Source organism: Equus quagga, chromosome 1, assembly GCF_021613505.1.
Source record: "Equus quagga isolate Etosha38 chromosome 1, UCLA_HA_Equagga_1.0, whole genome shotgun sequence".
Classification (NCBI taxonomy): domain Eukaryota; kingdom Metazoa; phylum Chordata; class Mammalia; order Perissodactyla; family Equidae; genus Equus; species Equus quagga.
This window is the reverse complement of record NC_060267.1, coordinates 53439598-53582383: the sequence shown is the minus strand read 5'-3', so window position 1 is coordinate 53582383 and position 142786 is coordinate 53439598. Positions and strand designations below refer to the sequence as shown.

The window sequence follows — 142786 nt, the reverse complement described above, 5'->3', positions numbered from 1 at the left end:
CTTCTAACTACCCGCCTCCTGGCAGCCCCCTCAGGTGTTCTCCAGAACTAGGCACGGTTCAAGTGCTCACTCTGCCACTTTCCAGCTGTGTGATCGTGGGCAAATCACTTCCTGCTAGAAGTGGCACCAAGGAGTAGCTGAGTGGCACTAGGGGAAGGTTGGCATAATTGTCATAGCCAACCCCCCAAAACACACAATGTGTAAAGTAAAACAATGCATATCGAAACCCAGCGTCAGGACGAATCTCCTGGTACCCCTGCAACCCGATTAGAACTCATAAATTAAATTGATTAAAATTCTGGAGCTGATGTTGCTCCCTTACTCTCAATCTCCTCACCTGGAAAAGCAGGGAAACAATATCTTACAGGCTTGTTAGGAAAGTTAAGTAAGATAGTCCGTGTAAAGCACTTAACATTTGAAAAACAGTTCAATCTATGTTAACCCCAGGTCCTGTGACTGGGATTAGGGAATCAATGACAAATAAAACCTGGTCCCTACACTTGAATGCTCACAGATCCATAGAGGAGGCAGTCAGGCCGTTCAATGAAGACTGTATGACACGATTGATAGAGTAACAGCAGGATGAAAAAGACAGCGTGAACCAGAAGAGGGAACAACTATCTCAAGCTGTTTAAGGAGGTCTGGGAAGATTTCACAGAGGATAAAATGCTTGAGCAAGAACCTGGAGCATGATAGGAGTTTCCTGGGCAGGCATGGGGGTGTCACATGAGTCAGAAGGAACACCCTATAAAAACCAGAGGCTTTAAACGTCACGGCACCTTCAAGGTGCGTGATAGTGAAGTGAGGGAAGTGAGAAATGGTGGGCAGGGAGGCTGGAGAAAGAGCGTGGAACGGAGGAGAGGGCACGAGCTTTGGAGTCAAGACTTGGCGTCCAATCAGGGCTCCATCACTGACCAGCTGTATGAGCAAGTTTCTTGACCTCTCCGAGCCTCCGTTTCCGCATCTGTAAAAAGGGCAGGATAACAGTCAACTACAACCAATGATAATCACTTGTCACTTAGTGAGTGGCACATAAATGGCAGCCGGTGTACAGCTTCTCATGGTGGGCCTTGTGGGCTTCACTAAGCAGCCTGGGCTTTGTCTGGAAGACAGTGGGGTTTCAGGCTGGGCAATTGTGGGCCTCAAAAAGAATCGTGAGTGGATTGTAGCAAAGGAGAGGGCAGCTTTGAGGCTGCTGTGCTATTCAGCCAAATGCTGGTGAGGGGATGACCACTGAGGGCGGCAGTGAGGATACCAATGAAAGGAGAGGGTCAAGAGATCCGGTGGGCTTGGAGGCAAAATGGGCAGTTTGGTGAAACCTAAATGAGGTCAGTGATAGAAGAGGGGTTGAGGCTGAACTTACCAACTAGCATTATACATTTTTTTTGGTGAGAATTAAATGAAAAAATAGAGGGTATGCAGTAAATACATGGTAAAGTTAGCATCATCATTCCTCTGCCTTTTAGTGAGTTTCCTACTGGAGGGAAACCTGGCCCATCCCCCTCCTTCGGGGTGGGGTGGGGACGCTGAGGCCCAGAGAGGCGAAGGCACCCTCCCAAGGCCACGGGCAGGGCCTGGGGTGGGGTGGGGGTAGGAATAATCAGCAGAGAGATTGAAACAAGTACTGGGGATTCCTTAGGCCAGTGAAGCTCATGTCATTGGTTTGATGGCCACAAGTAGAAATAAGTATACGTTTTAGTTTTTAAAACTATGTTATGTGCTAATTAAATCAGTCTTAAAATGTTGTGTCCTACAGAAGGGGACATGGACCCTTTTATGAGAGGCCAGCTGACGTCACAGGCCAGGGTATAGAAACTGCTCCCCAGTGTCTAGGAGGGTAAAACTGTGGCCGGAGAGCTGACCTCGGAAGCCCAGAGCACTGCGTGGCAGCACTCACGCCTCAGGCGGACTTTTCTGTGGGCTCCATGTCACGGTCCCTGCACTGCGTCCTCCTGCTTGGCTAGGTGGCCAGGCAGATGGGAGAACTGAGGGAGAGCAGGCTCACACATGGGCCCACAGGAGCTGCCTGGAAGGTCCTGTGCATCTGGGTTTCCTCCAGGAGGTGGACCCATATGTGTGTGGGGGGGGGTGGGGTGGGGGGGCACTGCGTGTTGGGGAGGAGGAGTGGCAGCGGGGGAGGGAATAGAGGGTCTTTGGACACCAAGAGCGGCAGGTGAGTCCACAGCCTTTCATGTGATTCTAGCCAAGCAAGGAGGCTCCTCCACTGGAGGAACAGACAACAGGGGACTGCCAGGCTGGACCCAATCCTGAATCCTCGATGGGCAGTGTGCAACTTACGCCTGCCTGCCGGCCCAGGCCTCTCCAGCATCCCACACAGGCTCCCCCACTCACCCTGCCCCCACTCATGGTCCCCACACTGGGCCACGCTGTGTGCAGGCGGCAGTCCCCAGGCCTAGCACAGGCTGGCAGGAGAAGGGCTCTGGCCCCCTCCAGCTCTCTACCCTCCAGCTGTCGCTCGCCCTCCATGCCCACCATTTGGCAGAGTAGAGCTCCCACCCCCATCCCAGTCTGGTCCAGCAGGCACAGCTTAAGTTTCCACAGAAGCTCTGATTTTCCTGGGGTTTGGAGCAGGCCAGGCAAGGAGGGAGGTTGGGGGTTTCGGCCAGCCACGGTTCCAACTGCTGCTGGCTTCTGGGGCCCCTCTCCTCCCACGGCTTCTGGCGGGTTATGGTCACTGCCGCTATAGAGGCCTGGCAACTTCTGGCAGGAGGGGCCGGGGAGCCCACTGTTGGCTCCTGTTCCTGCACTCCCTGAAATCCGGAGTAACAATCACACTTAAACGTCACTTTCAAAGAACTTTCTAAATTTTATTTCACATGGTCCTCATGATTTCCCCATGCGGCAAGCAGGGTAATCAAGATTAACCCCTTTTGGCCAAAGGAGAAACAGAGACCAGAGGGAGTGAAATGACTTGCCCAAGGTCCCACGGCCAGTTAGCTGGCACAGAACCCACAGAACCTTCCCCACGCCTCATCACCACCGCCACACCCTCTCCAAGGAGGTCTCTTAGCACATTTTATAGCCTGCCCTTGCAGGAAGGAACCCGGAGGCGCCCGGTTAGGGAGCACAGGGGCAGTGGAGGGACAGTAGTTCACTCCCGTGCAGCCTTGCCACGCCTGGCCACCAGAAGCTGCCCCCTCCTCTTCCCCAGACTTGCTGGAAACATGCGCTTTGTGATCACCTCTGTGGCCCAGGCAAGTCTTTTTCTTTATCAACATGAAAAGCCCAGAAAGAAAGATGCTCCGTCTGTGTTTTCCATAAGGGTAAAGGGAGGCTTCAAAGGGTGAAGGAAATTAGAAAAGACTGCAAGCTCAGGACAGAAGAGGAAAAGGTGTGCGACACGTGTGTGGCTGGAGACGGAGATTCTGACTTTGCTCCACATGCGCCCACCTCTTGGCAGTTTCTTATGTGGACTTACTGACTCGACCCCACTCTGGCTTGGGAAAGGAATGCCACTTAAGGCAACCCATGACGACTCCTTCCTGAATCCACAGGGCCAAAATCCTTGAGTTCCTGCTTCCACCTCGGTGCCAGGCCACCCCTGAGCTCCCCTCATGACGACTTTGAATCCTAGTCCTAGAGGCTGCCAGAGAAGGAGAGGCCTCAACAATCACTTCCTGGGTCTCCAGGCTCAGGTGGTTTTGCTGTTCTTCCTTGGGTCTAGCCTCAGTCTTTCTTGCTGCATTTTAAAAAGACCTCTTCTCCAGATCTCTGTGGAGGAGAGCAGGCATGGTGCCAACAGGCAGGAAATGAAATCATGATGCTGGTCATTTCCCTCTTTTCTTTCCTCCCCTCTCCCCCCCCCCCCCCCCCCCCCCCCCCACCCCCCCCCCCCAATACCCCCCGGGACTGCTAGTCAGATGTTCCCCTGTGGTGCGTGCCCCTGCGTACAGTGCCTTTGTGTGTTATAGATTTTCGCCGTGAGCCTTTAGGCTTCTTCTCGCAACCCTGACAAGGGAAATCCCATAAGGAAGGATTTCACGGAGCTCCACAGGCTGCAAGAGGCTTTTCTTTCCATCTGTCATTTTACTTCAAGCCTTGACCTTTCTGTTCCCATGTAAGGCAGGACCACGAGGAAACTTGGGCTGCAGAGCGATTGTTGGGCTGGGTTGTGTGGACTGGGCTGCGAGTAAACCAAAGTAGGTAGCCTAAGGTCTGGAGGACATTAAAATGGGGAACTACGGACGACAGTGCACACTTCAGGGGTGAGGATGCGAGGTGGGAATCGGGGTGAGGAGAACCATTTAAAGAAAGTCGAGTCCCCCGGGTTAGAAGGAGGTCCTCCATGGAAGGAGGAGGGCAGAACAGCCAAGGAACCCCTGGCTGGCCATCCATGGCCCGCCACTCGGGGATGCCATTTTTACCAAAGAAAGCAGAGGCTTTGGAGTCCCTCAAATCTGGATTTAAATACTGGCTGCACCTCTTGCTTGCTACGACCTTGGGCTAGTCGCTTAACTTCCTAAAGCCTCAGTTTCCTCCTTTGAAGTTAAAGGCGGTAACACTGACTTCACGGGATTGCTTTGCAGATGGAATAGGATAACGTGCAGCGCTCAGCATAGCACCTGCAGACGGGGGCGCGGAATCAGGGGTGGCGCCCAGTGTTTTCAGAGGAGGGGAGAACCTCCACACCACCTGGAAGGTAAGAGACCCTGGAAAGCCAGCCTTGGCCTCTCTGTGCTCACTGAGCTCCCTGAATCTCTCCAAGGGGCCTCACCCCGGCGCAAAGAGCCGGTGGGAAAGCGAGCTCGGGGTGTGATGCCAGTGAAGGGCCATCTTCTGACCAACTTTCCCATGTGAGGTCGACAGGGAGACGGGAAAAAAAAATGCCAGTCTCCAAGGCTCCACGATCAGTGCCCGCCCGGCACTGCTGTGAAAGGGCAAAGCCTTCGAGATGCACAAGGATTGTGATTGTTTGAAATGTTGGTAACATTTCATCTTCCCAGAGACCTTGTTCATTTATCAGGGTTCTTAAAACCCTTTTGTTCCTAAGCTCGTGGTGAGCACAGAACACATTCTATCTAATATCAGAGCACAGCTGTTCCGCGACAGAGAGACTTAGGAGAAAGCCCTTAAAAAAAGGAAGGGGGGAGAATCCCACCAGGGATACAAACATGGGAAAAGTAACCGGGGGCAGAAGGACGGCCTCGGGAGCAGCAGCTGCCCCACAAGAATATGCCGTTTGGGGAAGTGTGAGAAAAAGAATGGCCACCCTGCCGGCGGCCTCCAAGCTCTCAGTAAACACTGCGACCAAGGCAGGGCCCCGGAGCTGGCTCCTCCTCTCTGTAGGGTTCCTGGCAGTCACACATGAGGCCCCAGCCAGGGCCCCTAAAAATGTTTGAAGTAGGTGTGGAGACTTGAGTAACATCTTCTTAAGGGCCAGTGTGGCTGGAAAAAAAAAAAAAAAGGCCTAGTGGAAAACTCTGTCCATCCAAGGCCACAGAAGCCCAGGAAATATTTTCTAAAAAGGGCTTTGATTGCTCCTGAAAGCACAAGACAGAGTGAGCAGGGCCAGGCCGAGGCGGGGACTGCGTGACGCGAGCTGTCGGCCGGGTGAGGCTGGGGCAGACAGGTCCGCAGCCTGGGATGTATTTTCAGCTCTCAATGATCCAGTCAGGGATCGTGTAGAGCTTCACGCATTCAGGTGGAGGAAGATCACGTTCGTGGGCAGGAGGTGTCTGAAGAGTAGAAATTGTAATTTTATTTCCTATTTAAAGCCAAATTCTAAAAGAGAAGAAAGATGAAGTGAATCGAGGTAAATTTTCCACACCGAAAATTACAGTTGCCTTGTAGTGTGATGCTAGAAAATTACAGAGGTTATGGGCATGACTCCGGGATCAGAGACCTGACCGTAATTGCTGGTGCTGGGTGACCCTGAGAAAATGTTTCGGCCCCTCTGTGCCTAGGAGTCCTCATCAGCGGAATGAGAATAAAGGCACCTACTTCCTAGGGTTGCTGGAAGGTTACACGAGCTCCTACAGAGACGTATTTAGAAGAGGGTGGGAACATACTGAGCCCCTACAAAAGTAGGAGCCGTGCTAATTGCAACGAGATGGGGTTACGACGACATGCTGTGGGGTCCGAAGAGCTGAGTCAGGAAACTGAAGTGGCCTCAGCCTGACCAGCGATTGGATCCCACAACACCTCCAGGCCTCAGTTTGCTCTGTGCGAGGCAGCTGATACCTGTTTGCCAGATCTGACCCGAATGCCGTGGGTCAGAGAAGCTCATGAAGGGTCAAGGCATGTACACAAACGCGATCCACGACGATTCTGAGGAGCCTTGTCTTGCAACGTATTTCCCCTTGCTCAGCAAACCTTCTAGCGCCAGAACTTCGAATGATCAGATAACCTGAGACCTGAGACCTGATCTCCAGCTTTGTCTGGATCCTGACTCTAACAAAACAATTGCAAAAGAGAGAGAAAGACAGACAGAAAGACAGACAGACAGACAATCGGGGAAATTTGCTATTCAGGAACTAATTGTTAATTTTGTTAGCCGTGATAGCTGTAGTGTGGGTTTTACACATGTGCGAGAGGGCGCACACACGGTGACACCCGAGTATTTACAGATGAAATTCCATGATGTTTGCATTTGCCTTGAAATCATCTGTGCAGGAACGGGAACTGGGGATAGGTACAGATAAAAGGGGATTGGTCATATGTGAATAATTGTAGAAGCTGAGTGAGGGGCACATGGGAGTTATTTCTATTATATTCTTTACCTTTATGTTTGAAAATTTTCCATAATAAAAGGGAAGAAATTCAAAAGAGGGGTGAGTGATTAAGCATCTGTGACAACAGCTGAGGACCAGGTAGAGAGTCAGACATTTTGGATGCAAGGAAGATGCACAGTAATGGGAGAAAGCTGGAAATCGAGTAGCCTGCCACGGGGCCTTGTGATGTGACCGAGACACTTGATTTCTCCAGGCTACTGCTTCCTCATCTCTAAAGTGAGGAGGAGGGGGCGCAAATGCCCCTTTCAGCTTTAATTTAATTCTTAAATTCTTTAAGAATTTCAAAATCAAGTACACTTTGACTATTTTCTGAATGAAATATATAAATCTCACTCTGAAGTCAATGAAACTATTTAATAGGTACTAGAAATGCTCCTAATTTAAAGAAGCACCATGAGAGTATCCAGCTAAGCAACAAATCTTTTGGTGAAATGAATACCTTCTTCCCCAATTTATTTGTGGCTTCCGATTAGCTTGTTACAGTAAAAGGTCAATTGACCAAAACAGGCAGTGTTTGGAGAAGTTCTTCCAAATTCCATTTGTATGAACTGAATGTTAACTTGAAAAAAATCCTTTACATTTCAGTTCCTTTTTTTTTAACATTATTTTTTTATGCTTTTTTTTGGTCAGGAAGATAGGCCCTAAGCTAACATCTGTTGCCAAACTTTGTTTGTTTCTCCCCAAAGCCCCCCAGGACATAGCTGTACATCCTAGTTGTAGGCTCTTCTAGTTCTTCTACACGGGACGCCACCTCAGCATGGCTCCATGAGCGCTGCTAGGTCTGCACCCAGGATACGAACTGGGGAACCCCAGGCCTCCAAAGTGGAGCATGTCAACTTAACCACCATGCCACCCGGCCGGCCCCTGTTTCAATTCTTGTTCCAAGAAAAAAATCTCTAAACGCTGGAGTCTGCTTCCCTATCTTAGCAAGCATGGAGAAACGGACTCGACTTTCCTGGTGCCCGTGGTTAGGGATTCTTCTGATGAGGTTACCACTGAGTGCCGGTTTCAGTGTTCAGGACTGGAGATGTAGACAGAGGCGGCAGAGATCAAGTTGAGTCTACAGTGATTCCTCGGCATCTTCTGGAAGGTGCATTTTCAGCATCAGTCCTTGTATGAACTTTATAGTACAATCTCCTGCAAGCGGAGGACAAAAGAAAGAGCAGTTAATAAAGCATTTTTGATTGGCTGAGTCAGTTAATTAATTGAAATGGGCTGTCCCCCTGCACCCCTCCTTCCCAACTTCTTCTCACGTTTCTCTTTGCTACTACGAAGTGTTTTTACTCACAAAACTTCTGACACCAAATGTGTCAGCTTTGTCCCCACACCAACCAATTCTCTGACTCTCCGGACACCAACTGGTGCCCTACGATTCAATTTAATTCTGACACTAACTACCTGGAGTTGGCACACACCCCACAGGTTAAGGGCATAGACTGCGTAAGGGCATAAGACTGCCTCCATTTCAGATGCCAGTCACAAGGGCCACGTTGCCTCCTGCACTCCTGACTGACCAGCTATAACTTCGAGGGTTCCCACCACAACCTCCTCAGGTGCAAGAGTTTGCTAGAACGGCTCATAGAACTCAGGAACATTTACTTACTATTACCAATTTATTATGAAGGATGCAAATAAACAGCCAGACGAAGAGGTCCATAGGGTGAGATCCGGAAGGATCTGAGCACAGGACCTTCTGTCCCCACGCAGTTGGAGTGCACCCTCCTAGGCATGACTGATCAGATCATTGGCCATTGGTGATTAACTCGTTCTCCAGCCCCTCTCCCCTCCCCATAGGTTGGGGGATGGGGCGCAGAGTTCAAACTCTCTAATCATGCCTTGCTCTTTTTGGTGACCAGTCCCCGTCCTGAAGCGATCTGGGGGCCCACCAAGAGCGGCCTTATCAGAACAGAAGACATTCCTGTTATTCCTATCACCCAGGAAATTCCAAGGGACTTAGGAGCTCTGTGTCAGGAATTGGGGAAGAAGGCCAAATATATATGTTTTTATCATCTCACAGTTACCCTAAAGACTTGGAATAAAGTTTTCTAGGACACTGCCAGCAAACCTCTCACTTCCTCCAAGAGCTAGCTGATTTTCCCTAGCAAGGATTCAACACTATCTTGTCCTCTCCAAAGCAGCCTAACTCACTGATTATTGAAAAAGCAGATTAGAAATGTCTTTGAACAGTCAATACCCTGACACTTACTGAACAATTCTTATGTATAGGCACTTGCTGGGAGCTACAGGAGACGGAAGGGAGGGAGAAGCTCCCTGACTTCTTTCCATCAAGGACAAGTCAGTGACAAATCCCAGATTTGTTTCCACATTGTGTTCAAGTCCTAGCTTGCTCCTTAGCTGCTGAGGACCTCAGCCTCTGTTTCCTTCTCTGTAATATGATGACAATAATGACATCGCCTCATAGGGCTGTTGGGAGGGTTAGATGAGATAAGCTCTGGGAAGCAGTCACAGCAGTGCTTGGCACACGGTAAGTGCTCAGTGAGTGCTGTCTGACCATCTGAGACACGTGTTCATGCAAGGAGCTGCTAACACCAGGAGACACTGGACCAGAGAGGTGACAGGACAACCCACTCCCAAGGCCAAATGAACAGCAGAAGGGGGTGACTGGGGAGAGAGTGCCTGTGACTGACTGGGCTGACTTCCAGAGTGTCTGAGGCTTCGATCACCCAAATAACTCGCCTGAGCCTCAGCCCACTGGGGAGCCCTGCCCTGAGCGAACGTGGGCTGCCCAGGACCTCAGAGTACCTAGGCTTTCCGTCCCCTGAATGGAACTGTGAGTTCTAAGGGTGTGTGTGGGATGCTTGCTCAGGGAGGGCTGCATGGAGGAGGTGGCATTGGAGCCACAGCTTCAAGGATGGATAGGGTTTCAGAAGGTTAGGGGGCAGAGGTCAGGAAGAGGTCACCTTAAGGGAGGCCCCTCTCCTCTCTCTAGAGACCCCTCCTCTGGGTCCAGACTCCGCAGCCTCCTCTTTCAGGGTTGGACATTGTACAGTGTGGGGTATGGATCCCGCTTTCTCCCTGAAATGCCCCTGCTGCTCCCCAAACAGGAACCTGTGTTTTCTTGCCCCGTTCTTGGGACAGCTGCTCCCTACATCCCCTATTCCACAGAACAGCCCTTCTCGGGCCCGAAGGCTGAGGTCGTGCCCGCCCTGCCCCTGGGTTTTCTCCTCTCCCAAGGACCGTGTCCAGTTGGTCTCCTAAAAGCCACGGCTCGTCTTTGTGCGCTGCCCAGCACAGGGGTGCCGACCCACAGGTGGGCTTTGAGGCCTTCCCTGGCAGGGCCCCAGGCTTGCGGCTGCCATCTCATTGCTCTCTCTACTGCCCTCCACCTCCAGAGCGGCAGGGACGTGGCTGTCACTGGCACCCTCCCCAGGCCAGCTCAGAGACTCTGTTCTCAGTACCCTGGCATCCCACTCTGGGTCATCACAGGAGGCTTCAAGTGGAAGACAAAACAAAACAAAAAGTGAGGAATGTCTTCCTATTTTATTACAAAATATAAGCAGTCAAACATAATCCCAGCTGTGCCACTTATCAGCTGGGTGAGCTTGGCCAAATTTGCAGTCGTGCGTCACTTAACGATGGGGATACGTTCTGAGAAATGCATGGCCAGGCGGTTTCATTGTGTGCGAACATCACAGAGTGCACTGACACAAACCTAGATGGTCTAGCCTGCTACACACCTAGGCTCTGTGGGACCAATCGTATGGGACCACCGTCGTGCACACACTCCATTGTTGACCAAAACATCGTTATGCAGCGCGTGACTGCATAACTTTTCTGTGCCTCAGTTTCCCCATCTATTAAACAGAAACAATAGTAGTTCCTATCACAGTGTTGTGAGGACCGAATGGGTTGCCATAAAAGAAGTACAGAGTGAGGGCACTGTTAGCACATGTTGTTATCATGGCGAAGAGGGCAAGGCACTGACTTAGGCAGACTTGAACACATCACTTAACCTCCCTGGGCTTCAGTTTCTTCATCTTCCTAAAACCGGGACACTAACTGTACCAACTTCATTCTACTGTGGGAGGACCAACTGAGATGCTGCATGCTAATGGTTTTGTGTTAATCATTTAGCACCTAACTTGGCATAGAGTAAGTCAGAAAAAGGTTTACACTGTTAAAAAAGAAAAAGAAAAAGGTAAAGAAGCTTGGAAGAAAGAAAGACAGATCCTAGCTAGAAAAGTAATGAGCAAACTCATTAGCGATGCAGGAATACTACCTCAACTCAGCCTCCCAGAGGCGGGTGCCCGCACGTTGCCCGCAGTCTGCAGCCCCCTTCCAGAGCATCGCGGCGTCTGGGTCTTCCTCACATCCCCTCACTGTGCCTAGCCTGGGGTCTTGGACAGCACAATCACTGAAGTAAACCAGTGCTGACTGAACAGGATGCTTAAACATGCTTACCTGACCCCCAGGAAACCAGGAGAGTAAAAAGAATCCCTTTTAGAATTTTCTCCACTTGCTCAACACTCAAGAGTTCCACCCTCCGGGGGGGGGGGGCTGCTGTGGGTGGCACAGATCACATGGACCAGCCACGTGGCTTTGAGAGCTGTGGTCAGGAGCCCAGGCCTTGACTTTTGAAAGACTGTGGTTCGAGTCTTGAGTCTGCCAGTTCCTGGCTGTGGGATTCAGGTAAATTTCTTCATTCTACCTAGCCTCAGCTTCCTCCTTCATAAAATGGGAATTGTGAAAATTACCTCACCATGGAGTCAGGAGGATGAAATGAATTCTCTGTAACATGCCTTGCACGGTGTCTGGTGGACATAAACGCTTAATACATTTTGGCCATTATTAAAAACTCTGGATTTCTCAAACCCCAGAAGACAGCAGGGCATTCTGTTCAGGAAGCAGTTTTAGGGAAAACGTATACTTTCTTAACTTTTCTGGTTGGGACTCAGGAGAAGAAGGATGTGGCCACAGCCCGAGCCCCTGGAATGCTTCTGCCCAGTGGCCCAGCATCACTGACAAGTGCCCATCCTGTTTTGGGGTCATCGTCCTCCTCTGCCTGCAATTGTCATTCCCATCGCCATCAACACCCCTCCTTCTGCAGAGACGTGAACACTCTGGCATTGTTTCTTGCAGCCAATGGCTTCTCTCTGGCCTGTGATTGGTACCCCCGAGATTCCATTGCAATCCAGGCATCCCAGCTATGTCAGCGTGACTCAAGTTGTGTGCGTCTGACATCCACATGGCCCCGTAGAAGGCCAGCTCCAGTAAAAGGTTATTTGGAATGCTGCTGAATGTTTGAGGGCTGTCAAGTTATCTTTTTGGGGTTAGGCCATTAAAGTCGCATCTGATGTTTTATGGAACAAATGAGATAAACCGCATGTTCAAATTCATGGGGCATGTAGAGGATTTTTATGGATGTAGACATAGTGGCAGCTAAAAGGTTTTTTTCCCCCGCTAAAACTTTGTAGTTTTTCCTCCACATGGTGATTTTCCTTGAAATCAAAGCAGAAACAACCCCCAAAAGTGAAGCATAAAGACTGCCAGAGTAACAAATTTGGTAAAGCTGGGGGCTGTCAGGTCACCTATAAAGAGTGTGGATCCGTCCAGCTGGCTCAGATCATCCCAATCAGAGAGCTGTCTGCTCCCTCCTTAAACTCTCTACCCAACCTTCATCAAAGAAAAATTCTTTTCCAGGCAAACCTAATCCCTCCCGGGTGCTTTTGAGACCACGCCCCTGATATCTCTCCATTCCCACGCTACCCCAAGGTGACTGGGGCTCCAGATGCTACAGCTCCACCAGCCAGTTCTTGGCCCTCTGAGCACACTGTGCACTTTCCCACTTCTGTTCCTGGCCTTTGTCTCCTTTGTCCAGAGCATCCTTCCCTTTCATCTCTGTTGCTGTTCGTCCAATCAAATGGTTAACGAAGAGTCCAGCCAAACAACAGGCTCACTGCCAAGCAATGACAGGAAGATGAGGAGACCAAGCATCAGAACCTTTCCATCCTCCAAGCCCAGGCTCAAGTGCCACCTCCTCCATGCAGCCTTCTCAGTCATCCACTCACTTGAGCCCCTTAGTCTCTGTCTTCCTGTACTCCCAGAACATTGAGGTAACCCCTCTCTCTTAAAAGCTATGTGTGTATGTGTCTGCTTCCCTATAGACTGTAAGGTCGTTGAAGATAGGGACCTCAAGATATTCATTTTCTATCCTGGATCTTTTAATTTAGAGAATCAAGAGCCCACAATTTTCCCCCTCCTGTGGACACCCAAGTGCACAAAGAAGAAAAGTACCAACAATGCTTGAGGGAACATTGTTAATAAAAGCCAAAAATTGGTGAAGAAGGGCACTCAAACGCCCATTAACTGTAGAAACTGGTTAAATCATGATACAGTCTTACTGTGGAGAAGCATCCTGCACTTACAATGAATGAAGTGTGTCTCTGTGTATTGGCACAGAGGTTATTGTTAACTGAAAAAAATCAAGTTGCAGAGCGCTATGTTTGCATGATCACATGTAGGTTGTCAACTCTTACGTTCAAAAAAGAGAACCAAAAAGTCAGGATCTCTCTGACGTGATTGGGAAGGTAGTGGGTTATCTGAAAATGTCGGGAAAGTGAGAAATCATACAAAATGAATCATGCATATCTTAAACATTTTCTTTGAAGTTAATGTACATTTACTTACTAATCTCTTGATGCCAGTCCAAAGCCTATTTTTCAGCATGGGTTTGATGATTAGACTTCTATATCATCTTTCATGTATAAGCCACACCCATAATGCACTGGCTAAGACTTCTAGCTTCATTTTCTTTAAGTGGAATGAGAACTTAAAGACAGGGATATGGTAATTTGAGTTCAGGATTCTAAGTTATGATATGTAGAAGCTGTGTGACCTACACAAGTTGAGTAACCTCTCTAAGCATCAGTTTCTTATCTGTAACACAGGGCACAATAGCAGTAGCCATAGGTAACCAAGAGGAAAAGGATGGTTCTGTGTGTACAATGCCTAGTGCTCAGTAAAGCTTAGCTAATCCAGGAAGTATTTTACTTTCCTGTCATTATGCCTCAGTAAGAAGCTGAAGAAGCAAGAGGGGACCCCTCTCCCTGGGACTCTAGCCACCTTCTCTTTCCGCCTTAAAGACGCTCAAAGGCCATAATCCCAGGGGGAAATGAGTATGGTGGCATGAAGTGTAGGTGAATGAAAACCTGCTATGTGACAAAACTGTATTAGGTGGCATGGCAGCATAGAGCTTAGTGAGTTAGCTATGTTCCAAAGGACATTCCAGTCTAATGACAAAGGGTTGCACATACATGGGAAGATAATAATAATAATATAGAGTATCAGTCAGGATATTTCCAGTTGCAAATGATTAAAAATAAAACCTAGCACGTGAGTTTAAATACTAAATTTTTAAATTGGCTCAAGCAATGGAAAATTCTAGAGGTCGGAGGCACTTCAGGAGATACTTGATCAGGCCTCTAGTTCTAATTCTCATTGATTTCTCAGCTCTGCCTTACTACAAGTGTCAGCTTTGCTCTCAGGCTGGCTTCCTGCTAGTAAAAGAAACGGTTCTAGCAATGCCAGGTCTCACATCTGAGGCCACATCATCCAACTGTGGTCCCAAAAGTCACTCTGGACTAGTCAAGTTCATGTACCCATCTCTAACCCAGTCTCTCTAGCAAGATGGATGGGATTACGTTGATCAGCTTGGGCTAGCCAAGGCTCACCCCTACATCTTGTGACGAGTCAATTTATCGAGCGCTCCTTCACGTGTCAGGCACTATGCTATTTGCCTTTACCTATTTATCCTCACAACAACCTTGTGAGGTACTAGCATCTCTAGTTTGTAGTTGAGGAAACTGAGGCCCAGAAAGGTTAAGTAATTTTCCCAAGGTTGCACAGCTAATAAGTAATAGAGCTAGGATTAATAGTAGTATGATCACTAAACCCCAAGGCATAAGTCCCAAGGCGGTGCCTGATGTGTAGTGCAGACAGCACTTGCTGGGTAGATTGAGAGCGAAGAGCACTTGGCCAGGCTGAGGTGATGATAGAAAAGGCAGGGCTTTGGCCACGTCTCAAGCAAGGGTGGGAAATTTAGATCAAGTGAAGTTTCAGAAGCAGGAGTCATGTTATAGCAGAAATAACAAAGGCAATGGGATCATCCGGCTGCCAAGTCTGCCGCTTATGTACAAGCTGAGCGACCGCTTCCAACTTGACTTCTCAGAAACCGTAGGTGAAATAAGAAGCCATCAGAGCGAATCAAAGGCCCATGGGGAGAATCTAAAGGGAGAGGAGGGCAGAGAATATAATCCTGGGAACCCAAAACGGGCCAGTGAGAGTCAAGCTAAATCCTACGGAGAAGGGAAAGCCCTTTGGGCGGGTAGAGAAGAGGATTCATCTAGTGACAAGTCTAGAGCCATTATTCTCCAGCGGCCTTACCACTGCCAGCTGGGAAACAGGAAAGAGGGGGAAGAAGATGAAGCCTCAGGGACTGTAACAATATCCTGATAAAGATAGCTCCGTACAGTCACCCAAGTCTGGAAGTGGATGGGACCATGGACAACACATAGTCCAACCTGTTTGTTTTATAGATGAGAAAAGAGACCCATTTGAACGCTTACATAGAGAGGCTTGAGGGTGAAGTGCCTAGCACGGTGCCTGGTAAACAGCAGGTGCTCAACAGATGGTAGTTATCATTATTTTTTGAAGTGACTTATCCAAGGTCTCAGAAGTTGGTTAGTGACCAAAAAAGATGAGAATCTATGTCTTTCAATGCCCAGTGTAGTTCCTTCCATTACTCTTAGCTTTTATCTTCCATGGTAAATTTGAGATGAAGGATGCTAGATACAATTGAAAGAAGGGGGAAGAGTTATTTAGTCTCTCTCTCACCCAAAGCCAGTGACCTTCTCCAGCACCCAAAGTGGGGGAAACTATCATAGAAGGAAAGTGTTGGAATAAGCACCAGACAAGGAGTTGGGATGTTGGTCTGCCATTAACCAGCTCAATGATCTAACCAGCTTGGGCCCCAGCTTGCTTATTTATAAAATTGGAGATTTGGAAAAAATAATCTCAGTTTCCTTCCAATTGTGAAATTCTATGAAAGTTGGTTCCACTCTGAACACTGAAGTTGCTTTCTTTACGAGAGAACATAACTGAATTCTAGGAAAAATTTTATAAGACAAAGGTCACATTAAAAGATTGAAAGTCAGAAGAGACATGAGAATCGGCTTCCAACATGTGAACAACTCTCTAGTCACACAGGAGTCAGACTTTCTTTGCATGAGGCTCTGGAGGGCAGAAATAAGACCATGGAATACAAGCAACAGAGGCAGGCTTCTGTTCCATACAAAACAAATATTTTTCATTTGGGGCTTTCATTTCAAAAGGGGCTCTTTTATCAGGTGCATATATGTTTATACTTGTTATATCTTCTTGGTGAATTGACCCTTTTATCATGAGAAATTATTCTTTTTGCCTCTAGCAACAATTTTTGTCTGGTGTTAGTATAGCCGCTTCAGCTCCCTTTGGTTAGTACTGCATGATATCTATTTTTCCATCTTTTGACTTTAAACTTATTTGTGTCTTTGAATCTCAAATTGGTCCTCGTAGGGAGCACATAGCTGGATCATATTTTCTTTATCTATTCTGCCAATCACTTCCTTTTGATTGAAGTGTTTAGTCCGTTTTACATTTAATGTAATTACTGATAAGGTAGGATTTATGTCTGCATTTTGCTATTTGTTTTTTATATGCATTATGTGTTTTTTGTTCTTCTATTTTCTTCTATTTTTTAATGTCTCCTTTTCTGTTAAATAGTTTTACCTAGTGTTCCATTTAAATTCTCTTGTTGTTTCCTTTTTTCCCCCCAAATTATTTTCTTAGTGGGTGTCCCAGGGATTACAATTAACATCTTAATTTAAAACAATGAAGTTTGGATTAATACCAACTTAATTTCAATAGTATGTAAAAGTTTCAGTCTAATACAGCACTGTTCTTTTCACCCCTTTGTGCTATTATTGTCATACAAATTACATCTTTATACCTTATAAGCCTATTAACAGTTTATGCAATTGGCTTTTAAATTAGATAAGAGAAGAAAACTGTTACCAAAAAAGAAAAAAAACTACATCTATATTGTATCTCATATTTACCTATGTAGTTACATTTACCAGTGCTTTTATTTGTGTGGATTTGTTACTGTCTACCGTCCTTTCATTTGACCCACAAGAACTCCCTTTAGCATTTCTTGTAGAGAAGGTCTGCTAGCAACAAACTCTCTCAGATTTTGTTCATCTGAAAATGTCTTAATTGCTCCTTCACTTTCGAAGGGTAATTTTGCCAGATATAGAATTCTTCGTTGACAGTCTTTTTCTTTTAGCACTTGGAACATGTCATCCCACTGCCTTCTGGCCTCCATGGCTTCTGAGGAGAAGTCAGCTGTTAAACTTATTGAGGCTCCTTTGTATATGATGGGTTGCTTTTTTCTTGCTGTTTTCAAGATTTTCTCTGTCTTTTGAAAGTTTGACTATGATGGGTGCAGGTGTGACTATCCTTGTTTATTCTACTTAGAGTTTGTTGAGCCTGTTGGATGTGCAGATTAATGTTTAAAAATAAAGATTAATGTTTTAAAATAACGGGGAAGTTTTCAGCCATTATTTCTTCAAATATTCTTTCTGCCTCTTTTTTTCTCTCCTGTCTGTCTGGGACTCCCATTATGTGTATGTTGGTATGTTTGATGGGGTCTCACAGGTCTCTGAGACTGTTCATTTTTCTTCATCCTTTTTTCTTTCTGTTCCTCAGACTGTATAATCTCAATTGACCTATCTTCTAGCTAGCTGATTCTTTCTTCTGCTAGTTCAAATCTCCTGCTGAGGCCCCCTAGTGAATTTTTCATTTTAGTTATTGTAGTTTTCAACCCCAGAATTTATACTTGGTCCCTTTTAGGAACTTGTCTCTTATTGATATTCTCTATTTCTTATGCTTTAATTCTTTAGGATGGTTCCCTTTAGTGTTTCAAACATATTTATATTTTAAATAATTGATTTAAAGTCTTTGTCTTGTAAATGCAATATATGGGCTGCCTCAGGGTTGGTTTCTATTGATTGCATTTTTCCCCGTGTACAGGCCATACTTTCCTGTTTCTTTGTGTGTCTTAAGATTTTTTATTGAAAACTAGATGTTTCAGATAATAGAAAGTTGCAACTCCCCCAATCAGATCAGCCACACACACTTGCTGCCAGGTTTATTGTTTCTGTTCTTGTTGCTGTTGCTGTTTGTTTACTTAATGACTCTCCTAGACTAATTCTATAAAGTCTGTATTCTTGGTTATGTGCAACCACTGAAGTCTCTGTTTAGTTTGCTTTATGGTCAGCTAATGATTAGACAGAGATTTCCTTAAATGTCTTGAACCAATATGTCTCCTAGCCTTTGTCAAGGGACTCTCTGTGTGCGTGTGGGGGGCATGCCTTCAGCAATCTGGCAGGCAGTTTAAAACTCTGCCTTAACTATCACTTTCTGTTTGCATAGAGTCTCAGGGTCAGCTCGTGGTGAGTAATTAGGGCTTTCTCAGGTCTTTCCTGGGTACATGTAAAGCCATGTACATGCATGTGGCCTTCTAGATTCCCAAGGATATGTCAGTGCTTTTCAAAGCCTCTATGGATGGCACATTTCCCAGTGTTTCCTTTTAATTTTTTCAGCTGGCCTCTTGTTTGCCCCAATGGGTACAGCTACCTCAGGTAGTAGAAATGTTAAACAATCGTTGCTGATTGTTTTGGACAAACATGTGGTGATAGGGCTGTTCACAGAGAGAAAGCCCTTAAAATGGAGTTTTTCCAGAGAACTGCCAGATAAATCAAATAGTTACATTTCTCTGCCTTTAAAAAGGCAGAAAAGTTTGGAAAGGTGACAGGATAAAAGGAAAACCTACTTGGAGAGGCAAAAATCATAGGCAGTGGTGGCCTGGAATAAAGCAAAGCACTCAGTCCAAAAGTTCAAAGTGGGGAAAATCATTAAAACAGAAATACATAATAGGAAGCATCTAAGGCCAGTCAGTGAAAAGAACGCTGTGCGGAACACAATAAAATACTGACAGAAGAAACAAAAAGAAAGGGGAAATTGTAATGCTATTGTTTAGATGATAGGAATCTGTGCAAAGTCTTAACTTTAGTTTCGGAAGTGAGGAAAGCTACTTTAGTCCCAGCACTGCCACTGACAGGCTGTGTGATTGTGGGTGTAAGTGAGCTGCTGTCCCTTAGTTTTCTAAGGAAGTATTGGAGTTTGTTTCCCAAATTTTGACTATTTGCGTACAACCTCCCTGATTTTTAAAAACAATATCTATATACCCCTTCTTCAACTTAATTTTAAAAAAATTGATTCTTTTTAAAACTTAAATACCATTATAACATTTGTGAAATTATGAGTTTGATATGTTGCATGTTTTTCTAATACTCATTAAAATAAACCTCAAACCAGTAAAACACAAAATGCCCCTCCATGGACCACCACCTCACTTTGGTAAACAATGGATTCAATATGGAAGGTTCTTTCCCCTTCTGTGATTGTGTAGATTGGGTTTCCCCTGTCCCTTCTACTCAGGTTGGAATATTACCTCCTAGGACATGTCCCTCTGAGGACCAGGTACTCCGGAGTTTAGAATGGACTAGTTTGCGATAAAACCATGTTGGCAGCAGCCACTGAGTAACTGACCCATGGTAGTGGTAAACAGTATGTAGGGATACCCCAGAGCTGAGATGTGGTACAGAAATGTCCATACTTTCATAGAGCGTATGAAATACAGTAATAATTCCATGGACTCCTAGCACTGAACTGATTCTGAGAGAACACAATCACAACAGAGTTTAACAGTAATAATAAACCCCACTTAGCTTTATCTCAGTACTTATTTTATGTCAGGGCACAGTGCTAAGCACACCATGTTTACTCCTTACAACCACTCTGCTAGGTGGATATTATTATTCCCATCTTATAGATGAGGAAATCTAGGCTCAGAGCAAATAAATGACTCACCAATTCCTTTGTATCATCCCTAATAAGTTACTATAGGTCTTTCATTTGATCACTCAAGGTAACCCTTGCCTTGTTGGGACAGATCACAGAGCAAGCTCATTATATGAGCAGAAATCTGCTTCCTTCTAACATTTTACTAGAGATCTTAGTTTTGTTCCCTGGGGCCACAGAATATAGATAAGGTAAAATTATCCATAGTTTAATTCACTCAATTTATAGAGGAGAAAATGGACTGCAGTTTTGGGTTTCATTAATAAAACCAGCCTCCAGAGATGGCACAAGTATTTTCTCTTTCCTGTCTAGACTAGTATATTCTCAGTGGTACTCACTGAGTATATTCTCAATGGTACCAGGAAAGTGGAGTGAGGGGAGGCAAATGGTGGTCCGTGGCCTAGTATGTTTTGCTGTAACCATCTTGACGGTCTGTAGGTTTCTGGAGTTGCTCCAAGTTGCTCTTTCTCATTAGACACACATTAAGAAAGATATTATACTTTAAGATGGATATCTGTGAACCAGTCAGGATCCAGAGGAGGCTAGCCTGCTAGCGAGAGGCTACCATCCAACTGAATAGCTGAAGAGAAAGGGTAGTCTAGCCTGGGGGAGAATGGATGCAGGACGGCATCTTCAAATATCTGACCAACTGTCAGCATAAATGAGGGAGATGATTAATTCTACCTTGTTTCAGTGGCCAGAGATAGCATTTGTGGGCAGAAATCGCCAGGAAGCAGGAAGTTTTTGGCCCCTAACTAGCTGTGTGCCCTTCGGTAAGTCATTTAGCCTATCTGTTCTTCAGGATCCAAATGGCACATGGTTCCCAGGCAGATCCTATAGAGCAAAGGCCCTAGCTCAAGGCCCACCAATAGTAAGCAGACACTCACCATTGTTGCTAAGTTTAGATGCTGATGAAGCATATTGTTCAACGTAAGAAAGCAATGTATAAACTTAGAATAGACAATGGGGATGCCTTAGAGGACATGAGTTCCTCCTCAGTAGAAATGTCTGAGGTAAGGTATTATCTTTATCTGTCAGGGATGCTCTGAAGGGGTTCCTCCATGATCGACGGGGGTATGGACTGGGAGGCGCACGGAGTTCCCTTCCTACCCTAAAATGTTGTAATACCAGACAAGTCCTGCCTCCAGCTGTACAGCTTGTGGCACAGTGGGGACTAGAACCCACCTCCCTCCACCCTAGTCCAGCGCTCTCTCCTTGACACTGTATGCCACATATTTTAAAAAGTATTTAGAACGCTGCCCAGAAACTATTCCAAATGTAATTGTTTACTAATTACTACAAGTTTCTCTTTCTCAGTAGCCACACTTTAAGAGGAAATGTGTCTACAAACATAATTTTGTAAAGCAAATAATTACATCTAAGTGGGTTTTATTAGAATACAAAGAACCCCAGTAAATGAAGTTTCTCACATGTTCAAAGCAATAAAACACGAGGGAGAAAATGTGGGAAACAGCAGAGAGCTCTACTTGCTTATTTCTAGTTATTAGAATATGCCAGAAAGCAAGAGGGCTCATCTAAAGACTTCAACTCTGGGAAATTTGCTTTATTCTCTTCACCTAAAGAGCCACCTGATACGCCATGAATTCCACATGGCTCAGAAGAAGCCTGGTTTAGAGAGGCCCACAAGGCTCGAGCTGTCACTGAAGGAACTGCAAGTGAGGGCCCATTCAAACCGTATTCCACATGTGCTCTACTGAGGGCTGTGCTTGAGTCGCAGGAATAAGCATTAGGTTAGTTTAATCTATGTGCTGGGATTTCCGTAAGCACCCTGAAACAGTGCTATATTCCATCTATTTTTACATTCCACGTATTTTCGAAGACTGACATCCTATTCTGTTGACTTAGGGTAAGGAAAACAGCATTCTCCCTCAGCTGAAAACATGCATCAAGTGCCCACCTATCTAAGGAACTGAGTTTAAAAGGTTCCAATCCACTATGAGCTAATACGTCCCAGATACCTAGAGAGCGAGAACACATCTAAATCCACAATTTAAGAATTGTTACATAAAACATAAAATATATAAAAGATGCTATAAGATTTCATGCCTCTTTTGATGATGATGATGTGATGATACAGCCATGGGAACTTTAGAAATTTAGAGCTGAAAGGGAACTTAAAGAGCCTTTACTACAGCTTGCTAATTTTGGAGCTGAGGACCATCAGAAATGGAAACATTTAAGCTATCCCCAGATCATAGGGCTGACTGGTGGCAGAGTAGGAACCAGAATGCCAGTGCTCTGACTTCTAGCCTACAGCCATTTCACCAACGTGATGCTAATGACAAGGACAATCTTTGCTGCATCAATTTTAGGAGACTCCCAAGCTAATAATCAGGGGTCTACATTCTGCTCTGGATGACTCAGGACAAGTAAATGAATTCCTCTAACATCAGCTTGCTAACCAAAGGAGGGAAAGACTAATCAATACCCTGTCAGATTGAGGGAGGGTTCACTCAGACGAGAAACAGATGCTTCAGGAAATACAGCTACTCAAAGAAAGGAATGTTCTCAGACTGATGGACCAAAAAAGCAGCTTTAGCTATGGCTACTTGAAAAGGACTAACCAAACCCTAAACATATGACCCAGGCAGCCAACCAACTAGTTCCAATGGATTACAAACAAATTAAGAACATAATAAAACACACTACGCCATTCAAGTAATAATTACTTGACTAGACTGAATTTTAAAGAGAAGATCAATTTCCACGTCCCTGGTTTAGGTCATGGGAGATGGGTAAAACATGGCATCTCGTTCTATGCCTTTTGTTCTAAAGTTTTATTATTTTTTAAAAGCGTTCACGTATGGGATGTTAATACTTTCCCATGTTTAATCACTAGACAATGTGCTTCTCGGGGACAGGCACTGTGCTATTCCACTCTTTTTCCTTCCTGCCTGCCTTCCAAAACATTCACTGAGCGTCTAACCATACGTCCACTACACCCCCAATGCCTAGCCCACTCTTGGGCACATGGCAAGAACTCAGTTTTTGTCAAATAAACGAATGAATAAATCGCAAAAGCCAAAGGCATTCTCCAAAGCACAGAAATCTCAGCATATTTGACTCCTCCATTAAAACCACTTAAATTCTACCTTACAAATCTGAAGCGTGCCCCCCACACGCTCTGATGTATCTGTGCACAGACCTGTGATGTTATCAGTTTAACACATGTGATCGCTCAGCATGAATAACCTTGATGAATACTATATAGAATTTCCATCACAGACTCCCAGACACAGGAGGCGTATTCTATGACTGGCCAAAATGTCACAAGTTTCTACAGTCCATTTCTCTGTTTCCAAGCAGGACCGTATCTAACCTACGGTAGAGAACAAGGCTTTCCTAAATCGGAAAGATTTCCACTGAACGACACATGCAGGCAGCCTAGGTCAGACCTTGATTTCTTTAGGTAAGTATGGTTTTCATCCCAAGTGTGGCAAATTTTACTGGAGTTTCATTACCGACTTTCTTAAATCATTGGCTAGATGACACAAAATGGCTGGTAATTACACTACAAAGAGTATATGAATTTTTCTTGTACAAAGGCAAGTAAATGTGAGCCTTATTCACTATTCTGTTAGGGAAATTTTTAATTAGATATACCATTTTATTTAAAAAGAGAAACAGTAGAAGAAAAATATTCCGAAGTAAGGGGCAGAAAAACTTGCTATTCACCAGTTTATTGGAATGACACAATAGAGATCTCGTGTGCTGCTACCTGACACAACTACCTGTCCTGAGTTTGAACAATTTCCGGAAGACCCACGCACAAAACGGCCTGCACAGATCTAATCCAGAATCTAGACTCCCCTCTCTCAAAATACTTTTTTAAAATAATGTTTCATGATCCTGAAATAATTGGTGGCCATGGGATGCCAGATGTAAGACCTTTCATCTGAAACCTTTTATAAACTAACCCAAACCATTTGCTTCAGAATATCTTCCCTGCCACCAGGAAAGACTTTTGGACGGGGGTTTCCATTTGCTGGATGGACTGACTGGCTGCTCTAAAAAAACGGAAACATATGTGGGCACGATGAAGGAAAGAATTTGGAAGTCAGGCAAAGGAATTTTCTGGTTCCTTCTTAATCCTGTGTGTTTTTTTCTTCTCCTAAGCAACAGGTATACTAAATTTTGGTGATTTTTTTGTTTTCAAAAGCACAAAATTGAGTGCTTTTGGTGTTATTTCCCAGGACAAAAATCTAACTGTAGTAACCATATTTCTTTACAATTTGATAACAGTTTTTAAAGAAAAATAAAGGTTCACACACACATTCATTGAAAGAAGAAGGAGACAGAGGAATGATTATCATCATCATCATTAAATAGGGCTGAAGGAGCTCACCTCTATACAACACAAAGAAGGAATTATTTGTCTTATAGCTGATGGGACCACAAGGAAAGTGTGATTTGAGATGGCTAACCACAGAAATAAATTAGGATTTTTCTGCTCTAATTTCACCTTCCACATAAACCCCTCTGCTCTGGATTTGTGCTTTTCTAAGTTGTTTACATAATGAATAGGCGCAAACTTTGTTTCAAGTTCATGTAAGAGCAGATGCCCCTACTTAGGGCTGAGCAAAGAGGAAATGCATTCCTCCTAATAGTCTAAATGCAACCTAGCTGCGATTGTCCAGCATACTTACACAGATTGCCTGCTTTCAGGTCAATCCTAAAATAGACAGAACATCTCTCTCCAGAGGTGCACACTTTGAAGATTATAAACCTTTAAAAAACAACCTGTTTCACATTTCAAAACTCATTCCTTTTAAATGCCAACAAAAGACCACCAAGAAAGTAATTTTAGAAAAATTTTCAATTTGCCTCCTGAAATTTGCCACTAGGAAAAAAAAAAGTCTCAACAAAAAAACTATTTCTCTGGTTTTTATTAATTAGTTTTTAAAAGTTCGGAGAAGATGAATTGAACATATTGTAGAATTATGTTATAAACTGTACTAACAGATGCTATTAATTCTTGTGTTTAAAGGTTGAAAAATAAAATAGGAAATAAGGAATATTTATTAGAAATATTTTATATTGCTTCAATTTGGTTGCAACTGATACAGAGCTGAATAAACGTATGAAATCGAAAGAATGTTCAATCACACTGGGAAAGTGGACTTTTTAAAGGAGAATGAGTGTCTGAACTTGGACAAAATTGAAGTGCTCATAAAACAAATAAAAATGACTAGTGCTCAAAAAAATATGCTGGTGGGGGTAGTCTTGACATTTTACTAAGAATTTAGATCTACAAAGTGCTTAACTTGACCTTCCACAACTTAAATGTCTGAAATTCAGCAGGAGCAAACTGTAAAGAACATTTGTCTTTTTGGTTTTTTAAACACTTCCTTTGGTTCCTTCCTTTTTTTTTTTCCAATAACTTATTCTATTTTTCCACCTTTGCACACACAAACCAAGCGTCCATCAAATCAGACACCAAAAACCAAGCACTCTTAAATACAATTCACTCAGGCTGAGCTTCAACAGCAAGTATGGACATTTTTATTAATTTTAACTCTTTTTTTTCTTTTTAGAAGAAACAAAACAAAGTCTCCTGGGTCAAATCAGCAACTATTAAACGAAAAAGAAATAAATAATAAGCTGAAAATAGAGGGAACGTGTTAAAACGAAGGAAGAAAGTACTGCTCATAACCAAATTCTGTCATCTTAAAAAAAGGAACATTTCCACACTTCCTGATTCAAACAGAAAGCTTCTCCTTAACATCTGAAACAAGTAATTCCACCTCAAATCCATATCTTCAAAGAAGCCCCTAGCTTTCTGCATCTGATTCCTGCAACAGCCTCTTCACCTCATTGAGGTAGAAGCCGGTTCACATTTACTGTTTTTCTCCCAAACACTCCCACTGAAGCTTCCTGTAAATTTCAGCACAAACTCTGCATTGTCACCGTGGGTTTAGAAAAGGACACACTTCAGCTATCACCCCCCAGATGGAAAGATTAAAAGACTCTGCCCAAATGTAGGGGCAATCAGGGCACGTGGGCTGACCCCGCAGTCGCAGCTCAAGCCCTTGCAGACCAGAAGGTTCTCCACGAGGGCGGGTTCCCCCTGGGCGTCCAGCGGCTGGGAGGGGAGTCCCCCTGCACTTCTGCCCATCTATTTGTGGAACTATTGACAAGCACGTTTCTAGAGAGATTTGCTCCTAATAGAGTAAAATTCGTCCAATATTGCTCATCTCCATCTTCGGGAGATAGATCTTACATGTAATTATCACAGCATCCATCGACCCAGCTGGTATTTAAATAGTGAATGGGGCGTGGGGCAGGGAGGAATAAGTCGCGCGTGAAAAACTTCTGGTGTAAAAATCAATGCAGAACTCACTACCCGAGGAACAGACAAACACGTTCCAGCCTCCCTCCCTGGAGGAAGGGGACACCGCTACGCGGCGGGCCGTCGCGACCGGCAATCGCGATACTCAGCCTGACGTCGCTAGCGAGCAGAACGGGACCACCATCCAAGAAATAAGCTTTTTCGGGAGCCCAGAGCTGCTCCCGATTTCAAAGTTAAAAAACAAACTCCTTGGGGGTGGAAGATGGCGGGGCGGGGCGGGGAGGGTCTGGGAGGAGGGTCGCCGCTCGGGCTCCCGGGCAGACGAGCTCAGCCTCTCGCAGCCCGCGAGTCGGCGGGCTGCGCAACCGCCCGCGCCGAGCGCCCACCGCGAGGTCCGGACACAGCGCGCCGCCGCCGCCGCCCGGCCCCCTCCCCCGCCGCTTCCTCTCGCTCTCCCAGCCCCTTCCCCCACGTGTGGGTGACGTCAAAATTCCGCGAAAAAGCCGCGTGGTGGCTCCCCCAGCGGAGGCGCGATTCCGCCGCCCAGCGGCCCCCTCCCGGGGGCGCCTTGGGGAGGGCGAAGGACCGAGTCGGCCTGTTCCTTTTCCTCCGGGAGGCAGGGCCCCGCCGACGCAGCGAGCCAGACGCCCCCCACCCCAAATCTTATTGGAAAATTCACTTTCATAAAGCGAATGCATTTCCAGAGCTATTTTCGGCCGTGTGAGGCGTGCCCTGCAGCTGAATCAGACAGGAAGAGGGGGGAAGCGGGTCTTTTATTTTTTATTTTATTTCCAAGAGAGGGGAGTAAGATGCTAGGTGGGTGAAGAGACGGCAGACGCGCGCCTTCCGAACCCACGCCTATCGCGTCTGCTGCCTCCGGCACACAGCCCCGCTCCAAGCCCAGCGCCGGGAGGGCAGTGTGAATGCGCAGGCCGGCGACTCTGCCCCGCAGGGTCCCGAGCGCCCGGGGACGCACAGGCGGGGGTGCGAGGGTCCCGCAAGCGCAGCCACACCTGGAATCGCAGTGCCCCGGCGTCCTGGAGCCTCCCGGCGCCTCGTCCCCACCCACCCTCCCCTCTGTTGTCCAGTGGCCGACCTGTCCCTCTTTTCCTTTCGCACGTTTTTCTAATTTGCTTTTATTCCCTTCCTATGGCCTCCCAATTCCTTTCTATACCTCTTCTAGGTCCTTCCCGGTACTCCCTGAGCCCGGAGCCGGCATTGGGACACTTCCCATCTACTTCTAAGTAACCGTCGGGTTTTCGGCTTTGATTGTCTGACCATCCATCCCTCAGTGGAAAATTGGGCTCTAGTCTCTGGGAGAATTGGGCGGAGGGCGACGGCCCCCATTCCTGAGCCTGAACTCACAGCCCTGCCCCCACCCGGCCTGAGCGCCCGGACGCGGAGGCGGCGGGGCCCGAACTCGCGCGGCTCTGAAGCTTTGAGCCGTCGGCGGGATCACCTGGCTGGCCGGCGTCCGCCAGGTGAGCTTGGGAGTCCGTGTGCCTAGCGTTGCAGGTTCCTGCAGAAATGTGCCTATGAACACCCAACACCGGGCTGCACCTACACCTACAGGGTTTTGTACACTTTCCAACCGAAACTGCAAAACGCGAGGAGCAGGGGGTGGGGAGCCGGCAAGGAGGGAATGAAAGTCCCGGAAAACTTGCGTTCTCTCAAGTTTATCACTGATGCTACAAAGGACACAATATATATATTTTTTTCTTTGAGGAATGAAAAAGGGATATGGAAGAACCAACTTCTTTTTTTTTTTCCCCCCGCCACAGTGACCAGTTTTGACTTCCAAGCCAGAGCCTAGGCACTTGGGCTTCTCTAAACCTAACTCTACACTCAAAGAAAATGCGCACGTTTGCCCAGAAAGCAACGTGCCTTTTCCCGCGTGCTAGGCGGAGTGCTTCTGAACAGCAAAATTAAAGTTTTAACACACGGTCCGAGTGGCGACCAAAAGGGAAAACTCAGTTTCCAGTCCAAGCGTCCGGGAGACGTTCCTGCCAACCTCCGCACCCTGCCACGCCCCACCCCAGGGGCCGGAGACCGAAGCTCTCCCGGGAGACGGATTCGAGGCGAGGTTAAGGTTCGGAACAGCCCGTAATAGGAAGGGGAAGTGCATGGGGAACTTGAAGAGGCGAGCCTGCCACGCGGGAAGCGTCCGAACTCGCGGGTCTCGGAGAATGCAGCGGGCCGCGGGGAGAGGGGGCATCCGCCCGCGACCCTCGGCGCCCCTCCCCTTCGCAGCTGCCTCTCCCCCCTCCCCGCTCCTCGCCGGAATTTCTCTAGAAAGCCGGACGGGGGTCAGGGTAGGGGGGGGAAGGAAGGGGCGAGAGGGCCCTGGGCTTGAGGACACTTGAGGACTCGCCACCCAGGCTTTCTCCCCAGGGTGGGCGAGACCCCGAGGACGACCACCCGCCTCTCCCCCACCCGCCTTGAGGAGACCCAGGGCTCGGATGCTTTCCCCGCAGGGAGGTGGAGAAAAGACTGCGCTCGGCTAGTTATCAAGTGATGTCAAGAGGCTGGAAGCCCTCGCCGGCTTCTGTCCTTGCCTGTCGGGTTAGATTTATACTCTAAAATACCTCTCACCCTTACTGCCCCCCCCTCCCCAGCAGCTTTCTTTGATCCGCTCCAAGGTACCTGACGTGAAGTTTCAGTAATTCCTTTATGGGGTCTTAAAATGTAAGTTAATGTATTTATCCAGAGTGACTCAAAAAGCTTAAGTCGGGAAGTCCAAGTTGACTAAAACCAATAGGCGATTGTTATGGACCGACTCTATTCCGAGGAACACCGTGCACGGCCGAGTGTCATCCGCTGCGCAGGACTGTTTCATTTTGAGTTTGCAACTTGGGTTTTTCAGTGAGCTTTTTTCCTTCCCGAAAGCTAATGGCTTCCACAGCAATTAGACATTTTCCTCGCCCGCCCCCTTCCCTCCCCTTTCTTTACCTACTGTAGATTGGATACTAATTCCTGCGGCTATTGATAAGGTCGGAGGCGCCCGGGCCTCTCCCCAGCCCTCGCCCGCCCCAGTGCCCGCGCTCCCTCCGCCCTCCCTTGGCTTCCTTTTGATGTAGCGGGGAAGGCGTCCTACTAAAAGAAAAAAAAAAAAAAAAAAAAAAGTAATCTGCCCGGTAACAATCAGCGCGCAGTAGCAGGAGCCCCAGAGCTATTGGCTATGCAAATAGAGGGAGGGGAGACGGCGCCCCAAACTCTTACTCACCCTTTTAAAGCGATATGCCCCCCCTTTCCCCCCCACCCACCCACCCCTTCCGCCCCACCCTCGTTTAAAGGGGCTGGCCCCGGGGCCAGAGTTAATCGCTAGCGCCTCTGGTTTATTCACTCTCCGCCTTCTCTATTCCACCTCCCCCCTCCTTTCAGGGAACGGCGTGCACAGCTCACCCAGCCCCCCCGCCCCTTGCTCTGCACGCCCCGGTTCGGGCCCCCTTTCTCGGTGAAGGAGGCCACCCTCCTTCGGTCGCCCTCGGTGTGTCCAGAGAGCCCCGACCCACACCATGCTCGCTGCACGTGCCAGCTCGGCCAACACGCTGGGGGCGCTGGGCTCACTCGCCTACCTCCCAAAGGGAAATAACACTGGAAGGCAGGGTAGGGGGTGGCGGGAGGAAGGAGTTGAGGAAACGCCACCATATCCCCTGTAAGAGCAGCCTTGACCCGAGGATGCATTTGAGCCATGTCAGAGCCGCCTGCGCAGGCAGCGTCTCCACCGCAATCCCGCTCCAAGGGAGAAAGTCTGGGCTGGCGAGTGAGGCGTGAACCCAGAGGGGTCGGCGAGGATGCAGGCGAAGGACCAAGGGTGGAAGCCTTGGGCCTCCGAGGAAAGGAAGGGGTGGTGTTGCATGCGCAGGGGGAGACAGGGGGAGCCAAACCTAATCCCTCCCTCGCCCCCCTCCCCTCCCCTCCCCCCTCCCCCTCCCGGACTATTTCCTAGAAAGCTGTATCAGTGTGGCCACGCTCCGTGCTGACACCTCGGGCGGCTTGTCAGCAGATGCAGGGGCGAGGAAGCGGGTTTTTCCTGCGTGGCCTCTGGCCGCGGAGGAACCGCTGGGAGCCCTGCCCCCTGCCTGCAGCAGCCTGGCCGCGTCTCCCAATGGCGCCCGTAGCGCCCCCAAGAACAGGATGGCTTCTGCTCCAGGGTCACATTCTATCACGTCGGAGAAGCCGCCGCCTCCCTCCTAACACCCACCCCTTCCTCTTCTTCCTCTCCACATACATCTGCGGGGGGGGGGGGCGAACGGGGGGAACGCTGTGCTGGTCCCTTAAATCGGGCTTTTGAAAAAACTTGGAAAGGATGAGGAACATATGAATTTCAGGGACGTAACCTTTCTCTCTGGGGATGCGAAGTAGCTAATTTCTAAAAATCACCCTCCTTATTTTTCACTCAAGGAGTCTATTTCTAAATCGTCTGAGCCCACCCCGTCTTCAAGTAATCTACCCGTCATTCCTGGATCTTAAATACATGGGCAGGAGTGTTAGGACCAGGTTTGAAGAAGCCGAAGTTGGAGGGTCGTAATTTGGCCTGATACACCTACAGAATGTGAGAAATTAGAAGGAATAAGTAAGAATCGGTGTTTTTTTGGTGGGTTCCCCTAGCCGGGGCCCCTGGCATGCGGGGCTGGATAGAGGGAGAGGGCCTCGGAGAGCTGAGGAGACGGGTGGGGGGAGGCGGGGGACCGCGTTTGAAGTTAGGTCGGGCCAGCTGCTGTTCTCCTTAATAACAAGAGGGGAAAGGAGGGAGGGAGGGAGAGATTGAAAGGAGGAGGGGAGGGACGAGAGGGGAGGGAAGGGGAGGAGGAACCAGAGAGGGGAGCGAGGCGAGAGGGAGGAGAGCTAACTGCCCAGCCAGTTTGCGTCACTGCCTCGCAGAGCAGAGAAGAGCGAGCTGGGGAGAGCGAGACCAGTTTGAAGGGGAGGGCAGGCAGAGTCAGCAGCCCCCGAGGCGCTCTCTCCCACTGCCCATCCCTTTCCTCTCTTCTCCTCCTGCTTCTCTCTCTGCCCTTAACTCTTCCCCGAAAACTCCCTATTTAGCCAAAGGAAGGAGGTAAGGGGAACACTCTCCCCTCCCCCCTCCAAAAAAATAAAACAAAACTTTTCCAGTCCGGAGAAAGCAGGGGAACGAGTGGGCACCGGGCTGGCCATGGAGCTGCTGTGCTGCGAGGTGGACCCGGTCCGCAGGGCTGTGCCGGACGCCAACCTGCTCTACGACGACCGCGTTTTGCAGAATTTGCTCACCATCGAGGAGCGCTACCTTCCCCAGTGCTCCTACTTCAAATGCGTGCAGAAGGACATCCAGCCCTATATGCGCAGGATGGTGGCCACCTGGATGCTGGAGGTAGGTCCGCAGACAGACGCTCTGTCTGTCCCCACCCGGATTCTCGCCCCCTCCCACGCAGGGACCCTAAAACTGGAAGAGGGCAGCCTCCGCGCCCGCCGCCCCGCTCCTCTGCGCGAGGTTATCCCGCGCCCTTTGGCGAGACGCGTGGCTTAATTTCTGATCCTTGCAGGATGCAAGATTAACTGGGGGAGGGGGCGAGGAGGGAGGAGGAAAATCTGGGAGAAACAAGGCTGTCCTGGGGCGGGGGTGGGGGAGCATCCCGCGCGCGTGTGCCTGCATGTGGCTGCCTCTTCTTCCCACCCCCATCCCGACCTGTCTTTTGCGAAGCCGCGGCTGCTTTCGGTGCAGTGAAGAAGGGACTAGAAGCGTGAAATCGGGACCCAAGAGTAAAAAAGCAAGCCCCCCAAAAGGCCAGAGCAGATTCGTCCTAGCCTCAGGTCCCCGCATGTGGTCGCGACTCCGCGTTGGCACTTAAGGGGGGAGGGGGAGGGAGGAGGGAGGAGGAGAGAAATGGGGAATTCAGGAGCCCCGGAAGTCATATTGAAGAAACGTGTGTTTTAGGGGAACCCAAAAGAACCACTTCTTTACCCTTGCTCCAAATCTTTGCCGAGCAAGCCGTGTGCCCACGTATGCACAGCTCTGGACCTGCCGTGGTTTCGCCATGTTGCTTTGCAAACTCCGGTTGGAAAGACTGGAAAACGTCGCCCTCTCGCCCTCGCACCCCATTATCCTGGCCACCGCACTTCTAATAGTGCCCTCTCCCCCCACCCCCACCTCACAAAGGTTACTTACGGTTTGGCTTTCCAGTTTCCTCGGTGCGGCGATTTGGGTGGGGTAGGAAGGGGGGAGGAGGTGTGTGTAGGGGGGATATCGGGGCACCCCTAAAGGAGAGGTCAGCCTCCCCCGGCCTCTCTCCGGCGGCCCCCCGATCCTCGTCTTCCCCCAGCTCGTCACCACGTCCCCCAGTTTCTGCCCTTGTGGGCCGCCGCCGGACACTCCCGCCGCGGCGCTCACCCCTCCAAGTTCCCCCTCGGGATCCGAAGCCCCAGGGGTCCAGATACAGACCTTGCCGGCACCCGAAACCTCCGTTTCGGGAAGCCTGCATCCTCTTTGGGGTTTTCACGCCAAAAGGGCTTTTCTAGGGTATTTCCTCGATTTTTAATTATTTTTTGAAACCGTCTCCCCATGCTCAGACTCCAGCCGCCGAGGCTGCGGCGCCCTTCCTCCTCTGCGCCCTCCCCCTCTCTTCCCCACCTCTCCCCACCCACCCCCCCAATAGCGGCGCCTGGGCCGCAGGGACCCCTCGGGAGATTTTTTCCAATTGTCGGGAATGATAGAGCAGGGTCTGGGGATCCGGATGGGACCAAGAAGGGGACCCCCGGAGCTTCCAGAATATTTTTATTGATTTTTTGAAAAGATGACGAAATCCAAAAAAGAGAGTGAGTGAGTGAGACTGAGCGGAGAAGTGAGGAGCCAAAGGCAGCGTCGCGCTGGGCGGCCGCCGCGCGGTTCTTTGACTCCTGGTTTCGGGTCCTGAAGCCGCCTCTCTCTTCATTCAGGCTCCCGGGGAAGACCCGAGCACGGATGGGCTGTTTAGAGTCACCCCAATTTCCTCGTCTTTATTCTTATCACATAGTCTACTCCCCTCCCCCCCAAAATTAAATATTTTTTGTTGTTTCCATAGATTATGCTTTTTCTCTCTTTTTTTTCTCTTTTCCTTATACTATTCTCTCCCTCCCCCTCCCCCGCCCCCCCACTCTCCCATTGTAGGTCTGTGAGGAGCAGAAGTGTGAAGAGGAAGTCTTCCCTTTGGCCATGAATTACCTGGACCGCTTCTTGGCAGGGGTCCCGACTCCTAAGACCCATCTGCAGCTTCTGGGTGCTGTCTGCATGTTCCTAGCCTCCAAGCTCAAGGAGACCATTCCCCTGACGGCAGAAAAGTTGTGCATTTACACCGACAACTCCATCAAGCCTCAGGAGCTGCTGGTAATGACTGTCTCCTTTCTCCCTCCATTCCTGCTCTTCCCTCCCTCCTGGCCTAATGTGCTCTTACCCACTGCTCCCAAAACAGATTCTCAGGATGCAAAATTACCCCACACTGGAATTTTCACACTTAGGGGACATATCTCATTTAACATTAGACTGTGTGTGTCCCTACTGTGTGCTAGCCGCTGTGCCAAGCACTGAGGCTACATCCGGGACTGAGATCCCCACGGAGATTTGTGGTGTTGGGATTCATTTGCAGCTGTGTGCGTGCGTGTGCACGTGTGCCCGCGTGTGTGCGTGTGTGTAAGGGAGGCTTGGAACATAATGACAATATTTTAATTAAATTCCAATTTTTCGATCACTGAATTCTGAGAAAACAGTCTGACTTCTCACATGGTAAGAAGGTCATGGTGTGTCTCCTAAGTACCTGAGTTCAAAGGTGGCGTCTTCCGTATCTAGAACATCTCAAAAGAACCTGCACATAGTAGTTGTTCACTAAATATCAGCTCCTAGACTTCTGAGCAGAGTCAAAGTTTGGCCTTTTTTGGAGGGATCTGAGGCCTAGGTTCCTAGCTCCAGTGGGGCTGTGACCGCTATACAACCACGGGGGTCCTGTCTTGACTCTGGTTTTCTGCCAACAAACCTTTCCCCATCCCATCTAACTTTTTTTCCCTGCAGCTTCACACTTAAGATGTCCATGTTGCCACAGCCCTGGAATGGTAGAGCGGCTCCGAGGCCCACCTTCAGTGGTCTGCACACCTTTCTCTGCACTGTTTGAAAAAGGGGCCCCCCTCTTCCCGCCCCCCCGCCCCCTGCTTACTGGCAAGGCCTGCACAAGTCCACAGGGCTGAGCCTGGCTGCTAGAACTGAGCCCTTTGTGAGAGAGGCCTTCCTTTCTGGGGCTGTGCTGCCATCTAGTGGCAGACATGTGCAAGGATAGAATTGCCCAGAATGTAGAGAGGGGCATGAATGACTTCACCTTTGAAACGCTGCCAGATTTCAGCTGCTTCTGGTTTGGTCTGAGAGGCCCCGAAAGGTGCTTTCTTCTGGGAGATCTGCTTCCTTTAATAATGGGACAAGCGGAGTGGTTTATGCTCACATGCCCCCGTGAGGGAGGGCTGGAATTCTAAGCCATCTTTGAAGACCCTGGTTGTTCGGAGTCTGTCGGGTTTTTTACTCACCCTCTGTGAAAAGGCAAAACAGACTTTAAAGCTTGTAAAGAAAAAATCATTAGCATTGGGACTAGTTTATTTTTCTTTTGGTTCATTTATTTCAAGGTGATGGTGGACTGAGGTGTACTTCAGAACACCCCAGTTTCTCTGGGACCCCCCCAAGCTCATTTCTATTGCTCCAAATAAACGTGCCTTTTTCCATTACCTGTCTCTATCCCAGAGGGTGGGGTCTGGAGGAGTCATCCTATTTTACAGACGAGAAAGCTGAGGCCCTGGGAGGGGAGGGACCACCCCAGACCACACAGCTGGTTCGTGCTGCAGGAGGAGGCTGGGACTCTGGTTGCTGGCTCAGCAAACGAAAGAGAGTCAGGCATCTTGGGGTGCATGGGAGAGCGGGGTACATTGACAGGCGGGTCTCTGCCTCTCGTTCTTTTGATGATGGTTGATCGATAGACCTATTTCCCCTCTGATTGCACACATTTTTAAGGTTTTCTTTTTGGCTTGTTTTCCTGTGAACGCAACTCCCCAAAAATATCTCCATGAGGGAGAGAAACAGGTTTTTCACTAGGTGGGCTGTGGGGAGAGGCCCCCAGAGGACAGGGTTGTATTGTCGCAGCATTTGGACTGAGGGATTTCATGACCTGGGACAAGCACCTTCACCTTGCCCTGAATCACCTCCAGCTGCAAAGTGAGGTTACTAATGATGATCTCGATCCTTCAATCGTGATGACGGGCCTGTGCAACATCTAGGTGGAAGGGTGCTCTCTGGCTGAGTATCGTTTCCCCAAGATTACTGCATTATATGTCGAGGGGGACGTTTTAACAGTAGAGAGGAAAATGGCACTTTTTGGCACCAACTACAAGCAAGCTAATTGGTTGCCAAGGATTTGGGCCAAGGAACCTTATTTTGAGCTTCATCTGTGTGCATCATTTCTCCATGAGGATTAAAAAAACCTATTAATCCAGTGATAGGGACATAGACAATAAATTACTATCAAAGGGCCATAATGACCTTGGCAGTTTCTTATTGTGGGTTTAACCTTCTGGATGGGCGGGCAAAAAGCATTGCATGGAAGTCAGGGTTGGGTCGGGGTGGGAGAGCTGGAGAGGAAAAGAAATAGAAGAAAGCAGAATCTTGGCAATTGCCACCTGGGCACTCATTTTTTTCCATGGAGCCTGACATTTGAAGCATAAGAAGAGCTGTCAACAGCAACTTCAAAGCTTTAGGGGCACTTTGACAAATGGGTCCACCTTACGATCTAGCAGCGTCCTAATGAGCATCGTTAAAACTGGTCTGTATCCCAACCCCCAGGCCCTGACACCAGGGCAGCCGTCGGGTTTTATACTGTTCTCTTCGTCCCTTCCTTACCAGGAGTGGGAGCTGGTGGTGCTGGGGAAGTTGAAGTGGAACCTGGCAGCCGTCACCCCTCACGACTTCATCGAGCACATCCTCCGCAAGCTGCCCCAGCCGAATGACAAGTTGCCTTTGATCCGCAAGCACGCACAGACCTTCATTGCTCTGTGTGCCACTGGTAGGAGCCGCCTGGAGCTGGGGGAGGCTGGAGCGCCCTTTGGGGAGTGTTCAAGGGGAGGCTGAGCGGGGTGCTAACTTCCTTGGGTTTGAGGGTTTAGGGAAGGGGGTGGTCCCACTAATGTAGAGTCCAAGGTTTTATTCTTGGGCTGTTTTCTCTTTACTTTATCCGGGCTGGTATATCCTCTTTCTCTGCTGAACTCATAAATGGTTTACGAGGACAGGTGTGGTAAGGGAAAAAAAATTGTACCTGTTAAAATATTCTTTATGATGTCTAAAGTACTCTTTGAAAATTATATATACTGCTCTCTGGTTGTGTTTGAATCTTTAATCTTTTGAGGAAAAGGATGGCTTGGAGATAAGCCCAAGAGGAAATTTGGGGGGGGTGGGAGCAAATATAGGTTAAAGGCACACCGTCGAGATAAATGTGCTGCCTGCCCTGATAAGTGGTAAGGGAGGCCGAAGGAATTCTTTTTACTGTGGGGCATTTATAGCCTTCTAGCTGTTCCTTCCGCAGGCCGGGGGAGTGAACCTGGCTGGCTGGCAGCAAGGACTAGCTTTCTAAGCCCTGGGTTCTGACGCCTTCCCTTCACATGGGGAGTTTAGACTTGGGTTGTAGCCTTTAACGTACATAGCAGTCTCAAGTGGCTTTTTCATGTTAAAAGCTTTCCACCTGTCATGTTGATCCCACAATTGATACATAGTTTTTATTGGCCCGGTTTGCTTTGCATTTTCCTAATAAACTAAAGACAGTGGTTGATGCTGTCTCGTTAAATTGAACTTGGACAGTTTCTACTGTTGTTTTCTTGGTAGTGGCTGTGGTAGAGACCCTGGAACCTTAATCGTTCAGGGGAGAGAGGTCAGGAGTTCGTATTTTAACAATCAGAATTAAGTAACGAACCCACCCTCTGGGCAGACCTTTTGCCCCCCGGGGGGCGTGGGGAGGAGTTCAGCTCAAGTTTGCCAGGAGTGCTTGAGTTGCGTAGGTGGGCTCAGGGGTTAACTGTTTTCAGTACCTTGTTACATGTTATTCAGGAGTATGTACAGATGATCATATAATATGCAATACTGTATATGCTCTGTGTTCACAGTCAAAAGGTCAGGCTTTCCTCCTTATCACTGGGTGACCTTGGACAGGCTGCTTAACCTCTCTGAACCTCAGCTGCTTTATCTGCAAAACATGCCTGTTGATACATGATCCTACAGCCTTTTGAGGGTGATTGGCAAATGAAAATTAGAAAGAGTTGATGTGCCAGGAAGTACTTTGTAGACTAAGGACTGTGCAGGACGACGTGCCTGGGTACTGACTGTGAAAATGCTGCCATTTCCGATGTTAACTGTTCCAACTAAGATGGATATGATGACCTTTCCAGCTGCCCTCATCCGATTCCGGCAGGACCTCTCACTTTGCCTTCGCTGGCTCGAATGTCGGATTCCAAGCCACCTAAGGTTGATTCCAGGGCACAGGTTTCCTCTCGCTGTTTTCTTTAGTCCCGCCCTTCCAGATCCAGCCAGGACTTCACGGCTTGCGTCTGTGCCCTATGCCCCTTTGTGGGAGAGTTAGCTGCCTGTCCTGCAGCCCTGGGACCATTCTTCAGAGCCTGCATAGATCCTTGCTTGCTGCCTTTTAGACAGTAGCCATTCTTCTGCTTCCTCCCTTCTTCTGCTGTCTGGCCTGGGCCTTAGAGGTCAGTCCCTCATTGACTCGTCATTTTATCTCCCAGGCCCGGCTGTCCCTTTCCTCCCTGTTGTCATGATTCACTCTGGGGGAGGGGTCAACCAGTCTTTTTTCTCTGGCCCTAGGACAGCTGACCCCCTGACCTGCAGCTCCGCCATTGCCCAGCTGTTGATGGCCAGAGTTCTGCTTCGACCTTGTCTCTTGACTGACAGATCTTTTGGGGTCTGTCTGCCCGTTCCTCCTCTCCGATCTCTGAGCGGGGTAGAGATGGTGGGTGAACATACCCAGGCACAGGCAGGTCCCCAGATTCGGTAAAGGTCCATTTTCTAAAATTGAGAATCCCATCCCCCACTCCTGGCCTCCTTGCCTAGATCCTTGGGGTGGCAGCCAACTTTGGGGCCAGAATAGGGAGCCTGGGATTCGAGGACTGACGACAGAGGTCTGAGGGGAGGCAGAGGAAGTCGCGGATACTGCCTTTGGGAGCCTTGAACTAGCTTTGGGCAGGGGGTGGAGAAAGATGGGAGGAAGAGCATCTCCAACCAAAGGAAAACCACGCACCAAGTGCTGAGCTCAGCCGGGGACCAGTCAGAGCAGAGCAAGGCTCTCAGAAGCTTCCTCGGTCTAGAAAGGACGGGCCTGTCTTGCAAGGCATTTCTTTCCTGATCTGCCCTTGAGTTTGGGTGGGTGACTGAGTCGCATAGCATCCCCACTGTGTGGCGGTTATGGCAGTCAGCCTGACAGCGTGAAGGCCAAGGGCTGTTTTTCTTGGAGGAAATGCCTTCCAGTTAGATGAGATTCCACACTCTGGGGCCAGAGTGTGACGCATGGGTGAGGGCTGTCTGGCAGGTAGCAGGGACAAGGTAACTGGAGGACCAGAGGTAGGTGATCCGGAGACACTCCAGCCTGTTCCTTAAAGCCTCATGCCTCTCTCCTTTCCCCCCAATTCTGGATATTCTGTCCTGGAGCTGAAGAAGCACCTGCAGCTGGGGTCTTGGAGGCCCACGGTGGGTCCAGAGGAGATAGTAGCCAGCCCTCAGGCTGTGTGGCTAGTTTATGGGGAAAGCTGGTTGTGAAAGAGCTGGCAGTCGTTCTGCGTCTGCATGGAGAGCGTATGTGTGTGTGAAAGGGGAAGAGAGTGCAGGAGAGCACAGAGGGGCTGCAGGAAGGGGAGTGGAGCGTCAGTCTTCCCGTAAGGGGCCCGAGGGTGAGATGGTGTTGAGACGCAGAGGTGCCCTCCTTCCCTTCCCGGCTCAGTCCAAAATGGCTTCTGGGAGCGAGACTGCCTCCATCTGCCTGGCGTCCTTCTCCGGGCCGGTCCTGGTCACTGGAGGCCTTTGGGTGAAGGGGAGACCTTTATAACTGCCAGCTCCTGGTACACCCTTTCCTAGAGGTTTTGATGCCCAGGAAGCAGAACTGAGTCTTAGCGTCCCCTGGTTGTAGCCCTGATGGTGGAGCCTCCAGGTCTCTGATGAGGGAAGAAGACCATTGGAGATGACTCAGGATCGCGCTCTGGCCTTGGGAGATTCTTGACGCATGATATCATGCTCAACAGATGATTCCAGTTAGTCTAGAAGAGCCGGTGGCATTGAGTTTGAACTCGGTGCGGGGGTGGGGGAGGAGGTGCTCATCCTCCCTACCCAGGGCACCCCACATCTCCCTCTGTTTGCCCAGGAGCCCCACCTCAAGATGCCATGCTTAGCTCTTGTGCCACGCGCATGAGGACCAGGCTCACCACCCCGGGGCCTGGGTCCCAGTGCTGATGACAACCCACGTGCTCTCTGAGTCCTCCTGGCTTTGCCTTAAGATGTTTCCTGACTTTTCATCCCCAGGCTATAGCAAGACAGTGGTGGCCCAGAGAGGGTGGATGACTTGGTCCTTGATCCAGAAAGGGAGGTTGGCCTTGGTGGTTGTCAGGAAGGAAGAATTGAAACTGCCTTTCCATCTGTGAGCCCCTGAGCTGCCTCAACAGCTGAGAGGTCATGGGGCTGAGGGGAAGTGGTATGTTGAACCGGGAGTCTCAGTTCTTCTGTGAGTGCGCCCCGTGGGGACAGGCAGTGAGAGGAGGGCTGTCTCACTTCCTGTCTAGCTATAGATGAATGAGGAGCAGGCTGTTTCCATTCTCCAGCCGTCTCCCTCCCCTCCCCTTCCCCCTCGGCCTTTGGAGTGAAGTTGGCATCAGCTTGTTGTGGCAGTCCTGCCCCACAAGGACAGGGCGTGCTGGACCTATTCTGGGGGTGGCAGATGACATGTGTGCTGCTCACGTCATTTGCTGGCCAATGAGTGCCCAGGGTTCTGGCCTTTTAAACTTCCACCTGACTGCAGGTTGGTGGGAGGAGAGGGGAAATGCCTGGCTGGGGCTTCCCTGGGTCTCTTCAGCCTCAGAACAAGTGCCTCTCGCCCCCTAGTGGTGAGCAGAAGCACAGCAGCCGCTCTTGCACTCAAGGCCCGGCCGCTGCAGCCAAAACAAGCAGGGCTGAGCTGCCTGCCCCACCCGGTAATCCATGGTTTTTCAACCCATTTAGATCAGAACTCTTTCTTCAGAGAAATCTTACCAAGGTGCCAAGTTGGGAGCACTTCTCACTGCCCTTTCCCAAATTAAGGGGTCCAGCGGGGCCCCGAGGAGCTCCTCTGGCATCCTGGGAGGTTAGCAGCTTGTACATGCTGGGGGCCATGGCTGGGACCGGGACCGTCTCTGACTCCTGAGCCAGGGCTCTTTCTTGCACTTCTGATTGGAAAGGCGACCTTGTCTTCCTTGGTGGGGTGTGGGAGGTGACCTGGAGGAGCTAGTCACCTTCTGGTAAGTTATACAGAACATTGGATCCAGAGTCCAAAAGCCTCGATCTTAACTCCAGGCCCAGCATTAGACACTAGACAAGTTACTTAACCTCTCAAGAGTTCATTGATTCACCTGTCAAAGAAAGGGTTTTGAAATAGATGAATTTGAAGTTGTTTGGATTAATACCTTGTCATCACTACCCCATGGATGGGCCCACAGCATTTGAGCTGCCCGTGCTTGTCTGCAGAGCTGGGATCACCGTAGCATCTGCCCCTTGTCTCCACATCCTCACCAGGAGGAGGAGGAGGCCATAGAGAGGCTTCCAGCATGTGGGCGTTGTCCTTGCCTTTGGGTGAGAGACAGCTGATGACTGTGGGGTGCACTGGGAAGACGGGTGCCAGCTTCTGTCTTTCCTTCATTGCATGTTTGTGAGCTCTTTCATTCTCCTGTGGCCCCTGGCTTCTCCTGCTCCTGACAAACCAGCAGAAGGCTTTGGGGACTTGATGAGGTCGTTTCTGGGACACCTACATGACTGATAGTGCAGAATTCTCCAGGCATCAGAGCCCTCATTCTTCCTGGCCTTGGTGTGCTTGGCCTGCTCTCAGCATCTGCCTGCAGTCTGTGGATGCTGGGCACCTTTCTCCTCGCCCCTGCAGATGCTGAACAGAATCTCCCACAGTCAGAATTGCCCATCCCCATCCCACAGGAAGTTCCAGTGGTGAGAACGGGTGGTGATGACGATGACGGTGGTGGCGGCGGCTGACATTTATTGCTTAGCATGAGCCAGGCACTGTACTTTTACATGGATTATTTTAGTCATCCTCACAACAACCCTATGAGGTGGGTATCATTATCCTTATTTGCAGGTGAGAAAATGGAAGCTCAGAGAGCTCAGGTAACTTGCCCATCTTCACACAGCTGGTAGAGGGACATCAGCCTGTGTCCTCCACATTCGGATTCTTGGAGCTTCTTAACTCTGCTGTCTAAATCCTTCCTGTCTCCTTGGAGAGTCCTCCTCGGTCTCCAATGCTCCTGTCCACTTGAGCACCTCCTTTCTTTGAGAGGTTTCTTTGGAAGTTATCCATGTCGTATGTACCTAGCCATTTAGAATGCACTGTGCTGTATTACTGTGTTTGTGTATCTTGGGGGGAGTCATCCATGCTGCCCAGAACAGGGAGGAACATGTTGTGAGAACTGGGTCAGAACGGGTCACTGGTCAGTTAACTGCCTGTCACTTTGCTGCAGGAGAAGGAGGGGGTCTCAGGAAGTCACAAATGTCTCATCCTTCCAGGTGGGCAACTGAGGGTGGAGATAGATCCCCACCCCAGGGTGTGCCTTCTGCACCAAGATATGGCTTGTTGGCCTTTTTGACCAAGAGATGTAGAGATTTAAGAGGTTTTTACTTGGTTTTTATTTGCTAAAATAAAATATTACAAGAAAATTTTACAAACGTTCATATTTCCCCCCCAACGGTAGGAAATTTTACAAACATTTCCTTTGTATCCTCTCAGTTCATCCGTACTCATGTGTGTTTGTATTCATATATTTCTGGAAGATCATAACCTTGATCATAGCACATGTGCATGAAGTTTTGATTCTTCTGCCGCCTCCTCTCAAGTGGATATCGTGAGTGTTTCTCAGTATGGTTACACAGCCAAAGTTTAAGGTTTCCAGGAATGGCTGAATGGGTTGGGTGGAAATTTCCACGGGTGACTGTAGAAGTTGACTAAATAGAACTAGTACAAGGACACGACCCTTCAGATGTTTCGTTCTGGTGTTTTTGTCTCTGCTGTTTCCCCTACCCACAGGGAGGGGGTGTCCCTGCGAGTGGGCCTGGGGCAGCCCCTGATGCCATGCAGAACTAGCACTGCTCTGGGGGGGTAGATGCCTTGTGACTTTGCTGGCGGGGGGAAGCCGTGCTGTGTTCTGTTGTGCTGTGTTCTGTTGTCTCGTTCTTGTTCTTTTCCTTGGGATTCATTCTTAATCCAGATCCTTGAGTAAAAGCAAATTAGACCTGGAAGGCATCTGGGAGATTAGCTACTCTGCTGTCTTCTGACTTTTTGACTTCAACCATGAAGGAAGAAATACATTTTATAACACAGACTCACGATACACGTCAAACTGATACAAAAGTTTCTCGAAACAGTATTTACCCTTACTACATGCATTACTTACTGATACTTTCTATCCTATTCTGTTCAGTTAAACAACAAATATGGTGGTCATGACCCACAAATGAACTTCATGACCCATTAATGAGTTGCAGCTGGAAGTTTGAAAAACACTGATCTAACTTGACCCCTTATTAGATAAATGGGATTCTGGGGCTCGGAGGGAGGAAGTGACTTGCCCACGGTCCCACAGTGTGGACCCGGCTTTAGTGCTAATGTTGTCTCCTGTCTGACTAACCCAGAGGTGCTGGGCAGTTGCTCAGGGAGCTAGAGAAGACACTGGTTTGCTGCTGTATGGGCGGCAGAGGAATGGCACAGTGGCTGGCCCAGCTTCCAGCAGCTCTTTCTCTTGCCCCCGGAGCACTCTGCCTGGTCTGTGCCACTCTGAGCTGCCGAGAGGCAGCCATGTTCATGCACACCGTGCTCCCCAATTCTGGGGGCAGGGGACAGTGTCTCCAGGGGAACTCCCCACAGCAGTTTCCTAGCAAAGCAAGAAGGGAGGTAGAGTCCTTCTGGGCAACTCTAGCACCTGCTGTACCCCAGGACTGCCCATATAAACTCTCTGGCTTCCAGAAGTTAATTAATTTGCTAAAAATAGGAGTTGGTTTTGCATGCAGCAGAACAACAAAGATAGGCATGTGTGAGGTGTGCTTCCTGGTCCAAGGCCTTGGGCAGAGATGCCCTTCCCTGCCAGATGCTCCCAACCAGTGCCTCTGGGCCCAGGGCCATGGGCTGGCTGCCTCATCTGCATTATGAGTGTCACAGGGGAAAGCTAACGAGGTTATTGGGCAGAGAAACAGTCTCCTGTGACCCCATGTGGAAGAGACCTCCAGTAGAGCAGGAGGCAGAGAGGCTGGCTTTGTCACCAGCCAAGGGGATAGATAAGGCACTGGAGGAGTCAGTGGAGAGCAGGTTCTGGGTGGAACGCCACAATATATGTCCCTCAAGAGGTAGAAATGTGAGTGGGCTGAGGGAAGGAAGCCCAGGAGAAAGCTGGCCAGACGGCCAGGCCCGCTCTGTTCGTGGGTCTTGGCGGAGGCGGGAGGGAGGGCGTGTGCATGGTCTGGGGTCCCGCAGTGTTTCTAAGACCACCACCAACTTGATGCTGGATGGTGACATCACTAATATGGGTGCTTGCATGGGTGTATTGTTACAAGAGGAAGAAGGAGAAATATTAAGTTGACTGTTTTTCTAGATTCAACCTAATATTTATGCTGTAATGTGGAACATGACCCATGTCTTCCCTCTGAACCCTCCCTTCTGACCCCCTCCCACTCTACGTACAGCAAACTCAATGGAGTATGCTAAAACTAGAGAGAGCGTGCTGTGGAAGATGGGCTCCCCTCCAAGACCGTTAATAGGATGAGTGATGAAACGACAGCCTCTTTAACATACAGCACAGGGCAGGGGAGAGGGCAGTTCAGACCCTCAGAAGTCTCAGGTTTCTCACCCACAACGTGAGGGTAATAATTGTGTGTACCTTACATGGTTGACGTGCAGCTGAAACGGGACATAACGTGTAAGGTACTGTGTGTTGGTTGGTGGTAGCTGTCAGCGGCACTAACAGGAGTAAGGTGTAGGTTTCCTTCTCTTGTGTTGATGGATGGAGCAGTGGCTGATCTTGGTCACCAGCCCCTTTTGGGGAGCGCTCAGAGGAAATTGAGGGTTTGGTCTCCCAAGCTGAGCTCTCTAGTGCTAGGAGCATCCTCTTGGAGAAACGGAAGTGGAGGGGGTTTGAGCCCCTCAAATTTCTTCTCATTGTGCACTTCTCTCTAGCAAACCACTCTTTTTTTTCCCAGCAAGAAAATGGAATTTTTAGGTCCGAGAGTCATAAAATCTAAACCAGCTTATCCATCTGGTTATGGTGCAATGGTTAATCTTGGGTGCGTGATTAAATTCCCCTTCTCTCTCCTAATGTCCTGAGGTCCTTGGCATTGGGCTAGAAGTTGGGAATTGTGTGAAGCTCGGCTCCCACCATCTCGTTCCCTCTGTTGCTGCTTCTCTCACTTCATTTCGTTTTTTAAATAAAATCGTCTTGTTTGGGGCTACATTAGTCCTTGATTCCTGTCTGGAGAATGTGGCAAAATTACATCAGGATTACTGTTCTTCATAAAATTTTACCTCCTCCTTCCCACATCTAGAACCCTTGGTTTGTCCCACTTATGTGGCACGTGGGCTGTCTCATCTGTATTGGTCTCAGGCCTCCTTGCTCTGCTCCTGCCGTCACCCCCAGAGGAGACCGTGTCTCACTCACCTTCCTCCCAACCAGGGCCGAGAATAGTCCCTTGCACACACTCGCCCCTCACAGGATTGTGGGGCTGAGAGTTGGGGACCCTGAGTCCTCTGTGAATTCACTGTGTGCACTCAGATAAACTCTGCCTTCCCTGCCGCAGTCTCCTCCTTTCAAATCGAATCACCACAGTGAGGTGGCAAATAAATAAATGGTGTCTTGGGAAGGAAAGAGTCAAGAGAGGATGCGTCTGTAGGGTAAGGGGTCACTTGTACAGCTAACCTGCCACCATCCTATTTCTGAGTGTCTTCAGGCTGGGGAGCTCCTGGAGCCAGATTCTTGCTGTGCCCTGACCTTCTGCCTCTTGTTCTCACAGACTTTAAGTTCGCCATGTACCCGCCATCGATGATCGCAACTGGAAGTGTGGGAGCTGCCATCTGTGGGCTCCAGCAGGATGAGGATGTGAGCTCGCTGACTGGTGATGCCCTGGTAGACCTGCTGGCCAAGATCACCAACACAGACGTGGTAGGTGGCAGCCATCATCTTGGTTAGGACCAGACGTCTCTTTTGTCAGCTCAGGGAAAGAGACAGTTGGTTTGACGATGATGTGTCAGAGGTATATTTTTTTTGTGGTTGGTTTCCGTTTTCTAAGATCAACATCCAAGGGAGTACAAAACTCAGGTGTGGCCTTCTTGTAAGGTTTCAAAAACCTGTGCACCATCTCATAGAGAAAAGAACTTAGCGAGTAGATACAGAGGGAAGGGAGGGCTCTTTCCTAGTTTTCCTTTATGGCCTGGGCTTCCCAATGGGTCTGAAGTGTTGCTTAATTTCCATTTATGTCCACGTTGTCAGGCTGCCTCTCCTCCACAGTGTGGAGCTTTTGTGTCTGCTCACACACGCTGAGGCTGGAAGGCACAGAGAGAAGGGACAGCTAGAGCCAGGATCAGCTGCACTGAACGGAGTGGAGATGCAAGAAGTGCCCCACCACGAGAGTGGTGCCCACCCTTGACGAACCTCTCAGCCCCGCCCGTCTCTCACTTCCCTTTTGTTCAGTGTGGTAATGGATTCAAAAGCGCTCTTAAAAGAATACAGTGCCCAATGAATTCAAGGAACTATTATTAGCTCTAGATTTTTCCCCTGTGTGTGCCCTGTGGACAGCCCACAGGCTGTAATTCTGGTTGGCAGAATCTGAAGCTCCTTAGAAGAAGAAAGGTTTTGAGACAGACCAGGGTTAAGTGAGGCTCTGAGTCAGCTGGTTGGAAGTTGCAAACCTCGGAAGGTTAGAGCCAGGGTGGTTCTGAGAGGTCAGAAGCAGTTCCTATAGTTTCTGCGGGAGTGCAGAGGGCAGAGGTCACAGGCCTGGGGGAGGGGAGGGCAGCAGCGGAGCTGGGGCTAGAACCTGGAAGCTCTGACGCCTGCCCTGGGAACTTTGCACTCCGCCCTTGCAGCAGCTCCTGGAGTCTTTTTGTCTGAAAAAGGCCTTCGGTTTAAAGGCGACTGAGAGAGGGGTGACAGCTCGGAGGCCTTCCCGCGAGTCACCATGGAAGGGCCCAAGAATGCAGGGGAACTTCGTGATGACTCCCTCGGGACGTGCCTGGGGGATTCGGAACACCCCTCGATGGGAATATATTGAGTTAAGGGATGATGTGGTTCACAGGCCTGGCTGATGCCTCCACCAGGGACACTGAGCAGAAGGTCAAACGTCGAGAGCCTGAGGCTGCAGTTTGCTGGCTTTCTCATCCACCCGCCTCTGTCTTGCCTTGGCATTTATTACCATCTCAGGGAAATGGCTCAGGGAGGTGTTGAAGGGCGTGAGGGAACAAACGTGGGTCCTCCTCTGAAACAGTTCTCAGATATGCTTTTAAAATGCTGGCTCCAACACATAGGCTTTTTAAATGTGGTTTCCAAAATCTGGATTGAAAAGACCCCTCCCGTGCAGCTTCACGTGAAGAATGCCTTCTGAATCCTCTAGAGACAAATCTTGGACAGAACTTAACATTTATAGAAATGTTACGCTTCCTTCCTTTTCTGAATATCTCCTATTAAGGCTGCCTTGCAAAAAGGACTCCCAACCAGCTTCAGACAAGCCCTTCCTCGACCCCCAGAGACAAAAATGTCAGTGACAAGAGTTTGACCCCCAGGCATTGTAACCTCTTTCAGATATTTATAGACCTGCTCTGATTGGCTGATTGCCCCACCCGGTCTCCAGCCTTCTTCCTTATCTCTTTGTCTCCCTTTATTGGTTTCAGATGGACAGAGCTCACTCCTGGGGTGCCACTGAGGCTCTTGGGCTATGCTTTGCTTTTCAGGACTGCAATCCACTCTCTCGTTTCATCCCGGAGAAACTGCTGGCCCTTTCCAGATACTATGTAGCCAGTCTGTTCAAGTCAGCTGTCAGACTGAGTTGAATGGATACAAAACCAGCTTAGAGGTCTCCTCCAATAAATAAATCCCAGCTATTAACCTGGAGATGCAGGCATGTGCCTCATTCTCACCAGTGGACCCAGGGTTAAACATTTTAATATTAAAACCCACGCATGAACATAGTAGAATATAAAATTCATACCACTGTTTCAGATAACATCTTGAGACCTCAGTAAATTCCAAGCTTACCTCTGCTCCCCAGAGGCTGGTTCACTCTCTCCCTGGGAGCGTTCTTAGTGGAAAGGCTTGTGCAGCAGCGGGCCGGGCTTTCTGTGTGTGCCTAACTTCCAAGTGCTAAGTCTGCCCCCATCCACCAGCCTGTGTGTGCTGAAGAGCTGAAGCCCAGAGTGAAGGCATATGAAAGGACTAGAATTTGGAAGGCGCTAGCATTTGGAGGGAGGTGAGTTTTGCTTCCTGAGCTCTGTTTACCATTTCGTGAGTCAAGAAGTGGTGTATTGCAAGCACTCACTCTCCATTCGTTTCTGCAAGTATTTATTAAAGGCCCACTTGTTGCAGACTATTGCATGATGAGCAAGCCATAATAGATGAGCCAGTCATGGACCCAAGGCATGGCAGAAGTTGGGGTGGGTGGCTGGTGCGTGGAAAGTGAAAGATGAGGCTCCTGCCTTCAAGGAACCTAGCAATGCTAGGGAGAATCAAGAGTAAAGCGTGTAACACCCTAGCAAATGAAGATTGTAAATGAACAGGTACCAGAAAATGTGTTAGATCTATAAATGCAGTAGGAAATCACCTCAGAGGAAGGAGCTCACCAGGCCTGATGTAAAAACACAGGCCTCCCGGCAGAGTAAACTTGGTGATAGAAAATATCCTTGGAATGGAGAAACAAAATGTGGTATGTACATGCAAGGAAACACTGTTCAACCTGGCTGATACACGCTACGACGTGGGTGACCCATGGAAACATGCTCAGTGAAATAAGCCGGGCACAAAAAGACAAATATTATATAATTCCACATAGACAAGGTACCTAGAATAATCAAATTCGTGGAGAAAGAAAGTGGAATAGAGGTTACCAGGGCCCAGGCTGTCAGGGAAATGGGGGAGTTAGTGTTTAGTGGGGATGCAGTTTCAGTTTGGGAGGATGAAAAAGTTCTGGAGATGGAGAGTAGTGATGGTTGCACAACAATGTGAATGTACTTAATGTTGCTGTATGCTTAAAAATGATTAAGATGGTAAATTTTATGTTATGTATATTTTGCCACAATAAAAAAAGTACATATGTGTACACACACACACACACACACACACACACACACAGACACGGACCGCATTTTGTCCCCCTGGCTCTAATGCACTAACACATAGGAATCAGGAAGAGCTGACGTTTCACCCTAGGATCCCTGCCGTTCTGTGCTTGCCCAGGCACCTTGTTGTTTGTGACCTCTGCAAGCTTACAGTGTTCTCTGCCCATGGATTGGCAAGGATCAGACTGTTGAAGGAGGGTTTCACCCTGATTCCTTTGAAACGCCAGACAAGTCTCTTGGGCTCGTTGGCCAGCGGCAGATAGCTTTGATAGGAGGGACCCATGCAGCTCTAAGAAAGCTGGTCTTTGTTGCTCCCTCTCGTTGCCAAAATAAACCGGAACGCTTCATTCCAAAGAGAAAGCTGAGTGAGAAGCCTGACAGTTTTACAGGGAATGAAAGTCTCAGAGGGTGGTATATTTTAAGTACTTTTTCCTTCCACTTGTAAGTGTTGCTAAAAACAGACACCAGCCAGAGAAGCAGTTCTGGCTTTTAGGGGAACTTCTACCGGGGCTTCCGTTGCCAAGGGTAAGTTTGAGAGGGGGATCGACTGTCCCGGTTCCCCAGTGAACCTCTCCCTGCTGAATCGGGGTTCCTCTTCCGTCCCCGGGCACTCTGCTCACGCTGTGTGCCAGCGTTTATCTCACTGTTCACTTGTCTATAGAACCTCTTGAACAACACCCAACTTTTACTCAGCTCTTTATCCCGAGCCCCTGGCAGAGCCACTGGGGAATGATGCTGAAGAGGGAGGGAGGGAGGAAGGACAGAACGGAGGACAAAGGGTGGCAGATGGGGTTCGAGTGTTTTTCTCATTCTCTGCTCTCCCCGTGTCTGTTGGAAAGGTATTTCTTCACATAAATTATATGTCAGGGTCTTCTGAGTTTTACCTGATTTTATCTTAGAACAAGTCGCTTCATTTTCACGTGACATAATAATAATTCACTAAGGAAAAAGTAGAATTGAGGCTCACAAGCCATGAAGATGTTGTGAAGTTTCTGGAAGCTGTTGAACAGAACAGACAGAAGCTCTAGTCATATGGCCATTATATTTATCCTTTTCTACCTAGGTTACGTCTAAAGTCTCTCATATTCTAAAATATTGCCCAGAGAAGATGCCAGGATCTTCTTGCTTAGGGTCGTCCTGGCATGCTATGATCCTGGTTGTCTGAGCTATTATCAAACATTTAGTGGTGCCGTGGAAGAAGCCTGGATATTGACCACCTGTTCTCTGTGGGAGATGCTGTTCCCCAGCATTGTGTCTTGGTCCTTCTTAGCTAGAAACACCAGTCCTCTCACACACACCTTGTTCTAGAGCCCCCTGTATCACTGAGACTATCCTTGGTGAACTTTTCAGGGCCTGTGGTCGAGAACCTTGTGAAGAGTTGCCGGGAGGGGAGCTGGGGGTGGGGCGGTGGAGGGGATAGAATTGGAGCTGGTGCTTCCCTCTCCTGCCTTATTTTTCCTGCGGGCCTCATTTGGTATGCAAGGAAATCGGCCAAACAGCCTGTGAAGAAAGGCAGAATGAGATAGTTTCCTAAGTTGTCTCTGCCTGAGTTGGCCGGGGTCCGGGGCTCATTCAGCCCTTTGTCCCCGTGTTGAGTGCAGTGCGTGTGTGGTGACAATGGAGTGATGCAGATACACTGGGGGCTAATGGGAGGAGTTCCGTCAGCCCATTCATGGGGGCCGAGGAGGGTGCAGGGCGCAGAGCTTGAGCCAGCGAGCAGAGGAAGTCGGAGGCCCGTGTAACAAGCCGGAGATCACAAACACTGCTGTCAGGGCTCCGAGGCTGGGGGCGCGCAGAGGAGGGGCCTATCATCATCGAAGTTGGAGGCTTGCCCGACCTCCAGCGCTGTGGAGTGCCACCTGTCCAGGCTGACAGACGAGCATTATGGCTCTCCTTTTAATCAGCTTAATTTGGGGCATCTTAACACAATGGCTGGTGCTTTGGGAGGCTGCCGGAAAGCAGAGGTCCCAGAGCCGCTGCACTTTACATGCACGTAGCATCTTTTCATTGGAGGCTCTGTCGGTTTTTTTCCGGCCACTTGGGCTGTGTCTCCCTTTCTTGGAGATTCTCTGCCCTGTATCTCTTTACTTAGAGCTGGGAAGAAGCAGAAGTTCATAGGGAAAAGAGTTCTGAAATTGAAGGCTTGCCCTTCTAAGGGCAGGCTTAGCTTCTAACTAGATGTAGCTGGGGGACGAGCCAGGCTTCAGTTCAGTCCTCTAGCTGTAAAATGAGAGCATCTGGCTGTTTGATTGATCTCCAAAAGCCCTTTGGACCCCCAAATTCTCACATTCTGTAATTATCCGTGTGTGTCGTCTTATAATTCTGCCCTTTGGGAATACTGTAACTCCACTCTTCTCCAGCCTTGCCTCCTTTCCGCTTCAGGCTCTTCAACGTGCCTCCCTTCCATTTCCTTCTCTCCTGGCCTCCTGGCACAAGCAGCCTTGCGGATTTGAGGCAGGGCTCTTCTTTCCCGCAGGTTACCGCCTCCCCACCCCAGTCCCAGGCACCCTGCTGCCCTGCTCCTTGGGAGACTGGGAGCTCCTTGGGCAAGAATGGGGCTGTGTGGAGTTGGCGTGTCTGATTGAAGGTAATGGCACCACCACATGTTCTTCTCTTCCTTCACTTTCCACCAGCTCACAGGAAATTCACATGCTCGTTGCAAGTCCAAGAAGGGTTCCTACGGTGCTAAATGAGGGTATCAAAATGCAGATAGTGAGCTCTCTCTCAAGGAAGGGGGATGCTGGTTTCTTTCTCGCCACCATCTCAGAGTAGAATGTTCAACATTGTGAACACAAGACAGGGTCTTCCCCTTAAGGAGTTTTTCATCCAGCTAAGAACGAGAGATCTACACAGTTGAAAATTGAGCTGGTAATAGCCAAGTTGTGAACAAGTGGAACGTGAAGGAGGGTTAGGCAGAGAGCTTTCCAGGAATGGGGGACATGGTTTACCCCAGAGAGGTTTAGCTTCCTGCTGTGTCACAGATGAATCTAGAAGAGAGCAGGGAATGGGGTTTAGGGTCCTTCATTTCTGGGGTAACTGCTGTAGTCATCATTTTTCTCTTCGAGTAAGAGGTATCAAAGGTCAAGAGCTGGCCATAGTAATGATTTAGATTGAAGTTAAAATGGGGCTGAAGAAAGGAAAGAGAGTATATGTTTTATATGAAATCTTCCTTCATTTTATTCAGAAAAGCCTATACATGTGTTCTTGGCTGGAAATTACATAAATGTGACACTTGATACATGTGATATCTTGAAGTCCCATGGCTCTGAAAGTCCAGTAGAAGTGACTGCCAAATGTCCCAGCCCTCAGAACTGTCCCGTTAAGAGCTCAGGCTGCTGGAAGGGGAGGCCGAATACCAGCAACAGTAGGAACATTGACGACTCCAAAGGGAAGACCCTGCATGGCCTGAAAGCAAGTTCTTTAGCTCTCTGGAGCCCCTGTCTCCTCATTTGAAGGACTATCCATCTCAGGGATGCTGGTGAGCTAACGTAGTGATGATCATGGCGTCCTGAGCTGCTCCTGTTACTGAGGTGGAAAGTGTGCTGACCCAGATTACCTCTCTGTGGGGCCAAATTAGAGCCTCTGAAGGAGAGCCAGACAGGATTGGCCAGGAGGCTCTGGGTTTCTTATTGGGGGGCATTGGCTTCCACACGAACTTCGTATCAGCAAGTCTTCACCAAGTTGCTGTGCCACGTGAAGCTTTCTTTAAAAAGCCCTCATTGCTGGCACCTAAGAGGCATTTGTTTTTTAATTTAATTTAATGGTTCAGGGCTATCATCTGTCTGTACACAAAACACATATCTATCGTCCCTCAGTCAGCTGAGAATCCTGCCATCCTCTTTAGATAGCAGAAGCTCTTTCGTGCTGTATGCTCTGGTAGGATTTGCCTTCCACAGAGACAAGCATACAGTTACTATCTCTATACTACGGAGGGGCTCTGATTCATTCCCCCTGCCTCCTAGAAAAAAATTTTAAACATATCTTCAAGAGCTCCTCAAGGACCTCTGTAGTGGGGGACCTCACACAGGAGCTGCCTGGATTCAGCTCATTAGTACCTGCAAGAAAAAAAAGAAAGAGGAAAATAATATTCACGTAAACTCTGTGGCTCAGCATTCCTCAGTAAGGGGTGCACGGGAGGAAAGGAAGGTGCTTGAGACGTGAGACCCGTTGCTGTGCTCCTGCGTCTCCGCTCCTGCTCACTTCTGGGGGTGGGGGCATCTTAGGAAGATTCCAGAGTTTGAAGATGGTTTTATGCTGCCAACATGGCCCCTAAGAACAAGTCGGCTCCTTCAGATGGTGCTCCAATGGAGAACGAGCTGTCTATTTCAGCTTTGAAAGGAAAACTGACAGAGTTGGACTCACTGTCCGTCTCTTAATGGAGGACCTTCTCAAGAGTAGTTTGGACGATAGGCATTTTTTGCCAGTAGCTTTGGCTTTTTAAGATTGACTTTTGTAGATTATAAGGCTTTAAAGTTTTTAGATATCTTCTGCTGAAATGCAAGTGCCCTTAGAAGCATATGCCTTCATCCTTCACCACCTAAGCGCCTTCGGGAAGTGGTGAGTGAGCTAGGAGCACAGCTGCTGCAGGCTGGGCCCCAGAGGAGGAGCATGGGAAAGACCAGGGCAAGGGGCCAGGCGAGGCCATAGGTTTCTAATCACAGGTTCAGGGGGTCAGACAGGGTGGAGGCCGTGAGCAGGAGATGCCACGGAAAAGGTTGAGGGATGTCCGTGGTTTGCCAGTCCCCGACTCCTCAGCTTGTTTAGGGTGGCACACAGACCTCTGTGGCAGGGTCTGTCTTGTTCGACACTCAATCCCTGGTGCCAGACACACAGTGGCCCCTTCACCAATCTGGACCAAATGCTAATCTGTACCCCATTTTAAGGAAATCTAAAGAATTCTTTCAGATTCCAGGACTGATTTATTGCTGTTCACGATAAATGGTTATCATTTATTGAACTTAGCACTTTGTATATGTGGCCTCAGTGGATCGTCACTCTGTGACCACTTTGTTATCCTCATTTCACAAGTGAGGAAAGTGACAGAGAAGTTCAGTAATGTAGCTGCTGCCCGCAAGTGTGGCGGGTGACTAGCAAGTGCCACCTTCCCTCTCTTCCTTCTGACACTCCAGGTGAGATTTCATCTCTGCCCTTAGCACTCAGGCTGCTCTTGTCCCTAATTTTAATTTTCACGAAAAGCTGTAGTTAGAAGTTTGAAACGGTCGACAGATAGGAAGGGAAAATTTGGGGCAATGGAAACTTGGTTCCTCAGTCATTAACTCCACCTTTATTTTAGATCTTCGGAAAATAAAGATAATGCTTTTGTGCTTGGCGAACATTAACTTCTGGGCAGTGAAAATTGCACAGTGGAACAGACAAGAGGGAAGCATATATTAAACTGTGGGAAGACCCAGGCAGGATCTATCTAACAGATTTCCCATATGTATATGCCGGTAAGGGAGTGCAGAAAGGCGGCCTTGCAGAGGAGAGAGGCTGGGAAGTATCTACTAGGAGCAGTTTCTTGAGCTCACACACCACTTGCTAGCCTGAACCATCATCCCTTTCTCGTGACACCACGAATTGCCATGGCATCCAACTAACAGAAGCTTCTGCCTGGGGCAAACACGCTCCAAATTTTCCCTACCAAATATAGACTAATATCAAAGCAATGCTGCAAATTCTTGCGTATTCCCAAACTGGACAGCTCAAGTGTCCAGAATTTTGTAAACATTCTGTGTTGTATTTTTATCAGAGTTGAGGGAGTGGCAAATAAGCAGAAAAACAGAGATTTTTTTCGTTTTAAGCGCTTAATGCAGTTTCTGTGAAGGTTAGTACCGTTCAATCCATCCTCTTCCTTCTTATCTATTCCTCACATCCTACATTTGTCTGGTCCTGGAGCACTGTCTGTAGTCCTGGCTGTCCTCTTTTCTCTGTCTTCTCCCAACTTCCCCAAGCAGAAAGCATCTGGTTGGCCCTTTGTTCACCAGGTGCTCCATGTCCATAAATGGCTCCTCATCTAGGCCAGCGCTTCTCAGAGTCTCACGTGCATCCCAATGACTCGGGCTTCTGCTAACATGCAGGTTCTGATTAGATTGATCTGGAGTGGGCTGAGATTCTGCGGTTCTAACAAGCTCCCAGGTGATGCTGATGCTGCCAGCCCACGGACCCCACCTGGAGGAGTGAGGTTCCATGGCACTGCACGAACACATCTCCTTCACTTCATAGTTATTTCTGCTGGAAAACTAGCACGGAATTATGCAAGGCTTGAATTGTGTATGTTTTCTTCATGAAATGCTCTGTGCACTGTTGATCTCGCTAACAGCTCTGGTCTGGACCATTCTCCTTGTAGGATTGCCTCAAAGCCTGCCAGGAGCAGATTGAGGTGGTGCTGCTCAACAGTCTGCAGCAGTTCCGTCAGGACCAGGGGGATGGATCCAAGTCGGAGGATGAACTGGACCAAGCCAGCACCCCTACAGACGTGCGGGATATTGACCTGTGAGGATGTCAGTCGGGCCGAACGGGAGAGACATGTTCAAATCTTCTCTCTCCTTCTCTCTGATTGTGTTTTGTTCTTTATGTTTTAGGATGAAACTTAAAAAAAAAAAAAAAAATTCTGCCCCCGCCTAGATCGTATTGAAAGATCTTTTAGAAGTGAGAGAAAACGGTCCTATAAAAATGGAATAATTAAAAGCATTTGGTGCCTATTTCAAGTACAACAGAAGGGAATCCCTTGTATATGCGAACAGTTATTGTTTGATTATGTTAAAAGTAATAGTAAAACGCTTACAGGAAAACCTGCAGAGTAGCTAGAGAAAATGTACGCCTGCAACATGGGAACAAATTAGAGGAGGCTTTTTTTTTCATGTTATGAACTAGCACATATACACCCCTTTTAGTATAATTTCAAAGAAGTGCGTATGCCACTTATGGCATGATTAGATTGCAAAGCAATGAACTCAAGAAGGAATTAGAAATAAGGAAGGACGTGATGGGGTGGGAGTCCAATCTCTCAACGTGACCGAACCATTTTGGATGTAGAAACACCTTTGCTCTCGGACACCTGTTTGTTGCTAAGTCAGGAGCATTGCTGGGTCTCTCGTTAGAAACTCTTGCTGTCTACAGTAGCTGCTACCTAGAAAGGATGTTTAATTTTGCCAGTTGGACACAGGTGATTGGATCCTGGGCTTCGCGGTTTTGACATCTTGCTTCTTCTTCCAAACATGGTTCATTGCAGACACCACTGTATTCTTATCTAAACGGGCAATCTAGCTATGGGCCATAACCAAAACTCAGACGAAATGGAGGCAGATGGAGATCAAGGGTGGGATGTGGAGTGGAATCTTTTCTCTTGATGTATTAAAGACAGTAATGTGACCTTGGCATCCCTTATTAGGAAAAAACTAATTTTTGGTGCTGATTGGCATGTCTGGTCCACAGAGTAGCATTGTTATAAACCATTCCATTCGAAAAGCACTTTGAAACATTGTTCCCGAGGGATAGATGGGATGGTTTATGCAAATCGTGCTGAAGAGACTCCTCCCCTTTTTCTCCTCTGCCCCTTTCCCTCCTGACCCCGGTCGGGTAACTGTTCACTTCTGGTATCTGACGTTCTTTGGTACACAGTTCTGGTATCCCTGCCGGGACTCGAGAGACACCCCTTTCCGCTGACATTCCCATCACAACATTCCTCAGAAAAGCCTAAAAACAAAGATCTGTTACCAATTTGATGGCACAGAAGGATCTTAATTCCCACCCATATACTTCTTCTCTGGACATGGAAAGAAAAGTTATTGCTGGGCAAAGACGGACAGCTGAGCATCACAGTGCCGCTTTTGTTCCCTTTTCCGTTTTTTGTTAATTTCATTGCAAAGTTGTATTCAGCGTACTTGAATTTTTTCCTTTCCACTTCTTAGATGCATTCAGTTAGCAAAGAGGTTGGAGCAACAATTTTTTTTTTTGCACAATTATTAATTGACAGGTAATGAAGCTATTAAAATATTTGCCTTTTTTAAGTAAAAAAGAAAAATCAGAACAGGGCTACCTTGAAGAATTATTTTATACACAGATTCTGCCTTGTTTCGTAGTATGAGGGTTGAGGATGGAGAAAAATCTAAGGGTCTCTTATTTTTCATTTTATTGTGTTCAGTTTTTATTATTATTTTTTTTTTTTTTGCGCTGCTAAGAAGCTAAGATCATTCATCCTTATTCACGTTAACAGAACCTAGCTGTAAGGTTTCACAGAGTGTGCTGCTATTTTATAAACATTTTTATAATATATTATTTTACTGCTTAAATTCCAAGTCCTGAAGTAGATGGTTGAGATATGAGTTCTTCGTACTGGAAAAGCCCTTCCGTAGTTTGTTTTCTTCTGGTAGCATATTCATGGGTTTTTTTTTTTTTTTTTTCCTCTCTGATCACATTCTTCAAAGACAGAGTATTCTTTACCTCAGGTTTACTGGACAAAATCAATAGCGACAAAAGACAATGATTCACAGTTTTGTTTTCATAATACCTCACAACCGTACAGTTTCTGCTTGGGAGCCCATTAGTGTGGAGAAAGGGGCGGGAGGGGGCTGCGTGCCCCTCTCAGGTGGAAGGAGGGGTGAGTGTCCCCAGGGTCTCACACCCAGGGACCTGGTCAGTCATGAAGGTCATCGGGCTTCCGTTTTGACTCCGGTATCCTCATCATGATGGAAAAAATACAATTGAACCAAGGGATTTCCCCTCCCCCCCCCCCCCCCCCCCCCCCCCCCCCCCCCCAAGGCAGACCTTCAGCACAAACACTGACACAATTTGCACTTAGGTCCCAGGTATCAGGAGACAGACGAAAAAGAATTCCAGCAGGCTATTTGGAAATCCTCACCTGGAGGCCCTTTCTAAAGCAGGCCTTTCATCTGCTTAGGGTCCTTTCATCTTGAAAGTTTCGCCATTCTCTTTTCCCTTCCCTGACATGGGCATCCCCAGGTTAGGATCATCTCAGAGGTTTTCTAAGTCTGAATCTGGGTACGTGAATCTGTGGCAGGCAGTGTTGCGGAGGTTCCTTCTCCCACCAGTCTCGGACTGCCAACAGGCAAGCACTATGCGAGGCCAGGTCCTCTGCTGAGGGTCACTCAGTGGTTTTCGGGTTTTAAATCGCATTGATTTGGCATGATTGGAAAAAATAGGCCAGATGAGTATTGGGTTGTTCGTGGAAGGGAGGTGGAAAGGCTGCTTCTCTACAGAGATGCAATTCTAGATGAGTCAGTCTCTCTTGGAGTGTGTTTAGAAGGGTTCAGGATTTGGTGAGTTAGCATGACCCTAAAATTCTAGGGAGTTTCTGGTGGGGCAGTGGGTGGTGAATTCCGAAGTTTTGGAGAGGAAAGCTGAGCAGCCAGTGTTTTCTCAAGAGCCCACTTTGCACAGGACTCTCTTCTGGGCCCTGAGGAGTCCCACAGAATGGAAAAAGGCATGGTCTCCAGAGTTCTTGGGAGTCTTGGAGCCTAAAGAGAAAACATGGTGCAGATTCATTTAACAGTGAGCCTCTAAGCTCAAACTGAAGCAGCAAATGAGAGAACCTGACAAATAAGGAAGGGAACAGGCCTACAGACTCTCCCTGCATCTGTAACTTTCCACTTTTCCTGGAGCCCTGGGTACCACTGGGGCCTTCTAGCTGCTTCTCCTTCCCGGGGCTTAGAGTGATAGAAGGTGTGGGGTTGATGATGGGGAAGGTGCTAGATTGGCTTTTCTTGTTGCTCCCTCCTTAAACAAAAGAAGGAACCCTGGATTTGTTAAAGTGGCTAATACCCTCTTGATCTTGGATCTTGGTTTCCTTGTAGGAATTTCTGTCCCAGGGGAGTTCAATTCTCCCCATGGATTTTTTTTTTCTCTTTCTCATCTCCATCTAAAGGGGGTTCCAAACCTATTCTGGTCTTTTTTTTTTTACCTTGTTGTCTTTCTGTTTCTTCTTTACTTCCTCCTCTCTGTGGTTTTTTCCTTCTTTTATTTCTCCATCAGTGGGGGCTAAGTTGTTTCCCTAGCCTGCCAAATTTTGTTTGTTCCCCTATTTTGGCCAAATCCTAGGGGGGAAAATCCTAGTATGCCAAAAATATATGCTAAGCATAATTCAGTCCGTGCGGGTTCCTAACAGTCATGCAGCCTGCAGGTGGACGCAGGGGACAGATCCCTCGGCAGAATGTCTCCCCTGTGCTGAGAGGAGAGCTCCTCTGAGAAGGGGCTTCTCTTAGAGGACGCTTTATTCTGGAACTGCCCCAGGACCCCACTGAAGAGCTCACCATCTCTTACAGCCAGACCCCTGTGATTGCTGTGCAAGAGGCTCTCTCCTGCCTCTTTTAGCCCCCAGGTCAGGGGCCCACGCGGCCCGGAGAGGCAGCCCCAACCGCGGCACACCGCGATGCTCTGCTAGCAGAGCGGGCTGCTCTTCAGAGGCAGCCGTAGCTTTCCCGTGGCCCGGCGCCTGTGGGGCCCTTCCAGCCCACCCTGGGAGCTCTGGAACCCACAGGTTAAGCATGTTAGGCAGGATTGAGTGACTTTCTCAAAGAGGGCAGAGGAATTTTCTCTCCTTGGGTCACAGGGGGCAGGGATGGGAGAAGAAATAGACTTGCACCTTATATCCTGTAAATAATGATTTTCTAGTTCAAGATAATATTGGTAGTGTGGGAATGGGACGTAGGAATGGGAGGAGGGCTGAGTAAGCCAGTTGGCTTCTAAGCCAAAAGGAGTCCTCTTTGTTTATCTTTGAGACAGTCCAACCCTGAGCATAGCTTTAAAAGGGAAATTAGTGCTGAGACGGTGAAGTCCCCTAAGCCAGCGTACTCCGGAGCTGTGGTGGGTGCAGGCTTCTGTCGGTGCGGGCTCCGGGCAGCTGTCAAGAGCTGCTCAGGCTGTCGTCAGTTTGTACAAAATAGGGCAGGAAGATTCAAGAGGATGTTTATGACTTCCTCATACCATGTGGCTTTTCACGATTCTGGATTCTGAACAACCCAGAACGGTCATTTCAGCCAGAACTGTTCTCCTACATTTGTGTGTCTCTGCTTTTAGACTTGGCTGGGCAGTCAGACCCGATTCTTGGCTCAGGTTTCAAGAAGCCATCAGCAAATGGACACATGCATGCTGGAGCTGCGGCATTTACTCCTTTGCCTGCAGCCCACTTTGGGGAAAAAAGTGCCTTACTGACTGTAGCCATTACAGTATCCAATGTATTTTGACAGGTGCCTGTCCTTAAAAAAATTTTTTTGTTTTTTATTTTTAATTGGTTTTAGTTCTCACTGGCCAACTCTTAAATCCCCAGCAAATCACTGGGCCATTGGATTTTTTCCATTATGTTCATTACCCTTGTACCATGTACCTCAGATCTCTCTCTCTCAGTTACAGTTTCTCATCTTGGACTTCTTTTATTATTATTATAATTTTTTTTTTTTTTTGCTTTAAAACAAGTGTGATGCCATATCGAGTCAATGTTATTCTCTCACAATGTACTCTATAAGAGGTGTGGGTGTTTATTTGGTCGGGATGCTAGCAAGTGCTAAAGTAGCATGATCAGTATAAACAAAAGGTTTTTAGGAAGTATGGAAAAAATGTTTTATTGGCTATGATGGTGACATGGTATAGTCAGCTACCTTTTAAGAGGTCCTATCTGTTCAGTGTTAAGTGATTTAAAAAAAATAATAACCTGTTATTCTGACTAGCTTAAAGATGGATTTGAAAATGGTTTTGGATGCAATTAGGTTATGCTATTTGGACAATAAACTCACCTTGACCTAAATTCCCTGGCCATTTTGAATTATTTATATACCAGCAGTCCTCAGAATGGAAGACATCTTTGTCACGTCAGAACTGTGTTGGCAACAGTGGGTAGCGGCATAAAATACAAATCCTAATCTGGAGGGTAATCCACCTGTGCATCTCTGTTATTGCAATACAAGTAATTGACGGCATTTTTTTTTTCGTTCTGGGTGACCCCTGCAACCATCTGAGGGACCAGAAGCCTCAGCCCACCTTCATGAGGTGGGGAAGTCACTGCTATCATCACTGGGCCTCAGATGCTAGTCTCCTGATTATAGCCAGCCACTCACTCTTGGTTGTGAGTGAGCATCTCCTGGCTTGGGAGGTGCCAGAAGCCCCTAGTGCCATCTCCAGATTCTGGAGGGGGTGTCTGGAGAACCCTACCCCTGCAGCTTTCCTGCCTCCTGCCTGCTGCTCTTCATGGCTCCCATCTAACTCCTGATCCGCTCTGTATCCCGCCTGTGAGGACCAGGCCACAGCTGCCCTTGGTGGAGGGGTGGCGAGGCAGAGCCCGGGAAAGGGGAGAGGAAGTCAGCATTTAAACGAATTGGCAGGCCCTGGTCCCAGCTGCTCCTGGACCTCAGCTCCTCAGACCAGCTTCGTTCCCCAGAGAGATGGGTATGCTAAAGGCAATGGCTTAATAGCTGTTTGGACATTATCATAAAAATCCATTTTCTCTGTAGTTTTCTGTGTCTTTCAAAGACGCTGAAGGCTGTTTTCCAGTTTAATTCTGTCCTGAGTTGCCAGCAGTAAGATTAACACCAGTCATTGGGAAAGTCCAGATGAAGACATTCCCTGTTATTCTCAAGTAAGTCCACTGAATAGGACTTTTGATCTTACAAGGACTCTAGAAATTCCCCTTTGTCTCTGTCCCCTGTTGGTAGCCACCATTCTTGGAGACAAACAGGGATAACTTTTTCTTGGGTTTCTGCCTAGTGGACTCTGCTGGGCCTCCGGGAGTTTCCAAGGTCTCTAGTTACCACTCTGAACCATCCTTGGAATTCTCTTGTGCGCACCCTGCTGTCCAGCCAGCCCCTCTCCCTCCCCTCCTGCTCTGGTCTCCCTGCAGGATCAGGATTGGTGCCGTTAATAACACGACACCACCACTTCTTCAAATGCCATCCAGTAACACCAGGGCTTCTCCCATTCAGAGCTGTGGATGCTGAAGGATGGGAAAAAAGCAGACAAAGCAGGCGCTGCATTCCACACAGCTGGCCAGGGATAAATCTACCGGCCCCTTACACGCTCTTTCAGACCCATTTCATCTTACAATTGGAAAATCTCAAAGTTGAGAAAAAAGTGCCCTTCGGAAAGTGGAATTTGGTGATGGAGTGAAGACCTAGAAATCCCAGGTCTTTTGAAAGTAAAACGTTCCAGTTGGTTTAGTAATCTTCTCAACATACTGTCTTGAAGCAAGTATTCCAAGCTGAATACTACACTGATTTCTTCTCCCCTGCGACAACCACCTCAAAGATGCTGGCGACTAGGCATGGAGGTTCAGCACGTCAAGAAAAGCTGAGCATCTGTAGCCAAGACGTGTGTGCAGGGCCTACACTGGGCCTTCAGGGAAACACAGAGAAAACAAAACCCGTGTCCTGTGGTTTAAGCTTTCCACAGGGAAACAACACACACGGCCATGAGGCTGTGCAGAGCCGTCACAGCTGTGCCCAAGCCTATGGCCTGAATGGGTGCCCTGCTGTGGGGCGGGCACCTTTTGAGGAGACAGGACAGCTTCCTCAAGCGAACCCGTTTAGGCAAACACTTTCAGTGAAAGGCAGCATAGTTGGAAACAGTAGAAACAAAATTTGACCTTTTCCAAAAATAAAGAGATGGGAAGTGATCTTAAAAGTGAAGGGGAAATGTTCCAGTCGCTTGAAGAGCACACAGTGGAGTGGATTGTAAACACTATGTGCACAGATGTTATCCTGAGGATAAACTCAGCCACAAACCTGAGTTTGGGATTCCCACGGACCTAATTCCTCCTGAGGCTTAAGGACTACGGCTGGCAGTTTGAGAGGGTGAGTGGCTTCCCCGCCCGGGCTCAGGGCCTCCCCGCAGGAGGGGGGCCGCTTCTGCCAGCTCTGACCGCAGCCTGGATCCAGCTCACTGGGCAGCCTGGGAAAGAAGCGATGCGAAGGCCGCTCGTCTCCCTCGGCCCCTATCCCAGTATCCCCCTGGAGCTGTGGGTTAATGCTTATCCAGAACACGGCTTCCGTTTCGTTTGTGGTCATTTGCTTTGGCTCTGACTGGCCCCCCTGGTCCACCACCCTCGGGCCTTTGTAGGGGTCAACAGGGAGGTTGAAAAATAGGCGCTTCCTAGGAAGTCCACTAGGTGGCGCGAGTGCCACAGACGCGAGCCGCGCAGCCCGGCGTCGGCCGGCCGCCCGGGGGCGCGCGCGGGGCCAGCGCCGCGCACCTGCTTCTCTCTGTCCGGTCGCATCTGACTCCGCCTGGGCGCGGCGGAGGTGATGAACGACTTCTTCCGCCTCTTCCCAGCGCCCAACTCGGACATGGCCAAGTGGCAGCCTGCAGACCAAAGCCAGCGGGCCGATGTATTTAGTTTGACTCCCACCACGATTTAAATTGCCTTGGACTCACTCGCCAGGGTAGGAGGAGAGCTTTCACGTGAAAATCAGAGTTTTAACTAGCCTTGGTAAATCTACGTTCCGGTTCCGGCAGCGACGGGCCCGCAGAGTCGTAGGGGCTGCAGCTGAGGACCGCCTGACTCCCATATCTGCCCCCAGCGCCCGCCGAACCTGCTTCACGCGTTGATGTCCCCTGCCTGTCTCCTAACGCGTCCCCGGCTCTGCAGCCTGAAATGTGCCTGGCGCACCTCGCCGGCTGTAAGCCCCAGGTGGAGCGGAACAGGTCTGGGACCCTCCCTTCGCTTTTCTACCCCAAATAGAAACGACCTCCACTCCTCATTAGGCTTTGTCACCTCCCTCATCTCTTTATGGGTTTTTAGTTATCAGATAACCGGGGACTGGGCCAGATTTTTGAAATTCCTTGGAGACCCCTCAGCCCACAGTGAATTCTGCAGGTGGGCCAGGTGGACTGGTTAGAGATCAGCTTTTTCTCTGCTGTCTGTTTTTGTAGTCACTTTTAGTTGTCATGGCACCATAATTACCCCATGAGAAGACAAACGTCTGAAATGTTTAGGTATGTTGAAAAAGTACAAGTGCCATGGCTGTGTTTCAGTCATCCCAACCACTAAAAATGAGTACTTTTCATCGTTCACTTTCACGTGGGGGGCGGGGGGGGGGGGTGGCCCTGGGCACTGCTCATGCATCCAACAGACGGGGGGCTGGTTACACCCCAGGCATTCTGCGCCAAGCATCTCGTTCAGCAAATGTTTCCTCGGCCCCTGCTTTTCCAGGTCCCACGTGCCGTCCCTGCCCTCCTTGATCTCAATGGCCAGTGGCAGGAACAGATGAGAAGTCACAGGATGCCTGCCACTTGGTGGGGTGGTGAGGAACTCAGTGCCCCGGTGGACTGCTGCTCTGGAGTCCCCACCAGTCCACCTGCTAGCCTGTAACCTTGGGCACATTACTTAGCCCCTCAGTGACTGAGTTCTTCGTCTGTGAAACGGGGTTAAGTAATAGCAGTACCTCCTGAGATGATTCATGTTAGCACACAGCCAGAGCTTGTAAGTGTCAGCTGCCATCAAGGCTGCGGCAGAGTGTCAGAGAGGCACTAATTCCATCTTCTCAAAAATTAATTTTACAGACAGGTACCAACCTTTTAGCTACTCAGTACTGCCAGCTTAAGCACTGACGTGAGGGGGACTTTTTAGGTAATTGGCAGCTAAGTGGATTTTGTAGTTTTAAAAGAGCTTTTCACGAGCGTCTCAGGTAATTCTCACAACCTCCCAGCGAATTTGATACCGTGTGTGGTGCTTGAGTGGACTGCGGGTTGCACACACAGCTTGTCCACACAGCTTGCAGTGGGAGTCAGGCTAGGACTGGAACCCAGATGGGGCTGACTTCAAACATCACGCCTCTCCCACCACACTGGCTGCTGTATTTATTTGTGTTTGGCTCACTGAGAATTGAGCTGAAGCCTGAGACTTTCCGCTGGGGGGGAGGGGGGTGGTGGGTTGGATGATGCTATCGCTGTTCAAATCATCGGGAGGCGGCTGTCACCTTCAGCGAAGACAAGGGCGAGCGAGCTCTCTTGCTGCCACGTGAGGACACAAAGAAAAGTCAGCAGTGTGCAACCTGGAAGAGTGCTGTCCCCAGCACCCGCCCGTGCTGGCACCAGGAGCTCAGACTGCCAGCCTCCAGAACTGTGGGAAACAAGTGTTTGTTGTGTAAGCCTGTGGTATTCTGTTAGAGCCGCCCGGCAGACTGAGACACAGTGCTGGTGGCATCTGGGGGACAGCTTCCCTAAATCACCCACCCACACAGACTGAATATCCTGAAATATTTTAAAGAAAATTGCAAACATTGAACTGTGGCTTTCTCAATGACTTTTTTGCTACTCTTGGATGTAAAAAAAAAAAAATGTTGTGCTGCTCCCACATGTGCTGGGGCTCGGAGCCAAAAGGTCATCCACGACTCTGTCCAGGGCGCTGCACGGCCACAACTTCTCCAGGGTGTCGCCGCCTCCAGGGGAGCTCCGCCTGGGAAAGGGGCATGGGTTCTGCTTTCCTCTCAAACTCTGAAACTTTTGTCATTTAAAAGAATCACATCTCTTTCTAGTTTGTCCCTATTCCTCAGGGACCCACCAACATACATGCTCTCATCATTTCTCCTCCCACATGTCCCCCCCAACCCCCCAGTCCAGAGAGTCCTTCTAGTCCAGAGGGCAGGCGAGCTTTCTCATCACAGTCTCTCAAGCCTTTGCTTATGTTGAGATGACTTTAGTACCCTCCAGGGAGACACATTCTTTCCCTTAGCTCTTTTGTTGTTACTTTCCTTTCCCTGAAAGAGGGGACAAAGGATAAATGGTCAAAAAGTGCAGGGGAAAAATACCGGAGAAAAAACAGTGATTATTATTTCCAAAAATCTTATCCTGCCACGGATGCAACAACCTGAGGATCTGTAAGGGTTCATGCCATCCTTAGTTCAGGATTGCCCGGTAGGGAGGCATGGAAGTGAGTAGAGAACTCTTGGCTTCTGCAGGGGTCCATTCACGGCTCGGTTCAGTGAGCCTCTGGACATCTTGGTCAATACTTTTCTAGAAAGCCTTGATGCCTCCAATGTTCTAACAGCAGTTATTCACTCACATCTTCCATATGTCTCTGTAAAATCAAAATTTTACATAGTCAAGAGACTATGGAGGATTTGCTTCTATGTGGCACTTCCTACTGCCTTCCTTGCTTTATTCTCTAAGTCTTTCCAGATACTCGGGCCAGGAGACCAGGATTTGAGGGCTCTAGTGGTCTTCTCTTTCCTCAGCATTATGTCAGGGCTCTGGCAAACGCAAGTGCTTTGGCCTTCCCAATCACTCCCCCCAGTGCTTGCTGTCTGCCTGGAGTATCACTGACTGGATCAAACATTGAGTCGTTACGTACAAAGTGTCACAAATATGGTGACAGGGAGAGTCAGGATGCTGTAGTGGAAAGAGAGTTTCACTTAAGCAGAAGATCTGGGTTTGGATCCAGGGCTGCCCTTTATTAGCTGTATGAGCTCTGAGCCTCTGCTTGTTCTCATATAAAATAGGAAACCTTGCTGCATTCTTAAGAGGACTGAATGAGGTAGCCTGTGTAAAGTGCTTAATACATAGGAAGCTTCATCAAGAATCAGCCAATCCGAATAGATGCAAATACATCAAGTACCGTGTTAATATTTTTAAAGGTGTCATATAAGCAATGTTAATTTCCCAGAAAGGCAGGGGTGGAGGGGAGTATCGTTTTTCTGTGGATCCTGATGGAGGGGCTACTCTTGATACCATGGCAGTAAAACCATAGCATTTACAACTTTCATGATCTTTCCTTGTGTGACTGCCATGCTTCCAAACAGCAGTGAACTCGGGCTTGGGAGAGTTCTTTTCCCCACTAAGTGACAGGCTAAAAGGCAAGGCGTGAAAAGGGATTAGTGGATATATGTGTTCAAATAAAGGGGAGTTCCTCAGAAGCAGGTCAGCCTGAGAAGGCATCCTTCGACTGTCCATCAGTAGAAAAGCTGTTTGACTGGCAGATATGATTTTTTGGAAACAGCAATAATGGGGAACTATGGGTGACAGACGTCAGATGTTGGCAGAGCGGCTGCCAAAATAAATCTCCCTCTGCCTGCAGACATCAAGCTGATGGAGGAATGGGCACAGTTGGACTGGCAGCCCTGTCTTGCTTGGATCATTGGTCACATTATTATTTCTCAGTCTCTGGACAAAGCAGATGGTTTACCATGTATTTGTGATTTTCTGTTGGCCTAGAATTCCTGTTCCTCCATCAGGGTACACCATGTAATCAATTATGACAGTGGGAGGTGCAGGAAAATCCCTGCCAGTCAAAGTCCAAGACTTTCTCTTATTAAATTTGCATAAACCACTTTAATTTCCAACTTAAAAGCAATAGAAGGAACAAGCAAAGCAGGGGTGTAACTTGGGTAATTGCAAAACCACAATTCTCAGTTGGTCCTGAAGACTCTCAGTTTATACTAATATCTGATGTCAGCGTTGTCTGTCCATTTTCACTCTTAAACTTAAAATCTTCTTGTCTCTATTCTGGTGAGTCTTAAATTGCTTTTTCTTAGAATCATAAAGTGACACTATCAGAAGTAAACAGAACAAATACCAAGAACACACATACCCATCTACTAAGATTTCTTGTGGAATATTCAGAGTTGTACTCTATTAAATGGTAGTAATAGTAAGTCGGCTTGCCTTAGCATGTATGAGTGGCCACATACATAGAACAATATATACATTCTCTCGTATCCACCCTCTGGATAATTTTCCTTATGAAAGATATTTTGCTTAATTATATGCATATATCTATGGAAAAAACCCTTTAATAATAGGATACCACAAGCATTTTTAACATTATAAATATTATAACATTATAGTATGTCATAGTATTATAACATTATAAATAGAGAAACCCTTGGTACAAATGACATGTTTATTCTTCTCTTTTTTTTAACGTATGTATTTTTTCTTATAAAATCAGGCTTATAGTGAAAAGTTTTCTATCCTTTTTTTTTCGTTTAATCACATATCAGGTGAATGTTACCATATTATTAAATATTCTTTAGGAACATGATTTCTAATGATGACAAATATTGGTTGGGCTCCAACAACGTGTCTGGCACTCTTCTAGGCACTGAAGACAGAAGAGAACAAGATAGTCCCCACCCTCAGGGAACCTACGTTCAAGCAGAGAGAGACAGGCAATGAACCTGTAAAAACAGTACATAAATGATGTAATTTCAGATGGAAGTGCTCTACCGTAGGACGATACATATCGACTGGGCAGGCCTTTGTGCTTGCAGGAAGCCCTTTTGAGGAGGTGAATTTTGAGTTAAGATCTGAAGGCCGAGAAGGAGGTGGCCATCCAAATATCTTGTGAAAGAGTTTTGTAAGCAGAAGGAACAGAAAATCCAAAGGCTCTGAGACAGGAATGAGCACGACATGGTCTAGGAACAGAGAGAAGCCGTTCCGAATGGAGCTTGGTGAAGAGGAGAGTGCAGAGGGAAATGGGACTGGAGACCTGGAGAGGGGCAAAATCACACAGGCCTTTTAAGAGTTGGGACTTTATTTTAGTTGCAATGAGAATCCATTAGAGAACTTTTCCAGCAAGGGAGTGACATGATACGATTATAAGGACATCACTTTGATGGCTGAGGAGGGGATGTTTTATAGGGGACAAGAGTATAAGCAGCAGAGCTATAGCCAAAGAGGCCCTGACAGTCATTCAGACAAGAGGCGATGGAGCCTTAACATTGGATGTAGTGGGGCCACAAGAAGTGCTGGACTCAAGACGTGATCTGGTGACAGAGCCTACGGAAACTTTTTTTTTTAAGGTTTTAGATTTTTCTTTTTTTTTCTTCCTTCCTTTCTTTCTCCCTGCCTTCCTTTCTTTCATTTCTTTCTTATTGAAGATTTGAACAACACTATAAATAAGCTTGATTCAGACATATATGGAACTGTGCACCAAATAATGAGTGAATCCACATTCTTCACAAGCACACCTCTCCTGCCCCAGTAATCATGAGTCCGTGTGTTAAAGTCAACGTGTCTGTCAGCCCTAGTCCCTGACTGACTATGCAGAGCAAAGCCCCTTTCTGATCCATGTCAGACACTTAGCATGAGGAAGAAATAAACTTTTATGTGGTAAGCCACAGAAATTTCAGTGTTAACTTGGTACCTCAGCATAACTTGGCCTATCCTCACTAATTCAGAATTCCATCATACAATGTGCCACACAAAAAAGCACTCTTTTTCATTTAAAAAAAAAAAGGTATGTGTGATTTGATAAGTTGCCAACAAAAGTATATCAGTGGTTATTTCTAGCATCTAGCTAAACAAAGTTTAAGTGAACTCCCTGTTCATTTTATAAGCTGAAGGGCAATCCTTGAACCACTGAATGAAGAATGCAGGATAATGTCTGTTCTTTCAAAGATCCTCATTTCTCAACTGGCCTTTTCCCCTGATTCTTAAAGTTTATGAAAACACTGTTTTATATATATTTCTTAGATAATTTTAAAATTAATATTGCTTTTTAATTTCTAAATTTCTCCTAAGACAATTCTCTTCCATTGTATCAGCTAACTTTTTAGATGTATGATTCATTTGACAAATTGATCATAAAAGATATTCTTCATTTATTCATTTAACACATTTTAGTTGAGTCCCTACCATGTTCCAAACATTTTGCTGGGAGTCAGGGAACTAACGGAACAGAGCCAACTCTGACTCTCATCGTTATAATTTTGATACCACCTGGAGCACACTTACTCGGGGTCAAACCCAGTTCTGAGATCTTGAGACACAGGAAATTGACTAATCTCTATGTGCCTTAGTTTCTTTATCTGTAAACTGGAAATAATAAATCATTAAATGAGACAAAGTGGGAAGCTCTTTTTAATTAGGCTTCAGAAATGCACTCAGACCACCTTAAAGAGAAAGGGGTTTTATCGAAAAAACTAGAACCTACAAGGTATGTGGTACTGTGGCAGCTTGAGGGACTGGGGACCAGGCGGTCTCTGCATCACTCACTTGTGTCTGCTTCTCTCTGTGTGTCGTTCGTTCTTGCATTACCTTTGCTTGTTCTTATCCTCTGCTCTGTGGATCTGTTCTCAAGCTCGTATTATTTGTGGTTCTGTTTCTTCACAGCTTCAGCCTACATGCGCCTTCATATCTCTAACTCTATCTCATGGTTTCTCACTCTGTGTTCTTTCTGCTTTAGCCGTTACAGATAACTACCTAATTAATTTCATTTTTCTAGTTCAAATTTCCAGGAGACTCTTTTGGACTGATTTGTTCATTCAGGCATCAGAACATAAATATAGAGTATCTACTATGTACAGGCAGTGTACCCTCCTGGTAATCTGGACCCACTATTAGTGCCCTCTGGATGATCCCTCTGGAAAATCTCATTCTGAAAATGCCTCACGTTTCCCTGGGAGCTTGTTAGAGGTGCTGAATTTGGCCCCCACTCCAGACCTACTAAATCAGAATCAGCATTTTAACAGGACCGCCAGGTGATGTGTATGCAAGCTGAGGTTTGAGAAGCACTGCTTTAAACTTCTAGCTCTCAAAACTGGCTACCCGTTGCAAACAGCTGGGAATTTAAAAAATTACTGATGCCTGGGTCCCTCCCACAGAAGTTCGGACTGTATTTTTCTCGGGTGCAGCCTGACATTCAGAAAGTCCTAGATGATTCCAGTGTGCAAGCCGGTTTGAGAATCTCTGAACTAGTCCTGTGTAACCACCGGCAAGCTGTGAGCCTAGACAAATTGCTTACTTTCTCTCTAGGCCAGCTATCTCATCTCTTAAGTGAAAACAATACAGCCTACCCTGTGTACCTCAGAGTTATTCTGGGGGCCAAATGGGATTATATATGTGGCACTGTTTTGAAATGTGTGGCTGTAGTGCTAAGGGCCCCATGCATCACTTAAGTTCTCTAAACCCATCTTCTTGTATATAATTGGGGATTCAGGGGGGAAAATGCATATCAAATACGAGAATTTAGGTAAAAATGCATGGAAAACATTGGAAGGGTAACATTATTAAGCTTTACCAATGTAATGTTGTAAGCTTTACCTGTGTCATGGGTAGGTACAGTTACCCATTTTCCCTATTATGCAGTTGAGCATTAGAGAGGTTAAGCAACTCAGTTATCAAGGCCCTGAAGGGTGTTAAAGAGAAATTTTTCATCGGACTCTCTTTAACAAACAGGGGCGGCATGTGGGAGGGCGGGTACTTTACTCAAGACCATTGCAATAGGGATCAAGACTGTCGCAATGGGGGGAGATTGAATTCAACTCCAAATACGACCGGGACCAGTGGAGATTTATAGCCAGAGCTCAGGGTGAGGGAGAGAACGGAAAATTACTAAGAGGAACTTACTTAGCATCAGGGGTGAGAGGGAAGAGGAACTTGATTAGAAATCAAGAGCACAGGAAGAGGAACTTGATTAGATACCAAGGGCGAAGAGATTCTGATAACCTGGCTGAGCAGGATTCTTTGGTAACACAGGGGCGTGAGGCCTAGTCTAGAAGTGGGTTCAAAAGAGCCTGACTAAAGCTTGCTCCAGGAGGGCGTCTGTCAAGGCGCAGTTGGGGACTGAACGTGGGTCGGTCTAAGTCCGCAGACCTTGCTGACCCTACAGCCAAGGTGTTCAGCAGGCGTGAACAGCTAAGCCCCTTGGGCCCAATGTACTAGGCTGTACACCACCGAGGTAAGACTCCTGGCTGCAGTCCAGCCTGAAATCAGATCAACCCCAAATCCGGGCGTCGGCTGCCTTATCTACCCGCAGCCTCCAGCTTTCCAGCTTGCCCGGGCAAGAACGGCTTCCACCGCGCTCTCCGGGGCGGGCCCGCACGCACCTGCGCGCACCAATCACAGGCCCGCGCGCAGGGGCGCAAGCGCCGCGGCCCTGGGCGGGGCCTCGCCTCCCACCAGTCTCCTCCGACCTGTCGGCTTCCCACCGCCCTGATTGGCCTTCGCGAGATGACGTAGGCGGCCGCCTCGGCCTATGGCCGCGGAGCCGGCCGGCCGGCGGGGGTTGGCGGAAGTGGTGTGGGCGCCGTGAGCCCGCAGTGCCGAGCGGCCGGCGGCGCTGGGCGGGGGACCGAGCCGTGGCCTGTGCTCCTCTCCGTCCGGGGCCAGCATGATGACGCGCTTCGCTCTGACCGTTGTCCGGCAGTGAGTATTGCTGTCGCGGGGTGCCTTTTATTGAGTGTGTTTTGGAGTGGGTGAAGGGACCGTTGATTGTCATCCCCTCTCTTCCCTGCTTGCTCACTCCTCAGAGGGGTAGCCTGCACTGGGCTATTTTCCAGGTGTTTTCGTACGTGCTGTTCCATTTCGATTTCCCCTCCCCCCAGCAACGCTGAGCCAGAAGGCAGGTGTTAGATAACGTCAGTCCTGTGTTACAGAGGGGGAGACTGAGGTTTGGATGAGTGTAAAATGATCAAGGCTCCCGGCCACTTGGTGGCAGAGCTAAAGCTCAAGAAAGACAGCCTTGTCTCTGGACTTCTCAGTGCACCGTTTTGGTCCCCAGCGGATCCTAAAGAGTTTGCAGGATAGCTCGTCCAAGGCTGAGAGTTCTAAAGCTGGCTGCCTGCCTTCCGCTCTCCCCGTCTCTGCTGTTCCCCCTTGTTTGCCAGAACAGACAGCCCCACAGACATATATTTGAGATTTATTTCTTCCCCCAAGAGATTACATTTCTGAGAGAGAAAAAGGGGCCTCCGCCCTCGTCTCAGCCTACCGCATCACCCCGAACAAATATTTTTATCTTAACATTACTGGGAGCTAAATGCTGATAGGTTTTTATGTTTCTTATCTTTTTCCTTCTCAACACTCCTTTGCTGACTGTTAATAGGAAGTGAAATTCAAGGTGGTTAAGAGAGCACAGATTTTTCAAGCAAGATAGACCTAGGTTAGGATTCAGGCTCCACTTAGGAGCCTCCTAACCTGGCCTTTTGTTAACTGACTTAATCTTTCCGATCTCGGTTTCGCTATATGTAAAATGGGGATAATGATAGTACCTACCTCACTGCGTTAGTTTGAGAATTAAATGGGAGAAAGGTAAAGTGTGTAGCACAATGGAGGGGAAGAAGTATATCTGAGAATGAAATAACTTCTGTTTCTATAAGGACAGCTCTAATAAAAATGTGGTTAGTCCTCCAATATGTCTGTGTAGTTTACTAAGCCAGCATTTTGCGTAGGTGCTATGTGCCAGTGGACTGGGTTACACAGACAAATAAGATACCATTTTTGACTTCATGGAGCTCACAAGGAACACTAATATGACTTAACCTTGTCAAACTGACTTTACCTGCCATCTTTTCTGTCCTCTTCTTCTTTTATAGGACCACAATCTTGGGAACCATCTAAAGTGGTCCCTTTACCATACGCAGGATTTTAATGACTAAACTAGAAATCGAGTTCCTCTCTATCTCTTCTCCACCACCTCTCTCCATTTTCTAGAATGCTTTATGACTATTTTATGACCTACTTAAGGTCATACAGCCAGTCAGTAGCAGAACAGGGACCAGAGTCCTGATTGTCCTTTCTTCCAATGTTAGAGCAGTTTCTGATATCTTGACGCAGTCAGCACAGTGTCTGGCATGTAATTGAAGCTCAGAAGTTGTGGAACATCTGAGTTAAACCGCCCTCTTGAAAAATCAGGTGATCCCTATCTAGATTCTTAATAGACAATTGTTATATGAGTGGGATTTTATCCCTTCTCTGCTTCTTAAGAAGGGCTTGATTTTTTAATTGATTCCTCATACGGTTTCTATAGAAACCAATTAAAAAATAAGTCTTGGGGCTGGCCCAGTGGTGTAGTGGTTAAGTTCATGTGCACCACTTTAGTGGCCCAGGGTTCGTGGGTTCAGATCCTGGGCACAGACCTACACACTGCTCATCAAGCCATGCTGGGGCAGTGTCCCACATACAAAACTAGAGGAAGATTGGCAGAGATGTTTGCTCAGGGCCGATCTTCCTCAGCAAAAAATAAAAATAAAAAAAGTCTTAATAAATTATTATGTGCTAGGCACTGTTGTAATTAACTTCTGATAACAATCCAGTTAGGTAAGGATTGCTCCTGAATTAGCAAGTGAGGGAACACACAGCGTGCGTAACTTACTTAAAGTACATGGCAAGTTGGGGAGGCAGGATCTGAACCAATGCAACTTGACTCTACAGCCCGTCATTTTAACCACTGTACCCTTCCGCCTCCTAGTTTATTGGGTTAAAGCAAAGTGTTTGTAGATTTCTTGAATATCACCAGCCATTTTAGAGGCTACTTTTTATTTTTCCTAATATAATGGTGAAGAGTGATAAGAATAGTTTGCTTTGTTCTGTTTTATTCGTGAGAAAGTGGAATGAAGCTGTTGAATTAATTGCTAGAGTTAGGGTTAGCTGCTTTCTTGTTTAGATCATCTCTCTTTTCTCTTTCAGAGTTCTCAAAGCTAAAAATTGATGGTTCTTTCAGGAGAAGAAGCGATTTCTATCTTGGTTGATAATCACCATAGTTAAATATAATGACTTACTGGAATCACCAACATTGGATCATTTAGTGTAATATTGAGAATCTGCGCTTGAGTTTTCTATTACCTGATTCTGGATAACTCTTTGAGATAGTTAGATACTTTGGAGCTGAAGGCATGATCAATGTTTTTTAAGAGTTGGATGATTTTCTTGAACAGTGCCTCTTCAGACAATGCAAGAAAACTTTTTCAAAAAGCACTTTCTTTAAGTCAGCTGAATTCTTTATGAATCTTGTGCTGTTACTGTATGTGTGTTTATCTTTCTTCATCATATTTGGAAGTGAAAGTACTAGTATGTATCATTTTTGGAGTAGAATGCCCAACATTTCGAACTTGAAGTTTACTGATATTGTTAAACTGCAAGTTCTCATGATCTTGTGTGGCACAGCAGTGTTGACAACTCCAGTAGGTAGGTTGGCATTTCCATCACCTACACAACACGGTGAAGGCCCTAGTTCCCTTGAAATGGTGTTTGTAGGTGTTTGCAATCAGTTGCCTGAAAAATCATCCCAATTTCACTTCTATTTTTAACTCTTAAAGTTTTACAAACTGAATTTAATTTACTTTTAATAACTTAGTGAAATTACTGCTAGCAAAACTGATTTGTTTTTCTTACTCTACCTCTAGCATCAGTTAACTTACGTTTTGTTGAATGTTAATCATTGTTCTGGTCATTCATAAAGCGAGAGAAAGAAATATTAGATTCTCTGTAAACTTTCAGAGAGATGTATGTAATTGTTGTGTTACTGTGATGTTTGTTTTCTGGGAATGGAGTTGATCTGTCGGGAGATCCTTTGCCACCAAGACTAATCTCTGTGTAAACAAAAATATATCGTGGGTTGGGTATCTTATATTCTTTTTCCCCTCAACCATCTAGGGAAAGACTCTGTGTTACCCATCCTTGAAATCTTCTATATTTTAAAGTGAATTAATTGCTGTAGAGCAATTAGGATAAAGCTGGATTCATGATCAAGCGGTAGGTGAGGCTTTACATTGCCGTGTACGCTAAAGCATGGATATTTTGAAAACTTGTCCCAAATGCATACTAATTTCTCATGATTTGTCTCTCTCGTGGCAAACTGAGTACTTGTCTATTGAATTGAACTTTTAAAATGATATGATTGGGAAATTAAGATTTCTATCTGATTTCTAAAGAAATGCCATAGAATATAGACCAGAACTAACAAAATAAAATATCTTTTTAAGTGAAGAACAGTGTGATAATCTACAAAACGGATGATGCATATTTGTAGGCCTATAAATGGCTGGTCATAAGACAACTTCTTGGCGTAAGCATTTGGATTCTTGCAGAGTCGAGTGTTCTGTTTTGGAAGTGGGTCACACTGTAGATTTTGAAAATGAGTGGTGTTATTCCTAACTCCTTCAAAATATATTCCTCTGACTTTTCAGCTTCCCTCCACCTTCTCTGCCACTGTCACAAGCCAAACTTTGGTTAATTGGGAAGTAGATTAACAGTAAAACTATTTTAGTCACCCGCTTTTCTCTCCCACTCCCCCAGAACACTTACTTTAAATGGTTGCTTCAAGGATTTATACAAACTTCTTGATAGGCTGATAAAAGCTGTAAAGCTAAATATTTATGAATGTTTTTGGAAATAAATTCTATTTCTAGAGTCCTACTCTGTAATATTTATAAAGTGATTTGAAGGCAAAATGCCCATTAGAATGCCAGTGATGGTTAATAATAGAATAATGTTTGCAGCAGTCTCTACTGACCTCAAGCTAAAGGAAACCTTTTGTTATATTATAGTTATTTTTTCTCCTTTCACCAAAAATGGTTAGATGGTGGGGCAGTGCCATTACAAAGCTATCAAAGTGGTGAGATTCCATTTTTTATAAGATGACAATTTTGATGATATAATCTTTTATTCTGAATCTTTTTTATCAAATCAGCTCTTGGGATTAAATTAAGATCTTGAGCTTTTTACCAGGCATACAAAAAATTATCATCTCTGCTGATTTTCTGTGATTTGTAGAGACCTGGACTGGCAAAATTATTAAGTTTCCCCTCACCCTTGATTTTAAATTCATGGAATGAGCAAGAGAGCTTGTGATCCACAGAAAGTAGGCAAAACCTTTTGAGGTTCCTGCATAAAAGTAAATGTGGGATTGAGGGGGGTGGTTCTTTGAATTTTGCTGGAAATTGAACTTGTCCACAAAGCCACTATCTAAAGAGGATGTCACCTGTATTTAAACAGCAGTTTTTTCATTCTTGGTGTCAGCAAGACCATGAGGCCGGGATTGGCAGTGAATCCAGTGTTTGGGAACCATTTTCTGTATCAGAAATGGTAGTTTCCAGCATCATTGCCCTGGAGGCTTTGTCTGTCTGAATGGTAGAGGTTAATATCCTCTTTCACAACCATTTTATATGATTCTGAGTGAATTTTGCAGTATAAGAAATCTTTCATTAATACTAACAACAATGATAGTAATGGCAAATCCTTGGTAAATAGTTCTGTGTAATTTCATTTACTTGTCATACAGTTTTTAAAGCTAATAATTCCACATATTTGGTGATCAAGTCAATTCTGCCAGTCTTCCTGTTCTCCTTCTCTCACCCCATAGGTGACCATGTTTATCAGTTTCTTCTGTATCTTTCCAGTGTTTCTTTGTGCGTATCCAAATGTTTATTCTTATTTCTCTTCTTTCTAAAAAGATAGTCTCTATATTATTTTGCATCTTGCTTTTTCTACTTAATAAAGTATCTTGGTGATTTCTCCATATCTTTAGATACAATCTCTCTCTTTTCAGGGGCCACAGTTACATAGTATTCCATTAAGTAGATATCCCACTGTTTGTTACTGTAACCAGTTCCCCGTGAATGGACTTGTAGGTTATTTACCATCTTTTGCTATTAGAAATAATACTGTAGCAAATATTCTTTTAAATAGGGATGAATGCAGGTATTCCCAGTGATAGGGTTGCTGGAGCAAAGGGTAAACAGATTTGTCACTTTGGTATTTCCAGATGACCTTCCACTGCAGAGTACGTACACTGAGCTTCTGTTATTTTCCAGAACTTTCTCCAGGTGGTGGCATGTTAGGGTGGTGCAACCTCTGGCTCTGCCTTTAAGGAACTGGAGCCAGAGTAGACACACAACTGAAAAGTTAATTAGCATACAGATGATACCTTATGGTAGTAGTGCCCTGGTAAAATGAGAGCAGAGAGGTGGGGTATTTAAAAATAGGATAGGTAGGTGGGGAATGGTACTGAGGAGGGAAGGCTACCTAAAAGAGCTGGCTGCCTGTGTTGGGTCTTGGAGAATGAGCACATGGTAGCCGGGTCCGGCAGTCTTGGTTGTATTAAGCCCACCACGGAATTCTGATACATGCTCAAGTTTAAGAACCACTGCTCTAGGCAGGGGTCGGCAACTGTCTTTTGTAAATAAGGGACAATCTTCCAGGCGGAGACCCGAGTTTGTGATTCTAGCTTTAAGATCTGATGGAGTTCCCTTCTGGATCTGAGTAAATCAATCCCATGTGAGACTTTTTACTTTTTAAACTGATGCTTCACTTAAAAACAGAGCAGGAACGATCAGCCTTCATAGTAATCAGGGATACAAATTAAAATCAAGGTGCAATAAACTGTTCTGGTGCCAGATCGGCACAAATTGAAAACTCTTACATGACTAAGTGTTGGTGAGGATGTGGAGCACGGCAGTGTGGTATAAATTGGTATAATCACATTCTCATTGGTAAAGCTGAAATGTTTGCATACCCTGTGGCCCAGCAATTCTAGTGCTTGGGTCAGCACACTCTTAATTAAAAGGCCAGATAGTAAATAGTTTAGGCTCTGCAGGCCAGTCTGTCTGAACTGCTCAAATCTGCTGGTATGGTGTGAAAGTAGCCTTAAACAGTATATAAACAAATGGGTGTGACTGTATACCAGTAAAACTATGTACAAAAAGAGTTGTTTACCAATCCTTGAGTGGTTCTCAAACATGAGCGTGCATCAGAACCACCTGGTGGGTTTATTAAAACACAGATCGCTGGGCCCCAGCCTCTGAGTTTCTGATTCTTGTCTGGGATGGGGCCTGAGAACTTTTGCTTTTAACAAGTTCCCAGGCAATGCCAGTGACGCTGGGACAGGACCATACTTTAAGAACCACTGCCCTCGAGAGTCTGATGCACGCTGTACAAACACGTTCGCGGCAGCATAGCCCCAAACTGCAAACAATCTAAATATCTTATCAACAATAGAACACATGAATGCATTGTTGTAAATTCTTACAGTGGCGTGTTACACAGTAACGAGAATGTAGGGAGTACAGCCCTACTCAACAGTCTTGAAGTATCTCACAAACAGTGTTGAACCAAAAAAGCAACACACAGAAGGCTACATATACAGTAGCCCTCCCTCATATAGGGCTTCGCTTTCTGCGGTTTCGGTGACCTGTGGTCAACTGCAGTCTAAAAATATGAGATGGAAAATTCCAGAAATAGACAATCCATAAGTTTTACATTGTGCGCCATTCTGAGTAGCATGATGAAATCTCGTTCCATCCCGCCGGGACGTGACTCATCCCTTTGTCCAGTGGATCTATGCTGTATGTGCTCCCTGCCCATTAGTCACTTAGTGCTGTCTTGGTTCTCAGATCAACTGTTGTGGTATCGCAGTGCTTGTATTCTGACACCCTTTATTTTACTTAATAATGGCTCCAAAGTGCAAGAGTAGAGATGCTGGCAATTCGGAGATGCCAAAGAGAAGCCATAAAGTGCTTCCTTTAAGTGAAAAGGTCAAAGAAAAAAATCGTATGCTGAGGTTGCTCAGATCTACAGTAAGAACCAATCTTCTAACCGTGAAATTGTGAAGAAGGAAAAAGTAATTCGTGCTAGTTTTTGTGTTGCACCCCAGGCTGCAAAAGTTACGGCCACAGTGTGTGATAAGTACTTAATATAGGAGAGCCTATAGTATTTATGGGGTTCAGTACTCTCCGCCGTTTCAGGCATCCACTGGGGGTCTTGGAATGTATCCCCCGCAGATGACGGAGAACGACTGTAGTAAGACGCAATTCATTATAAAGTTCAGCAACAGGCAAACTAATCTACGCTCTTCACGGGCTGGAAAGGAAAGCACAGAGCATCCAGACGTCCAGGTGGTGGTTCCACTGGGCTGGGAGGGCATTGTGGTGGGAAAGGGGGGGCCTAGGAGGCTGGCAGTGATCTGTTAGCTTGGGTGGTTTTATGTGGGTGTTGGCTTTATAGTTATGTTATTTGTTTATATTGTTTATTTCAGCATTTTTAAAAGATTAAAAATGCATTAAGCTAAATCTTTGATTTCTCTGTAGCTCTGTCCAAAAATGACTGACAACTATAATTATTGGGTGCTTACTAAAAGCTAAGCAGTGCTCTAAACGCTTTACCTGTCTATATTCACTCGAGTATCACAAGAGTCCTGTGATTATTATCCCCATTTACAGACGAGGACACTGAGGCGCTTGAGATTAACCCAGCTGGTAAGTGTAGAGCCAAAGCAGTTTTTTTCTCAAGCCTGATATAGGGCAACGAAGTTTACTTTAAAGGATTTTCACCTCTCATTGACATAGAAGGATATAAATATGGGCTGTAGACATTTGATTCCAAGTGAGAAAATAACTTGCTCTGAGGAAACCTGTTTACTGTTTTTACCCACTATTTCCAATTCTAGGTCCAGTGTCCACACAGAACAAGCCGGCTCCTTTCTCCAGGGCAGCCACACGGCTTTTGCATCTCTGTGTCTCCCCTGCACGGCACTGTACTTAGCACGTAAACGGAGCTCAGGGAGTGTCACCTGAATTGTCCTTGATAGCTTTCCGTGCATTTGACGCCTGCTTTCATTGTAGGTCCCCCCTGTTCCAGTCTTGGCCAGGTACCCACCCCCCTCCACTGTCTTCCCTTCCAGCTTTGGTTGCCTATTATTTTGTGACAGTTTCCAGTCCTTTCACTCTTCTGGTTGCTTCAAAGTTGTTTTGCTTTGGTTTGGTTTTCTAATTCTTAAAAGTGTGGTACCCAAACCTCCATTCTTCATTGTGATCGTCAAGCTAGTTCTCGGCACTACAAAATGGGACAGCTGGAGAAGATCTAGGAACTAGAGAAGGCAGGGGATCTGAAGGGTTGCGAGCTGCTTTCCCATCCATGCAGATTCCCCGTACTTGTTCCTTCACAGTGAATGGACTGACTTTCATGTTTTGGCCCTGCTGCCTGGGAAGGTAGTTTTGGTCAACATTATTATAACAAGATTATTTAACAAAAATTATATATATATTTTAATAGAATTTTCTACCTGCAGTTCACTTAAGATTGATTTATGATCTATTCATTTTAATTTGAGGCAGTTTGAAAGTCTTAGCTCGTTAAGTACATTAGAGTAGATAATTGCAGATATTAGTTTAGAATAAATTATAATTTTATAGGTTAGATTATGAAGTATGTTACAAAATTGATATGCCGTCTTTTTGAGTATCATTACCTTTCATTGCTGATTTTTTTTTCTCGTCCCCAAAATAACCTAATTTGATATTAAAAGTTTTTTCCCCTCTCTCTATTTTAGTGGAGAAACAAGATTTAACAAGGAGAAAATACTTCAAGGTTGGTATACTCTGACTGTTATTTTGGCTCTCTCCTTTAGCGTTAACGTGATCTGTGAGTTGATCAGGTTTGGTGGGGCAGGTGGACTGGGCTGGGCTCCGTATTGTGAATTGGGATTACAGAATTAAAGCGTCACAGTCGCAGACGTATGATCAGAGCAGTTGGTAAGCACGAGGAAGAAGTCTCTTAAGTGAGTTGGCTGTAAAGGACGGGGCTCCGGATTGTTTATGGGGAGCTTCAAAGTGGCCCAGTCAGCTGATTAAAGAGTTATATTGGGTCTAGTTGTCTTAAAATATAACTGCTGGGTTTTAAAATGATTTTGTATTTGGATGTATAAAGTTTACTGGCTGGTGTTAATGGTATTTTTCTGCTAAGACAGTTATTTTATTTTTAGGAGTAACAAAGAGGAGGTTTAAAAAGAGAATTGCTGTTCTCACATGAGATTGATGCTTTATTTTAAACAGATTCTCCCTCCCTTGTCCTGTTAATTTGGACTCAGATCTTTTAATCTCCCTATGATCCAGCTAGTCTGGCTTTTAAAGAATATCTTGGATCAGCTTTCAGCTAGACATGCTATTTCTGTGCTGTGATTCTAAAAGCATTTAGGTTTATTTTTTTGGTTAGGGACATCTGCGGTTTGCAGAAACTGATTTTCCTACCCACTGAGCCTGACTCCCTCTTCTGGAAGCTCGTCTGATAATTAAGTGAACCTTTGTTTTCTCTTGACATGTGCCTCGCCCAAATCACCCTTTGAGCTTGTGTTCCTTACTGCTCTGTCCTTCAGTACTGCCCGTTTGTCGCATTTTGTTAGAAGCTGACAGTGGAACACGAATAAAAGTTTTTGTGTTCACACTTGTCTTTTAGGTTTGTTTTGTGTTCTTTTCCAAACTTTGTAAGTTAGATGTTTAGTTCTTTAAGTTATAGCCTCTTTTTTTTTCTTTTTTTAAGCATTCAAGGCTTAGATATTTCTAAGTACCATTTTGGTTGCATACCTGCAGTTTTGATATGTAGCGGTTTCCTGAGTATTCAGCACCAAGTGTCTTAAACTTCCATTATGATTTCTTCTTTAATCTGTGAGCTATTTCCAACTGCTTTTGAAATTTCCAAATGACTGGGCGTTTTGTTCTTGTTCTTCATCTTTGGTGACTGGCTTCCAGTGTAATTGTTTGCGTTCTGACAATATGCTTTATTTGATAAGACTTCTTTTAAAGTTGTTAACATGGTCAGTTTTTATAAACCTACCATTGTATGCTAGAGAAAAATCTGTGTTCTCTTAATTTTCGGATTTGGAGTTATATTTCAAATAATCAACCTCGATTTTGTTCACATCTTCTATACTTTACCAATTTTGTAAATTTACTGATTGGCCTGCATGACCTAAATACTAATTTAAGAATATGTTGAATTTCCCACTGTGATGGCCAATTTGTCTTGTAATACCTCAAATTCTATCAGTTTTTGCTTTATATATTCTGCCTTTATATAGTTAGAGCCTATTTTATTAGGCACATACAAGTCTAAAAATAGTTGTATCTTCCTAGTGAATTGGATCATTGATTATTTCTAGTGATCCTGACAGTCCTGACTAAGACTTTTGTCGTAAAGTCCTGCTTTTCTGATGGTGATATAGCTACCCTAGCTGTTTGGGGCTGGAATTTGCCTGGTATTTATTTCCGTTCCTTTTCTTTCTACCTTTCTGTCTAGTGATGTCTTAGGTGTTACCTCATAAGTAGTAGGTGGCTGATTTTGGCTCTTTTTTTTAATGATATGTCTTTTAATTGGCAAGAGTAGTCTATTTACTTTTTTCCTGGTTACTGTTTGAACTGTTTTTCTTTGGTGTTCTTTTCTCCCTTTTTCTAGTCTTCCTTTTCGTTCTTACTTGCTTTTACTTCGTAAGTGCTTCTTTTTCTTTTTCTTATCCAACTCCCTCTTCTCTTACCTACTGTCTTTGAAATGATAAACCATTTCCATTCTTTTAATGGTTACCTTTAAATGTTTACCATTCATAGCTAGTAAAGCATAAGATTAATAGCCCCTGTCCTGAAAAATAACAAGGAACTTACATTACTGTTGTTTAATATCTTGGTCCTATCATTTTTTAACTGCACAACATAGGCATTATTATTTAATTTATTTAGACGGTGTTTGTTTAGCTTTACGTATACATTACCCAGTTTCTCTCCTCGTTTCTTTTGCATCTCAAACCTTCATTCCTGAAGTATCTTCTTTGAAAGCTCCCCTAGTTTAGATCAGTTGATAGTAAAGATAGTCTCCATTGTTTCTGTTCCAGACAATTCTGTATTCTGTCTTTATTCTACTCAGTCTTTTTTAGTCTAGACAATTCTAGACTGACAGTTCTCTTAGCACTTGGAAGATAGTATTTTGCTTTTTTGGCTTCCATTTTCCTGTTAAGAAGTCTTCCCCAGCAAAGTGGTGTTCCATGGTGGGTAATCTGTCTTTCTGCATACCTGCTTTTAAAACCTTTTGCTTGATTTGGTATCCTATAGTTTCCCTTAATATGTCTAGGAGGGATCTTTTTTTTTAAAAATTTATCCTACTTGGTGTACATTGTGTGTCCTTTATCTGTAGATTTATGTCTTATTTCTGGACAGTTCTCAGCCATTATCTCCTGTTTCCTCTGCTCCATTTTCTCTTTTCTTTCTCGAGTTCCAATCGATGTGTGTTAGGAATTCTCACTTTTTTCTTTGTGTCTCTGATATATTGGAGATTTGTTCCATCTCCTTGTATCTGTGCTGCATTCTGAGCAATACCTTCAGCCCTGTCATGGGGTTCATTAAGCCTCTGTGTACCTGAGTCTCCTTTATCCACTGAGGGATCTCCCTCCCCCACAGCAATTCTGTTTTTTATTATTAAAAGATCGGTTTGGTTCTTTTAGAAAGCTGTCTGGTTGTTTTTTGATGGCTTCTTGTTACTTGCTTATTTTTGTGATTCTATCTTTATGTTTTTTTGGGGTTTTTTTTCATGAGGAAGATTGGCCCTGAGCTAACATCTGTTGCCAGTCTTCCTCTTTTTGCTTGAGGAAGATTTGCCCTGAGCTAACATCTGTGCCAGTCTTTCTCTATTTTGTATGTAGGATGCTGCCTCAGCATGGCTTGATGAGTGATATGTAGGTCTGCACCCAGGATTCAAACCCGTGAACCTTGGGCCGCTGAAGTGGAGTGCCCAAACTTAACCACTATGCTGCTAGGCCGGCCCCTTGTTTTTAGGTTTGATTCACAGTTTATAGTCTTTATCTGCTGATTTCAATGTCTGAATTGTATCAATAGTTCTAAATCTGTTTTGTGTTGTTTCTGCTGACTTTCATTCGTGATGGGTTGTTTTCTTGTGCGTTAACTTAGTGACTGAACTATTATTTGCTGTAGATCAGTAGAAAACTTGTTAGCCTTTATTGAGAACGACTCGCTCTGAAGATGATGTGTGTTTGATTTTACCACTGACTGAGACTGCGTGAGGCTCCTTACAGGGTCCCTGGCCGCCAGGGAGGCTGAGTTCCCTTCTCCCCCCTTGCTGTCCCGCGCGGCCGCCTCCTCGCCCGCCACCGCCTGCTCTCTCTGGCATCATGGCAGCTCCATTTTCTCGTGTTAATATTCAAGTTTCAGATCAGGGTCTTTTGGCTGCTTTGCTTTGCCTTTTGGAGATTTTCCTTATAACCTGTGAACAGCACACACACACACGCACACACACCCACGCACACACCCACATACACACATTTAGTCCTTTTGTAGTAGGAGGGCCTGTCAGAGTGTCTAATCAGCCTGTCTCCTGGACATCAAGGTTTCAGGGTATTTTTTAAATGAAAAAAGGAAAGGAAGGAAGAAGGAAGGGAGGGAAAGTAATACAATATGGAACCTTTGGGTAGCGGAGATAAAGAAGGAAAGTCTTTCGGTGCTGGTCCTTCCGTCGACCGTAACACATGTGTTGAGAATGTAAGCTCAGAGCCGGCATTAATAAAGCACAGCTGATCGAGAGATGGGTGACTGTGAAGGAGGGGAAAGCTTGAGACAGGGGAATTCTCGTCATTTATTTTCATGAGGCAAACATTCTTTTAGGAAAATTTGAATACCTGAGCCTTTATAGGATTATTGCTTAATTTTACTTGCTGTCAGTTCTCTGAAAAGTTATGTGGAAAAGTACCCAAGAAAATCTGTTTTTTTTTTAATTTTTCCTTTTTCTCCCCCAAACCCCCTGGTACCTAGTTGTGTATTCTTAGTTGTGGGTCCCTCTGGTTGTGCTGTGTGGGATGCTGCCTCAGCATGGCTTGATGAGCGGTGCTATGTCCCTGCCCAGGATTCGAACTGGTAAACCCTGGGCCGCCAAAGCAGAGCACGCAAACTTAACCACTCAGCCACGGGGCCGGCCCCTCCTTCTTTTTTTAATCAAGAAAATCTTTTAGTAAAATATAGATAAGTGCTATTTATGTTCTCTTCCATGTGATTTTATTTTCATCCCTTATATTTATATTTGAATGTTATTATTGCTTCTCTTAACACCACAGGACAAGGAGTGGATGAGCCTCTTTCAGAAACTGGGTTTAAACAAGCAGCTGCTGCTGGTATATTTCTTAAGAATGTGAAGTTTACCCATGTTTTCTCCAGTGACCTCACGAGGACAAAGCAGGTAAGTTTAGAGTCAAGGTTTAGGCTGATGAGTCAAAAGTCTCGACAGTTGTAACCTTGAAAAATCTGCCACCAGAATCTGTAGGGAGTTAAATCGCATGCAGACATCACCTCCAATCCTCGCCTCCCTCTGACAGGACTTCTTTTCTTTTCATTTTATTTTCCTACTGTATTTTGGTAATTTTTAAATTAGAGTAGCTTGGGGGGAAATGTCTGAAAAAAGACAGAGAAGATGTCATGGGGGAGAGAGCCAACAGAAACAACAGACAGGAGACTTTAACCCATAAAGACATCAGATATTAGAATTACCACATACAATTTAAAAAAACTATTACACATATAGACATGGAGAACCGATCGGTGGTTGCCAGGGAAAAGGGGGAGTGGGGGGAGGGCACAAGGGGTGAAGTGTACCCACAACATTACTAACAATAATGTACAACTGAAATCTCACAAGGTTGTAATCTATCATAATCTTAATTAAAATAAAAAAAAACCTGTTACTATAAGGAAATAAAAGACATTTTTGAAATATCTTTAGGGAACAGATTACTATACAAATGACCCCAGAGATTTAAAGAGGAACCAAATCAACATCTAAAAGCTCAATGGAAGGAGACTTTTGTGACAATCGTTGGGGAGTAACAGGGCTGGAATGTAGCCTACCCCCATAAACAACAAGGAAACAGGACAGAATGTGTGAAGCAGCAGTTTTCAGACATTGGACTTCAGGCAGCATAGGCCCATGATCCCCAATGAAGTGAGACAAATGAGGCAGCCCTTGGATTGTCCTGGTTTTCCGGCTGAAACAATTTCCAGGCTCTGGTAGGACAAGCCAGATAAAGTACAGGGGACTCAGTGAGTTGAGGAGACAAAGCTTGGAATTTGGGGAGGTTAAAATAACTGAAATTCATAGGGCGGAGTACTGGAAGAGAGAGCTGCACAGAGAAAGAACTCTAGACATGTGTAGGGATCCCCTCAAATCTTTTGGGGACTGTTAATCTGCACGTGCGGAGAATGAGACTGGATGAGGCCAGCAGCACGCAGCTTCAGCGGAGAGAGCAATTACTGGGGAGCCCTAAGCAGACATTTCTAGAGCCCACACATGGTTGGGAACCATTTGGGTTCCCACCAACCAAAGCAGAGACATTTTGTTGAATACACAGAGTATAAAATGTAGACTTCAGAAGGATCACACCTTTAATAGTGAGGCTGAACTGTGCTCAGAGGAACATAATGAAGAGAGAAATCGAATATATATTTAAAAAAAGGACCAAATTGATCTTCTAGAGATGAAAAACAATATTCTGAAATGAAAATTTCACAAGATGGGATTAACCGTAGATTAGACACTGTAGAAGAAGAGGTCAGTGTATATGAAGACACAGAAATAGAACATACTAAAATTGTCTATGAAAAGAAGAAAGACTGAAAAAAAAATGAAGAGTCTCAGTGAAATATAGGACAATATTAAGCAATATACTACACATGTAGTTGAAGTGTCAAGACGGAAGTGGGGTGGGAGTGATAAAAAAATATATTTTGAAGAAATATAGACTAAAAAATTTCCAAGTTTGTACCCAGTGAAAATGCTTCAAAAATTAAGGTGAAATAAAGACTTTTTCTCTCAAGCAAAAGTTGAGGGACCACAAATAGATCCAAACTTATATGGTTGATTGTTTGTGTTTTTTTGGTCAGTTGGGTTTTGACAGTGTCCCAAGGTAATTCAATGGGAAAAGAGTAGTCTTTTCAATAAAGGCTGAGACAGTGGGCTCTCCATGTGGAGAAACATGGACTTAGACCCTTACCTCACACCATACAGAAAATTAACTTGTAGTTGATGTAGAACAAATCTAAAAGTTAAATCTATAAAAATTCTATAAGAAAACACAAGAGAAAAGTCTTTATGACCTTGGTTTGTCCACAGGTTTCTTAGGACAAAGCATGAACAGGAAACAGATTGAGAAAATTATAAATGTGTATATTATATATATAAAATGTGTATATGTATACATCTGACAAAGACATACATATGTATATACGTACACCTCTCTGTATATTGATAGATGTGTATATATATCTAAAATTCTTTCAACTCTGTGATTAGACAAACATCCCACTTTAAAATGGGCAAAAGATTTAAATTTGACTAGGTACTTCACAAAGGAAGATGTATGGAAGACCAATAAACAGATGAAAAGATGCTTAGCACTATTGATCACGACAGAAATGCAAATTAAAACCACAATGAGATACCATTATGCACACATTTGAATGGCTAAAATTGAAAAGGTAAAAGGATGTGCAGCAGCTAGAACTCATACATTGCTAGTGAGAATGTAAAACACAATAAATGCTCTGGAAAACAGTTTGACAGTTTAACAAAACTGAGTATATGATCCAGCAATTTCAGTCCCAGGAATTTATCCAAGAGAAATAAGAACATATGTCCACACAAAGACTATACACGACTGTTTGATAATAGCAGTCTTATTTGTAATAGGCAAAGAGTTGAAGCAACGCATGTGTTCATCAGTAGGTGGATGGGTAAATGAACGATGGTGTAGTCATGTGATGGAAACACCTCAGCAGCCACGTGGATGAGTCTCTAAAACATGCTGTGCAGAGGAAGCTAGACACAGAAGAGCACCTCCTGTGTGATTCCATCTGTGTGAGACTCTAGAAAAGACAGATCTAATCTGTAGTTACAGAAAGCAGATCAGTGGTTGCCCGGGGCCCAGGCTGTGAGGGATCGGCTGGCAAGGTACAAAGGAATCTTTTGGGGTGATGGAATTCTTCTATATGTTGATTTCAATGGTATGTAGATGGTTGTATACATTTGTCAAAACTTGATGAGCTGTATACTTAAAATAGGGTGTATTTTATTGTAAATTATACTTCGATAAAGATTTAAAAATCTGGAAAAAGTTAAAAAGCCAAAAACCTCAGTGAATATACTAAATTATAGATTAGACACAACTGAAATAATTATTAGCTTATAGGTAAATATAAGATAGTAAATGAAATGTAGCACAGTATGATAGATCTAAAAGCACGTGTTTAAAAGACATGAAGGACATGATGAGACGGTCTAGCGTCTTTCAAAATGAGGTCTCAGAATGGGAAAGACACGACCTTCAAAGAGGTCACAGTTAATTTTATAGAAGTTGAAAGATAACAAATTCTCAGATGCAAGAAGTATGACAAATTCCAGTCAAGATAAATAAAAAGAAACCCACATCTACACTTAAAATTGCAAAACTCCGAAGAAATAAGAAGGAAAAACACCATCTACCAAAGGCCAATATTAGGTGATCAACAAATTTGTCAATATTGATAATTTCTTTAATGTGTTGAGAGATAATAAGGGTTAGCCTTGAGTTTTATACTCAGCAAGACATTTTCTAGAGTATAGGTGAAATGAAGACGTTTCAGACAAACAGGCTGTGAATAAATTTTCAAAGGATAACTGAAGAAGAAAAATAATTCCAGAAGGAAGGTCTGAGTTTCAAAAGAGAATAGTGAGCAAAGACATTGGTAAAGGTATTGACAATATGAAACAGTAATGTTGAAAATGTCCAATTTGTGGGGAGAGGGTTAAAAAACAAAACAAATGTGGACTGAAATGATTTCTGCAGTTTTGCAAATACAGTGTCGCTAGTCAATGAAAAAAGCCAGGCACCCAATGAGGGAAGGGAATGTGAACAAAAATGAGCGAAGACAAAAGGCAGCAGGAACGGCTGCGGGCATTATCCAATCATGGGAATTACCAGACGTAGGCTTTAAAATAACCGTTCAATGCACAGATAAAAGACAACATTGAGAGTCTCAGCAGAGAACTGGAAACTGTAAACGAGAACCAAATGCAAATTCTAGAACTGAAGTTGTAACTGAAATGAAGACTCAAGGGATAGGTTTAACAGCAGTTTAGACACACCTGAATGGAGAATTAGTGAACTAGAACTTTTACTGTAAAGGGCCAGATAGTGAGCAAATATTTTAAGTTTTGTGGGCTGTATGGTCTCTGTCACAGCTGTTGGACCGTGAAACTGCCATAAATAATACGTGGATGGCTGTGTTCTAATAAAACTTTATTTGTGAAAACAAGTGGTCCTCTGGATTTGGCCTGTGGGCTGGAGTTTGCTGACCTCTGAACTAGAGGACAGATTAGAAGGAAATAGGAAAATCCAGAGTGAAGAGACAAAGGATGAGCAGTAGAGAGGAGAGGCAAGCTTTGCAAAGGAAGATTATTTCTAGTTCCTTTTCATTCACTAAAATGGCATGTATTATATTGCTGTTTTGGCCAGAATGGTTATTTTTATGAGAAAAGAAACAGTTATCTTTTGATTTTCAGACCACGTGTGGGATTTTGGAGAAGAGCAAATTTTGCAAAGATATGGCAGTAAAGTACGATTCAAGACTTCGAGAAAGGGTAGGTAACTTACGTAGTGTTCTTTCCATGAACTATCAATAAACCACCTCAGTTTATCACGTGGCTGAAAATGACATGCATTCCTGCTAGGGATGCGGAATCAGCTAACGTGTGTGAAGAATCTGTTACATACTCTCGTAGATAGTGTCTTACTTGATTATATAATCCTATGAGATAAGCCTCTTAAATTATACAAGCAAGGTGTCCTCATAAGAACTTCACACGGTACAGAAGCGTTTCAAAGTGAGAAGTCCTCTCCTCAGCCTCCCAGTGCTACTCTGCTGTTTTAAGCATGAATAGACTTTCTTATGCCCATTTTGTACAACAGAAAGAAGTCTTTCTGAAACTGTGATTTAGCTGGAGCCAGCCAGCAATTTCAGACTTGAGATTTGACCCTGTCTCCTCCTAGAGCAGCATCTTGAGCATGCTCTGTAATACTGACCTGTAAGCTGGTTAATGTCCCTGCCAGCCCTGTGATTCCTTCTCTACCTGGATAGGAATGTGACAGAATGGCTAGGGCACCTTTAAAGAACTGCTTTCCATAACTCGCTTGTGTTCTCTGTTATAATTCAACAAAGGTACGAGAGCTTCAGCATGAATGCTGCTTGCAAAGGCGCATTCTGTGCCTGAGAGCCCATGCTCACCTCTTGAGCAAAAATGTGAGTTCAGCGGAGCCCTGAACAGGCCCAGTAGAAGAAAGCGTGGTTGTTGGGCGGGGCCATCTCTTCTCACTCTGTGCTCTCTCCCTGAGTATTTTCACCCTCTCCTATGATTTCACTTCGTGGGCTCATGGTTTCCAAATAAGTATTTGTCGCTTAGATCTCTTATCTGAGCCGCACACCCACACAACAGACTGCCTACTGTTGATTCTGTTTGTGTAGCCGCTGCCTCCAGCTCACTGGAAAGCACTCTCTTCTCTCCGCCCGCTCCTGCGTTACCCAGTTTCTCACACCATTCATCCTTGACTCTTCCCTGTCTCGCACACTGCACACCCTATCATCATCTTGTCAGGTATACCTCTAAAGAGTTCCTGGACTCCTTCGTTTCTCTGTGAGCCCACTGCCGCCATCCTGCTGCAGTTCAGTGTGCCGTCTGTCGTCCAGATCTCTGCAACAGTGATGCTCCTGTTTTCTCTCTTGCTCCCGCTTTTCCAATCTAATCTCCACACTGCGGCCAGAGTAATCTTTGGAAAGTTTGGTTGCTGTGCCCTGGATAAAACAGTTCAGTCCTTCTCTTTTACCTTCGAGAAGTTGTCCTAACTCAAGCCTGGCTCTCAGCATGCTGTGGGATCTCATCTGTTGTCTCCACCTGCCTCCTTCCCCTCTCCTTGTGCTTGGTGCCCAGCCTGGCGGATACCGTTAGCGAGCGCTCACATGCTGCTCACCGTGTTCTGGCACTCTTCCAGGTGCTTCCGGTTTATTAATCTTCACAGCAGCGTGATGTTGTGAAGATTTAAAACCTCCTTTTTTAACCCCTGTTTTACGGAAGTAGAAACTGAGGCACCCATAGGTCAATCCACACCCAGGGCCACAGAGCTAGTTTGTGGCAGAGCTCCAATTCAGATCAGGGCCCACTGGCCGTGGAGTCCATGCTCTGGACCGCTGGTCATCTGCCTCTCAGGGCTCTTCTCAGTGACCCAGGCTCCCTGTGCCCTTCCCTCACCGAGCTGCTGATTCTGTCCTCCACTCTGCCTGGAATCTTTGCTCCCCGAACCTGGCCGACATGCACTCGCCCGGAGGCTTTCGCCCTCTGTGATTCCCCAAGTCCACACTGGATGTCTCTGCTGTGTGTCTGTGTCCGGGACCTCACTCCATTGCAGCACTTTTCACTGCCGTTCCTGGTCGGTATCCCCACTGCACTGCGCTCTCAGCACGGCCGGGGAGCAGTGGGTCCCGGGCTCCTCCTCGCTCTGGCCGCGCTGCCTGACCTGTCTCAGTGTAGCATTGGGATATTTAACAAATGGGTGTTCCCATTCTTGTGAAAACAAAGCAAGTGATGGTTTTTAATGTCCCTCTTTGTAGTAGAGGTTGCTCCAGATATAGTTGACGGTGTAAGAGTTTGGACCTGAGGACTGCATGGGCAGCTGGCAAAATGTGCATGTATTCTATAAAACGTAATGTTTTACTGTTGGATTTCTGTCATATGGTGGTGTTACAGTCTTTTGACACCATCAGTGCAAATCATAAATAATGATTTGTCTCTTGAAATATTTTATTATGCAAGTAATCCATTATCATAGGTAATTAAAGGTCAGAACAGCTTGGAAAAAAATACAGTTAAAATTGCTACCCCGTACAAACGCAGTGAACATTTTGGTCATGTGTACTCCTGACTTTTGTTCACGTTTGTCTGTCAGCCTATTTATCTGTCTGTCTATCTGATTGTGTTTGTGTTTTTCTAAATGGGATCCTACTACACGTATTGTGTTTTAACCACCTTTTCTCACTTACTGTGTTTTCCAGTGCCCATAAATGCACATCAATATGGTCACCTAGTTAAGACTCTATTATTCTAATATATGGATATTGCATAATTTTATTTCACCAACCTACTACTAATGGATATTTAGGTCATGACTAGATTTTCCACTGATGTAAATAATGTTAAAATAAACATCTTTGTACTTAATTCTTTGTATAAATATCTAATACATTTCCTAGAATTGGAATTGCTGAAGGTGTCCTTTTTTAAAGCCTTTTTATCAATATGGCTAAATTTGGTTCCAGAAAAGCTTTGCCAATTTACGCTTCCTTGAGTGATCTACGAGGAATTTTTTCTCACATCAACACTAGCTATTAGCGGTCTCTTTGGTCTTCCAATTTAATAACTTATGAAAAGTGCCATTTTAATTTTCATGTTATGGATTCCTAACGAGGTCGATTTCCCATGCTCCTTGGCCGTTTGTATTTCCTTTGTGACCTCTGTGTCCTTTGCTGAGGCTCAGTCTTTATGAAGCTAAAAAGGTGGTGAACTTTGAAGCCACGTAGGTCTGGGTTTGAACTTTCACTCTGCTGGTTATCGCCTGTGAGAAGATAGGCTAGTTGCTCAGCCTCTCTGAAGCTCAGCTTTCCCACCTATAAATACGGAGATGAAGATACCATCTCATAGTGCTGTGATTAGATCAAATGAGACAGCATGTGTGGGTGTCAGGGGGCCGTCTGGTGCCTTGCACTTGTCAGTCTCTTGCCCTGGAATCTGTGCAAATCCCTGTGTTTGTCCAGTAAAGCCCCACGGTCTATGTAAGTGAACCTGAGTGAGATGTTCGGTACATCCCACCTGGACACAGTGTACAATGCAAGATGTCAACTGTGTTTTCCAGGGGAACGTGGCCCGCTGTTGGGTATGTTCCCATTATCAGTTCAGAGGAGATAAAATCAAGTAAACGGAAGGAAACTAAGCTGATTCCCGGATGATTATCTTAAATTTTCCATAAACCTGGACCTGTTGTACTGAAAATTCACTTGAGGCCCTTGTGTCTCTTGGACCGTTGCAGAAATACGGAGTTGCAGAAGGCAGGGCGCTGAGTGAGCTGAGAGCAATGGCCAAAGCAGCCGGAGAAGAATGCCTCATGTTCACACCACCCGGAGGAGAGACCTTAGCCCAGGTACGGAGCCCTGGGGCAGGGTGCACGCTGATACACTGCCCAGCGTCAGAGGAGCTGAAATCTGACTTAGTGTGTAAATGGGATGTTTCTAAATTTTAGCTAAGCAGTTTGAAAGTTGTTTGGTTCATGAAACAACTCGGTACCGTGTCATTCTTTTCCACCTTTTTAAGCTATCCTGTCTTTCTTGTGTATTATTAAGTTGGCAGTCATTACGGATAACGGGTTTAAGGAAATGTGTTATTGGATGGGACTCTTAGGAAAACTTGAATATGAAGCAATAGCTTCAGCAGTGGTGGTGGTGGGCCGTAGAGCAGGTGTGGTGCTGTTCAAGGGGAGCGGCAGGCGAGACTGAGCAAAGCAAGAGGCCCAGTAATTCAGCGGTCACAGCCTCTGCAGCTTGGTGAGGGACGTCATCACGTGCTTGCATCTCTTTGGAGTGTTCTGCTTTCCAGTTGTACTGTTGGTGGTTGGTTCCCCCCTATTCTTTATTTTCACAATTTTCTTGTAAAGACTTTCTTTTAATTTAATAAGGGAAAGACTGTTTTGTCCTTGTTGTGGTTCTAACTAAACCGGGGTGCCAAATGTAGTTTCATGACTGACACTCTTATTTGATGGGCTTCCGTTGACTGTGGGTTCCCTAACTAGACTCAGTGCTTTGCAGTCAGGAGCGGGGAATTGTGTCTTACTCATCTTTGTCTCCGAAGTGCCTCTCTCGTTCCAGAAATGTGGTGGGCACTCGCTCACAAAGGTCTGTGGAACCACTGACTGAATGAAGAGAAACAGTTTCCTCTGCTTGTGTAGTGCTGACGATGACAGAAAAAATTCAGTCAGTTATGTTCTATGTTAATGTTTAAGACGGTCATTAGTGTCGCTTTATTTAAGCTTTTGTTTCTTTTCTTGAAGGTGAAAATGCGTGGAAAAGACTTTTTTGAATTTCTTTGTCAACTGATCCTGAAAGAAGCAGATGAGAAAGGACAGTTTTCCCAAGGAGCTCCAAGCAACTCTCTGGAAACTTCTTTGGCAAAGACATTTCCTTTAGGAAAAACCTGTGCCCCTGCATGTAACTCAGACAGCAGTGCTCCAGGGTTAGCGGCCAGTGTCTTAGTTGTGAGTCATGGCGCCTACATGAGAAACCTGTTTGATTATCTTGTGACTGACCTCAAGTGTTCCTTACCAGCGAGTCTGAGCAGATCTGAACTTGTGTCAGTCAGCCCCAATACGGGGATTAGTCTCTTTATCGTAAACTTTGAGGAAGGAAGAGAAGTCCAACCAACAGTTCAGTGTGTCTGTATGAACCTGCAGGAGCATCTGAATGGAGTCACTGAAACTCGCTAAATGTAAATATACATCAAAGGCTAACGGTGTGGAGCCTCTGAGGGAGTGCCTTTGACTCTGTTTCCATCCTCTGCTGGTGCTGGTTTGGAAACAATTGAAAAGCTGTCTGTCATAGCAGGTCATAAAGCTCGAATGGAATCATAGCCACAAAAAAACACTAAGGGAGAATCATTTAGGATTGACTTATTGTGTCTGAGTACAGTTGGCATTTTCCGGAATAATTTTACACCCCGCATGGTTCTGTCTCTGGCTTGTAAATGGATGGAGGAACTCAGTATTGCAAATTGGGGGTTTCATAACCTTGTTACTGTTTTTTTTCCTTTTTTTAATTGATATTTTTCTTTAATGTCTGAAAAATCTAGCCTATTTTATTGGCTCTTGGTAAGATACTGTATGTTTTTTACTATCCCGTCCAGTGCTGGTAAGAAGGAAGTATTTATAATTCCCACTGCATATTTATAGTGACAATATGTTATATTTAAAAAGTCCTTTAAATGAAAAATGCTTACCATCATAAGTTTATGTAACAGCAAAATGACACTAAAATGTTTAATATAGATATCAACTTTTGGAATTTTTTACTCTGGAGGGTTTGAAATGTGGATGAATGCAGATTATGATCACAGAGTGGTCTTGTGAGGGAGAAGTTAAAGCATATCTGATTAAAAAACATTAAAGAAGGAGTCTGAGCAGGGGAAGATGAAAGAGCAGATCTTTCTGATCTAACCTGCAGGCTGAAGAATTTAGTTTGAGGAACGCTCTAAAGAAAGCGAGCAGTTACTAGGGTACCTCATGGTCACCCCAGCATGAGAGAGGGCGCTTCCTTGAGAAGAATGGCGGCCTGAGGACCGCGACTGTGGGTCCCCGTGGGAGGTGCAGATGAGGTTGCCTCTTTTTTCCACCAGATGGCACTGGAGAGAAGAGATTTTGGTTCACTTAATTTTGTAATTCGATTGGTCTCAAAAATCCTCCCCTAAATGCAGGAAGTGTTTTAGGTGCATTTTGTTTTAAGTTATCATGTTGATGACGCTGTGAATCTCTGAAGTGGGTCAGCTAAGGCTCAAATCACGTATAGTCACAATTTACTTTGAACATCATTTAAATCATATATAAAATTCAGTGTTATGCTGTTCTCAGTGTCTGGTGCCACCAGTTTCCTCCAGTGTTGGAGCAGAGCGCATGTGGAGCCCCAGGGGAAGCATGCTGCAAAAGAAAACTTGAAAAATTACCAAAAAGGACAAACAATGATAAATGTCCGCATTCCCACCATCCAAAAGTAATAACTCCCCACCTTTTTTTTTTTTTTTAAGAAATAGCACATTGAGATACAGGTGAAGTTCCTTTGACTAGTCCTCGCGGTCCTGTTGCCCTCTTGTGCCCTGCAGAGGGGACCACGGCACTGAGTCTGTGTGTGTGTTCACCCGTTCTTTACATTTTCACCTAGTGTCTTAAGGAAATGATATTGTTTTGGTGTTTTCAAAATGTACATAAACATCATCAAGCTGTCTGTGTTCTTCGTTTTCACCTGTTGTATCTTGGAGCTCTGTGTTGGTGTGTATAGAACTAGTTACTTATAACCAGTGTATTCTATTGAATAAATATACCACATTTTGTTTATTCTCCTATTAGTGGATGTTTAGGTGTATTCACTGTTTTCCTATAGAAACAGTGCTTCAGGGAACAGCCTTTGGCACCTCTCCTCATGCTGTGTCATAAAAAATGTGCATCTCCAGTTTGACAAAAGCCGAATGGTTCTTCAAAATGGCTGTCCTGTTTTTCAGCCTCACTAGCAGTATTCGAAAGTTCCCATTTTCCACATCTTTGATACTGTCTGATGAAATCTGGTTAATCTGATAGGTGAGAAACATTATACTGTTGTTTTAGTAAGCTTTTTTCTGTAATTGCTGATGAGTCTGGGCATTTTTTCCTGTGTGTATTGACAATTAGTATTTTCTCACGGTGAACCGCCAGTGTAGATTCCTTGCCTGGCTTTCTGTTGGACTGTGTGGCTTTTTCTTAGTGAGTTGCAGGGGTAACATTGCAAATACCTTCCAGCTTACTTGCCTTTTACATATGTTCATCATGCATTGTTTTCATATAAGTGTTTTTCATTTTAAGTCAAACCCATATATATTGCCCTTTATGGTTTCTGGGGTTTGTTTTGGTGTCTTTAAGAAGTCTCCTCTACCATAAGGTCATTATATAATCTCATTTTTTCTTAAAGTTTTAGAGGATTTTTTGAATGCTAAATCTTCAAATTATCTGGAATTTATTTTTGTGTGGCATGAGGTCAGAACTGAGTTTTATGTTTTTGTCCATGTGGTGAAACAGTTACCCCAACGCCATTATTGGGAGTCTCTCCTTTCCTAGATAACTTGCAGTTCTCTGTTCATACCCCCACGCGCCCATGTTCGCGGGAGCCTGTCTGTGGACTTGATTCTGTTTCAGTGAGCTGTGTATACCCATGACAATGTCATCTTAGATACTGTAGCTTTGCTGCTGAGTACCTTGTCAGGTGAGTACCTTCTCTTGTTCATTTTTCTAGTTGTATTAGCTGTCTGTGCGTCTATTTTCTTCCATATACATTTTAGACTCAATCAGTCAATTTCCCGAAAAATTCTGTTGCAAATTTAATTGGTATCACCTGCCTTTGTTTATTTATCTAGTCATTCAAGATATATTTTTTGAGCATGTCACACACATGCCAGACTATTATAAGAACTATGAGAACTATTATAAGAACTGCAAATATATAGCAGTAAGCAAAAAATAGACGATGTCATGTCCCCATCCTTGTGGAGCCTATATTCTGTCAGGGAAGACACGTAAATATATAACCTGTGAGAGTGTGGTCTGTGCTGTTGAGAGAAATGAAGTGAGGCAGGGGGAATCGAGACTGGAGGGAGGAAGGCTGCTTATCCAGGGTGAGCAGGGACGGATTTTCTAAAGCGACACTGGAGTACTGAGGGCGTGACTGGGGAAGAGCTCCCCAGACAGGGAGCGCGGCGAGCGAGGCCTGAAGAGAGATGAGGCTCTGATATTCGGCCCGGGCCAGGGGAGTTGGGAGAGTGACAGGAAAGGAGGGCAGAGAGCTAAGGGCATGGGAGAGTGGCGCGGCCTTGTGGCCTATGCTAAGGACTAGGGGGTCGTTGTTGATTGGTTTAAGTCTGACCCGACTGGGCAGTGACACGGGAAAGGTTTGTTGTCAGATGACCTGCATTCAAGTTCTAAGCCTTAGTAGTTTCTTGGCTGAGCACGTCTCTTCCTGTCCCTGAGCTGCTGTGTCCTCTTGTTAAATGGAGAATAATTATAGTGATGTATGTATGGGTGTGTGTGTGTTTTGATAACCTTTTGGTTTTGATATGTTAAACCTACAGAAAAGTTGCCAGAATATTCCAAGAAACTCCAGTATATCCTTTCCCTGGATTCACCACTTGCCTACGTTTTGCCCCAGTCGCTTTGTCATTCTCTCTCTCTGCGTGTTTTCCCCTTGAACAGTTGAGAGTAAGCTGGGAGACTTGGTGCCCTTTCCCCCAACAAAATCTCAATGTGTGTTTCCTGAGATCAAGGATGTTCTCGTGTATAGCCACAGGATAAATATCAAAATCAGGAAATTTGACATTGATGCAATCTGTTCTCTAATCCACAGACCGTATTGAAATATTGTGATTATTTCATTGATGTTCTTTATGGCTATTTTTTTCCAGTCCAGCATCCAATCCAGGGCTGTGTCCTGCATTTAGTTGTCATGTCTTTTTATTCTCCTTTCGTCTAGAACTATTCCTCATCCTCTTTTTGTCTTTCTTGACATTGTTATTAAAAAAGAAAAAATACAGGACAGTTATTAGGGGCCAGCCCCAAGGCCTAGGGCTCACGTTTGGTGCCCTCCACTTTGGCAGCCTGGGTTTGATTCCTAGGTGCAGACCTACACTATTCATTCGTTGGTGGCCATGCTGTGGCAGTGACCCACATACAAAATAGAGGAAGACTGGCACAGATGTTAGCTCAGGGTGAATTTTCCTTAGCAAAAAAAAAACAAAACAAAACAAAAGAAAAACCCAAGTCAGTTACTGGGATTTTTCTGATATTTTTCCTTATTAGAGTCAGGTTATGCATTTTGTCTGAAGCACCGAGAAATGCTGAGTGTTGTCAGGAGCTACGTGATGTTGTATTGAGTCTGTCCACCAAAAAATTACTATTTATCTGGTTCCTCATTCAGTTTTCACTCACTCTTTTAGCTTCCATTGATTATTTTCTAAGTGTTTTTGGTTCTGTATTTGTTGGTTGGCATCATACAGTCAGGAAGAACTTTTCCTTCTCCCTTATTTATTTACATCAGTATGAACTCAGGGGTTCTTATTCAGTGACTTAAAATCCAGTGTTATTATTTTATGCTCAAATTGTCCCAAATTTGTCCTGTAGGAACCCTTTCAAGCTGCTGCTTGTGTTCAGTGGACACATCCTCCTCATTCTTTAAGCACTTCTTTGCTTTCTGATATAACAAGATGCTCCAGACTCACCTTATTCCTTCTGAGCCCCAGTCCCAGGAATCAGCTTTTTCTCCAAAGAGCCCTGGTTCCTTTCAATGCAAATGGCATAAAGGACCCAAGATCTGGGTGCCAGGTGTGCTCGTTACTAATCTAGGTCTTCCTTGTTACCACTGCATTGAATTCCAGTGTACGAATATATCACAGTTTATTCTGTTGATGAACACATGGACCATTTCCAGTTTGGGGCTGTTTTGAGAAAGCTGCTATGAATCCTTTTTTTTTTTTACATGTGTTTTTGTGGACATGTTTTCATTTCCCTTGGATAGCCATCTGGGAGTGCAATTGCTGGGTCATAGGGTAGGGCAGGGTGTATGCTTAGTATACAAGAAATTTGCCAGATCCTTCTCCAGGATGGTTGTACCATTTCATGCTCACCAACAAAGTAGGAGAGTTCTGGGTGCTCCACTTCCTCACCGACATTTTATGTTATCGGTCTTTAATTTTAGCCATTCTGATAGGTATGTAGTAGTATCTCACAGTGGTTTTAATTTTTAATATCTCTGTTAATTAATCACATGGAGCACTTTTTTGTGTACTTATTGGCTATTCATGTGGCTTCCTTTGTGAAATGTCTATTTTTTTAGAATTGTGTTTGTCTTTTTAATTTTGAGTTAGCATGCCTTTTATATATTTTGGAGATGCAAGTCCTTTTTCAGCTATAAGTGTATGTATATATATGTAATTGTGTATATATACTTTTACATATTTTTAAAATATGTACTTTTATATATTTATAATTTTATTCCAGTGTATATGTTTGTTACAAAATGTAATTTCATTCTTACTAGTGTGTTTTAATGAGAAGTTGTTAATATTCAGAAGACTGATTTATCCTTGTGTTTGTTTTGTGGTTATTGCTATGGTTCTAGAAGTCTTTGCCTACCCCCTGGTTATGGAAGTATTCCGTTTTCTTCTAGAAGCTTTATAATTTTACCTTTTATGTTTAGGTCTGTGATGCATCTGGAATTAACGTTTGTGTGAGGTAAGGTGTTGAGCTTCATGGTTTTCACCTGGGTACCCAGTTGTTCCAGCAGCATTTGCTGAAACGACTTTCCTTTCTTCCAGAGTTGCTTTGGTTCCTTTGTCAAAAATCAATTGACCATGTAAGTGTGGGTCTATCTCTGGACGCCTTATTTTGGTTTTCTTTTGCTATTGCAGGTCTTTTGTATTTTTTTAATAGACTTTATTTTTTAGAATAGCTCTTAGATTTACAGAAAAGATAGTACCAAGAGTTCCCATATACCCAGCACTCAGTTTCCTCTATTATTGACATCTTACATTACTATGGTACACTTGTTAAAATTAATGAATCAATGTTGATACATCATTATTAACTAAAGTCTTTATTCAGATTTCCTTAGTTTTTACCTAATGTCCTTATTCTGTTCCAGAATTTCCAATTCCTCCTCACCCCACCCCACCGCATCCCACCCCACATTACATTTGGTTCTCTGTCTCCTTAGGCTCCTCTTGGTTGTAACAGTTTCTCTGACGTCCCGTTTGGATGGCCTTGGCAGTTTGGAGGAGTGCTGGTCAGCTGTTTTGTAGGACGCCTGTCTGTTGGAATTTGTCTGATGTTTTTCTTGTCATTAGAGTGGCATTGTGTTTTCTGGAAGGAAGGTCGCAGAGGCAAAGTATCATTTTTCTTATATCAGATCAAGGGCACATACTGTGAACATGACATTTCATTTGACTGTTGATGTTGATGTTGATGTTGACCTTGATTGCCTGGCTAGGGTAGTGTTTGTGAGGTTTCTCTGCTGCAAAGTTATTCCTTTTCCGCTTTCCATGTTGTCCCCTTCGGAAGGAAGTCACTGTGCACAGTGGGGCTTTATGCTCCCCTCCCTGAGGACAGAGCATCCACATAAATTATTTGGAATTCTGCCTAAGACATTGGACTCTTCTTCCTCATTTATTTTTCACCAAGATTTTGAACTTTTGAGTTAAGAGAGACTTGTTTGTTGGCGCAGTTTATGGTCAATCTTGATGGATGTTCCATTTGTACTGGGAAAGAGAGTATATTCTATAGTTTTTTAGTTTAGTGTTCTATAAACATAAATTATATGAAGTTCATTAGTATCTCCATCCTTACTGAGTTTTTTGCCTACTTGCTTGATCAGTTGCTGAGAGAGGGGTTTTCACATCTCCATCTAAGATTTGTACTTGTCTGTTTCTCTCTTCAGTTTCGTGTCATGTGTTTTGTTGCTCTGTTTTTAGAGACATAAACATTTATGATTTTTATGTCTTCTTCATGAATTGGCCCCATTATCATTATAAAATGTTCCTCATTTATTTATGGCAGCGTTCCTTAATTTGAAGCCTATTTTGTATGATATTAGTTTATATAGTAAGGTCATACTTCTTTTTTCTTTTTTTTGTGAGGAAGATTGGCCCTGAGCTAACATCCGTTGTCAATCTTCCTCTATGTGTTTGAGGAAAATTGTCACTGAGCTCACATCTGTGGCAGTCTTCCTCTACTTTGTATGTGGGACACCGCCACAGCATGTCTTGATGAGCGGTGTATAGGTCCATGCTCAGGATCTCAACCCATGAACCCTGGGCTGCTGAAGCAGAGCACACGAACTTAACCACGGCGCCACCTGGCTGGCCCCAGTGAGCTCATATTTTTGTGCTTACTGTTTTCACTGTATGTATCTGTACGAACTGAATTGTGTCCCCTGCAAATTCCTGTGTTGAAAGCTGAGCCCCAGGTACCTCAGCCTCTGACTGGATTTGGAGACAGGGCCTTTAGAGAGGCAGTGAAGTTAAAATGAGGCCAAGCCAGTAGGGTGGGCCCTAATCTAATCTGACTGGTGTCCTTAGAAGAGGAAATTTAGACACGCTGAGACACCAGGGATGCGTGTATACAGAGAAGAGACCCTGTGAGGACACAGCAGGAGGGTGGCCATCTGCAGGCCAGGGAAAGAGGCCACAGAAGGAGTGAAGCCTACCGGTATCTTGATTTTGGACTTCTGGCCTCCAGAACTCTGAGAAAATAAATTTCTGTTGTTTAAGCCGCGCAGTCGGTGGTATTTCGTTATGGCAGCCCTAGCAAAACAATGTCTTTCCATCCTTTTCTTTCAAGTGCGTCTGTTATAGACAGCATATAGTAGGGTATTTTTGTTGAATCCGGTCTGACCATTCCCGCCTTTTGTTGTAGTGTTTCATTTCTGTATAATGTAATTATTGGTATGGTTGGATTCACTCTGTCATTTTTCTGTTTGTCACATCTGATTTTTGTTCTACTCTTCTTCCTTTTCTCTCTTCTTTTGGGACCATTGAATAGTTTTTAGTATTCTCTTTTAATACTTGTGTTGGCTTTTTGACGGTACCTCTTAGCATTATTATTATTATTTTGGTAGTTACTTTAGGAGTTACATATGCAGTATCCTTAACTTTTCACAGTCCGCTTAGAGTTATTGTAGTATGACTTTCATGTACAGTGTTATAATCTTGCAGCCATGTTGTTTCATTTCCCCTTCCCACATAGTGGCTTTAAATGGACCCACATTTGTAGTATTCTTGGTGCTCTCTTTTGTTTCCTATACTTTTTCCATATGGTGTTATTTCTTTTCAGCCTGGCAACAAGTTCTCTGTTTTTATTTCACCTTCATTTTTTTCCATATTCATTTTTGAAGGATCTTTTTGTTGGATATAATTCTGGCTAGGTAGCTGTTATTTTCTTTCAACCTTTTCAATGTGCCATCCCTTTGTCTTATGGCTTCCATTATTTTGTGATGAGAAATCAGCCTTAATTCTTCTAGTTGTCTGTAAAGTGTCATTTTTCTGCAGCAGCTTTTCAAGGTTTTATCTTTGGTTTCCAGCAGTTTGACTGTGATATACCTACATGTGGTTTTCTTTGTGTGTATCTTGCCTGAAGTTTACTGAACTGCTTGTATCAGTACATCAGTTTTTCACCAATTTTGGGAAAATTTCAGCCATATGTCTTCAAATATTTCTTCATGTAAACTTTCCCGTCCTATCCTTCTGAGACTCCACTTACACATATTTTGGATGATTTGATGCTGTCCCACAGATCACTGAGTCTCTGGTCGTTATTTTTTAAATATAGTTTTTCTCTATTCTTTAGATTAGATAACATATATTAACTTATATTAAATGGCGATTTCTTCTTTTATCTCCAGTCTGCTAGTAAGCCCATTTAATACATTTTTCATTTCAGATATTGTATTTTTGGTTCCGGATTTCTATTTGGTCCTTTTTACTCCTGATCTGTTTGTTCCTGATCTGTTTGTTCATTATAATCATACTTTTCTTTAAAACCCTTAAACATATTTATATTAGCTGCTTTAAAGTTCTAGCCTGCTAATTCCAACATTTGGGTCATCTTATGGTTGGTTTCTAGTGATTGCATCTTCTCTTGACTGTGGGCCCCTTTGCCTCATTCCTTCTCATGGAGTGTGGATGATGCCATGTATTGAGTCTGCATTGTATCATCTTCCTTGAAATGTGTTCAACCGTTCTGGCAGACGGTTAAATTAGTGGCAGATCATTGTGGTCTTGTCTGGCCAGGTATAATCTCTAGTAGAGCAGGTATATTTCAGTTTTGAATTCAGTTTTAGTGTGTACCCCTTTCTCTGGGGCTTAGTCCTAAAATGTGGCCTTTCTTTGGTCTCAGTTAAATGTTGAAGCACTCAGGGAGTCTCTTTACCCTGGCTTAGTTGGATTTCTAGTTTCTCAGGATTTTGTGGCCTCTGGTATCACTCACTGTTTTCTCCCAGTTCTGTAGCAGATGATCTTTGTTAGGCCTGCTGAATCTTTCTCTGAGCGTGTGCAGCCCAGTCCTTGGCCAAAGGCCTGCAGTGAACACTCCTGCAAACTGGTGAAATCCCCTCTTTGCATGGCTCCTTCTTCTAGCTACTCTGCCCTGCAAAATCCAGCTGTCTTCTCAGCTCAGCTAGCCTGCTGCTCTGCCCGGCTTCCCTCTCCCTGTCAGGTGCTCTGGAGGCAGAAAGTGGGATGATCATGGGACTTGTAAACTTCTCTTCTCTCAAAGATCATAGTCTTTGCTACTCCCTGCCTGAAAACAATTGCCTCATATATTTTGTTTTATTATATACTGGTTTTTGGTAGGAGAGCGAGTCTGGTACCAGTTGCTCTGTCATGGCTAGCAGTGGAAGCTATGTGGCTTTAAGTGTTAAGGTAGTTAAGATGTACGAAAGTTTTCTAGAAACGTTAAGTACCCGTCATATATGTGTAAAGGTTGTGGTTTCTTTATCCTACAAGCATTTCTAATTCTGTAGACAAGACAAAGATTGGACTTTAAATACTGGAAACCTTGCCTCTGGTTGGATCTCCTAAGTTTCTAGTAGCCAGCTGTATATAATGTATCATGAAATTCACTATGGATGTATATTTTTTTCTTTATTTCCCTTCTTCCATCCCCACCCCAATAATTGTGTTGTATTAAAAAGCTTTAAATTTTCCTTTCCTCAGGGAGAACGTTCACGGACAGAGAAAGGAACTCTTCTAAGTGTGTGGAAGGGAAATGTCCACACGACATCTTTTTCCCTACAGTATTTAACTCTCCTTCCATAATGGAATGAAGGCCTGTTTATTTCCAAATGGTTATTTTGGTACTGCTCCATTCCTATGGCTTATCACATGTTAAAATCCTTCGGACCAGAAATAAAACTTCAGATTCCCTTGCTCCTTCTGCCCTTTATTTCTGAAATACTGTGGAGGTATGAACCTTATAAGCAGAGGCCAAGTTATCTGTTTAAAAAAAAAAAGGGAAAGAAAAGAAACTGGAGAGAACTTTAAAAACAATAATCTGCCTTTGATAATTCTGTTTTATGTAATCAAAGAAACAGAGCATTTGACCTGTACCTCTGTACCTGTCCTGATGCTACCCGTCGCCCTTCTCTATCGCACAGAGGACCTTGGCACTCAGAGGGACCGAATCGGAAGACAGTCCCCTCAGGAGACTTCGTCAGATGGTCACTTGAACACCAGTCAAAATAGTGAAGCCCACACTAAGTTCTATAGTCACGTAATGAAAAACTAACTATAGGCTTGAACTGATGGAAATTTGAATCCAGAAAGCTGTAGATGTATAGAAAGCATCTTTGCTTCCTGTATTTTGGTAGCTGATCAGGTAGACATTAAAGAAGGAATTCTGGGGGTACCAAATTCAGAAGTGGAAGACGTGGATTCATTATCTTAGTGTCCTGCTATCAAGTCTCACTGGGCAGTGACACTGTGTGTAAGTGTGTAGCATCTGGTTCACTGGAATATTGATGTGGTTATGTCTGAATATTTTTCAAATAGAAAGATTACTTTCTTGAAACACTTTAGAGCTAGAGTGATCAGAAATCCAATATTGATTTAAAAAATTTCTTTGTTTTCAGTAATACAGCCTGGATTAGCCAAATTTGCTGAGTCCACTTATGAAGGGAAAAAACTTCGAATATTTAAAAATTCTGATTGTTTTTTCAATTTCACTTTCTCTGGATGGCCCCAATGCTCCCCTTCCATAATCGCTTTTATTTTCATATGCTGGATGAAAGAATACAGAGATTAAAAGCTAACAGAAGCTGGGATAATTTTATTTTTCTTTTAAACAGAAGAAGGAAAAAGGTGAGGTTACATTTTTATAAATATCTATAAATATAGAGCGATAGGCAAAATCTTCCAAATAAATAAATAAATATTGCCACATGCTAAGGGACATAGGAGATTGTGGGGGCTACCTTGGCTTTGCCAAAGAGAAAGTTCTGATAAATAGTATTGAGTTTGTGAGATTACAACCAGTTTTCTGCCAAAGCCCTTTTGGGATTTTCCATCTAGTTGTCAGTATTGGGGGCTTCTAATAGCTGTTATACGTATAATGTCTCCAGTGGGAAATGAAAACCATATAAAGAAAATACTTGCCATGCACTGCTATATAGTAGTATGCATAGTTTTAGTGTTTCAGAATAGGAACTAGTCCTTCAAGTTCAGCTTCAAACCATCAGGTGAAAACAGTTGTGTAATGATTCCTAAGTAAAACGAATGGATCGATTTCTAAGGCTGGGTGCATGCTGGCAGTGGAAAAGAAAAGGTGCCTGGAGAGAAGCTGTTGTTTTGATCTAGCTTGCTTGTTAATGTTCTGCTCACTAGTTGGCCGTTTAAATAGAGGTAGGAAATGAGGCCCCCTTATAGGAAGACCTAAGTCACGGGGCAGGCTGGGGTGAGGGCTGAGCAGCAGTCCTGCCTGTCGTTTGCTGCTCAGCTGCTAAGTGAGGTTTTGTTTTCCTCTGAGTAGCACTGGCGCTCCTGGGACTGAAAGCTGTCTTCATTTAATGCTCCGAGAATTCCCAAGGGGATTAAGACCCACATGTGTCAGCCTAGGAGAGTTTTACCTAATCCTCTAGCCACTGCTGCAGGATGGTCAAGAGATAAGAGCTGTGACCGCGTTGTCCTTTCGTACCTCCTGCATTGTGGTCCCTGGTTATTGGACTTCTCCCCCTGAGTCCTTGATGCCACTTCACTAGACAAAAGCACGCAATTTGCCAGTCCACAGAAACTCTAACTCGAAACAGTCCCATTGTCTCAAGATTCCCCCCCCCCCCCGTAACATTTGTGTAATTCATCCAGAATGGATTACTACTCAACCTGGAAGTAGAGGCTTAATTAAATGTCTCCTGGGAGAGTTTGAATGTAGTTCCTCTTCCCAGCAGGGTAGTTTCCTGAGCCAATACCAAAGCTCCTCCTCAGGCCAAATTCACTAGTGCCAAAGATGGCGCCAAGAGGCAAGGCTGGGTCATGGGCCGCTTGGGAACAAAGCCTTTGTTCCCCTTCTCGGCCCTCTGACTGGCTGCACAGAGGGAGAGAGCATGGCAAGGGGTGCCCACCCTACAGGGAGGTTGAGATTTCTAGCTTGATTTCGGCCTCAGTTCTCCAAGCATTCTAGTTAAGTTCTGACAGCCTGCCAGCAGTCTTTTTGACAGCTCTTCTCCAGAGATGCTCAAGGAAGAACAAAGGTCTGAGATTAGGATTTTCATCAGTTTGCTCAGTTCAGCTGTAACGCCCTAGGTCAAGGTTGCAAACTCGAATGCTGGCAGGGTCCAGGCAGATAATATAAATAAATGCACGGAGCAGGGGAGAAGCTGCTGGCATTGGCTCTTCCTTCACCTTCAAAGTGGTGAACTCACTAAGCCATTGCTTTGGTTTTAGTGTTAAACTGATAAAGAAAAGGGGCATTAGGAAGAGAAATACCGGGGGTCAGAATCCCTTCTCCTTAATGAAGGGGAAATTTCTAATTTACCTATTGGGGCTTAATTCAGGAGGGTGGTACAGGCCGGGTGGGGAAGGCCGTTAAACTCCCGTTTCTCAGGGCTCAAAGGAGATCCTCAGGGGAAGCGAACGGGGAGGAGAAGCTAATTCCACATGTTCCCCCTCCCCCAGGCTCCCTCCCCCTTCCTTGCAGTGCAAAGGGAGCTGGTCCCTTTAGAGGCAGTTTTCTGAAAGATGGGTTGGAAAGGATTCCTTTCTGGTTCCCCTAGAAGAACTTGGGGAAGGGGCGGCAGCGCTCCACGCCCGCGCCCCCCGCGTGCGTGTTCACCCTGTTGCCACGGACCACCCCTAAGGGGTCGCTGGCCAGCACGCTGTTGTCCTCGGCGCTCGGGAGCTCCTGGGAGCAGGAGGCCGGCGCGGGGGTCATGCGGGGCCGGGGCTTCAGCACGTTCAGCGGGTCGCGCTCCGAGTTGTCCTCGGCGCTGCGCGTGTGCCGCCGCGGCCGCGGGGTGTTGAAGTGGACCAGGGGGATCTCGTTCCTCCGGGACAGGAACTGCGAGTAGGGCGGGGGGTTCGTGCCGGGCAGGAAGGCCCTCTTGGCGCGGCCCAGGCTGACGAGGAAGCGATGCTGCGGCGAGTGGTACACGTCGTAGCCGTTCTCCAGCGTCCGCTGTCGGAAGCTGCAGCTCTCGGGGCTGAAGTGATGCTGGAAGGACAAGCGGGCCCGGTGAGGGCGGCCGACCGGGCCGTGCGCTCCTGCCAGCCAGCCTGCGGCCCTGAGGTCGGCTGGCGCTGTGCCCGGCTCCCCCCACCCTCCCCCCGCAACAACCCTACAGGTAGGTGTCTTTCACCCCGTCGTGCCCTGCGGGGAAGAGTGCTTCTGACGAGTGCTTCCCAAATCGCCCCACACCGAGCACAGATGCCTCTCCCAGGAGCGGCGACCACGAGGGCCTCGCAGGCCTGCCTGGAGACCCCGCCGGCCTCCCGGGCTTGCCGGGCCCAGGTGAGTGCGGCTCCGGAGGGAGGGCTCACTTACACGCGACCTCGTCCTTCCCGCTCTGCCTTTTGGAACCCTGTTTTGGCTGAAAGGGGGCTTGAGTCTGTCTCCTTACCTGGAGAGAGGAAATGGGATGGGGTTTGTAGGCTCAAACATAAATGAGGTTACTCCCATCAGAAAGAGAGTATGGTTTGGGAATTAGGGAATGGACTTCCGCCACAGATGGCCTAGGTCTGAGCCCTCACTCTGCTGCTCACCTGTACCAGGTTTTAGTGAGCACCTGCTGCTCAAACTCCGAAGTATGTTACAGATGAGCACTATCCGTGTGCCTCTATGTGGTGAACAGACACTGATTGATTGATTGATTGTCTATATTTGTTCAATAAATATTTATCTACTGTTACACGTGCTGGGACACAGCAGTAAGCCAAACGGAAAGCCGTTGCCCTTGTGGAATTTGTAGTGGCCTGTCGGGTGGCAGGAGGCTCCGGGGATAAGCAGTCCAACTATTTTACTATCTCAAAATCCTTTGGAGTGGGACTGCAACCTGTAGCTTGGGGAATCCTTTGCTTACCAATCTGAAGGAGCAGCCGTCACAGCTGGGGCAGAAATGGTTAATTAGACGTCTTTAACTGGAGGGAGCCCCCCAGGGCACGTGGTCCATCCCACTTCCCTTTTTCCAGGTGAGGAAGCTGAAGTTTATAGAAGTGAGGGGACTTGCCCAAGGTCACGGAGGTCTAGCAACGGAATCGGGAAGACCCCAATGGCTTCCCACGCTTTCTGTTGTACTTTACAAGATGAATTTGCGTGACTAGATGACCTGGAGCTGTGCTAGACACAAATGTGGGTTCAGACTAGAGGCTGAGAGCCCCGGGCTCACACCCCAGCTGTCTAAACCTGAACATTTAGTCCCTAGGCTGAATAAAGTGCATAGTGAAAACTGCAAATGGAATCTTTAGGTTATAACACTATATGTTCTGTCAAAGAAATTAATTATTTGCCAATGGTGACCAGCACAAAAAGAAACTCACTGATCCAAAAATGTTTCCTCTGAAGTCCATGCAGAGGTATCTCCTGCTCATCACACCTGTTATCACCACAAAGCCAGCATCCTCTGATCTGATCATCAGGGCACCTACGGAGAAAATTACTCAGGTCAAAGCTTGCTGCGCATCCAGTTTCCACGTTCCAGCACTTCCTGAAAACCCACCTTCATGAAACCTCCCGTGATTGAGTTTTAGGGCAGCGATGATTCCACTTAACCCTCCCCTTATACTTACTTATTCAGCCTGATTCTTCTGGCTCTCCTCCCGCTCCAATCCCCACCACCCACATTTGCCTCCTGCTGCATCCTCCTGCCTGCAGGGAGCACTCTGAACTCTGGCATCTCTCTCCTGTGCTGTACACCTTTATCTCTCTGCCTGGACTGCCTTTATTTTCCCCTTTGCCTGGCTAATCCCTCTTAATGTTTCTGGTGGTGGTCACATTCTTCCAAGCCTTCTGCTTTTGCGATTTTTAAGTCTATGCCAAGGTGTCTTTCAAAGATCCAGCTTGCATGTGGAGTCTGATGTCCACCCACGTAGCTGTGTAATAGTCTGCCATATTGGAATCGTATGTATTCGAATTGATCTTCCTCTCCCTTCTCTGCTTATTGAAGTCACCCATCCTCCAAGGCCAGGCCAGTCACCATTTCTATGAAGACTTTCCTGATCTCCCTAATCAGAATTAAGTGTTCTTTCTTCTCGGCTCCCTCAGCACAGTGCCTACACCTCTCTTACAGCATGGCTATCATTCACCTTGCTTTAGCCAAGTTTATGTATCTTGTGCCTCCCCTAAAGTGAGCTACTTAGGAGCAGAGGGTTGATCTTTCCATGTTGGATAGATACCGGGGATGCATGGAATTTTCTTGGGTTTTTATCGCTGTTCTCTGTCCTTTTCTCACTTGGTGGTGTCCCCTCCAGGTGCAGTCTTTTATGGTCTTTCAATCGCCCCACTCAAAACTAGTCTCCAACAAGAGCCTGAAGCCCAATCATACTACCCACGCCTTAAATAATTGATAACGGCTTTAACTGTGGCTCCCTCCCGCTCCCCGTGGGGACTTGCAATTTTAACAAGTATCAATGTCTTGTTAAATAAAATCTAAAGCTTTCTGTTTTGTGGCAAGGGTCCAATTCAGCAAGACTTTTTTGCTCCAAATGCTGTTTAATTATCTGACATTTTCTGTTGAAAATCATTTCTTTAACTCTTTGGGGCCACTCTCATTTGCCTACCAGAGCATTTCCACATGCGTCTCACTTGGCCTCATAGCCCCCAGTGAGGTAGCCCAGGCAGGGGTTCAGAGCCCTCTTCTAGAGATGAAGTGTGGAGAGGTTGTAAATGCCCATCATCCTCATGGCCTGGTTTACAGCCTGAGTCTCCTCCCCTGCCCCACGTACGCTCAATACGAAGACCTCCAAGGAGAGGAGCAGGCACGCTAGCTGAGTATAGAGCCTGATATGGACTGAAACTGGAATGATGTGGGACAGAGAGAGTGAGGATGGGAGCAAGCCCAGAAAGAAGAGAAGGGGAGAGGGCCCAAGAGAAAAGTTAATTTGTTTCAAAGTTTGGCTGAGGGTTAGCCTTGAGGGAAGCTTCTGGAAGTGGAGTAGGGCATGGGAGGTGTAGAGGATATTTAAATTATCCCCAAATGGGGTCTCCCTGCATGTCTCACATATGTGGCTAATTTTATGGTAAGCCCTGAGAGAAACATAAGGAACATGTAAGAAATAGTTTCTGTCCTGATGAATTTTTCAGTCTAATTGGGGAAAACATTACACTTAGTAACTGGTTTTGAGTGATTGGGTTCTGAGTACATATTTAAATTTTCAAGGCAATGGTTATATCGTTACTATCGTTAGTATTAATATTGGTGGTCTCAGTATCCCAATTTAAGTGACAAGGAAACTAAGGCAGGATTCAAAGTCAGGTCAGTTTCCTGAATCCTCTTGCCACGACCCTACAGTTTGCCTCCCACAGAAGTCACTACAAGTATGAGAAGACAAAACCAAGTGCCAGAATTCATGCCCGCAGGCACAAGAACCCCAAGTTGCAGTGCCCCCGAGTGGGTCACAGAAGGGGCACTGGACCAGGAACCAGGGCACTTGGATTCTGGTCCCAGTTTTGCTGCTCACTAACTTTGTGGCCATGGGCAAGTCATCGCTCAGTTTCCTCAGCTGTAAAGAGAGAATAATAGAAGCTGTCTTGCCTACTTCACAGGATTACAGTTAGAATCGAATGGAGTGATGGTTGTAAAAGTGACTCGAAAGTGTGAAGCGTGTGGGATACGTATAGTATGTGCTGACCTCTCGTCTGTGACAAGCCCAGACCTCGCAGTCATGCCAGCCGGATGCTGGGGTCAGTGTGGGCAGTGTGCATGGTACACGTGCTCCCGGTTGCCAGGCCCAGTCCCAACAGAAAACAGCCTGCAGAAGAAGAGCGAGCAGCTGCTACAGAGGATGAGCAGATGTATCAAACCAGCGTGAGCCAGTGTGGAAGTTCAGAAAATAAGAGACAGATTTTGTTCCCTTTGCAGTTTCAGAAGGCAGGTTTCCACAGTCTCACAGAATCAAGGGCGGAATTTGACAGAAGGAAAGCACAAATCGCTGGCTGCCGGAGCCACAACCTGTTAGAACGAGGCAGGCTTAAGAGACATTTCCTTCAGTGACGGCCAGTCTCCGTGCATGTGACTCTGGAAGAAGCAACGGATTGGGGTCAAGGTGTCCTTTAGGTCATTTACTAACTATGTGACCTTGAGCCAGTTATTTACATTCTTCCACCTTTGTTTTCTCTATGTAGTACCATCACTTATCTCATTTGGTCGTCTTGAGGATGTAATGAGGTAATATTTTTATCCACTATAAACGCACTTTCTAAGTGCTAATAATTTTTGCTATTGCCACTTCGCCTCAACCTCTGCTATGAAAGTAGAAAATTATCTGACCCATTCTATTCTCATGGCCGGTCAATGACAAATAAGGCAGTAGATATAAAGTGATTCAAGCTCCCCAAAAGAAAGATAATATTTTGAAGGGTTGAAGAGCCAGAGGATAATTCAGCTTCAAGTAAAGAAAGCGCCAGTGGGGAAGGTGGAGGAAGTTAAGATATCAGGATCTAGGAAGTGTATTAACCAGGAGTCACGAGCATCGCCTTTCTGCTGTTTGCACAAAGTGAGGATAACGGGGCGTGGGGGTGGCCTCGTTCATAGTGGGCAGGAGACGCAGACACTGGAGAGGCTCCCTCACCTCGGCGCTGTCAGTCCCAAGGGTGGCCCTAGAATCTGGTAGGCAGATAACGTCACAAAACCCAAAGAGGGTTTGGGCACTCCAGTACTAATCAAGAATTTCCTAAAGCACAATAATCAATGAACCAGATTTCACTAGAAATGTATAATTAATTAAGAGGGAAAAAAACATCCCACACCTCTCCACCAGCGTGAAAGTGTTGCTTTATGTTCCCTGAGGAGGGGATTACAGATCCTTCACCAATCTGTTAACTAGTTGTGCCACCCATCTACGTGCATCAATGTTTCCTCTGTCCTTTTCTGGTAACTTTTTCTCTTAGGGTATAAATTTTCTCTGGTAATACACACGATAGCTGATTTGAATCATACAAAAGGTGATATAAACTAGGAAAAGTGTCTCCCTCCCACCGTGCTGACCCGGGGTCCCCTTCCCAGGTTTGTGTTGATTTCCACAGGCACACGATGCTTAGCTAGTGTCTGTATCTGACAAAACAAAATCACATTTCTATTAAAAAAAAAAATCTTCAGACCTGCTTCTTCCCAGTCACTTTAATTCATTCCAGCTAGGACTGAGCGCCTGCCTCCTCTGGGCCTGATGCCGGTGGATATTTGAGGGAAAAGTTCTACAATTTGGTGCCACTCACAGCCCACGCAGCAGGTCGCACTGTCGCACTGCTGTGCTCTATGTCTTGTCCGGAGGGATGCGTCTTTGCCGGGTTCATTCAGTGAAGGGATTCCATGATTCTAGACAAGTTTTATGAGCATTCTTTAGTTGTATGAAGCCCCTTCCATCTATGCGAATCACAATAATTTACCAGAACCCACTATCACACATTTTAAATCTCCTATCATGTTGCAGTGGAAGTAAGGGTGCCCCCCCATAAGAGGTCCCAAATTATATTCCCTAAAGTCTGACAGTGAGCTGGGCGAGAAGAAGGAGTGAAAGACGTGAGGTGCCTGAAAGGCCATGTCTTCTTTTGCAGTCACAGAGCTTCAAACAATGGCGGACGCATTGGAGATTCTGTTAAATATCCTTTGAAAAAAACGAGCAACACTTTGGATGCATCACATGTATCCAGACTTATATCTAATGACTCAGACTTGGCTTCCAAGATGTTGACTCCAGATCCCTACTGTATCCCTTTGAGCTCTAGAACCCGTTTGGTATTTGGAGAGACCCTCTCTCCCTCCTCTCATTTCCTCTCACCATCCATTGAGCACCTGGAGGGGGTGAACTGTCGGCTTTGCAGTTGCATATATCTTGCTCCCAGGTTTAAGGACCTTTGAGTCTTAGCATACTGAATGTCTTACACAGAAAGGCCACAGCAAAATTACTGATTAATTTAGTACAACAATATAGGGCAAATCATTATTCCTATAAGAAATTTTGTTTAGTTAAACAAAGACTATGATTACTCTTTCATTCCTTTAATTTGATCTATATTGAATCAGTTTGCATTTTTCCGTATACTTAGAGTAATTTTTAGACGTTCTTCTAAAATAGAACACCTTGTCTTTTTCAGTATCTATCCTGCCTCCTACGTCATTATCCCTTATATAGGTGCACACCAAGGAGCCCTCATTTGAATCATAGCTAATTGATTGACTATTGTGGATTGTGATCCAACTTGCCAAAAACCTAGTCTTTAAAACATTCCAGTTGTCTCATGTTGCCAAGGAGTTCCCAACAACCTCAATTTGCTGCTGAGTGGAACTTTCAGCTCCACAGAGATGAATCACCAACTCATACCAAACTGGGTACTTCTGAAGCCCCCAGTAAACCTGTTGGATGGAAGGATGCGTGGATGCATGGACAGGTGAATGCATGGATGGTTCATGCAGTTGGTCAGACTCACCAAGATAACATACCTGAACAGTCTGTCTTTAGCACATTTTTCCCGAGAATTTTTATAAGGCTAGAATACTAGAAGCTCAGAGTTGGAAAGAGCCCCTGAGTTCGTCTGTTCCAGTCCTTGGTCTGATACCGGAATCTTCTTTACAACCTCCATTGTTAACCCAGTCCAAAGTTCATGAGGTAAAACCCAGTGTCTAATGAGCTACCTGGCTTCTTCGCCTCTCAGCCTCCTTGCCTTTCTTTCAGCACATTTTTTGACTCTTTGGACAGGATCAAGAGAAAGTGGCTGTATTGTGGGAAGAGGGATTTTTGTTAAGTTAGAAATTATTCATTCTGGGAGAAACCAGTAAACACTAATTAGGGAAGTGGCAGAGTCTTCTCCCAAGGTTTAAACACCACACACACGCACACACAAATAAGTGGATCCTGGGCAAGAAACTAGGAGGCTGGGTTAGCCTTCTGGTCCAGCCCCAGGCCTCTCTCTCCACGTCCATTGCAGGTGGATGGACAGAGGAGCTCCCCCTTATTCCCAGCCTGAATGAAGCCCCTACTCACTGTAGATGGTCTGATGGGGTGTGCCATCCACGTGGCCGTCCTTGTGGATCTGCAGGTGGTAGCTGTTCCTGGCTGTGGCCGTGTACAGGTGGGTCAGGCTGCCCCAGCTGGAGTCCAGCAGCGGGGAAGCGTTGGGATAGGCTTTCACTGCGGAGCACAGGACGTAGACCAGGAGCCCAAGGCAGGGCCCTGACATCGCTGCTCTCTGAATGGCTGGCACGGAGTTTGAAACCTGACACTGCCTCCTGGACTCTGCAGCTGTGCCTCACTGGCCTTTTTCTCCTCTTCTTCCTTGTGGCTGTCTGGCCTGAGGATCCTAGGCTGGATTCCCTCCTTTTTTCCCTTGGACTTTTAAAGGGTAGCAGTGTGACATCAAACAGGAAAAACTCCACTGTCCACATCCTCTGTGTTGTAATCAGCCCATTTGAAGAGAGTGCAGAGACCTCTGAGTCTCACGGAAGGCACGTCGGTTCCAGACACACACACACCCCTCAATTTCAAGCCAACGCTCCACAAAGTGAATGATGTGTGGGCAAAAGTTATCTAGGACTCTGTGTTGTCTGTTGACCTGTCCCACTTCCACCAGGAAATGTGAAGGCAGTCAGCGGTTCCGAAAAAAATCTGGCTTCAGCCACGCCGTCAGCAGACTCCTATGCAATTAATCTCCCATTGAGTCCACTCATTTTGGTTTTCTCAGTCCTTTTCATTCCAATTGGGAACTATGTATCCAGTGCTTTCTCTGTACACAGCCCTAGGTGAGTGTTTTGAAGGATACTGAAATAATACAGGACACCATCAGGCAAATGGCATGCCCCAAGACTACCTCCTAATAAAGATATGGGAGCTGTGAGCAGAGGTACAAAAACCAAAGTTGCCTGCTTGGGAAGACTTCAAAATGGGAAGAAAGAAAACAAGGTCTTCAAGTCACTGCTGCTGTATAAAATGCTGAGATTGGATTTCTCAGTGTCCCTCATTTGGACTGTCTATGGCAACTAAACTGCTTTTATAGTCTCTCCAATAGTATGGAGATGAATTCAGAGACCCTCATGAAGATTGAAAGACTGCTGGCTGAGCGCAGGGGATCAGAGTCCAGGAAGGCCCCAGGGGCAGAGCAGCAGGCCAGGGTGTCCCCATGTTATGCCTACTGGGTGCCTGGCTCCTGGGACTAGATGCCCTCTTACAGATGCTGCTCACAGGTGTGCCTTCTGGGAGCTACATCTGATGTGAGGGGCTAGCCCTAGCACATGCAGTCCAATGGGAAGCACGCTACTGGAACACATCCTGGGAAAATATACACACAAGGAGACTGCTGCCCTTCCAGTTCCCCATTTCCTGAGTACATATCACGTGCATAATCAGGCATCATGGTTGACAGAAGAGAGAGTAAGATGGGATCCTTGCTTCAAGGAGCCCACAAGCTGATTGAGGAGGCGGATAAAAATAAGTAACCATCCTACAAAGCGCGCTGGGCTGTGCGATCATACAGGTGCAGGTGAAAAGAGGGGCCATTTGCTCTCCTGCATCTTCCCATGTATTAGCTCATTTGAATCTCACTGCAGCTCTGTGAGGCAGGTACACCAGGCATTATCAATATTTTAACGTTATACCTGAAGAAATGGAGACCTTGGGGTTTGTATGTCCAAAGTCACCAAGCAAATAAATGAGAGAGCTAGGACAAGGTCTCTGGCTCCTGAGGCTGCTTCTGCATAATGATCATGGTGACAGCTAATGCTTATTGAGAGCCTACTAAGTGCTTTCCTCGCAGTAACCCATTTTGTCTTCACAATGACCCTGTGAGGAGGTGCTTCTGTTTCCGTTAAGAGGTGAGGAAACTGATGCCCATGGTTTAGGTAACGTGCCCCAGGATGTGCAACTAGCACGTGGAAGAGGTTGCATCTGAGCCTGAGTAGTCTGCCTGCAGACCTCCTCAGCACTGCTAGGCGTACAGACCCCACGACGCGTCAGGGCTGAAGCCGCGAGAGCGGGGAGCTTGGTAAGAAAGTGCAGAGAGCAGTGAGGCCATTACAAACCGATACCGCTCTTTGCCTTTTCTCTAGTAAATCCGGGATGTGTCTCTAAGGTACAGTATTGTCTCCCCCAGTTAGACAGAAGATTTAGGACGTTTAAATGCTTACGTATAAGACAATCTTCTTTAATAATGATCACAGGATGGTTCATAAATGTAGTACCACATCTTAGCTAATGAAGAAATAGCTAGCTTTCAGAATTGAAATGCGAATTATTCAGGAAAATTTGCCAGTTGATGCCCCTACATTTCCTCTTTGGTTTCGAGTGGTAGGGGTGGGAAGTACTTGGGAAACAATCAGCAGGTATTGAGAAACTTCTCTGGGCAGGAGAGAAGGGAGGAGGGACTTAGAGGAATAAAAAGCAGAAGAAACTTACCCTCAAGGGGCTTGTAACACAGCTGAGCAGAGAAAAACTTTGTTCAATACAAGGCGTGTCTGAGAGGAGCTAAATTACTAGATGTGTGAGAAATGCTAAGGGTGTTCAGAAAAGGGGGCGATCTCAGAGGGTGGACGCTGTGGTCAAGGAGGACTGGGAGGGAAGAGAGCCTTGAGGGAGGCTTGTCAGATGGGGGATAGCGTTTCCCAGCACCCACCGCGGCACGGTGCGGAGGAGGACATGGTCATTGCTCCATTCCTGGAGTGACTGAGGGGTCCCTCTCTGGCCACTTCAGCTTGTCTTATTAGGAAGGAGAATTGATGTGCCAGCTTACTCGCTTCCAAAGACTTCCCTCCAAGAAGAAGCCCCGAAAGCCTAGCAGCTGGATCTGAAGCCAGAGGACAGCCAGGGTAGTAGGTTTATTTCTGAAGGGAATGAGGAGGAGAGAAGCATTCTCCGCTTGACAAGAGCAAAGGAAGGTACAACACTCTCAGAATAATTCTTCCCACCTGAGATATCGAAAAACAGAGTGGAGACGAGGATTTACCCATTAGCGCACAGACAGCAGAACTTCCAGCTCGTGGTTGAAATCCCTACCAGTGGGCTCCAACACCGGCTGCCCATTGGAATCACCATAAGGACCCCAGGTCTAATCTGAGATCTGCTGAACATGTAGGGGAAAAGCCCAGCTATTTGCACTTTTTCCAAAGCTAGCTTGGAGAGTCTAATCCCCCACACTAGATGTTAATGACACTAAAGTACTTATCAAGAAACTGAGTTTGCATCCCAACCATGTCCTGGAACTAGTATGTGGAGACCAAGGCCCCTTCTCCACCTGCCATTCCAATTCTGGATTTCCAGACTAATTGGGCAGTGAAGGTGTCAATGGGCCTTTCTAGGAAATTTAGTGATGAACACCAAATCAGTACACTGTGCCTTTGAGCAGCCTTTTCCTTGAGCCTGGTGGGTGTGGCGTCTCTCAGAAGCTTCAGAGGGTGAAGGAAGGGAGGGCCCAGGGCAAGTCGGTTTCTATTCTTTGTGTGTAGGGGGCACTCATCTGTCATAGTTCAGGGCGGAGGATCTGGGAGCTAGTGTGACCTTGGAGCCAAATGTGAAACACTGATGGGAGCAGGAAGCCCAGGGAGGAGCCCAGTGGTTTGTGGTTTTCAAATATCACTGTCCCTAGTGCCCTGGTGGCTGCTTGGTAGGCGGCAGGTGGGGGCACCCACTCTTCTCCAGCCTGCCCACCAGCCCCTGCTCCGGCTTTAGGAGAATTTGCCCTGGGGGCTGCGTGGAGGCCTCTGGTCCAGTCCCTGCATCTACAAATGGGGAATCAAGGCTCTAAATATGGACTAGGGGCTACAGGAATCTATATTCCCACAATCCCATTCCTTTCCCTCATCCCCTGACTTCTTTTTCTCAGTCCTCTCGAAGAAGGTGCTAAGGAGGACTATGTTCCCCACATCGTGTTCTCTCAATGTGAAGACTTTTCAACAATTTTGGGAGATAAGATTGTCTTGACTGTTATTAGGCTATGATGAAAAAATGCTGGAGGCATCGAGGTGAAAGGAAAAGCTGGAGACAGGGAGGCAGTCTTGGGCGGCTTGCGGTTTTCCTTTCTTTTTGAGACTCTGTCGAAAGGCTCAAGCTGCCCATGGTAGGACCTGGCAGGCCTCTGCTCCCTATTCCTACCACTTCACGATTTGTCTCCATTGTTTCAGTAACGGTTTCACTGTCATCCGGCTCATCCAACCTCTAGGTTTGGGCAGCTGGGTGTCTAAGCCATCCAGGGACAAATGGTGGTTTCTTCTCTTCCCAGAGTTGTCTTCCTGAAAATGCCGTTGCCATATCTGGTTCTCCTGACAGTTAAAATGTGCTTCCTTACATGTAATCAGATTCTTGCTTGTTCTGATATATCCACTCAACCAACATATAACTATTTAGAGAAAGCCTATTTTTATGGCTAGCGCTTTGTAGAAAATCCTGAGAGAAGCCTAGGAATGAAAAAGTACAGTTTTGCTCTTCAACAAGGCAGCACAAGCACAGAGCATACTGTGGATTTGTCCAGCCCCTCACAGCCCACAGGGCACATTCACACCTGCTGTCTCGTTTGGTGCTCCCAACAGTCCTGGGGGGTGGGCTAGGAAGTCTAGAACCGACCCCCCACAGGGCAATCTCCTCCTTTTCCCTCTTTCCCTCCAATTGAGATGCTTCCATTTCTCCTCCCCAAGACAAAGTTTCCAGCTTGTTCTAGTGTGGTAGCCTCTCCAAAATAGAAGCTCATGGAAGGGCTAGTCTCCAGGGGAGGCACTTCTGCAACACTCTGGGCGAGGGCACCTGGAGCTCAGGTGGAGTGGACATCAAGGCCTGGAGAGGAGTTCAAACCCACGTAAAATGTCGAGGTGCTTCTCCAAGTTCCCCACACCCCTCCTTCTGGTGAAACCCCAGCTTCCAGCGATCTGGCAAGTTTGTAAATGTTGACACGGATAGGTCGCTCACGACTTGATGAGGCTAGGCATCCAAGAGCTGTTTACCTAGCTCTTTTGAATATAAGCTTCCATTTTCAAATGTGTAACATTAAACTTTGCCACCTATTTTGAACTTAATACAGAGCATAAAAGGTTTTTTTAATAAGGGTAGCAAATGTGTGAGAGTACTTAGTTATTAAAACTATACATGTCCAAATGTTCATTTGCTTAGCGGTTTAAAGTTTTTCCAGAGTATAAAACAGCCACACTGAGTATAAGAATTCTGAGTGACATCAGAAGGGAGATCTGAGAGACAGTGACTGAAAAGGAGCCGACGCCAGAACAGTGAACAAAGACTGGCTGGAAATGAGAAGAAGCAGGAGAGCCTCAGGACTTGTTATGACCCAGAGCATCGCTCAGGAGCAAATGCTTTGCACGTTGAGCACAGCTCGGTGAGCTGTCAGGCCAGAGCTGAGCACACACAGTTGATGGGCTGTGTCACTCTGTGCTGGCCTTCGTGGGTAGGTGTCACTGGTGCATTGTGGGTAGGCGAGACACTGCACAGTGAGGAAAGCTGGGTGCTGGGGGGGCACAAAGCAAAGAACTGGAGCGCAGGGGGTCTTTAGGGCAGTGAAACGATTCTGTACGATACTGTAAAGGTAGATACATGCCGTCATGCATTTGTCAAACCCCACAGAACTATACACACAAAGGGCGAACCCTAATGTAAACTGCGGACTTCAATTAATAATCACGTGTCAACATGGGCTCATCAGTTGTAACAAATATTCCACCCTAATGCAAAATGTTGATGATGGGGAAGTTGAGAGCGGGTGTATGGGAACTCTCTGTAATTTCTGTTTAACTCTTTTGTTAACTTATAACTGCTCTAAAGAATAAAATCTATTAAAAAAAAAGCAAAACTCAGCAATAGTGTCTTCCTCAACGTGTCAAAATTTAATCACTACCTGGAACAGCTCATTCCAGGATCAGAAAAGTGAAATGCGCGAAACCAGCATATATTTCCCTGTGTACAGCTAGTCACCTTTCATTCCTTTAAAATAAGACATGAGCACATCTCTCACCGACCCCCATCACATGAATCCGCTTCCCTGTCAAAAGTGGAAGTCATTTTGTAGAAAATCTATGTGTGTAACCTTAGACACGTCACTTCTACTCTCTGCACCTACGTGTCCCAGCTGTAAATTGGGGAGGGGGGATGTGTGGAGGAAATACCCCCTAAAGTGCCTTCCAGACATCCCTGTCTGGGAGTTTCTCGGGGGGTAGGACACTGTCCTGTCTTCCAACCCCCTCAGGTTGTCTGCTTTATCGTCTGCTACACTAGACCTGGTAGCCTGGGAGGTACCCACCTGTGGATGGGGAGTGGAAGGGTTTCAGTTCTCTGCTGGTGGATTTGCTTCTCTCCTCCTGCGTGGCTTATAACGTCCACACTGGATTAGAGACAAACTCAAGGAAGGCAGAGTCCTTTCCTCGAGTACTTACTGTCGTATATATGATGATGTATATTTTATAGTGTAATATTATAGGCCACTCCAATATCAGTCTCAGCCCAACAGATTTACTCAAAAGTAAATCTAAATATATAAATAGAGGCCTCGTTATACATTCCAAAACGAATACAAATACCCTCTTCATACTGCAGAATCCGTGCCACGGCTGCTTCACCTTTGCTGCCGTTACTAGAAGCTTACTTTGCAGGACAGAGGGGTTCAAGCCCTGCGGATGCTGCTCTGGGGACCCTGGTAAACTGAAGGTCCTGGAGGAGCCTGAGAGCAGAGGAGGCAGAAGTCCAAGTGACCGGTCAATGGCTGCAGCCGTGAGTTCCTTTCCTTCCCTCTTAATTCCTCACCCCTCCTCTTTCCCGCTGACACCGTCTTCTTCCTGGAAGCCCTCTCCTGGCCTCTGCCTCTACAGACGTGTGGCCCAGGTTGGGGAGGCCAGGCCTGTGGCGTGATTCCCCAGAAGCTTCACTTTGGGTGACAAGAGCAGGGTTGTGTTTGTTCCACGCAGAGCCAAGCCAGAGTTAGGTCAGACTTGGGGTCGGGGAGCATGGGCGACACAGCTTTGGAATTAAGAATTCGCAGTGTAAAGTTGGTCAATTTGTGCTCCCTTCCCCAAACCCTACACATATTCCAGGGTCACTTCCAGAGGGCCCCTTGACTCCTCTTTCTTTCTGTTCACTCTCTACCCTCCAAGAAAAAAAAATATTTTTATGTTATACTTACATAGGGCTTTTTAACTTTTCAAAATCCTGTTGTAACGGTTATCTCACTTGTGCCTCACGGAAGTGGTCTACCTGGAGAGGCCGTTACTGCTACAAACCAGCATGGACCAGGCTCCCTTGGCTGCCAGCCTTCGTGGAGCGAAGTCCTTGCTGAGGTGGGAGTTCCCCAGCCTTTTCGCCCCATGCGCACGTCTCCTCTTTGTGCCTTTCTGAATCGGAACCCCACCTGGAGCTTTCTGAGCCTGGGGGATTTGTGAATTCGGAATCCATTCCCTTTCCCCATCATTTTCTTCCCTTTTACTCCCTCTGCTAATTCCTCCCAACCAGGGCGATCAAGAGGTCTCTTCTTCCCCCCATTTTCCTCTGGATATGGTCATAAAAGCATAGAATCTCATAGTTGGAGGTTGGGAACCTTGGGGATCCTCATTACAGCCTGTTTTTACAATGAGGAAAACTGAGGCCCAGGGGTGACTTGCCCAAGGTCACACAGCCACGTTAGTGGCAGAGCCTGGGATTAGAATCGGCCTTCTGACCCTCGGCAAGAGTCCCTTCCATCACACCACACTTACATTTATTCACTGGAATGAATTCATTGGGAGGAATCAGGCCGACTGGATTCTGAGCCTACTTTGTGACTAGTGGGTGATTCTTTTGATCTGCTTTACACAAGTAGCTCAGGACTCTCTTGTGTCACTTGGAATACAGGGCACTACGGAGAAAGTGTGGTGGCTCCATGTACCCTTGGAAAGGGGATGCTATGGAGATAAAGGAAACTGCATTTGGGCATTGAATGAGGCCTTCGCAAACAGATCCATCCTTGCCTCCCTAGTCCCAGCGCTGGCCCAGGGCTGGGAAGGTTGGCTTCCCATAGTTTCACTTTCCCCCACCTCAGGGCCAGTGACTCCTCTTCATGCCTACAGTATGAAGAAGGAATTCTTCATTGGAATCACTCCTTGCACGATTATTTTGTCTCTGGCTCTGATCTTGCCCTTACCAACTCATGTCCTATAATGGGAAGAGCAGATCTTAGAGGCAGGAGTCTGCCTTTGGCAAGCTCATCTTCATCTTTATGATTCTCAGTCTGTTCTTTGTTGAAGAAAGGGATTCAGCTAGAAGATGTTTGTTCCTTTCTAGGTGAGGGGAGAAGGAGCAATGTCGAGAGCCCTCAGCGACTCTGCCTGCAGGCCTTTGCCAGGCTGCTGTCTTCTCCTATTACCCGACTCTGCGCCTTTGCCCAGAACGAGGGAAGACAGTAATGCTTCAAAAGCTGGATTCTGCCCAGGGAAGGAACAATAGAAACTCAGGACTGCAGAGGAGCCGTGTGTGTGTGTGTGTGTGTGTGTGTACGCACACACAGTCCACCTGATCTGATTGGTGCTCAAAGGCTGCCTGTGGGAACCCAGCCCACCCTCTCAGGATGCTTGGGGCTTGTCACGCAGCCCACGTCAGGGAGCAGACATCCTGGTTCCCACTCACCTCCTTACAGCCTCTGACCCAGGCCAGCCCACCATGTTTGGGACTATGCACATCCGGACCCGGGTTATCTCGGGATCCTGGGACTCCTTGGCTCCCCTGCCCTGCCTCCTCCCCTTCCTGTGGACACGTAGCCACCACACACTTCTCGGAGGGTTATTTCTGGCTGAGGGGCCAGTAATTCAGCCCCAGCCTGTCAGGTCAGGTCGTCTGAGCGCCGCAGCTGGAATGGGCCGCCTGACACGTGTGGGTTCAGCAGAGTGCAGGATGTTGGGGCTTCCGGAGGCAGGCATCCCCTCAGCCTGCTGGAGGTCATGGTTGCTGAGACGTGAGACATGGGGGTGGGGGCAGACAGGATGCTCCTGCAGCATGACTGGGGGGAGCTGGGTGTCCACGGGGAGAGGCAAGCACTCAGCCTGCTCACACCTCCAGCAGCTCCCTGTACTCTCACCCACTGCCGCCCTCTCCCTGGCATGAATCATTTTTCTTTAGTGTAGCTTAGAGTTAACATGGTCCTGTGGGTGAATTCAGGCCCTGAGTTAGACAGTCTGGGCCGGAAACTGAGCTATGCTCCACAGCAGGTGTGCCATCTTTGTCAAACTACTTCACCTCTTTGAGCCTCAGTTTCTTCATCTGGGGACAAATGGCCAAGGGGTGTGACACTGCTTTGGAAGCTGTGAGGGGCTGTGCATTTCTATGCAGATTATTCTTTACGTACAACTATTTCCGATTTCCCATCCCAGGAAGGTAGATCTATTCTATTTAGCCCACTTCACATTCCCATGTTCTCAACCCGCGCTGAGGTCAGCCTGAGCTCTCCACAGCCTCTTCCTTCCTTTTCTCTTCTCTCCCTCAAAATACGGGGCTCCTTTCCTTCAGAGCTGAGCAAACTCACCTCGTGAAGGAAGCCATCGCCACCAGCCTCACCCGGACCCGAGGGCTCCAGTCGACCCACCACTCCAACACTCCCTGTACGCAGAAAGAACACTGTCTTCCTCTTTGGGCTTGTCCTCATGTTGTTGAGGAATTCATCCATCACCATGGTTTCATGGCGACCGCGTAGGCACCTCTCACCGCCCTCCGTGCCTTTCAAAGCAAGACCGTATGGCCTCACTTGAACTTCACCTCAGCTCTCAGCTCTGTGAGGGAGGTGAGATGGATTATTACCCTCATTTTATAGATAAGAAAACTGAGACCTAAAAAAGGTTGTTGACTGACTCAAGGTCTCATAGCCAATGACTTGTACCCAGTCTTCTCTGCGTTACAGCTGGGAATCCTGAAGGTGAGGCGGTGGATACCAGGGTTCTTCTGATGGGTTGCATGGCTTGGAAGCTCCAGCTTCTGTCTGATAGATCTGGGGTTCCCAATCTCTGCTTGCCTCTTACTGGCTGTCATCTTGGACAAGTTATGTGGTCTCTCTGTGCTTAGTTAACACGTGTGTAAAATGGGGATATAATATCTACCTCATCTGCAACCCAACATTCCCTTCCATTCCTGTGTTTCCTCAAAGTGCCCAACGGCCTTGCATAAGTGTGTGCACATTATATTATATTTCCATTCCTACACCCATAAAGGTCTTCCAAGGTGGGATGAACGAATATTGATTTAATCATTCAGTGAATATATATTGAGTGCCTAATATATACCAGACATTGTGCTAGACTCAGAGATAAATGTGTGAAAAGACATTATCCTTGTCTTCAAGAAGCTTACAGTGGTGTGAGGAAAAGCACCTGCTGAAGAGAAAGCTACTCTGGCTGTGCTTTGTGCCCTGAAGGAGGCGTGTTCACAGGGCTCTGGACCAGCAGCAAGAGCCTCTAACTGGCCAGTGGAAGTCAAGCTGGGCTTCACAGAAGGGTTGACAGCTGAGCGGAGTTTTGGAGTCAGAGATATCCAAGCGGATAAGGTGTGATATAGGGGAGGTTATTTTAAAAGGGGAGATCACATGTGGAAATGCAGGGACACGAAAGAACATGACATTTTTGGAGAGCTCTAAGAATTTCAATATAACCACAGTATAAAAAGAGGCATGAAGTCCTGGGAAATGAGGGGAAAAGTGGGCAGAGTTGCACTTTCCTGGTACCAATGGACTTGTATGACATATGAAGGAATTTAGATTATAACTTCAGCCTCTGGTGACACCCTGGACATATTGAGCACGGAATCAACATGATTAAACTTGTGTTTCAGGATGATCACTCTGGTGGCAGTGTGGTGAATAAATCTGAGAGGGAACAAGACTATATGTAGGAATACCAGTTAGAAAATTTTCAAAATTTTCTAGATGAGAGATGGTAATAGGCTGAGCTAAAGCAGGGGCCATTTGCGCTAGAAAAAAGTACGGTTATGAGACATCTTTAGACAGAAGAACTCACAGGAAAAAATGATTGATTGCACACGAGTGTCAGAGAGAAGGAGAAGTCAAGGCTGATGCCTGGGTTTCTGAGTTGAGAGCTGCCAGAGGCCGATGGGACTGTCCTCAGGCTAGAGAACACCAGAAAGGAATAGGTTTGGTAGGGGAGATGATGAGTTCAGTTTTGTTGGGTTTAGGGTCATTAGGAGAGAGATGAGGCCAGGTGATAGAGAAAAGGGAGTTGATTTTACACAGGTGATAGTTGAAGAAACCTTAAGGATAGATCATCCAGGGAGAGTTTATGGACTAACAAAGGAGGGCCCTAGATTTCTGGGGGAATATTGACAGTTAAGAAGAAAGTGGAGGAAGGGGAGCCCACAAAGGAGATGGAGAAATGTTACCCACAGAGTTTTGGCTGAGAAACCTGCGGACCTGATTCTGTATTAACTACCTTTGGTCACAGTGGATTCCTGACAGAAGATGTACAGAAGATACTACGTGCAAATGCACCTTCTTTATTACGAGCTGGAACTTCTACCCTGCTGAGCTGTGCGAAGCAGTGTGTGAGTCCTGAGGGCATCTGTAACTTTAACTTGTGATCTTGACTAAAGGCAAAGGCAGCTTCTTCTTGGCCTCTTTCCTCTAAGCTTCCATCCTGCTCTTGATCCTTGGGGTCTTACCTCTCCAATTCGCAAAGGAGGAAATGAACAAAAACATTTAAATAAAGGGAAGAATTGAAGGTTTCTTTCCAAAAGGCTGGAGCAGAGCTGATCTAGTCTCTTTTCCCTCCAACCCTGCCCTGATGCCTCTTCTAGGGAGGCAGAGAGAGAAGGGAAGGATTAAAAGGGATCTTAGTGGCTGAGAAGAGGGCATGGTGCAATTTACCCCATGCCACTTCCACGCATAGTCTATTGATTCCTTCTACTGAAAAGCTCCAGCTGCTAGTATCAGGACCCCAGTGTATATCCCTCTGAGGAGGAAGCCTATTTTGTTATTGACTCACATCTGAGATTCCCTTCCCAGGGGTGGAGTAAGGAGGAAGTCTTAAAGTCCCTGTCAAGATCAGAGTGGCTTCTTAATTACCAGCAATGGGGAAAGAAAAATGGGAGAGTGGGGTTTCAGGGAAGCCAAAGGAAGCAAGATTTCCTGAAAGAGGACATGATTAACCATGTCAAATGCTGCAGGAGGAGACATAAGCTGACGAACCAGAATGTGCAAGTTTTCATTCATGATTTTGCGAACAGCCATTTTAACGGGGCAGAATTGGAGACCGGCTTGTGTGAGTGAGGACAGAATGAGGAATTAGGAAATGCAAATAGAGAAGATGGACACTCTTATAAAGTACGGAGAGACGATAATAGGAAGGGATGTATGGTGATGTTACAAGCTAATTAGCTAAGAAACTCAAAAGGAAAATGATGTGTTTATCAGATCACAAAAGGAAAATTTTTCGAGAAATATTACTGCCAATCCTCATTTGTCTCATTTGTTTCGATCATAAAGCTTTCAGCTTTGGGAGGGCTTACGGGGCTAATGCGTGACCGACTGTCTTCTCCAATCACGGAAATGGGAAATCAGGGACTGCATTTTGCATTTAAAAATTATTTCCTCTGGAAAACTAGAAAATTCCTGGAAGATAATATAGGAGAAAACCTAGATGACGGTGGGTATGACAATGACATTTTAGATACAGCACCAGAGGCATGATCCATGAAAGAAATAATTGATAAGCTGGACTTCATTAGCATTAAAACTTCTGCTCTGAGAAAGACAAAGTCAAGAGAATGAGAAGACAAGTCATAAACTAGGAGAAAATATTTGCAAAAGACACATCTGATAAAGGACTGCCATCCAAAACATCCAAAGAACTCTTAAAACTTATCAATAAGAAAACAAAAAACTTGATTAAAATATGGGCACAAGACTTGAATAGACACATCACCAAAGATGATATCCAGATGGCAAATAAGCATTCAAAAAGATGCTCCATAAAAATTCTGTTCACAAGAAAAAAAATTTGTAGCTATGTATGGTGGGGGATATTAACTAGACTTATTGGGGTGATCATTTCACAATACATAGAAATATCAAATCATTACGTTGTACACTTGAAACGTATATAATGTTATACGTCAATTACACCTCAATTAAAAAAAAAGATGCTCCACATCATTTGTCATCAGGGAAATGCAAATTAAAACAACAATGAGATATCACTACACACCTATTAGAATGGCCAACATTCAGAACAGACAACACCAAATGCTGGTGAGGATATGGAGCAAGAGGAATTCTCATTCACTGCTGGTGGGAATGCAAAATGGTACAGCCACTTTGGAAGACAGTTTGGCAGTTTCTTACAAAACTAAGCATACTCTTACCATTTGATCCAGCAGTCATGCTCCTTAGTATTTATCCAAAGGAGGGGAAAACTTATGTCCACACAAAAACCTGCACGTTGACGTTTATAGCAGCTTTATTCATAATTGCCAAAACATGGAATCAACAAAGATGTCCTTTGGTAGGTGAGTACATAAACACACTGTGGTATACCTAGACAACGAGACATCCAGCACTGAAAATAAATGAGCTATTAAGCCATGAAAAGACCTGGAGTTACCTTAAATGTACACTACTAAGTGTAAGAATCCAGTCTGAAAAGGCTATATACTGTGTGATTCCAACTACACAACATTCTGGAAAAGGCAAAACTATGGAGACAGTACAGAGATAAGTGGTTGCCAAGGACTGAGGGACAGAAAGGGGTGAACTGGCAGAGTATAGCGGATTTTTAGGGCAGTGAAAATCCTCTGTATGGTACTATAACTTGATACATTTGTCCAAACCCATAGAATCTACAGCAACACCAAGAATGAACCCTGATGTAAACGATGGGCTTTGGGTGATAATGATGTGTCGATACAGGTTCATCAGTTGGAACAGATGTACCACTCTGGTGGGGGAGGTTGATCATGGGGGAGGCTGTGCATGTGTAGGGGCAGGGAGTATACGGGGAATCTCTATACTTTCCTCTCATTTTGTTGTGAACCTAAAACTGCTCTAAGAAACATAAAGTCTTAAAAAATAATTTCCTCCTTAAAATGTCCGTGGGATCTTATAGCTTTATAAGTTTGGCAAAACCAGAGGATTCAATTTGGAAAATGAAAAGCAGTTTCTGTGTGCTGCTGTAATATTTGCTCTGCAATACAACTTCAGCACATGTATTTATCTAATAAATATTTATCGAGTAGAGTTCTTATGTGATACTTCAGCAGTGAAAAATGATAGACACGGCCTCGGTTCTCAACGTGGTTAGTGTCTAGTGAGGAAGAGAGACAATTTTATAAGTAACATTAAAATGTGATGAATGTTACAATGGAGGTAGAACACAGACCCATGGGAAGGTGTGGTAATGGGTCCTATCAAGGCACAGAGGTCAGTGAATAACCAGGAGGAAATGGTGATGGCTAAACTGAGATCTGAAAGATGGGCAAGTTTGGAAACTAGAGCAAGTTTGGAAACTGCAGAAAAGTAGAGAGGTGAAAAATATCCATAATCTCTCTGAACATCAATAATTATGTGATAACAACTTAGTGTATTTTCTTCTGATCTTTCTTTCTTGAAGTTTTTTGTTTTGTGAAAATAAGCTGCTCATAAATAGTTTAAGAAAATAAAGTAAAAAGAACAAAGTAAAAACAAAACCCACCACCCATAAATATCCACCTTTGAATAAACATTATTGTAGACATAACTATGTGTATTTTTATAGCTAGAAGAACAGATAGAAACATTAACAGAAGTACTTTTATAAAAATGGAGTCATACCATATATTCTATTTTTTAAGCAAAAATATTTTGCTTAGATATTACTCAGGTTTAATAGAAGAAAAGGAAATGGAAGTGAAACTGGTGAAGGAATTTGTGAACTTCAGTTAAATGTGACATTTGCACAAGAGATGTTGTTTCTATAAAACCCTTCCACATTTAAGAAGATGGATTATGAAAATATAATGAAAAATATTAAGAAGTTAGAATCATTGCATATATATACATATGCACATATGTGTGTATATATATATATAGGCTACTGATTTAAATGAGGCAGTTCAGATTGGGTAAATGCTATGAAAAATTAGGTAACTAGCACCTCTCACGTGTCCTCTCTCTATCCTCACAACTCACTAATTTTGTTAATTATATTATTAATTTTACATTGTCAAAATTTGTTCTGTAATTATAATTTCTACAAATGTCTAGTCTTTATTCAGTATCCAATGGTTTCAGTGCTTACCACCAGTACTTTTTCAACTGTTTCTCCTTTCCTGAATTTTTATTTGGATTCATATTTTGATATGTAAAATTTTATTCAAATAGTTCTCTCCTCCCCTAAGCAGGGCTCCTGGGTGCTGTCCTCCTAAGTTCTTCCAGGTTTGAGAAATTCTGCTCTTTGGACTTTATGTTGAAAAAATTCTTGGAGCTTATAATTTTGGGTGCCATTTTCTTTCCTCAAAGCTTTGTAAATATTGCTCCATTATTTTCTGGCATTAAATATTGCTCTTGGAAGTCTGAGATCAGCTTGACTTTCCCCTTGGTGGGTGAATTGCTTTTTATGGCTAGATTTTTTATTTGGAAGGACTTCCTAAGTGTCAGGCACTGTTTAACTATTTTTAATATTTGAGTTATATTAATTAGCACTTCGTACATCTTCAGGATGCCTGTAGAGTGCTTCCAGCTCCACAAGTTAACAGGACAGATCTTGCTGTTGAAGGTTCTGTGTCAGTGTCTTGTGGAACCAGCGTGCTCTTCTAATCTGCAGAGTTGATCCTTCCTGCCTTTCAGGGAAAATTCTTGTATTATATCTTTAATACTTCTGTTCCATTTTCGGCTTCTCGACTTCAGGGAAACAAAATATCTTTTGTTGAGTTGTCTTTCACCTTCCTTCCTTCATTTCTGTTATTTTCTCTCTAATGGCTTCTGTTCATGGGCGCTGGCTCAGCCTTTCCACTGACACATATTCTCACATGCAGCATATCCACTCTGCTTCGTATCTAGTTATTACCTCTCGTGATCTTGCTTTGCTTCTCCCTTCATTGTTTCCTTAGCTCTACAATCTCCCTCTCCTTTTTTTGTCTTATTCTATTATTTTATCATCTCATCTTTGAGTTCTTGTTTTTATTGAATTCATGTTCTGTTTAGGTTGTTTTTTAGTGTGAAACACGTGAAGAATTTCCTTCTTTTCCTTGGGTTATATTTTCTTCCTAACTGTACTTCTGTAGTATGTTTGCATAATTTCCATGCCATTTCTTTTTTCTTTTTTTTTCAAAGATTTTATTTTTTTTCCTTTTTCTCCCCAAAGCCCCCCGGTACACAGTTGTATAGTCTTCGTTGTGGGTCCTTCCAGTTGTGGCATGTGGGACGCCACCCCAGCATGGTTTGATGAGTAGTGCCATGTCCGCGCCCAGGATCTGAACCAACGAAACACTGGGCTGCCTGCAGCAGAGCATGCGAACTCAACCACTCGGCCACGGGGCCAGCCCCCATGCCATTTCTTTTGATCTTGCTCACACTGGGCAACTCTATTTAGACCTTCTGTTTGCTGTTGGTTTGGGGATGAGGCTGAGGATAGCTCTGAAAAGTCTATATAGATTTTTGTTGGATTATTTAACTCTCCTTTCTCTTGTGAGATTTGGTTAAATGTTTTGTACCAGGGTTATTCTATCTTCTGGTCTTTTCTCAATGCATATAAACATATTTTAAAAATTGAGATAACACTGTTGTGGTGGATTAAATATGGCTCAAATTCTTTACCATTCCTCCTACTGAGAGATAAAGCCTATATCCTCTCCCCTTGAATCTGGGTCGGACCTATAACTTGTTCTGATCGACAGGTTATGGCTGAAGTGACATTGTATAACTTCCAAGCTTAGCCTCAAAAGATATTAGCCTATGCTTTTACATGTTTGGGATGCTCCCTCTTGGAAGCCAGCTGTCATATAAAGGGTCTGAATGCCATGAGACCACCATGCTGTGAGGAAGTCTAAGATAGCCACATGGCAAGAGAGAAAGAGAGAGAAACAATTTGGAGGAACACCACGGTGTCAGACATGTGAGTAAAACCTTGTTGGACCTTCTAGTCCAGCACAGCCACCTGCTAAAGGCAACTAAGTAAATGACCCCATTTGATGTCACGTGGAACAGAAGAACCACGCAGTTAATTCCTACTCAAATCCTTGATATACTGGATTGTGAGAATAATAAATGATTGTTGTTTTAAACTACTAACTTTTAGAGTGGTTTTTAATATAAATAGACAACCAAAACAACTCTATAAATAGTTTTGCATTCTGTTTTTGTTAACTACTTAATGATAAATCCTGACCACTTCTTCCAAGTGAGTAAATATTCATGAAAATGTAATTTTTTGATGGCTGCACAATGTTTCATTTTTTGGATTATAAATAAGGTTTTGATGAATATCTTTGCATGTAATTCCTTGGAAATGGAGTTTTGTGATCATTCTTAAAGGTCCTGAAACACGTTGCATAGAGTTCGAATCTGGATTCACCCGGCAGCAGGGATGGGCTTGCGCTGAGGCAGTAATTTTGGTGGCATATTTAAGGCTGCAGCCAGTTGCCTTGAAACAAGAGGAAGGAAAATGTGTTCACAAGGATGTCTAATGTGTGATCTTGACTTTGTTAGCACAGGTCTCTAGTTAAAAAAACTGGTGAAAACAAAGGTGTTTCAGATTGCTATTATGTTGAGATGGTGCATGATACAGAAGAACAATCTTATTGGATTTTGCGGCATTCTATGTCAAGGAGGACTCTGCCTTTTATGAACATTGTTGTTCTCAGTCTTTAGTGGGCAGAAGACTCAACGGGCAAACTTCTTACAAATGCAAATTCTCAAGCTCTACCACCAGAGAGTCTGCTTCTGGGAAGGTGTCTACAAATCTGCATTTTAAATAAGCATCCAAGGGATTCTGATGCGTGATCACAATTTGCAAGTACTATCCGAAGGGAAGAGAAGAGAACTAACATCTTTTTGTGAGAGGGAGAGAGTTTTGTACTCTGGGCTAGTAAGCAGGCAAGAGTTTTATATTCTTAACTGCATCACCTCATTTAATCATTCTAATTGTTATACCCACCTTCCAGATGAGAAAACTGAGGCTCAGAGAGGAAGATGAGTATCTCAAGGTCAAATCCAGCTAGGAAATGCAGAGCAGGGATTCAAGCATAGATATGTCTGGATTTCACGCCGCACCAGGACCTTTCCTAGCAGTAACCAGGGCAGTGACAATCTTGGTGATGGAACGTAGGAGAGCTGGCTATCAATGTATGAAGCAGATGCCTGAAGTAATAAAGTACATAACTCCTAACGACTTGAGTTTATCTGGCAGCTTTCTTTCGAAAGTTTCTGTTAAATAATGTCCCTATTGTAATTCTTTGTGCTTATGTTTTGGTTACTAGATCATTAAGGCCCCTACTGTGTACATCAGGAGAGGATACTCAACTTAGCAGAACAGAATTATTCACTTTTTTCTACAATGAATGAATAATCCTGAGTCAGCAAAAGATAGAAAATAAGAATGTGCAGAACACTCCATCAGTCTTAGTTCACCTTCTGTTATTAAAAATGCATTCTTGACAGGTAACACGACCCCTGAACACCAGTCAAACTTCATCTGACACCCAATCCTTCAAGAAACTTCCAGAAGAACTGGCAGAAGTGGACTTCGTGAGAGACGTTGATCTCCAACATGGTACCTTCCGCAGGGATTTTGAAGGGCCACTTTGACTCTGCGCCGTGTTCCACAGAAGCTCACTTTGGAACGCCATCACCTGCCCCAAAAGCAGGCTCGGTTGCCACACCCCAGACCCTTTAGAGGTGGGCGGGGCTGAGCAGCTGGGCTCAGTCGCTCATTGGTCTTGCTGGTGTCAATCTCCGCTGCCTTGGGATCAGCTGCTGGGTGGTGAAGTGAAACTGGGAGCTTGAAGGCCTTTCCTCTCAGCATCCAGGCCATCTGAGAGGAAAGGGTCACCGGGTCCTGAGAACCAAACAGAAGTCCCTTTAAAAGTGTTGTGCACGCGCCAAGAAGCTGGGAGGGGAGTGACGCTGAGCCCAGTTGCTTCAGGGCGCGGGGCACCAGAGGGCTGAAATCACCTCAGGACCACGGGCTTTGGACAGTCGAGTTCTTCCCCGTTTTCCCAGAGATTCAGGAATCCAGGCACTTCTTTCGGAAAAGTCACTTTCTTTATGCGATTTTTATTGCTGGCCCAAGCAAAACTGAGTTCCATTAGCAAGCCAACCAGCAGTGTCTGCCATAGATGGGCCACCGTCTGCTCCTTCCATTGCCCTTGTCTGGTAAGCAGTGATATTTAGCTTTGCTGCCTTCATATTTCCTCTTTCTACACCAATCCATTTGTATATTAAACTTAATTTCTGCCATGATTACAAAAGAAGAAAATGCTCATTCTAGAGCCTTGGAAAATTCAGGAAAAAATAAAGAGCAAAATCACATCAATAATCTCATACCCCAGAGTTAACGACAAATGTGAACATTTTGGAAGGCTTCCTTCCTGAAATTTTCCACAAATGTATAAATGATATCATAGTATATATTTAGTAGTATACTATGCTTTTTTACTGAGTAGTATATTGTATTTCCCCACGCCATTGAATTTTTTCAGTCATAATTATTTTTTATCTTTATTATTTTTCTGATCACCAAAGTAACACATGCTCCTTGTAAAACATTCATATTTATGAATATTCCCTATATTCTCACCTCGACAGAAGATCACTGTCAGCAGCCAGCAGCTTTATCAGAATTTATTTAACTTTTCCCATGTTGCTGGACATTTAGGTTGTTTCCATTATTAAAGATAACATTCTGATGAATATCCTTGTACATAAATTCTATTCACATTTCTGATTATTTCCTTTGTGTAGATTCCTAGAAGTGGAATAACTGGGTTAAAGGGTATGAACATTTTCAAAGCTCCTAATGCATATTGCCAAGTTGCTTCCTGGAAAGACTGTACCTTTTATACTCTGACCAGCATTTTATGAGCATGCTCAGCGGACTCCAGCCTCTACAGGGTTTCTGAACCTCTTTCAGCCCTTTTGTGAGAAAGCAATGTGGCTTAGCAGAAAGCTCAGCAATCAGAGGTCCAACTAGTTCTGACTAGTAGTCAGAAGTCCTGACTCCACCAGCACTTGTGTGTAACCTTGGGCAAGTCATTGCACTTCTCAGTTGAGTTAAAATATATTGTCTACTGTCGTGGACACTGTTGATTACCTGCCGAGTAATTATTTCCCTTTTCCTCCTTTCTAACAGAATCCTGATTTGTTCAGACAGCACCCCTACTCTGTGTAGCCTGGAGCTTCAGGGGGCGTGGACCCTGTCCCAGCCTCGGTGGGTGGATGCTGATTAATCTAAGCAGTGGTCTTCAAACTTTTTGGTCTTAGGACCCCTTTACACTCTCAAAAATTATTGAGGAATCCGAAAAGCTTTTGTTTAAATAGGTCATAACTATCGATGTTAGTATAGTAATATACTGACCAAATAACTGTTAACTACTATACTAACAAAACTAGTAATTTGACACCAAAACTGAGAAATTTAAAAACCATTTTGAATTAATTTAAAGACAAGTCCACTATATGTTAACTTAATTAGCTTATCTTTATGAAAACAGGTATATTTTCCAAAACCAAAAAAAATTTCATAAGTAGAGCACCATTGTTTTACATTTTTGCAACTCTCTTTTTACTGTCTGGCTTAACAGAGGACAGCTGGATTTTCATATCTGCTTCTGCATTGGTCTGCTGTGTCATCACACAACAGGTGGTCTCTGTAAATCTCCACTGTGAGCAAATGAGAGGGAAAAAGGCAATACTGTTATGAAAATGGTTTTGGCCTCAAACTGCCATGGTGATCACATTGCCTTGCGAGTGACTGGTCCAGGAGTGGGGGCATTGCCCAGTTTGACCCATGAGGTGTTAGGAGAGGCTGCCGGTGGGTTTCAGGGAAAATTCTTACTCCCGAAGAAAAACATAGGAAAAATGTGATCATGTCTGCACATGGCGTTAGGAAATGCTACAACTATTTTTATACTAGCCTGAGGATGAAGCCAGCACGTGTAGGAGGGCACAGCCAAGGGATGGCATGCAGGCAAAGCTGGTGTCTCATGGGTCACGTGCGGAGTCTGCCCTCCTTGTGGGAGATCAACGCTGAGTTGGAGAAGGCATGTTCACAGAATTCGGGCTGAGGCAGTGGAGGTGTCCTCAAAGGAGAAATGGGTGAGCTGAGGAGCTGTGGCAGCAGGCAATGACAACCAGGATTCCTGCTGTTCTCGGCTGGAAAGCTGGAGACACTGCTGTGTGGCTGTGATTAACCAATCCAACTATTTTTAGTAGAACCTTGGGATAGAACTAAGTAAGTGCCATTGAGGGCATGTTATTAGGGGAAATGATGGAAAATTCAGAATATTGGTGTATTGGCTATTTTTTGTGGCCTTTAGTAAAATCTCACAAGAAAGAGATAAGTTTATACCCATCTGAAAGCAGAGGAGGCAGGAGTCTCATCTCCAGGAGATACTGAGGCCCAGAAAAGCCTTACCGGGCAGACCTCTCCCAAACACCTTCCTTTGAGCTTCTCCACCTGACACTCTGGACAGGCTGTGGGCAGGATCAGCTTTGTGGTGAGAACTCCCTGCCTGTGAATATTATTTGCATTGCCTCTGGTCAGAGGTCTTTAAACTGGGATCAGAGGGATGGGCAGAGCACAAAAGCCGTTGATCAGGAGACTCAAAGACTACATTGAGATGGGGTCTTTGACTCATGGTTAATAAGCCGTGGAACTGATGAGAAGCAAGTTGATGGAAGTCTGCTAAATGTTAAGGGAACTATATCGCCAGAGAAACTCTAATCTTGGCCAAAAAGAGTCATGATCTTTTAATCCCTAAGGCAATCCCCACACTTCTGAACCCGCAGTTGCTGAAGCTGTACACTTTCTCCAATGGCCTTCTTAGATATAAACATTAAAAATTCATTTGTTTATGCCAAGGATGTAACTCCAGCAGACCTCTATGAAAATGCAAATACCTGGTGACGTATAGCAATAATAATACTTTCTATATACCAGCTATTTTACATACATTATCGCATTTATTCCTCACAGTAACCCTAAGAAATTGATATTATGATTCCTGCTTTGCAGATGAGAAAACTGAAGCTTAGTTAGTTTAAGAAATGTACAGGATTGTTTCTGACTTTGGAACCTGGTTGTTTTACTCCACTGAGCTGCTAACTGCTGGCACCTTTGTCTGTATTTGCTCTTCTGAGTTCCAATGGTGTAGACAGCCTACCAAGGACTCTGGGGGCAATGGGGACAAAAATGAAGTCCTCTGACCCCACAGAGCCTGGAAATGAGCTTGCCCGCTAAGAGGTAAATTAAATTTAGTACATAGTGACACAAAACATTGATTCAGATTTTCTTAAACAGAAATGAAATTTATCACCTCGTAACAGGAAGTCCACAGGTAGGACAGGTTTCAGGCAAGTTGGCAGGGGGGATGTTTCTGGTTGGAGGAAGGGAGCCTAGAGTAATTTCTGACCCACCTTCAATCACATCATGTAAGTTGCTGCGTTTGCTGGCTGTTCCTGGGAGATGCTCGTCCTTGGTGACTGCTGGACATGTGTGCTGGTCCCAGTTTTCATCACCTGGCTCCCCCTCCAAAATTCAGGGAAGCTTCATCTCTAAGCTGCCCCTCTGGATTAGCCTGGGCCCTTCCATGACCTTTCAGGGCTTATAGATGTAAAAGTGATTATAAGCGAGCATGTGAAAACCCAAATACAGATAACAAATGCATTCGCCACAGATTTCTTTTCACCAGAATTACCCCGTTGCATCTGACCCATGGGCATTTAGCCCTGTATCCTGTTTTGTCCAGAAGCTCCGAAAGATGGTTTCTCAGAATGATGGAGAAGGAAGAGACTTGGCCATCATCCAGTCTAACTCCTGATTTTCAGGTGAGGCCCAGAGAGGGGAAATGGCTTGTCTGAGTTTTCACAGCTGATTAGTATCACGTAAAGGAGTAGAACCCAGGCCAGGACAGATTAGTCTTTTGGCTGTTAGCCTCAAATGTCAGGAACCCCAAACATGCCCGTTATGGTAATTCATGCATTAACTTATCTAACTTACTTTCCCCATTTCTTTCCCAACCATAACTATATTGTCAATCTATATTAACACTTGGCAGTAATGAGTTCTATAACTTTACCACCTGCATAAGAAATTGATCACACTTTTTTTTTTAATTTCCAGAACTTTTATAAGTTTTGGGAAGGGAGCTTACATTTTAATATTTTGAGATTTGCTGTATAAAGTCCATATTTACCCTAATTACACTTAACTATTTTGCAGGCTTTGATCATATCATATCCCTGCTTTTGTCTTAGTATTCATTTTTCAAAAAGTCTTTTTAAACTTAGAGCAAGATCTGGGCTGATTGCAAAGAATCATGGAATTTTAAAGCCACAAAGGACCTTCAGGACTTGATACAACTGTTCTCTAGTATTAGTTAAATGTTCTTCCTCATTAACTTTAAAAGAGAAAGTTGACTTAGATGCTTATAATACAATTTTTTGTACAAAAATTACTTGGGATGCAGTTTTCATGAAGATAGCTACTTCATGAGGTGACAGTAATCTGCACTAAGTTGTCTTCTGGAAACGTTCCTCTTATCTCTGCCCATTTGTCTTGTCTTCCTAGTAAGACTGATCATCATCAGAGGAATAATTCTACTTCTGTGGTAACCATATCCCCATCCATAGTACTAACACTGGTCTGAGCACACAGAAGGCACTTAATGAATGTTTACTGAATGAATGGACTAAACAAATAGATGCAACCCAATGAATGAGACTCCTCTTTCTTTATGGTAAGGAGGGGGCAAGGCGTAAAAAACATGTTAATTCCAGAAACAGCAATAAGGATACCATTCCAGTAAAGAGTAGAAAAGACTTGTTTCCGGCCAGCATCTGCCAAAGTTGGTCCAGGAAGGAGGACAGCAATGATGATCATTTCTCAGAAAATGTTTTTATCCAGGCACAGATGCAATTGCCCTGGGAAACGAAACCACGCAAATGTGCAGAGGCCAGGGGTCCTGTTGACCACCCTACCCTTCCCTTACCCCAACTTTCTCCTTCTCTTCCCACCCCTTCTTGTCAGCAGTGTACCCCTGAGTATGGTTTAGATTCCAAGAATCCTTGGAATGTGGGAAGGGCCTGAATCATTAGGACAGAAGGAAAGATGGGCAATATATGGAGGCCTTGAATGTCGCACTGCGGAGCTTGACTAGCTGTAAATTCTGTGTTTCCTTGCTAATGAAGAGAGGCAGATATGGATCATATGGAAAAGTAGAAAATTCAGAAATCCTGTGTACAAAACTTCTAGAATACTTTAAGATCTTAGCAGATACACTTTGGAGCACACATCTACTGATGTGAAGACATTTTCTACAGAAATAAATACGGTGGAGCCTGTATCTAAGAGGCCAAGAAAGAGAACCGGTTTACTCAATTTATGAGTCTGGGTAAAAGAAAGAGTCATTTTGTTAGTGTTTGGTTAAGATGGGCTGTTCAATTTAGTTTTGATTGTTATTCAATAAGTTGTCTTCTGTGCATAAGCCATCAATTTGACCATTTTATGAGAGATTTGGTCATGCTGGTCATCTGAAGAGGGACAATCAAGCATAAAAATCATGTAACAATTTGGACCGACTCCTAAGAAAGCCTCAGATGTTGAACTAATCTACGGTAGCCCACACTGAGCTGCAGCCTTTGGCACTTGGGGTGGAATTTGTGGTAGCAGTTAAGGTGGGAAGTGTGGAACTCTCCCAGTTGCTTAGCACGGCTGCTAATTCTCTCCTCCCCTCCGCCTGCAGAGGGCTTGGGCAAATCAAGGGTAACATTTACCTTGAGGCTGCGGGGAGGGGAGAACAGTGAAGGGGAAGGGGTTTCAGCACTGCCTGGGCTTCAAAGAGGACGTTTAAGCTCATTATGATACAATTAACGGGAATATTGGGGGAGCGCCAACACACTGCTCCAGGAGCTCACACGCGGGAACCAGAGGTAGTTCTTATGAGTTCTGAAAAGCACTATTGTCTTCACATAGTTAGTTCGAAGTGACCTCAAATTTTGTATCCCCTCTGGGCCTCAGTTTTGTCATCTGCGAAATGAGGGGGCTGGCTGGGGTTATTCGTCCTCGGCCCAGGCTGTACTTTATACACCCGGGAGTTGCAAACTGTAGCTCTCCTGGGCGACACCCCAGATGAGTGATTCAGGAATGATTCTGGATTCAGAATCGTCCAGAAATGATCCAGGTGAACCCGGGCATCAGCACTATGAGAAAACCCGCAAGTGAGTCTCATGTGCAGCCGGGTGGGCGATCACCGACCCTGATGATCTCTGGTCTCACACAGCAGTAACTTTCAAATTTTAGTGCTTTGACCAATGGATAGCTGAAAAATAGTACATGCACTGTAATTTTCCTTTGCAGTTTGTAAGGGACCTTGAAGGGATATTGTAGAAATGTACTTTATAACTGAGGATGGGCAAGGATGCTCTTTCTGAAAATTTTGGAGGGCCTCCATTTAAGCTTGGGCTGCCAGCTATGTAAGTTCCTTTTCACACGGGGGATGTGCACGTAAATGTGCTTCTTGTGACTCTGGAAAGTACTATGGGCAGAAAAGCATAATCAGTTTAAGAAAAGTTTGATAATTCACTGGTTAATCAGGCAAACACAGAAACTTCAGGAATAATTCTCTAGTCCATGCAATCATTTATCCACCCAATAGTATTTCCTGGGTGCCTGGTTTTCACAAAGGTGCTGTGCCAGGTCAACTTTCTGAGATTGCTCTGAGAGTGAGGTCTCCTGAGCTCCTGCCGGAGAGATTTTACTGAACAGAATAAGCCGTGCTTTGCTGCTAGGTGGGGCTCTCCTGCCCTGATCTTGTCAGTGCTGCTGACGGCAGCACGGGCCCACCTTCTGCACCCACACGGGCATTTCCACCTCTGCAGTTTCGCTATAGTAGCAGCTAAAGGTTGTAAAGGCCTTCCTGTGTGCCAGGCACTGTGCTTTACCGCATGGTCTCAGTCAATCCTGCTGACAGCTCTGGGAAACAGGCTCTATTATTATTTTGTTTTGTTTTGTTTTGGTGAGGAAGATTGTTGCTGAGCTAACATCTGTGCCAGTCTTCTACTTTTACTTTGTATGTGGGATGCCTCCACAGCATGGCTTGAGCAGTGTGTGGGTCTGTGCCCAGGATCCAAACCTGAAAAACCTGGGCCACTTAAGAGGAGTGCGCGCAAGCTTAACCACTATGCCACTGGGCTGACCCCTCTATTATGATTATTATTATAAGTGAAAAACCTAAGATTTAGAGAGGTTAATTAACTTGTCCAAGGCCACATAGTTAAGAAATGAGAGTTGGAACGCCAGCCAGGGCTCTCTGACTACCAAGCAGGACTTGAATGATTTCCCACATCTCAGAATGAGTTCTCAGATCCTCTGTTCTGCCTCCCATCTCAGTCCTGCTTCTCTTTCAAGGTCCAGTTCAGGACTCACGTAGGCCGGGGGCCTCCTCCCAGCGCTCAGCCCCACCTGCTGTTTCCTTCCTACTCTTCCCTCCCAGAGCCTCCTCCTGCACCTGCTGGGCTCTGGCCTTAGTGTCACTCAGCGTCCACATCAATGATCCACTTTCCGTGACACAGGCTTGTTTCCCTATGTGTGTTGTAAGCCCCTGAGGGTTTGGACTCAGCTTTGTACTTCCCTCTACTGTGCCCAGCTCAGAGCTAGGCCCGTGTGAAGACCCAGCAGGTGCTGTGTGACCGATGAAAAAGTGAAAAGATTGGTAGATATTCTGGGCTCCTGCTTCCAGAGAAAGAATCAGCCTGAACAACAAATACTCCCTCACTGTCGTTTCATTCGACGTGTTCACTGAGCACCTGGGCCCTGTTGAGAGCTCTCCAGGCATTCTCTCTATGCATTTGATCTCCACCAGTTGTTTTTAAGTGGCCCCAAAATGTGTGTTCCCACCTGATAAAATCAAAGAAGCGGTTAAATACAGCCCCTATTTTCTGAAAGTTGTGGTTTCTATCACAAATGAGATCTCAGTAAATCTGAAAAGGCAAATGTAGAGACAGAGGCCCAGAGAAGTGAAGCAAACTGCCTAAAGTCACACAGCCAATAAGTGGCAGGGCCAGGACTGGACTTAGGGCCTCCCAACAGAGCACAAGCCTTTTTGTTGTGTGCAGTGAAGGTCAGCAGAAGAATGTCTCCATTCTGAGTGATGGTAGGTAGGAAAATGGAGCTTTTGGTTGGTGGACTTGACTATGTTCTCAGCCTGACAGATCTTGTCTCCCCAGCCCAGGACCACAGAGATGCCTCATCCCACTTCCTACCCTCACCAGGGAAAGAACGAGCAGACGATTCCTCCCAGTGAGATTTCGTCATGTCAACTCTGCTGTGGTTGCGTGTGGATGCTAAGGATGCAGGGGAACAGACATTCTGTGGGAAATTGGGGACCAAGGGTCTAGCCCCACCTTTGGCTGTTGGTGCGATGTATGGTATGAGCAAGTTACTGAAATCTCATTTTTCTTCTCTGCAAAATGATGGATTTGTATTAGGTTGATTCTAAGGTTA

At 45.6% G+C, this 142786-nt stretch overlaps 3 protein-coding genes across 3 annotated transcripts; 2 read left to right on the top strand and 1 right to left on the bottom strand.

Annotated features, from left to right (window-relative positions):
- The first annotated feature begins 30911 nt into the window (after positions 1–30911).
- On the top strand, positions 30912–60387 carry CCND2 (cyclin D2). The gene is made up of 5 exons (XM_046658931.1): positions 30912–31393; positions 33167–33382; positions 35927–36086; positions 45317–45465; positions 54976–60387. Exons 1-5 carry the CDS (start codon positions 31199–31201, stop codon positions 55123–55125), a joined length of 870 nt encoding a protein of 289 aa, XP_046514887.1. The 5' UTR covers positions 30912–31198; the 3' UTR covers positions 55126–60387.
- Positions 60388–71589: 11202 nt separating this feature from the next.
- Positions 71590–104879, top strand: TIGAR (TP53 induced glycolysis regulatory phosphatase). The gene is made up of 7 exons (XM_046643960.1): positions 71590–71717; positions 80614–80651; positions 85168–85289; positions 89643–89720; positions 93214–93324; positions 94228–97174; positions 104667–104879. Exons 1-6 carry the CDS (start codon positions 71683–71685, stop codon positions 94657–94659), a joined length of 816 nt encoding a protein of 271 aa, XP_046499916.1. The 5' UTR covers positions 71590–71682; the 3' UTR covers positions 94660–97174; positions 104667–104879.
- Positions 104880–107712: 2833 nt separating this feature from the next.
- On the bottom strand, positions 107713–115406 carry FGF23 (fibroblast growth factor 23). The gene is made up of 3 exons (XM_046668745.1): positions 115134–115406; positions 109476–109579; positions 107713–108153 (listed from the first exon to the last, which is right to left on the bottom strand). The coding sequence occupies exons 1-3, from the start codon at positions 115327–115329 to the stop codon at positions 107713–107715; spliced, it is 741 nt and encodes a 246-aa protein (XP_046524701.1). The 5' UTR covers positions 115330–115406.
- Between the last annotated feature and the right edge of the window lie 27380 nt (positions 115407–142786).

Excerpts from the sequence above, each read along its gene's own strand:
- CCND2 (XM_046658931.1), top strand. The coding sequence starts at position 31,199 with ATGGAGCTGCTGTGCTGCGAGGTGGACCCGGTCCGCAGGGCTGTGCCG. Across the intron at positions 31,394-33,166 it reads TGGCCACCTGGATGCTGGAG|GTCTGTGAGGAGCAGAAGTG; the intron begins GTAGGTCCGCAG and ends CTCCCATTGTAG. Across the intron at positions 33,383-35,926 it reads TCAAGCCTCAGGAGCTGCTG|GAGTGGGAGCTGGTGGTGCT; the intron begins GTAATGACTGTC and ends CTTCCTTACCAG.
- TIGAR (XM_046643960.1), top strand. The coding sequence starts at position 71,683 with ATGATGACGCGCTTCGCTCTGACCGTTGTCCGGCA. Across the intron at positions 71,718-80,613 it reads GCTCTGACCGTTGTCCGGCA|TGGAGAAACAAGATTTAACA; the intron begins GTGAGTATTGCT and ends TCTCTATTTTAG. Across the intron at positions 85,290-89,642 it reads ACCTCACGAGGACAAAGCAG|ACCACGTGTGGGATTTTGGA; the intron begins GTAAGTTTAGAG and ends TTTGATTTTCAG.
- FGF23 (XM_046668745.1), bottom strand. The coding sequence starts at position 115,329 with ATGTCAGGGCCCTGCCTTGGGCTCCTGGTCTACGTCCTGTGCTCCGCA. Across the intron at positions 109,580-115,133 it reads ACCCCATCAGACCATCTACA|GTGCCCTGATGATCAGATCA; the intron begins GTGAGTAGGGGC and ends TTTTCTCCGTAG. Across the intron at positions 108,154-109,475 it reads GAGGAAACATTTTTGGATCA|CATCACTTCAGCCCCGAGAG; the intron begins GTGAGTTTCTTT and ends TTGTCCTTCCAG.